The 144179-nt window shown below is 45.0% G+C and overlaps 1 protein-coding gene across 2 annotated transcripts; it reads right to left on the bottom strand.

Moving 5' to 3' along the window:
- Positions 1 to 26122: 26122 nt before the first annotated feature.
- On the bottom strand, positions 26123 to 138830 carry LOC105465935 (SH2 domain containing 4B). Of its 2 annotated transcripts, XM_071069817.1 has the most exons (8): positions 138647 to 138830; positions 103225 to 103387; positions 101982 to 102114; positions 85856 to 86003; positions 70190 to 70406; positions 64406 to 64533; positions 39455 to 39675; positions 26124 to 29619 (listed from the first exon to the last, which is right to left on the bottom strand). In XM_071069817.1, the coding sequence occupies exons 1-8, from the start codon at positions 138828 to 138830 to the stop codon at positions 29527 to 29529; spliced, it is 1287 nt and encodes a 428-aa protein (XP_070925918.1). In that variant the 3' UTR covers positions 26124 to 29526. The 2 variants fall into 2 exon arrangements, with proteins under 2 accessions (XP_011712874.1, XP_070925918.1); XM_011714572.3 differs by lacking the exon at positions 39455 to 39675 and having other exon boundaries at positions 26123 to 29619; positions 64406 to 64530.
- Between the last annotated feature and the right edge of the window lie 5349 nt (positions 138831 to 144179).

Below are 144179 nucleotides of genomic sequence, written 5' to 3'. Positions count from 1 at the left end.
GTTCTGCACACCAGCCACTTCTCCAAATATGTCCTGCTCCTTCCTGCCTCTGCCTTTCTCTGTGCCTGGAATACCCCTTCTCTCCACCCAGTACCTGCACCCATGGATTCACACCAATGGGTAAAAACCTTTGGCCTCCCTCAGGGTTGTCCTGGGGTAGCCAGAAGCTTCGTGCACAGGGAGCCCCGTAGTTCAGAATGTTCTCCCTGAGGTGATCTGCTTTCTCCTGACCTCTGAGGCCCTGGAAGGGAAGAGGAAGGCTAATGCCCCTTCACATTTCTCTAGATGGCTGAAGGCCAGCCTCAGCCAAGTTGGTAACCTATCTGCTGTGCTGCAGATGTGCACCGTGTTCCTGCCAAAGTTCTCTCCTGCACGGTACTGGCTGCTCACACGGGGACACTCAAGTGCTCCAGGGACCTGTGGCTCTGGTAATTGTGAAATGTGGAAGTGGGAGGGAGGGATTAGAAGAAATGCTTAGAGAAGATCATTCCTAAGGGGGGCCAAAACCAGAGACCAGGGCAGCAAGAATGGAGAGACATGGGAAGCCTGCTTCTTATCTGTCTTAGTCCATTTGCACTACTATAAAGGCATACCTGAGGCTGGGTAATTTATAAAGAAAAGAGATTTCTTTGGTTCACGGCTCTGCAAGCTGTACAAGAAGCACGGTGCTGGCATCTGCTTCAGGAAACTTCCACATGGTGGAAGGGAAAGGGGAGAGCATCATCTGGTGAGAGGTGGAAATGGAGAGAAGGAAGTGCCAGGCTCTTTTTAATCAGATCTCATGAGAACTAACAGAGAACTTATTCATTATTCCTAGGATGGCATCAAGCCATTTATGAGGGATCCACCCCCCATGACCCAAACACCTCTGGCCATGCCCACCCCCAACACTGGGGGTCAAATTTCAATATGAGATTTGGAGGTGACAAATATCCAAACTATATCAGTACCACTCACCCAGGCTATGGAACAGAATGACTTTAGTGTGGGAACACTAAAAAAGACAGGGTCCAGCAAAAGAAGAAAAGAGAATTCTGTAAAATGGCTTAGGCCTGGGGATGGCCCCTGGTTTTGATCTGCAAAGCATTCTCTATGGTTCCCCAAAAGGGGCTTTGGCATGCCTTGGGGACATGTAGTCACAGCTGGAGGAACTCTAGCTGCTCCACTCCCTAAGCTTGAAGACTAAGAAGGTGCAGCAGCCCAGGCTGGATTCCCAACATTGGCCTAATATGGGTCCCTCCACCAGCCAGAGTATCTAGATATAGTTAGTCACGGTTCAGTTCAGATCTAAATGACCTGCCTGGATCAGATGCTGTTTTCCGTCCTTACAGCCACAGATCATTTTCAGATGTCACCCCCAATCCTTAGGCCTTATCAAGCACCAGACAATAATCGCTCCATGGTCCCTTGTCTAAGCTCACCTCTTACAGGTCAATTTCCTGGGTCACAGTCCAAACTGACTCAGAGATTGCCACACTTCACAAGAAGGGCTAGAATCGACAGGATTGAATAGATGACTTCTGAGAACATTTCCAGCTCCAAAAAAATGTCTGAATTTTTCCATCAAACCTGCACAGCCAGCCTCTTAAATCCCCTTCTCCTTCCTTCTCTGAATTCCTTATTTTCAATTCCTCTGCAGTTCTGCTGAATTGAATGAAACCCTCTTTCTTTCTGCCCAGGCCCCATGAGAAGAGAATGTCTATGCTGGAAAATGCAGGGTGGGTTATGGAGTAAATGCCAGGCCGCCACACATAGAAGCTACTTTGCAAGTAACAGATTACATTTCCATCCACATCCCCCTCACTCACGTTCTGGCATAAAGCAGAGAGAGGATTAAAAATGAGGAGGCTTCCATAAAGCCAGGCAAAATTAATTAGCTGCAATTTCCCTGCTGAGCTGCCAGGTAAATTTCACAGTGCAATCACTGCAAGCTCCTTCATTAATGCAGCAATAATGCCTTATATGTCTTCAATATCCCATTTTCCTCCATGCGTGGGCAAGCCTAAGAATTGGGTACTAGCCCAGCTGCCATGTTTGGCTTGGAATCTGGAGATAATCAAATTTTGTACAGCATTTCCCATAGAAAAATACAATAGCTGTTGTCTTTTTTCTTTTTCTCCTCCAATACTTACCCCTCCAATTCTGGAAGGCGGTTGGACTCCTCTCCCTGGGCCCACAGTCAAGGTGCTGGTAGGCAGATGTAGGTCATTGGAAAGGCAGCAGAAAGCAGATGGGAGTCCCTGTTCTGCCTTAATTGACTGTAATTTCGAGCATTTTGCTCAGCCTCCCTGGATCTTAGTTTCCTCACCTATGAAACAGGAAAAACAGCACCTACCTTGTGTGCTTCCAGGTGTAAGATCACATAAGATTATGGAGGATGCACTTTGCAAACTCTACAGTGATTTAGTGACAAAGTACTATTAGCCAAAAAAACAGCATGAAGCTAAAGATTCAAATTATGCAGAAATCAGTGCTTGTTCCCCTACCACATGCACCCACATCCCAGGCTGAGCCCTGCCTGAGTGTTGGGTCAGCACAAATACTGGCAGCTATAGACGTGGGTGGCTGTCCGGCCCCTATTGCCCACAGCTGATATTCAAGGAAGAACCACGTTATTCCTCAGCTAAGTTTTCTGATGTTGAGCCTTCACCAAAACTTCAATACTTACTCATTTACTGCTAATGGCTTATGGTGAGAAACACAGCAATCCTCTAATTAACCAGTGAGGTTGACAAGATAGCTTGCACGTGAGCCTAGACAACCTCAAGAAGTGTAACGCCACGGTCAAGTCATAGTTATTATATATGGGGGCTGGAGCCAGGCCGGCTGAAGTTTGAATCCTGGCTCTGCAACTTCACCTTTCTGAGGTTTCCCCACCTTTAAATGGGAATCATAATCCCTACCTCACTGGGTTGTTGGAATGTGCCTAGCACAGTACCTGACACACATTTAGTGCCCAGTTTAGTCCTGTATAGCGCCAGCCACATGACATGCACTAAGCTACAGCTTATTGACTGGCTGATTTTCATTTAAGAAAATTGAAGGTATGGGAAATAAACCTGGGAGGTAAGGTGTGAAAAAAGTAAGTGGATTGTGGTATTTGAATTACACTTAATGGCCCAGAAAGCATGGAAAAAAAAGGCGGGGGGGAAGCTCAGAAAAAGAGCATGGCCCCCAGTAGCAAATCTGTCACACACAAGGCGCAGCAGGGTGAAATGGAAAGAAGACACTGTCCACGCCTCCCTGAACACACTGCTGTGAGGAATGCCACTACCTGCATGTGAATCACAGAGCCACAGGTATCAGAAAGGCTTCCCTGTGCCAAATGAAATCATCTCAGCAGCTCCAACATGGCCCTGGGGCTGACTTCCGCTGCTGCATAGAGCAATTCTACGTCTGCTTCCAATAGCCCTACAGAAAGTGCTCTCTGTCTCCTCTGAGGGCCTCTCATTCCTTCCTCAGTCCGTAGTGCCCCAGAGAGGCAGTGTTGCCTAGTCCTTAACCAAAGGGTTTTAGAGTCAGATGGACATACAGTAAATCTCATTTGGCCTTGGGCCAGTCACTTTACCCTCTTAAGACTTCACGCCTTTTCTGTAATATGGAGAATTTAGTAGAAAAGATATCTCATAAAGTCTTGTGCATAATGTGAACAGCAATCCTAACTCATATTAAGCACTCACTAAATACTAGTAATTTTTATAACATGCAGAATTTAAAGGAGTAGATGGCTGCTGAAGTTTTGTGCACGACGCAAGCACAGGTCTTACTGCATATTAAGTGCTCCATTAAACACTAGTAATATTTCTTCTTTTCAAACTCTCTGGTACTTATGAGTCTGACACCTTTAACCATTCTGGTATTGTACCATAATGATCTATCTCTCTGTATATCAAAGACATGAAAGCGTCTAGTTTCCTCCTAACTCACTGGCTGCTACCACTCAGTGTGCTTGGCTGACTCGGGCTCTCTATGCCTCTTCTAAATGGTACAGTGTCCAGGCTTTGTCTTCAAGCCTCCTCTACCTACCCCTGGATTTCAATAACATCCTCATGTCTAAGGCTCCCAACCATTTTAGTTCTAGTTCAGACATTTCCATGGAACTCCAGACTCATATACCCAACAGTCTACTTGACGTCTCAATTTGGATGTTGTGTAGTAAACAATTTAGCCTTGCTCAACAAGAGGTCTGGTCTTGGCCCTTGGTTTCTGGGAGGTCATCTGTAAGTACTTAGAATGTCATACCTGACAGGAGCAGGACTCCCCCAGGAAGGATCACATCCTCAAAAAAAAGATGCCCTTTTCCTGGTTCACCCGATCCTTTCCGGTTCTAGCATGCAGCACTGTCTGTGTTGAGTTAGGAGCCACGTCAGCCAAGTGGCTCCTCTTAGGCAGGCTGGATACTAAGCACACTTCAGCCATCTTCTCGTGCACTTGCTGCATAGAATGGGGGCAGAGCACTGACTCCCCTCCAGGAGATGGGCTTACCGTTCACGGCAAAGCCTAAAAACAGGGTTTGGCGGGCTCAGTTCCTGCCCAGGCAAGGGTCAGAGGTGAGAGCTGATCAGGGTAGTGGAACAAACTGCTGACTGAAGAGTTCTTACTAAACAAAGAGAAAGCAAAATTAAGGCCATGGCCTGCATTCCTCTTCGCCCCTCTGTCCTCAAGGCCTGACGTCAAGATCCGAAAGCTTCCATACAGTGAGCAAAGAACCTACAGCCACTCAAGACACGGTCCTGCAGACAGGCCTGGATCCAGTGTCCCTGGAAGATGGGAGGCTGCATACTTCAGGGGCAAGGCCTACCTTGTACTCACTCACCAGGAAGAGACAGACGGGAGAAGCCAGCAGGCCCTGCATGCCAATTAGGAACAGCTGGAATGAAACCAGGTCAGGACAGGAATTGACAACAGCCACCTCGAATCCTCCCATCATCCCCAACCTGCTCAGAAATATCTCAGCCCTGAGGGATTCCCTTCCATACAGGTAGCAGACAGAAGGCCTATACAATGATAGAATAAAAGGCAACTCAAAAGATATTCCCTTTAGGAATAAAAGTAGCTGGAAAAGAATGAAAGAAAGAGATCTTTTTATGGCAGTGTTTTTTTTCTTCCCTTATAAATCATTGTATCTGAAAGGTCACTCTGTGAGGTTGATGGCTTTCCTAAGAATGTGCTTTCTCTCTCTTCCCAATCATGGGGAGTGTGTATCACAAGATAGAGAGGTTGATGTGGTCCCTACTCACAAAATCTTAAATGGTGACCACGTGAATAGCTAAAAAGAAACTTTCCTAGGCTCTGGGGTTCTCACCTTTTTAAAAATTGAATTGATGTGTTGCTCTGCTTTTAGGAGTACCTCGCCAACTCTGGCATTTGAAAAGAACTCTGATATGGTTTGGCTCTGTGTCCCCACCCCAATCTCACGTTGGACTGTAATCCCCAGTGCTGGGGGAGGAACCTGGTAGGAGGTAATTGGATCATGGGGGTGGTTTCTAAGGGTTTAGCATCATCACCCTAGTGCTGTCTTATGATAATGTTCTCACAAGATCTGGTTGTTTGAAGGTGTTTAGCACCTTCTCTCCCTCTCTCTCTCCTGCTCCACCACGGTAAGACAAGCTTCTTCCCCTTTGCCTTCCACCACGATTGTAAGTTTCCTGAGGCCTCCCCAACCATGCAGAACTGTGAGTCAATTAAACCTCTTTTCTTTATAAATTACCCAGTCTCAGGTAGTTCTTTATAGCTGTATGAGAATGAACTACTACAAAGCCTGAGTGAGAGGCTGATTTTCCAGAGCATCTCAGGAGGCAGTGATTCTGGTTCATCCATCCATATGCTCAACCTGTAGCCACCCACCCATCCATCCATTCATTCTTCCATCCACCCATCCACCCATCCATCCATTCAGGTATTCATCTGTTCTTGCGACAAAAATTGGCTTAGTGCCAGACTCTGTCCTGTAATGTAGGGATACGGCAGAAAACTCATAGACATTATCGCTGGCCTTATGGAACCTGGTATTCAAGGTGGGCACAAAGAAGTAAGCTACTATAGCAGAATGGTTTGTTAGAAATGTACTATAACCTGATGTAAAACAGCTGTGTTTTATTCCGCCTCAAATACAGCCAGAACTTTTGGCCCCAATGGCATGGGCTTCCCTTACTTGCTAGATGAGATGTGAGTAAGCTTTTGTTTTCAAAAACCCAGGTAAGTGGTGCCATGCTGGTCACTGAGGGCCACCCTTTAGACACTGTTTCCAGCCTGCACAGGTTTTTAAAGACACTGGATCTGTGCAAATGGGAGACTTGGCATCCTGTGTTGATGTTAACCACTCGCTTCCTGCAGACAGCTGGGTCCGTGAAACTTCTCTATGCCTAATGAAGAGGAATTGGGCTGGCAGCAGCTCGCAACCTTGGCTGCAGATTAGAATCACCTGGAACTTTAAGTCTCTATGCCCAGCCTGCACCCAGACCAATTAAATCAGGAAATCCAGAAGTAAGAGTCAGTCAGCAGTTCCTAAAGTCTAAAGTGCCCCAGGTGAATCCAATAGGAACAGCTGGTCAAAGGCGAAGAGTTTGCAGCTTTGAATGCCGCAGATTGAAGAAAGTGTTGTTTCAGTCCCTCCAGATCCGCTGCAGGAGGGGAAGGGTTTGGGTTTCTGCTCCCAGTTGTAACCAGAACCCCTCTCAGGCCCAACACTCCAAGGATGGCAAGGTCTCAGATGGGAACGGCAGCCTGGCACCCAAAGGAAACAAAGCTTTTTTTGCCCGAGCTGCAGGCAGAGGAAACGGCTGCTGCATGGGGCTTCAGGGCAGCCTTCTCGAGGAAGCCATGCCCTTAACAGGCACAGCAAGGAAAGGAAACCGGCAGCCAACGTGGATCCTGTGAGCCTCAGGGTTCTTGTTTAGGGAGGGACCAGAAGCGACCAGACCTGCCTCCTCAGGAGCTGAATCTCAGGGCTAGTTTCTGTATCATTTAGAAAGAATAAAAAATGTGTTACTTTTTGTGCCTTAAGCATCATGGAAGTACTTCATACCTTTTCCCCACTCAGTGGTCACACAGCGGGGCGGTGCTGTGAAGGAGAGAGGCCAAGCTGGCTAGTACTTCTCTCCTCCTACCATGGCCCCTCTGCCACCTATACCTGCCCTGCTCAGCTCCCAGCCACACCACGCCATGCCACGCCTTCCCCCCAACAGGACACATCCTCTGGACAAGGGCTGGCAATGATACAGAGGCCTCCATGAGGACCTCTAGGGACAGGGACACTTTCACCCTCCCTGGGAAGTGATAGGTTGGGACCTTGGGCTCCAGGCAGCCCCATCCTCTCGGGGCGATAAGAGCTCTTCCTTGTACTGTGACTCCAAGGGGTAGTGATGTTTCCTCAGGCTCCCTCCCTCCTACATCCTTGCCCCTTGCTCATCCCATTCCCAGAACAAGGAATGTGCATGCTTCTGAACTACTTGTCCAGCCCCTCTTTCTTCTGCAAACAAGTCTCTATCCCATACCTCTGAATTTCCCCTCTTGGCAGCAAGTCCCACACTCCAGTTTTCTCCCGAAGCATATGGCTTTACAAACCTTCCCTTGCTTTCTGTTGGGACTACTGACTGTATTATATAGAAATAAAATACTGTGAGCTTGTTCTCCCTGTTGGCACAGCCAACAAGGACCAGCCAGTAGCTTTGTAAATGACTCCACTAAATCCCAGCTCTGTAGTGGGGCAAAGATTCCCACATCCCAGTGCTTCTCAGCCTCAGCTACAATCATTCTCATCTCAACAGGTTTGAAAATATGAGATGCCTGGGCTCCCACTCCCCAGAGATTGTTTTAATTAGTCTTTAATTAGTCCAGAGGAGGTACAGAGAGCTCACCATCAGACTTGAGTTTTAAGCCCTCCCAGATGGTGCTAACGTGTGGCCAGGGTTGACAGCCACTGCAGTGCAGCCCACCAGGGTCTCATTTGCCAAAAGTCCTGTCTCATTATTCAAGGCAGCTTCTCTGAAGGACCATGGTCAGGGATGGGACAAGATGAAATAAAGCCTTGTCACTTATTACCCTCCAGGGGTTCTGCAGGTTGCTGCCTGGTGCTCCCACTGCCTCCAAATTCCCTTCCAGGTGGCACAGACACTGCTGGGGCCACCCTCTGTCGAAGAAAAGACATATTCCAAGATAACTTGTGTTTGCCTGGTGAACTTGGTGGACGTCTCAATCAGTGAACTTTTTCTGAACACACAGGATGTAGGGTGTGAAGCTGACATCAGACCCAGCTCTGGCCCGTCCTCAAAGAGTCCCTTGTCCGACTGGGGAGATGAGCACATGACCCAGGGCTGACCTGTGAGCAATGGCCTGGGAATACAGGCGGTGTTCAGGGAAGGGAATGGACAGAGTGTGCTGCAGTGGAGACAGCAAGATCAGAGTCCTGACTGACTTAAGGGAAGATGGAAGAGGAAGGAATGAGGGAGGGCTTCCTGAAAAGGGGCGACAGATTATGGAAAGCCCAAGCGCAAGAAAATGTGTAACTGTATGAGGAAGAGAAGATGGGAAAGATGGAGAGAGAAAAATGGTTTTGTGGTCCGTCCCCTTCCCACTAACCCTACCGTCACCCCGACTAAGGTCCCTGTCACCTAATCCCTGGGGTTTTGCATCTGCTGCCTCCTTCCCGTCTAACCCCTACAGCTAAGAAAGGGGAGTACAGGGTGACACCTATTTGCTGGAGCATAATCCAAACTATCACCTATCACATTATCACACTTAACCATCTTAATTCCTCAGTATCGACTAATATTTAGACCATGCACAAATGCCCCTACATGTTTCACAGGTGGGTTTTTTTGGGGTTTTTTTTTTTGGTTTTTTTTTTTGAGATGGAGTCTCACTCTGTCGCCCAGTCTGGAGTGCAGTGGCGCAATCTCCACTCACTGTAAGCTCCACCTCCCAGGTTCACAGCATTCTCCTGCCTCAGCCTCCCGAGTAGCTGGGACTACAGGTGCCCACCACCACGCCCGGCTAATTTTTTGTATTTTTAGTAGAGACAGGGTTTCATCGTGTTAGCCAGGATGGTCTCGATCTCCTGACCTCGTGATCCGCCCGCCTCAGCCTCCCAAAGTGCTGGGATTACAGGCGTGAGCCACCGCGCCTGGCCTACAGGTAGCCGTTTTATATTGGTTTGTTTAAATCAGGATCCAAACAACGTCTACACATTGCACTCAGTGATCTGTCTCTTAAGTTTTTTCTCACCTAAAAGTTACTGCCTCACCGCACCCCCTTTTGTCCATGCCATTTCTTTTATGAAAAAGTGGAGTCATTTGTCCTATAAAGCTGTTCAGGTAAATTAAAATGGAGGCCAAGCCTGAAGAATCCCTGCAGAGACAAAACCAGTTAGGCTTTATAAGTGACTTTAACCTTGTTTGATTTGCAAATACAAGCAAAACTTAACGTGGGCTACTTCTTGTAAATGCCTACGTTAAAGAAAAACAAAACTGAAGCTCAACGAATCAGAAACAGCCAAAAAACTTAACAATTGTTATGAGGGACTTTCCAGTGGGATAGACCAAATAAGGCAACTGTCTAACTAACCCATCAAACATTTTCTTGGCTTTACTTCCATGTGCCTGTGAAAGCCTCTCCCTCGGTGGAGCTGTCCAGAACCACTTCTGGTTTGAAGCTGCCTAATTCATGAATCATTGTTTGCTCAAATAAACTCCAAAATAAAATTTTATTATGCCTCAGTTTACCTTTTTAACAGACTTTTCCTCATTCTGAGTTTGGCTCACTACATCCTTTTATGAGGTTTAATTAAAAAAATAAATAAAATAAAAACTTAGATAACTGGCCAGGCATGTTGGCTCACACCTGTAATCCCAGTACTTAGGGAGGCTGAGGTGAGCTGATTGCTTGAACCCAAGAGTTTGAGACCAGCCTGGGCCATCGCTACCAAAAGAAATACAAAGGTTAGCAGGTCATGGTGGCACGTACTTGGTAAGTCCCAGCTACTCAGAGGGACTGAGGTGGGAGGATCACCTGAGCCCAGGAAGCTGAGGCTGCAGTGAGCCGAGATCGCACCACTGCATTCCAGCCTGGGCAACAGTGAGACCCTGTCTCAAAAAAAAAAAAAAAAAAAAAAAAACTTGGAGACTCACAGGCAGGGAGACCTACCTGAGAAATATCCTCCAGAGGAACAGAATAAACAAAACATTAGCTTCCTTTTCTGATGCTGATCCTCAACTTGTGGTTTGAAGTGAGAGGATGCAGCTATGTCTGTTCCAAGCGGACTTTGGGAATGTTCTAGACTTTCAGAATGCGGCAAGAAAAGTAGTGAATGGGAACAAAGGACACATCAGAGAGGAGGGAAATGACACTGAGGTTTGAACCAGCTCAGGAGAGGTGAAAAAAATTTACACGTGAAAGATGATTTTCCAGTCACCCATCCCTCTGCAGCCTTTCCTGGGGAATGTCAAAGCCTGGCACAGCCACAGCCAGTGGCCTGCACTGCCCCCTGCAGGCAGAAATCCTTCAGCAGTGACGATGGTTCCGCGCACAGCTTTGCAGGGAGCAAGCCTGTGGAGGGAATGGTTTCCAGAACCCCTCCCCAGGCGACTCACCTGACACCCTCGCCGGCAGGTACAGGACCACCAGTTCTGTCGCCCTAGGAACGTGTCCCACTGGACCTGGCACCAGAAGTAAACGGGAATGGAGGAGAAAAAAGGCTTAGAATATACAGAACCAGAAGTTAAATCTGTGAAAACGTCTTTAAGTCATCAAATATATACAATTAATTCCACAATCTGGAATGCTCACTGGCATTTAGTCAAAATGGAAGTTCTTGACTCTCAAGAATATATTCAAGAACACAGAGTATTCAGTTGTAAATGCACCATTTTTTTTTCTTTATTGATGGGAATTGGGTGAAATATGAATTTTCAGATTTCCTGTTTGAAAAATACAATCCTGTAGCAACACTACAGTGAGTAGTCAGTATCTGAAGTTGTATGGCTTCAGAATCGCATACAATGATCAATAATAAAACAAAAGTTTATCAACTCTGTTAGAGAAAAGGTTACCTTATCTTTAATTTTTGTATGAAAAATATTATAAAATTGCAATATATGGAGAAATGACTACAGCATATGAAGCCAAAAAAAAAAAAGAAAAAGAAAAACTGTAGGAAGATGAAAGTTCTTATAGAGATGTGTTAGGAAGTTATTTTGTAAAAAATATTATGTCATCGTTCTGGGTTTGGGGATGTTTGTGGTATTTGGCGCTTGTTCAATTTGTGTTTTGTGTTTTCTTTTCATATTTTAAATAAATGTTCACTTTTACACCAAAAAAAAAGAAAACTTAATAGAAAAAATGGAAATTATAAAATAGACGAATTAAGGAGTGATAATTCGCTTTGCACAGTTTAACAACAACAACAAAAAATTCTTTTAAGTACAGAGTGTTCTCCTAGGGCATTTTAATTATGACTTCATAGACTGTTACCGCTTGAAAAGACCTTCGAGGTGATCTTATGCACTTTATTTCTCAGACAGCCCAGGGAACCAGGGCGGAGAAAAAGAACCAAGTCCCAAAGTCCCGCTGTGAGTTATTGGCACAACCAAATTTAGAAGCCAGGCCCCTGCCTCCCGACCACACGCGCCTGCCTCCCAGGGCTGGTTTGCAGCTGGTAGAGAGGGGCATGGGCTTTTCCTAGGGATTAGATCCATCACTTACTCTGAAACACACACATTGACAAAAGCTCCGCTCCACCTCTGCACCACAGCTCTGCAAAGCCGGGTGCTCCACACGGAGCTAACTGAGAGCCAGGCTTTTCCTTCACAGCGTTGTTCTTAATCCGTCCACCGCCACCCTCCTTACAGGCAGGAAGCTGAACTTCCCCGCTTTCTTTCTGATGCTCAAGAGGCTGCCGCGACAGATGCTGCGGATACCCCCTGCTGGTCAAACGGAATATCACAGTATCACAGGCCCGGCAGCTCCTGATTTTTACATAGACAAATTTGGGGCCAGTCCCCAGCGGTTGAAGATCCTTAGGTAAGATAGGTGACTAAAACGGGACAACTCTCCACACTAGAGGGCAAAGGAAAGGTTCCATGAGAGTCGTTGTGTTCATGCTCAATTGAGACTATGGCAATCAGGATTCCATCCACAAGATCCTGAAAGGTCGAAGCTGAGGCTGTGCAGCCCAGAACAGTGCCTTGAAATTTCACGTGCACAGACATCACCTGGGAATCTGGTGAAAATCCAGATTCTGGTGAGCTAGGCCTAGGGAAGAGCCTAGGATCCTACATTTCTAACAAGCCCCCAGGCAATGCACAAGGCTTGGAGGAGCAAGATTCTAGATGGAAGTGCATGGACTTTGGAGTCAGACCAAATTATGTGAACCTCAATTTTTCCACTTGCTAGCTGTGTGGTTCCACACAAGGGACTTAAATATACTGAACCTTGAATTCCACATATGTAAAATGGGCATGACCCCACCTACCTCACTGCACTTTTGTGTGGACTGTACAGATAGCATATAAAGGTGCCTCGTGTGGTATCTGGCATGTAGTGGACATTAAGTAGTGACTGTCACCATCATGGGGATTTTTCACAGTAGGTTCATGGCTTCAGCAACTCACTGCCCGTGGATACTGGATATGGATACTGATTTACACAAAAGTGTAAATCACAGCATCTCAAACTTACGGATGTCATTGTTTCATTTATTAGTCCTTGGCTGCCAAGGTTAGACCCCCCTTTAGCTGCAAACCCGAAGGGTTACAGTCAGTTTAGAGCTGAATCCTTAGCAGTGGTTTCAGTCATCCCTGATGAATGCACATCTTCTCTCACATCCAAACTAGAAAGGCACAGAAGAAATAAGATTGATGCCTTGTCACCACACTGGAGGTGAGCTGTAATTCACATGTGTGCTAGGCAGGCAGACAATGAAACACAACCTGCAGATAAATCGTCTAAGAGCACGTAGGGAAAGACTGGATGCTGTGGAACTGAAGGACTAGCATCAATATTCTGTAACTGAGCAACCTCAATAAGCTTGGCAAGCTACTTGAGCCTCAGTTTCCTCATCTGTAAAGTGAGATGATGATGATAATACATCCAGATTAGACACAGAATGTGAAATGCTTTGACAATGATCATCCCCCTTCCCTTGGCTCCTCTTGTGTGAGAGAGCTTGGAATTTAAGATAAATGGAGACCCTTTCTCCACTGTTAGCTCTGTATCCATGGATCCAGGAAGTTAGAGGCAGCAGATGTTACAGAAATGTCCATTTGTAAATAAAACAGAGTGCAATGTATTATACAGTCAAAGAGTTTAGGTCCCTAAGTGTTGAAGGCCTATGTCCACATCTGGATGACATTTTGAAGCAAAGAGTGACTGAAACAACCTAGGTCCTACCTCCATAGTAGAGGGCGTACGATCCTTCTGCACCAGTTGCCAGCCCTCTCCAGCTCACCCCTGACTCCATCCCCAGTAATGCCAAACTCCTGCAGCTCCCCAGGAGGGTGCCCTTTCGCAACTCTGTGCCTGTTCACATGCCACTCACATTCCCCCTCCCTCACTCCTTGCCAAACTTGTGACTTGACGACTAGGCAGGGCTCTTTGTTGCAACGGAAAGAGGACGGCAGAGAAAGAACTCACAGTATTACCGGAAAGGCTAGAGGAAGCAGCTAGATAAGTGGACAGGATGAAGAAAAGCACAGTCAGAACCACAAGCAAGACTAGCGCAGAACCCTCCAGGGATGAACCCTCTGCCACCACCTCCAAGCACCTGAAGCCGTCAGTGTATGCACTGCCAATGCCATGGCCCTGCCAGCTGAGCCTGCCCCTGCGCTGCCACCATCAGCAATGCTCCATGAGCATCATGGTAGAACCAAACCTTCCCTGACACACCTTCCTCTGTGTGTCACACACACACGAGTCCTTGAACTGTACTCCCAGCACCCCTAAACTTAGTCACATGGTTTTGTATTTTTCTAAGTTTCTATGACTGCCACAGGACAAACCTCCCCAAAGCCGACCTTGAGAGGAGGAGTCATGTCACACACATGTGATTTATGAAGGACATTCTCCCAGGGAAGATGGTGAGGGAGCTGGGAGCGCGGAAGTGGGCAGGACCAGAAGAGGAGGACCCAAGCCAGGGAATAATCTCAGGCAAAATTCACGCAGAAAGTGTCTTCAGGCTGACCCCCCAGGGGAACTCAAGAGGGTAAGCTATGCCTCAGCACTGTCCCAACCCAAGGCAAGTGTCTGGCCTTCCAGACCCCATACCTGAATGGCCTGTCTTCATGGCAGCCAGGGCTGGAGAAGGAGGGTGGAAATATAAATTCTGAGACATCTCCTTGCAAAGTGACTCCAACTGCCCTAGAGCAGTCCTCTGAAGAGGAGCAGCAGCCATGGGCCATTGAACGTGCCGTGTCAATAGCAGCAAAGGCAAAACAGGCTCCTGGGGATGGGGCAGAGCCATGAGGCTATCTGCTCCCGTGAGCCCACTAGACCCCACCAGCACTGCCTGTGTGTCTAACTCGCCTCTGTTCCCAGCACCCGGCACTGGGCAGGAGCTTAGCAGGCCACCAGAAAGTGTCCCAAAAGTGAATAAAAGCTGCTTAGGTGGGGGCATATGGTTTTCAGGGTGTAAAATGAAGCAATCGGAACAGTGACAGACCCAAAGAACGGGAAACCAGGCAAGGGTAAGGGCATTCCTATCTGGATTTACCTTCTCTTCATTATTGACAAGTTCTGACCAGTGTGTCCGAGGTCAGAGGCTCCCTGTGATTAGAAAGGATCTGGTGGAGTCTCCTGTCCCTACTCAACGAACTCTCATCTCCAGAGCAGTGATTGAGACACAGCAGCGCTACAACTTCCCATCCCTCTGGGAAGAGGCCTGAAGCTGGAGCTGATGCGAGTGGCTTTCAGAAGTCACATAAAACACCCAAAGGACATGGGCGAGTGGCTGCAGTGGCTCACTTCTCTGCGCCTGCCAGCAAGTGGAAGGCAGGACTGGACAGACTCATAAGCCGCTGACAGATGCGCCTTTGGGGACAGCTCTAGAGGAATTCCTCCAGGCAGCCTCTGGAGGGAGGGCTAATTTTAGTCCAGTGCCTTGGAATTGGCCAAACCCAGAGAAAGCGCAGAGGCCGGAGGCAATTTCCCACTCCCATTTTAGAGTGAAGAAGCAGAGTGGGTGATTTGGCAAAGATCTGTTTGGGGATGCTAAAATGTTCTGAGTCCTTTCAGTCTGAGGCACAGAGGGTGGCCCCAGGAGTGTGGCAGACCACCAAGAGAGGGGTCCACCAAGCAAGGCCCTCCTCTAGGTCACCATGACCAGTTATGCCGTCTGTAGTTCAGTGCTCACCACTGGCGTTGGCCTCTGGAGCTGATGACTGCTCTAGTGATGAATTGTAGGTGTCAACTCAGCTGGGCCCTGGTACCGAGATATGTGGTGAAAATTGATTCTGGATGTTTCTGTGCAGGTGTTTCTGGATGAGATTAACATTTAAACAGATGGACCTTGAGTAAAACAGATCACCCTGCATCATATGGGTAGGCCTCATCCGCTCAGGTGAAGACCTGGATAGAACAAAAGACTAACTTCCCTGGAGCAGGAGAGAATCTGCAGCAGAGGCCTGCGGACTGGACTGCAACATCAGCATCTCCCTGCATCTCCAGACACACACACACACACACACACACACACACACACGGAGACACTCACACAGACACACACACACACGGAGACACTCACACAGACACACACACACACGAAGACACTCACACAGACACAAGACACACACACACACAGAGACACACATGGAGACACTCACACACAGAGACACTCACAGACACAGACATGGAGACACACAGACACAGACAGACACAGACACAGAGAGACACACACACACAGACACAGACACACACACACGGAGACAGACACACACAGACACACAGACACAGAGACACTCTCACATGGAGACACTCAGACAGACACACACGAAGACACACACACAGACACATACACACGGAGACACACACAGAGACACTCAGACACACAGACATGCACAGGGAGACATTCACATAGATACAGACACACAGACACACACACACACAGACACAGGCACATACACACACGGAGACACACAGACACACAGACACAGAGACACTCAGACACACACACAGACACAGACACACACACAGACACCCAAAGACACATAGCCACAGACACACACATACAGAGACACACATAGACACGGATACACACACAGTCACACACACAGAGTCACTCACACAGACACACTCATGGAGACACAGACACACAGAGACACTCACATAGACACAGACACACACATACAGAGACACACAAACAGACACAGACACAGAGACACTCACATAGACATGGACATACACACACACAGACACACACAGACACAGACACACACACAGACACACACACAGACAGACACACACACACAGACACACACAGTCACAGACACACACACACACAGACACACACACACACAGACACACACACAGAGATACTCAGACACAGACACACAGACACAGGCACACATGCAGAGACACTAGACACATATACACACGGAGACGCTCACAAAGACACAGACATAGACACATACACAGACACACACAGACACACACAGACACAGAGACACACACACGGAGACACACAGATACAGAGACACACACACAGACACATACACAGACACACAGACACACACACACGGAGACACACAGACACAGACACACACAGACACAGACATGCAGACACAGAGACACACAGTCACAGGTACACAGACACACACAGACACAGAGACACACAGACACACACACACAAGGAGTCACACAGATACAGACACACACACACACATACACAGAGAGACACACAGACACGGAGACACACAGACACAGACACGCAGACACAGAGACACACAGTCACACACACACACGGAGTCACACAGATACAGAGACACACACACAGACAGACACACAGACACACATACACAGAGACACACAGACACAGACACACACAGACACAGACACACACAGACACAGACACGCAGACACAGAGACACACAGACACAGGTACACAGACACACACAGACACAGACACACACACATGGAGACACATAGACATAAACACACACACACACAAAGAGACACACAGACACAGACACACACACACAGACACACACAGACACAGCACACATACAGAAACACCCGCACAGACACAGACACACACAGAAATGCACACAGAGTTACAGACACACACAGAGAACACAGACACACACATATACAGAGACACACACAGATATACAGAGACACACACAGCGGACACACAGATACAGAGACACACACATACACAGAGGCATATACACAGGCACAGACACCCAAACACATAAAGACACACAGACACACACACAGGCACAGACACACAGACCTACACACCGATACACACACATTGACACAGATACACACACAAACACATGTACAGACACACCTACACAGATACACACACAGGCACACACAGATACACACAAAGAACACACACTGACACACAGACACACAGATATACACAAAGAACACACACAGAGACACACACAGGCACAGATACACAAAAACATAGACACACAGACATACACACAGGCACAGATAGACACACAGAGAGACACACAAACAAATACACAAATACACAGACACAGACACACAGATATACAAACACACAGATACACAAACACAGAGATACACACACACAGATATACACAGACACAGATACATACACAGACACACACAGACAGGCACACTGACACACACACATATACACACATACACACAGCCACAGATATGCACACAAGCACACATACACACAGCACACACACACGTATATACACACAGGCAGACAGACATAGATACACACAGAGATAAGACACACACAGAGACACACAGACATGGAGACAAACAGAGACACACACAAATGCAAACACAGACACATGCATACTTCCTAATTTTTGCCTAAGACTCCCCCATTCAGAAATCTAGACATGAAGCACGCATCAGTAATGTTGTTACAAGGCAACAAGAGAACCTGTGGATCAAATTCTTAACCTTTTTGAAATTTTTCTGAAACTTTTTTTTTAACCATAGAAAATTTCTAACACATACACAAGTAGACTTAAGTGTCACGAACCCCCAAGTACACATCGCCGAGCTTCACAATTACCAATGCACAGTTGGGCTTTAAGGTCAAAGGCTTGTAGTCCAAGTGTAAACGACCTGTTTAGAAGACCACAAATTAGAAGAAACCAGTTCACCCTTGCCCACTGCAACTCTTGGGCTAGAAAGAGACCCTCCAAGTTGGCAAATGAAAAAGAACTGGAGAAGAGAACAAGATAGTTATATTCTGCTGTACAGAGCCAAAAGGAGCCTGCACCTGGAGCCCTGCAGGGTGAGCCCTGAGAAGGGCATGCACACCCAGCTTGGCTGGGGTTCTCAGGGTAGACAGCAAGCCCGCCCACATCCCCCACATCAAAGCAGAGGAGGGAAGCCCACGTGGAGTTACCCAAAGTACCTGTTCTCCCAAGGCAGTCCCCATACATCTGGATGGAGACAGTCCAGAAAGAAGACAAGCCCTTTCCTGGATGTCTTTGAAAGAGAGCATACCTGGAGGGTTTTGAAGCTGTGATGAGACTATGGGCTGGTACTGTGTGAATCCTATGGCTGAGAGCTATGAGGGGAAACCTCTGCCAGGGTCCATCAGGGAAGCAGGATAGAACCCAAGGATAAGTGGATGGTGAGTAGGATAGAGTATCTCCTGAAAGGAAGACACTTAGCCCCATCACATGCCAAGATAAGTCGTGAATCCCCCAGTGCAGTAAATCCACCTTAGGAAGAGGAGGGGATAACAAATTGGCTGATGTTAACCTGAAATAACCAAATTTTATTCTCAGCAAAATGGGAAATTGATATAAATCGGGTTCAAAAATCAAAGTTGCATTTTTTGCACAGCTTCCATAGTTTTGATGATTAAATGCCATAATCCTCACAAAGACATCACCCTATTCTCACTATCCAGTGCCCCACAGAAGAGGGCACTTAACCTTGGAAACATAGACACCCTATTTCCTTAAAATACACCAAGGCAGAGGCCCACCCCACATCAATGGTATCAGCATCTCTTGACTCAGAACACAGTTGGTTGTTTGTTTGGATTATTCTAATGTGAGTACAACTAGAAACTGCTTTAGATCTTCCTGTTCACACGTGGCATGTAATCCTGCAATGTACCAGCTACACAGACATAAGCAGACAACTGAAGATCTTTTACCTCTTTGCGAGATTGTGTTCCATCCTTCTGTTCTTGCAAAGGTTCAAATGTGGCCATATCAGACTCAGCCTGAAACCCCAACTATAGTTAAACTTCACCTCTCCCTTCTAATTTGCCAGAAATCACCTTAGGAGTTTCATCTCATGCTCCAATTAGCCAGTTAGGAAATGACAACAGTCATTTTGAATGACTATCTCCTACTTCTGCAGAAACCATAAAACAACTACATGGAGAAACTGGACAGAGCTTTCTGGTAGGTGAAACCCAAAGTCTACATGTTCTCCTATCAGCAGAACCCCAACTTCCAGCCTGGATGGACTCGGGCAGGGACCCTGAACTCCAGGTTCAGTTAAAGAACCACTAGGGAGGCCAAGACAAGAGAGCTCAGAGTGTGCTGACTTCAATTATGTCCTTTTCTGAGGAATCTCAAAAGTCTGTTGTTTACTTGGTCTCTGGAGACACCAAAAAGGAAAGAATCTACTCACTCCATAGGGAGAGTGGCGGAAGCTGGAAGAAATGGAATCAACCTTTAATTAGAGACTATTCAAATGATCACAGCTAGAACAGAAATGTACCAAGAATGAGTTCATTGCTAAAAATGAAACGAAGTGGGATACAAAGAAATGGATCAAAAGCAACATATCAAAGGGCGTCATAATGGATGAGGTAGCATGTCATCCCAGGGTTCAGTGACCACTGCCATGTCTGTCTCCCCAGGTGTGGAGGGAAAGGTGAAGGTCACTTCCTGGTGGGGTCACGTAGACTCCACAGCAAAGTTTAGATGCTGGAGTTTGGTGTGAGCTATGGATTCTGCCTTAAAAGCAAGAGAAAGAGGCATATTAACTGATGTTCTGAGGAGACCTGGAAAGGTGACTGTGGTGGATGAAACAGGAGAATAGGCAGAGACACAACCTCTTGAGTATCTGAGAGTACTCAAGTTTGGCAAGACAAGTTGGGACACTGTGATATTATGATATAATGAGAAATATATATTTGGTCTCTGCCCCCAGTTCCTGAGACAGTGCTCCTAAACCTTTGTAGACAGCGATGCTAGGAAGAATCTTTTATCTAATATTTGGTCTCTGATGAGGGTTCCTGACACAGAGCTCCAAAGACCTTTGTAATTTCCTGGATGATAGGAGTACCTTTTGTTCTAACTCTTGGTGGGTTCCTGAATAGCCTCAGCATGGGGGCTGGTTGCCAGCAGAACCCACCATGTGATTAGAGGGTTGGAAATTTCAGTCCTACCTCTCAACCTCTGGGGAGGGAGAGGGGTTAAATATTGAGCTGATCACCAATGGCCAATAATATAATCAATTCATGCCTATGTAATGAAGCCTCCATAAAAATCCAAAAGGACAAGGTTCAAAGAGCTCCTGGAGTGATGAACACATGGAGGTACCTGGAGGGTGGAACACCCAGAGAAAGCAGGGAATCTCCATGCCCCCTCCCACATGTCTTACTCTGTGCATCTCTTCTATCTGGCTGTTCATCAAGTAGTTTACGATAAACTAGTAAGGAAGTGTCTCCCTGAGGTCTATGAGCTCAACCCAAGGAGAGTGTCGTGGAAACCCTGATTTACAGCTGGTTGGTCTGAAGTACAGGCAACAACCTGGGGCCTTGTGACTGGCATCTCTGCAGTGGAGGCAGTATTGTGGGGCTGAGCCCTTAACCTGCAGAGTCTGACTCTAATTCCAGGCAGTGTCAGAACTGAATCAAATTATAGGATATCCAGCTGGTGTCTGCTGGAGAATTGGTTGTTGGTGGGGAAAAATATCCCACACCTTTTGGTGATGAGAGGTCAAGTGTTCAGTGCTATATGTTGTATGTGAGTAGGAACAACTGGGGATTTTTGCATTTCTTACAGAATCACCATAGGACTAAGCTCGCCCCCCCTCCCCGCCCCCTGCCCGCCAACAAGATGTATTGTTCTTCCTTCTCTGCTTACCTGTATAGATTATGCCAAGAGTTCCTAACCCTATGGCCTTAGGCTGCTTCAGCCAATGAGAGCCCAGCAGAGATGAGAAGGAAGGAAGAAGGTGAGGTTTGGTACTTCTTTATTGCCTGGCTGCCTCACTGCAAGGTTGGCTCAGGCTGGCTTTGTCCCTGGACACAGTCCCGCCCTGCCCTTCCAAAATGGCCAACTCTGTGTGCGTCTCTCTTCTCATCTAAACTGTTTCCTCCTTTGTTGTTATGGGCCAGGTGGGTAAAGGCTGGGGTGCTACTAAGCCCTGGGTCACTAGGTTTCCCACTGTGACTCTCCTGTACCCCAACTTTCTAAATGAACCCTCCTTAAGCGACCCTTTTTTAGGCTCCCCCCTCTTTCCTATAAGGGCTGTAACTAGTACGGACACCAGCAGCTCTGGATCTTCTCTTCCCAGCCAACCTCAGGGGTCTGTGGAAAAAGACAAATTACTATTCAGTGGAACCGAAGAATGATTCCACCCGAAGAAAAGAAACAGTGACAAGAGAAGCAGCTTGCAAAGGTCTACGAAATGTGTCTCTAACTTCTCCTCTTTGAGTCACCATCGTACTTTTGAGTACAATTAGTTAAAAATTAATGTTCACGGGCTTTTTAAATTGTTTGGAGTAATGGTGTCTCCCTTAGACCAATAATTGAATTGCTTAATTGGGAACATAAATCTCCATTGTGAATACTGACATTTTCTCTTTAACAGCTATGTGCGTTCTATCCACTAGCCTGGGCCTCATTGTTTCTATATATGTGTCAGGTAAATGCTTTTAACACACAGCATTCCTCCCTTGGTAGGTACTAAGTAATAAAGGTTAAGTTGTTCTGAAAATGATTTTACATTTCTATTTCAGCTATGAGTTAGTGTCTGCTTCTAAAATTAAGAATGATTCTAACGCAGAACATCATTAATTAGTTTTCCAATGGCCCATTTGCTCAGGGATTCCATGCCTCTTGAACAAATTGCTCAGTTGTTCACAGAAAATTATATCTTGTTAGGTAGACTCAGGGAGGTGTCTGATTAATTCCTAAAATAGTGTGCTAGAGGAAGACTCTGGGCTATTAGCTCACAGATTTTTTTTAAATGAATTTAGTTATATATTAGAATACTAATTTTTTAAATTGTGGTATAATATTTTGGTTGTTCTGTTTATTTTCTTTGCCATAAGTTTTTCCAACTTTCCATAAATTAGAAACTAGATATAGGGGAAGAGGCATAATCATCCCAAATAACTTTCTGTGGTTCTATTCAACAACCAGCTACCAATTGAAATATGAAGCTGGGTCGGGCACAGTGGCTCACGCCTGTAATCCCAGCACTTTGGGAGGCCGAGGCAAGCAGATTGCTTGTGCTCACTCAGGAGTTCGACCCCAGCCTGGCAAACATGATGAAACCCGTCTCTACAAAAAATACAAAAATTAGGGGTCGTGGCGGTGCACACCTATAGTCTAAACTACTCAGGAGGCTGAGGTGGATCACTTAAGCCCGGGAGATCGAGGCTGCAGTGAGCTGAGATCACACCACTGCACTCAGCCTGGGTGACAGAGCTAGACCCTGTCTCAAAAAAAAAATGAAAATGCTTATGTTTTTAAAATATAAAGATATTTAAAAATTTTAAAAAGAAAATAAGAAATATGAGGCTGAAAAGCACACATGTGCCCAACATAAGGGGTTGGGTTCCCCCGCCTTATCAAATTGCCCAGCAGCTGCCCAAGAAAAAAAGAATTGTTAATGACAGAATGAAAAGCAATAATTGCAGCCAATCTGAATAAGCCAAATATAAAAACCCATGAAGATGTAAGAATAAGCGGGAAATTAACCAGAGGCTTGTGAGCATAAGGACATAAAAGGTAGTTAACAACATACAATAGTGATTAAAAGAGTCAGGGAAAGGCAGATGAGGAACAAATCAAGTTACGGAAGGTCTAGGCTAAATTTTTGGCCAATAACCAAGTTATTAGTACAAACTGCTGTTGCCCCATAGGTTGCAGAAGTGTCCAAAACCCTTGGCTCCTGGCTGAGAATCTGGACAGAATGTCTCCCTTATGAAGAATTTGGTTGTGCAAATGTTTAGTTTCTGCAATCAGGGATGGGTATAGTGTATAAAAAGCCCATTTCAGGCCGGGCACAGTGGCTCACACTTGTAATCCCAGCACTTTGGGAGGCCGAGGCAATTGGATTACTTCAGGTCAGGAGTTCGAGACCAGCCTGTCTACCATAGTGAAACCCCCATCTCTACTAAAAAATATAAAAAGTTAGCCAGGTGTGGTGGCAGGCGCCTGTAATCCCAGCTACTCAGGGGGCTGAGGCAGGAGAATCGCTTGAACATAGGAGGCAGAGGTTGCAGTGACCCAAGGTCGCAACCACTGTACTCCAGCCTGGGCAATAGAGCGACACTCCGTCTCAAAAAAAAAAAAAAAAAAAAAAAAAGCCCATTTCAGGCCTACATTCATACACACACACACACAGTTTCATGACTCCAGATCTTTGCTAATCCCAATTGTTTCTTCTTCCTGGAAGCATCTTCCCTTCTTCCTCTGCCATTTAAATTCAGATTTATATTGATGACCCCCAAGAACTACTCTTCCTTCTATACTCTGTTGTCTACTCCTAACTGGGGGTGAGGAAGCAGCAGGAGATGTCCACAAATAGCAGAGGCCTCTTGGCAAACAGGTCATGGGTGCGCTATGAACAAGCTCTGCTAGCCTCCACATTCTACAGGGGATGAGTTCTCCCCCAGCCTCCTCCTCCTCAGCTTCTCTCCAGGGGGTACCTATGACTGAGTGACCTCTGACACTCGGTGCCTCCAGGGTAAGAAAGTTCCCTTCAGAAGAGCAGCTAGCACAGCCATTATTGAGTCTGTCTCTGCCTCTACCGCCTCACGCCACTTCAGTCTCCTGAGATGAGCTCATAAGCCCAGCAAGACCGTGAGCTCATCTTGAGATGAGGATATAAATGGACAGAAGGCTCCACTCACAGCAGGGCTTTCACGGCTGCTATCCAGCACGGTCAGCCAAGAGAAGGCACGGAGTCTTACTGAGTGTCTCTTACGGACAGCATGCTTCACAGATAATGTCTGTCTTCTTAAAGCCTATCAGCTAACGCCTACTAGCAGTACACACACAGCCAAATTTAGGGTTATTAACTTGTTGCAGCAAGAGAGCACGTATGCAAGAGGAATCGTGGAACATGAAAAGGTGAAAGTTAGGAAAGCGTACTTACTAAGACGGGGGAGCTGGAGTTAAAGGTTCTTGGCAGGGACTGTTCAGAATCTGGAAACTAGGAAGTTGCTGGAACTGTCAGTAATTTTATCTACAGAACGCCAAAGTCATGAGATGTACACCCATGTTCATGGCCACACTATTCCTAATAGCCAAAAGGCAGAACCAATCCAAGTGTCCATTGACAGATGAATGGATAAATAACATGTGATGTATACATACTATGGAATATTATTCAGCCTTAAAAAGGCACGCATGCTACACATGAATGAATCTTGCAGACATTATGCTAAGCAAAATAAACCAGACACAAAAAAAGACAAATTCTGTATTATTCCACTTACGTGAGGTACCTAGAGTAGCCAAACTCATAGAGACAGAAAGTAGAATGGTGATTGCCAGGGGCTTGGAGGAGGGGAGAATGGGGAGTTATGTTTAATGGGTACAGAGTTTTGTTTTGGTAAGATGAAAAGTTTTCTGTGGATGGATAGCGGTGGCAGTTGAGTAACAATGTGAAGGGACTCAGTGCCACTGAACCGTATACTTAAAAATGGTTAAAATGGTAAATTTCATGTTACGTATATTTTACTACAATTTTTTTTAAAAAGTCACGTGGAATGACTGTTAGATCAGTTTGTCTGATGTCCTCTAAAAAAAACGGGTCCGCATGTGCTGGTTAGTGTTTGAGTTTAGATACTTTCTCCTGTATGCTGTGGCTTGGCTCGGTTTAACTGTTTTGCAAGTCACAGAGCAGATTTGCAATATGTGATTTGTGTTTTAATTCTCAGTTCCCCCATCTCAGACTAGCTGTCAGCAGAGCTGTTTTTCACTTTCTCAATCTCATTTAGTTGTTTGCTTGTTTGTTTATTCGTCTTAACAACTGAAAGCAGTACTAGATTCAAGATTCCAACCCAAAGCTGCCAGAATTCTCACCGTGGACTTTTCTATCATACGGGTCCTCTAAAGGTTAAAACGGCTCATTGAAATATGCACAATCTGTCTGTTCCTAACACATAACAGATTTAAATCCGTATCAACTATGCCAGGAACCCTAAAATACTCAGATAAATATGGCATTGCCTGATTTCCAGGACCTCACAGACTGCAGGGCAAAACATAAATACATAGTTATGTGTAAGAAATATAATAAATCTAGAAGGTAAATGATCATATGCCCATGTTAAATATCTACATAATTGTGATACTACTCACTTACATTTGGTTAGAATCCTTTCACAAAGAAGAGAATCTCCTTTTTCTAGAGATGAGATTCAAAATTAAAATGGAACACTACTAGAAAATTTAACACATTCACTTAGATTTCTCTGAAGCATAAACGATGGTGTTAAAAGAGTAGATTTAGATAAAGCAGAGAAAGAAAGCAGAGTAATTCCTAACAGATGCATCATAATTTAAAGCAGGAATCGGCAAATTTTTTCTGTAAAGGGCCAGAAAGTAAATATTTAAGGCCTTACAGGCCATATGCGGCCAAAGACAATATGTAAACAAATGAGTATGGCTGAATTCCAATAAAACTTTATTTATGAAGCTGAAATTTGAATTTAATGTAATTTTCACAGGTCATAAAATATTCTTCTTTTTTCCAAACATTTAAAAATGTAAAAGCCATTTTTATCTCTCAGGCTGTAGAAACACGAGCAGCAGGCTGAATTTGGCCTGCAGCTATAATTTGCCAACTCCTGCTTTCAAGCCTGACTTCTCCAAGTGTAACCCAGTCTGGCAGCATCAGCAACACCCAGGAGCTTGTCAGAAATACAGAACCTCATGCCCAATCCCAGATCTGCTGAAGGAGAACCTACATTTTCAACAACCATCATGTGTTTGTTTACGCAGTTTAAGGTCCACTCAGGTTGATACATGACTGTGGTCAATCCCTGTGCTTCCCAAGGAAGTGACCTTACCTTGGGAATGTTCTGAACCTCTCTGTGCCTCAGTTTCCCCATGTACAAGATAAAGATGATAGCATTTCCTCCCTTAAGCATGGCTGTGAGAATTCGCACGCGTGTACACACACACGCACACACATGGCTTAAAACAATGTTTGTCATTACCATAACAAAATCTTCTGTTATTTTCATAGCCACTCTCTGAAACAGGCAATGTTGAACTAATTTGACAGAAGAAACTGTAGTTCAAAAAATACAGAAATTCACCTAGGATCACAATTTAGTCCTGAGAATAATGATCAAAGGGACAAAAGGGGGACAAATGCCCCAGGCTCCCAGGTCTTCAAGCCCATGTGCCCCTCTCGGGGAACACTCTCCATAACCTCTCAGCTCATGCCCCTTAGATGATCCCTAAAAATACTTCGGATCTCCCCAAATCTGTACCCCAAGTTACCCTTTCATTCCTTGAAATTTATTTTCCATTAAGTCGCATAGTGTTTTTTTTACAACTTCTCTTTCTAGTTATAGATTGTAAATTTTTCCTTTGCTGAGTCTTGGAACTGACCAACTGTTTTTTATTATATTTGTAGGGCTCGGGGGAAAAAAAAAGGCAATTCCTTTATTTGAGAATCCTGACATTTATTAGCATAATAAAACTCTCAAGATGAAATTGCAGTTTTCCAGACAGTAATTTCATTTGCAGGACAACTTACAAGGGATTTATTTTAAAGCCAGGTAAAAAGGTAAAACCTAAAATATATGAGACATGCAGAAATTGCACGGCCCAAATAAAATGAAATAAATGTGTTAGGGATGGAAAACCCAGCTGTTGTCTCTCTCATATTAATTAGGGGTGACAGGAACAACAGCCCAGGGATTCAGGGCCTCAACCCATCTTGGTCTGCTTTCAAAGCTGCTGTTAGTTCTTGGAACAAAAGTTTCTTCCAACACCTTGAAAATCATCACATCATATCCCCCGACACATCATGGCTAAGGACTAAACTGTTGTTGTTATCGTGGTTGTTGTTAGAAATACCTTTTTCATTTGGACAGAGCTTTCATGTTTATCATTTAACTGACCTGCAAAAAAACCTAGTGACGGCCATACAGAAAATTCCCTTTTCAGTCATACTGAGGTTTACTGAAGTTAAATGACTTGGACAAAGTCACATAGTTGGTAAATCATCAGAGAGCCAAAACTAAAACATCATTCCTCTGCGTCCATAGAAATAAGGCAATTTTAATGATAATTTTAATGATAATCAATTAAGGCACATTAGAGTTCAGAAAGGAGGTTCCTTCCATCATTTCACTGTATGCATGCAGTGAGACAGGCAGACCTGGGAAAGCCACAGAGCTGAGTTGCAAAATTGATATTATTGAACACTTCTCTATGATGGGTTCTTATCCTGGATTCCCCAAAAGGTAGAGCCAGTGGCAAAAGCCTACAAGCTGCTACTTCATTCAGAAGTGCAATCCCAGAGCAACAGGAGAGAGCAGGGCAAGGCAGAGAAGAAGGAACAAACAGGAGCAGGGGGGTGTCATACTGATCCAGCCACCACTTGGTTTCATCGTGACTGGTTGCCCGATCTTGCAGGACTGTCTTCTAAAAGACCATTCAAACAGAGGCCTCTCAGAATAGTTCCTCCAGGAGGAAGAACGGGGAAAAAGCGATCTACCAGCCTGTGACTCCCATTCATCCCAGATTCACCACATGGGGCATTCACTTCCCATCTCTTCTGTCTTATGCCTCTGCAGCAACGGGAGACAGGACATGTGGCAAGCTACCACTGGCTTATGCTCACATGACACTGATCAACATAGGGAGGAAGAGCAGAACTCATGCAAAACTGGTTACAGTGCTGGTGGCTTGTGGTAGAGAAGTGACCAAGAATCTAAGGAACAGGTGAGGCAAGAGAAGAAGAGGGGCATAGCAGATGTTTGATACAGCCATCAAGTAAAATAAATTGTTCCCTAACATCCCTAGGGTCCCTTCATTCGTTCCCTCTCACCAAACACAATGCTGCAAGCATTATAATGCTAATAAGTTCCAGGGTGAGGATCTGAACCCGAGTTTTCTTGACTGTAAAGACTGTAATCTTCTCTTCATAATATACTACCTCTGTGTATATGGCTATAACTGTGGAACACAAGTATGCACCAATAGACACCATCACTGAGAGTTACTGAGGAGTTATTGGGTGAGTCTTCTTGTTAATATAAGGAACATACTGAGATTAAGTTGACAAGGGAATTAAAAGGACAATGAGGACAGAGCTAATCATTGGAGTAACCTGCATAAAGAGGGCCATATCCCAGACAGCAGAGCCACATTAGATTTCTCAAAACCATTCTTGCATTTATAACTCACCCCAGGTCTTGAAGACATCTGTAGGATTACATAAAACCATTGCAAAACCAGGGCCAAGATATGATTCAAAGATAGAGGAGAGTGACAAAAGAAGAGGCCAAATAAGGAAGTCAGGACAGTGTCAATCAGCTGCCCTGGAAACTGGGGCTCGCCTTAGATAATTCCAATGATAACATCAATAAGGGTAATAATGGAGATTATGAAAGATGCAGCATTTATGTTCTCCATAGAAATCCTTCATAATCTTCCATTATCACCATGATTTTATAGAGCGGCAAGTAGGAAATAATTTACGAGAAACCACTGCTAATTTGTGTTGGAAAACTTTTAGAAGATGTGCATTCATTAACAAACATTTACTGAATGTCTACCATATGTTAAATTTAGGGTTCGGCACTGGAATTATTTTGGATTATTAAAACATGGTCCACACACTGTAAAAGCTCAGTTTCTGGAAGCCATAACAAACAGGCTTTGTCTTCTAAGGTCATATAGCTAAGCTCTTCATGAAAGAGTTGCATGAGCTATTAGCAATTTCTGTCCTGATCACTGGGATGAGACCAGTAGCCCTATGCCATAGATGTCATATCCCTTGAGACATATTAATCTACTTTTTCCTCTGGATAGTGGTGGATCTTCCAGAAGGCCATAGAATTCGAGTTGAGAAGTTCTTAAGCTCAGTTCAAAAACAGGATGCCCAAAGGAATCCAACTGATAAGGAAAAAAAATATTATTCAAACAATGGATGGTAGTCTGGTGGGCTGTCCCTCTGTCCACAGGGTTCCTGAAGTAACTCTCCTCCTGAAACAGTGATAATTTCCTCCTAAAAGAGAAAAAAAGGAAAATCCATTTATCATCAAGACAGGGAAATACACATCTATGAGAGAGAGAGTGTGGTTCAAGACAGAGAAACTAAGAATATGCATCTGTCTCCCCTCATTCAGATTGCTAGAAATGACATTTTTAAAATCTGCCTTTAAAAAGAAATGAATTCATAAAAAGTACTGGAAAATAAAAAAATGCCATTGACAAAGTGAAACATATTGAAGAATCCTTGAAAAACAAAAGACATGCAGGAGGGGCTTGTCAGAGGAGTCAATGTGGGACACCAGTTACAGCAAGTTGAGGAAGGGTTGAGGGACTCCAGTAGGTGTTTGCCTCAAGCAGGTCGGGGAATGAGGAGATGCACATAGTTCCTTGGAAACCCCAAGAGATCCAAAAAGTTCAGACAGTCCCATGCCCAAAAGATGAGCCACTCACAGTCAGCTCCAACTCCTACAGCATGAAGACACTGGATTTGGGAAACAAAACTATATTCACTCATGATAGACAGAAAATTCAAAGTTGGACTATCACTTCATAGCCTAAAATTTATAGGCATTTAAGCAAAATTATAACCATAAAAGAAAGATGCTGAACTCAACAATAGAAATGATTTCCAGGAAAATATCAAGTCTATAAAGCAAACAGAAAAGGCTTTAAGAGATGTACATTAATCTCTCCTCAGCGGAATAAGAAATAAGTCATCCATGAAACGAGAATGGGCATTATTAAAAAAAAAAAAAAAAGAAGAACCAATTAAAGAACCTGGAAACCAAAAGCATGACCATTTAAATTAAAAGGAAAAAATTTCAGAAGAACTGAATAGCAGAACGCTCATAACTAAAGAGCAATTCAGCAGCTGAAAGAAATGTCACATCAAAAAGAAAGAGACATCCTAATAGAAAAATGGACAAAGGATATGAAAGGACGACTCACAGAAGAAATCTAAGTGGTCATGAAACGTGTGAAAAGATCCTCAGCATCAGTGGTAATCAGACAAATGCAAACTAAACCACAGTAGATTCAGTGTCTGCCCATCTGATGAGAAAAATGAAATGATTGAGAGGCCCCAGTGTTGGCAGCAGTGCAGGGAAACAGCCTCACATAGTTTTGGCAGGAGACTGAACTGGCGCCACATTTTTGGAGGGCAATCTGGCAGATCTTTCCTAATTAAAATGTGCATACTCTTCTCTCCAGCAATTCCAGTTCCAAGACCCATCCTAGAGAAATACTGCACATGTATCCATAGTGACACACACAGGGAAGTCTCTGCAGCACTGTTCAAGATCATGAAAAATCGGAAGCCAGGTAAGAGTGGTCATCAAAAGGAGAATGGGTAATTAAACTGTAATATGCATCCATACCATGGAATACCACACAGCATTTACAAGGTTTGGTATACAGATTAACATAGGAAGAGCTCATAGAAATATTTGAATGACAGTCAGCATGTCCTGAAATTACAAGTGTTAGATATATTGTTTCAGCACTTCACACAGTGATGTTTCATTAAAACTTTACAGTGACCTGAAGAGTTGAGTGCTACTATTAAACTCACTTCACTAAGATGGAAACTAAGGTGCAAAAGCTAAATAGTCGTCCAAAGTCAAACACATAAGTTAGAATTTTTTTTTTTTTTTTTTTTTTTTGAGACGGAGTCTGGCTCTGTCGCCCAGGCTGGAGTGCAGTGGCGCGATCTCGGCTCACTGCAAGCTCCGCCTCCCAGGTTCACGCCATTCTCCTCCCTCAGCCTCCCGAGTAGCTGGGACTACAGGCGCCCACAACCGCACCCGGCTAATTTTTTTGTATTTTTAGTAGAGACGGGGTTTCACCGTGGTCTCGATCTCCTGACCTTGTGATCCGCCCGCCTCGGCCTCCCAAAGTGCTGGGATTACAGGCGTGAGCCACCGCGCCCGGCCACGTAAGTTAGAATTTAAAACTCAGCAGCCTCATTTTAGGGACCATGCTTTTTAAAACTGCATTCAATTATTTAGTAAGCATGTTAAAAAATCAAGTCACTCATTTATATGTAAGGAAATATGCAACTCGGGCTGGTGTGGTGGTGCATGCCTGTAGTCCCAGCTACTAGGGAAGCTGAGTGGGAGGATCACTTGAGCCCAGGATCTTGGGGTTACAGTGAGCTATGATCACACCACTGCACTCCAGCCTAAGCAACAGAGTAAGACCTTGTCTCAAAAAAGGCTACACAACTTATGTGAAAAATAACAAAACTATATATTTCCTTATGTACATAAGTTTTTATGTTGCTGCTCAGGAGATATTTAGATAAGATACATGGCAAACTGATAAAGTGGAGGATGGAGACAGAGATTTGAAACGAATGAGGCTTTCACTTTGTATTGTGCTTGATTTTTCTTAGAATGTAATCATGAATTAATTGTATAATTAAAATTTTAATTTGTAGACGTTGGCCACCAGATCTCCACATTGGCATAAATGATATCTCTCCTTAGTGTTAGAAATGAAATTGTGAGTCTCAAAGGTTTTGATCTGGAAGAGAATAAAGATCTTCAGATATCTCTGGTTTAGCCTTTCTCTGGAACCTGAACTGAGTGAGGGGCATTTATCCTTTGCTTGAAACACTTCCAGGGACAAGGAACTCATCATTGCTAAAGCAGCTCCTATTATACAGGAAAAGCACACAATATGGTTTAGTGGAAAAAGTACATTCTTTAGAGGCAAACAGTCTGAGGCTTAACTCTTGGTCCTAACCATGAAAACTTAGCCCTGGTTTCCTAATCTGTGGAATGGGGCTAAGATGCCTCCCTCAGGCGTCTGCCACTGCTGAGGCTTGAGTAGGTAAACAAAGTGGATGGGAAAGCTGGAACTGGGCAGAGCCCCCTGCAACTCAGCAAGGCCTGCTGCCTCTGTAGAGTCCACCTCTGCGGGCAGGGCATAGCTGAACAAAAAGCAGCAGAAACTTCTGGAGACTTAAACGTCCCTGTCTGACAGCTCTGAAGAGAGCAGTGGTTCTCCCAGCATGGTGCTTGAGCTCTGAGAATGGACAGACTGCCTCCTCAAGTGGATGCCTGACCCCGTGTAGCCTAACTGGAAGATACCTCCCAGTAGGGGCTGACTGACACCTCATACAGGCGGGTGCGCCTCTGGGACAAAGCTTCCAGAGGAAGGATCATACAGCAATATTTACTGTTCTGCAATATTTGCTGTTCTGCAGCCTCCGCTGGTGATATTCAGGTAAACAGGGTCTGGAGTGGACCTCCAGCAAACTCCAACAGACCTGCAACTGAGGGACCCGACTGTCAGAAGAAAAACTAACAAACAGAAAGGAATAGCATCAACATCAACAAAAAGGACATCCACACCAAAACCCCATCTGTAGGTCACCAATATCAAAGACCAAAGGTAGATAAAACCACAAAGATGGGGAGAAACCAGAGCAGAAAAGCTGAAAATTCTAAAAACCAGAGCACTTCTTCTCCTCCAAAGGATTGCAGCCCCTTACCAGCAACAGAACAAAGCTGGACAGAGAATGATTTTGACAATCTGACAGAAGTAGGCTTCAGAAGGTCGGTAATAACAAACTTCTCCAAGCTAAAGGAGGATGTTTGAACCCATCGCAAGGAAGCAAAAAACCTTGAAAAAAGATTATAGATGAATGGCTAAGTAGAATAGTGTAGAGAAAACCTTAAATGACCTGATGGAGCTGAAATCCATGGCAGGAGAACTATGTGACACATGCGCAAGCTTTCAATAGCCAATTTGATCAAGTGGAAGAAAGCGTATCAGTGATTGAGGATCAAATGAATGAAATGAAGCAAGAAGAGAAATCTAAAGAAAAAAGAGAAAAAGAAATGAACAAAACCTGCAAGAAGTATGGGATTACGTAAAAAGACCAAATCTACGTCTGATTAGGGTACCTGAAAGGGAGGGGGAAAATGGAACCAAGTTGGAAAACACTCTTCAGGATATCATCCAGGAGAACTTCCCCAACCTAGCAAGGCAGGCCAACATTCAAATTCAGGAAATACAGAGAATGCCACAAAGACACTCCTCATGAAGAGCAACACCAAGACACATAATTGTCAAATTCACCGAGGCTGAAATGAAGAAAAAATGTTAAGGGCAGCCAGACAGAAAGGTCGGGTTACCCACAAAGGGAAGCCCATCAGACTAATAGCGGATCTCTCAGCAGAAACTCTACAAGCCAGAAGAGAGTGGGGGCCAATATTCAACATTCTTAAAGAAAAGAATTTTCAACCCAGAATCTCATATCCAGACAAACTAAGTTTCATAAGTGAAGGAGAAATAAAATCCTTTACAGACAAGCAAATGCTGAGAGATTTTGTCACCACCAGGCCTGCCCTACAAGAGCTCCTGAAGGAAGCACTAAACATGGAAAGGAACAACCAGTACCAGTCACTGCAAAACCATGCCAAATTGTAAAGACCATCGATGCTAGGAAGAAACTGCATCAACTAATGAGCAAAATAACCAGCAAACATCATAATGACAGGATCAAATTCAAACGTAACAGTATTAATCTTAAATGTAAATGGGCTAAATGCCCCAATTAAAAGACACAGACTGGCAAATTGGATAAAGAGTCAAGACCCATCCACGTGCTGTATTCAGGAGACCCATCTCACGTGCAGAGACACACATAGGCTCAAAATAAAGGGATGGAGGAAGATATACCAAGCAAATGGAAAGCAAAAAAAAAAAAGCAGGGGTTGCAGTCCTAGTCTCTGATAACACAGACTTTAAACCAACAAAGATCAAAAGAGACAAAGAAGGCCATTACGTAATAGTAAAGGGATCAATTCCACAAAAAGAGCTAACTATCCTAAATATATATGCACCCAATATGGGAGCACGCAGATTCATAAGGCAAGTCCTTAGAGATCTACAAAGAACTTAGGCTCCCACACAATAATAATGGGAGACTTTAACACCCCACTGTCAACATTAGACAGATCAACGAGACAGAAGGTTAACAAGGATATCCAGGACTTGAACTCAGCTCTGCACCAAGCAGACCTAACAGACATCTACAGAACTCTCCACCCCAAATCAACAGAATATACATTCTTCTCAGCACCACATCACACTTATTCCAAAATTGACCACATAGGGAAGTAAAGCACTCATCAGCAAACATAAAAGAACAGAAATCACAACAAACTGTCTCTCAGACCACAGTGCAATCAAATTAGAATCAAGACTAAGAAACTCACTCAAAACTGCACAACTACATGGAAACTGAACAACCTGCTCCTGAATGACTACTGGGTAAATAATGAAATGAAGGAAGAAATAAAGATGTTCTCTGAAACCAATGAGAACAAAGACACAACATACCAGAATCTCTGGGACGCATTTAAAGCAGTGTGTAGAGGGAAATTTATAGCACTAAATGCCCACAAGAGAAAGCAGAAAAGATCTAAAACCAACACCCTAACATCACAACTAAAAGAACTAGAGAAGCAAGAGCAAACAAATTCTAAAGCTGGCAGAAGGCAAGAAATAACTAAGATCAGAGCAGAACTGAAGGAGATAGAGACACAAAAAACCCTTCAAAAAATCAATGAATCCAGGAGCTGGTTTTTTGAAAAGATGAACAAAATTGATAGACCGCTAGCAGGACTAATAAAGAAGAAAAGAGAGAAGAATCAAATAGATGCAATAAAAAATGATAAAGGGGGTATCACCACCGATCCCACAGAAACACAAACGACCATCAGAGAATACTATAAACACCTCTATGCAAATGAACTAGAACATCTAGAAGAAATGGATAAACTCCTGGACACATACACCCTCCCAAGACTAAACCAGGAAGAGGTTGAATCTCTGAATAGACCAGTAACAGGTTCTGAAGTTGAGGCAATAATTAATAGCCTACCAACCAAAAAAAGTCCAGGACCAGGCAGATTAACAGCTGAATTGTACCAGAGGTACAAAGAGGAGGAGTGGTACCATTCCTTCTGAAACTATTCCAATCAACAAAAAAAGAGGGAATCCTCCCTAACTCATTTTATGAGGCCAGCGTCATCCTGATACCAAAGCCTGGCACAGACACAACAAAAAAAGAGAATTTTAGACCAATATTCCTGATGAACATCGATGCGAAAATCCTCAATAAAATACTGGCAAACTGAATCCAGCAGCACATCAAAAAGCTTATTCACCACGATCAAGTCAGCTTCATCCCTGGGATGCAAGGCTTGTTCAACATATGTAAATCAATAAATGTAATCCATCACATAAACAGAACCGATGACAAAAACCACATGATTATCTCAATTGATGCAGAAAAGGCCTTTGACAAAATTCAGCAGCCCTTCATGCCGAAAACTCTCAATAAACTAGGTACTGATAGAACATATCTCAAAATAATAAGAGCTATTTATGACAAATCCACAGCCAGTATCATACTGAATGGGCAAAAACTGGAAGCATTCCCTTTGAAAACTGGCACAAGACAGGGATGCCCTCTCTCACCACTCCTATTCAACATAGTGTTGGAAGTTCTGGCCAGGGCAATCAGGCAAGAGAAAGAAATAAAGGGTATTCAATTAGGAAAAGAGGAAGTCAAATTGTCCCTGTTTGCAGATAACATGACTGTATATTTAGGAAAAAAACCCCATCGTCTCAGCTCAAAAGCTCCTTAAGTTGATTAGCAACTTCAGCAAAGTCTCAGGATACAAAATCAATGTGCAAAAATCACAAGCATTCCTACACACCAACAACAGACAAAACAGAGAGCCAAATCATGAGTGAACTCTCATTTACAATTGCTTCAAATAGAATAAAATGCCTAGGAATCCAACTTACAAGGGATGTGAAGGACCTCTTCAAGGAGACTACAAACCATGCTCAACGAAATAAAAGAGGACACAAATGGAAGAACATTCCATGCTTATGGATAGGAAGAATCAGTATCATGAAAATGGCCAGACTGCCCAAGGTAATTTATAGATTCAATGCCATCCCCATCAAGCTACCAATGACTTTCTTCACAGAATTGGAAAAAACTACTTTAAAGTTCACATGGAACCAAAAAAGAGCCTGCATTGCCAAGACAATCCTAAGCAAAAGAACAAAGCTGGAGGCATCACGCTACCTGACTTCAAACTATACCACAAGGCTACAGTAACCAAAACTGCATGGTGCTGGTACCAAAACAGAGATATAGACAAACGGAACAGAACAAAGGCCTCAGAAATAACACAACACATCTACAACCATCTGATCTTTGACAAACCTGACAAAAACAAGAAATGAGGAAAGGATTCCCTATTTAATAAACGGTGCTGGGAAAACTGGCGAGCCATTATGTAGAAAGCTAAAACTGGATCCCTTCCTTACACCTTACATAAAAATTAATTCAAGATGGATTAAAGACTTAAATGTTAGACCTAAAACCATAAAAACCCTAGAAGAAAACCTAGGCAATACCACTCAGGACATAGGCATGGGCAAGGACTTCATGACTAAAACACCAAAAGCAATGGCAACAAAAGCCGAAATAGACAAATGGGATCTAATTAAACATAAGAGCTTCTGCATAGCAAAAAAAAACTACCATCAGAGTTAACAGACAACCTACAGAATGTGAGAAAAATTTTGCAATCTACCCATCGGACAAATGGCTAATATCCAGAATCCACAAAGAACTTAAACAAATTTACAAGAAAAAAACAACCCCATCAAAAAGTGGGCAAAGGATATGAACAGACACTTCTCAAAAGAAGACATTTATGCAGCCAACAGACACATGAAAAAATGCTCATCATCACTAGTCATCAGAGAAATGCAAATCAATACCACAATGAGATACCATCTCACACCAGTTAGAATGGTGATCATTAAAAAGTCAGGAAACAACAGATGCTGGAGGGGATGTGGAGAAATAGGAACGCTTCTACACTGTTGGTGGTAGCGTAAACTAGTTCAACCATTGTGGAAGACAGTGTGGCAGTTCCTCAGGGATCTAGAACTAGAAATACCATTTGACCCAGCAATCCTATTACTGGGTATATACCCAAAGGACTATAAACCATGCTACTATGAAGACACATGCATATGTATGTTTATTGCAGCACTATTCAACAATAGCAAAGACTTGGAACCAACCCAAATGTCCATCAATGATAGACTATATTAAGAAAATGTGGCACATATATACCATGGAATACTATGCAACCATAAAAAAGGATGAGTTCATTTACTTTGCAGGGATATGGATGAAGCTGGAAATCATCATTCTCAGCAAACTATCGCAAGGACAGAAAACCAAACACTGCATGTTCTCACTCATAGGTGGGAATTGAACAATGAGAACACTTGGACACAGGACAGGGAACATCACACACCGGGGCCTGTTGTGGGGTGGGGGGCAGGGGTAGGGATAGCATTAGGAGAAATACCTAATGTAAATGACGAGTTAATGGGTGCAGCAAACCTACATGGCACATGTATACCTATGTAACAAACCTGCATGTTCTGCACATATATCCTAAAACTTAACGTATAAGAAATAAAATAAATAAATAAAAAGATGCCTCCCTCACAGATCTATTGGTAAGATTAAATAAGAACATGGATGTAGAGCAACAGGGTCAGTACTTGACACAGAGAACGTGCCAATGTCCTCACATCCCCTCCCTTTCTCTTTCCTCTGTTTGTTAGAAGGCTCTTCCCAACACGTAGAAATCAACCTTGATCCTGGTTAGTCCAGTTTCCAGGCAGTACTCCACACCCAGTGCCCGAGTATCTGTGAATGGGTGATTCTCCATGGGTATTATTCATAAGGTCCAGGGCTGTCCCTGAAGTTCTAGGGACCTCCATGAAGAGACGAAGAAAAAGCAATACAAACCTAAGAGTCCCTATTATAGCAAAACCCCAGTGAGACCGTCAAGTCATTCTGTGAAACTATCTACACCCGCAAAACTTGGTTAGATGTCGGACGCCTGAGCTACCACCACTCTGCCCCTCGGAATCCTTCGTCCTGCCGTTCCAGGTCACTGAGTTCCACCTCCAGCTTTCTCCCAGTTACTAATGATGCCAACCGCCACACGAACATAAACGTTGCTTCTTACTACATACACTGCTTGGAAGACAACATCTTTCCCAATATAGGGTCCATGGTGGGAGGACAAATAACAAAAAGAATGCCGAGAAACAACACTTTCCATAAGCACTTCACAGTCACAAAGTGCTGCTACATACTTGACTTCATTTAATGCTCACAAGGTCCAAGCTAAAGTATTATTTACATCCATTTGACTGGCTAGGACACTGATGCTTGGTGAGCCTAAGGTGCTGGCTGAAGGTCACACGTGTACTAAGTAAGTGGTTAAGCTGGAGTTCAAATAAGAGACATGGTAACTCCACCACTACAAAAGCTTCTCTAATCACAGGGTTGCCTACTGCACTTCTGCTAACTCTCAGAAGCTGCTAAAGGCCTGGCTTGGAGGTCTTCATGAGAGACATTCTAGGGAATGAGTTGGAGATGAGACCCAGGCTTGGAGAAAGGGATGATCATCCAGTCCTTGTGTTAACAGGAGGGAGCACTCAGGTACCCAAGGTGAGAAGAGGCCTGAGGACCAGGGTAAGAGGTGCCCGCATGCCCCAGAGAGTGAAACAGAGAGCAGAACAGTGGGCCCTAGGGCCTGGTGGGAACAACCTCTGGTCTCTTCTGCCCTAATACTCTACATCTCTGAGACCCTCCAGCCCCACAGCCCAGAGCCAGCAAGCAGCCTTGCTTCTCTTGCTCTAGCTCTCTCTTCAGCTCGAGTTTCCACCAGTTTCGCCCCACCACCCGCCCCGAATGGTATCCCTATGAGGGATACCTTATGGAAATCAATGAGATCCGTGAGCGTTGCATGGCGATTGGGGTCCACTCCCAGGAAGCTGTAAAAATCCCCAGAGGCATCCACAAGAAAGTGCTTGAACCCTTTCTGCAGGCGGTAGGAGAGGGTGTAACCCCAGATTTTCTCACTGACCCGGACCAGGAATGCTCCCTCAGTCATGTTCTCCAGGAGATCTTCTGCATCTTCTCGGCTAATAATTCCTGATTTAAAATAGGAAGAAAAAAAAAAAAAAAAAACAGCAGGTTCTGCAACTGCCTCCCCATGATCCTCCACTCTTCCCTGCCCCGCACCCTGTGGCTCAGTGCACATGCCATCCACACAGTCCAAGATGCCAGGAAGAAAAGAGCCCCAAGGGCTGGCCAAGCACATGCCTCCTTCCATAGAGAGGGCGTCTTGGCCCAGCGCCACCCGCCGTGAGCCTGGGGGCAGAGTTTCTATTAGGACCTGAGTTGAGCACGCTTTCCTTCACATTGAGCCATGCTGATTTGGATTAATTGAGTAAGCAACGAATTAGTAGTGAGCTGTGATTATAGCATTATTGATTATAAATATAAGTCAACAGGCTTGTGAAAAGCCTTAAGAGGCCTGCTTTAAAGACTAGTCCAGAATGGCTGCTGATGACTAACTCACTTATTTCTCTAGTACCATAAATGAGCACCTAAAAACAGGGTTTTCCCTTAAAAAGTAAAAAGATTTCTTCCAAATACCTGTGAACACCAGGCAAAAAGTTTCTTAATAGGGGTATAGAATCAAGCTTCACTTCAGCTCAACGATCAAAACTTTCTAAGGACTTGCAGTCCTACACAATGTGGTTTCATCACAGTTTGGAAGTCTGGCTGGCCTTGGAGTCGTTGATATGCTGGTAGCAATCCCCTGAAATGCTCTCAGGGAGCTGCTGTCATCTGGGTGATGGAAAAGCGGTGATGTAGAGCAGGTTCCAGAGGCAGGTAGGTGGGAAGAGGAGGGGACGCCAGAAGACCTGGGTTACCCCCACCCCCTACCTCTGCCGACCTGGCTATGGAATTTTCAGCCAAGCCCTCAACATCTCCAATGTCCTTTGACATTTAGATGATCATAACCCAAATACTTAAAAGGTATGTTATGACTTTCAAGTTGAATAAAGGACTCAAACTCATTTCATACACGGAGAATAGCTGTGGAGATGATGGATCCTGTTGTCATCGGTTATTCCGGAGGAGAGGTGAATTGTAACACATTGTCCCTTTGCTCACCCATGGACTTACCCTTTCCACACTGTCAGTGATAGGCATGGGGATAGAGTGGCCGAGCTGCCTATCTCCACAACCCTGAGAGGCTCTGCACACCTGTGACTTCTCCCCAGTACCCAATGCCACTCCCGAGCCAGTCACAGTCAGGCTCCCCTCCCATCAATCTCCGGCCTCACAGGGCACACTTGAGACTTCCCTTGTGCCCAAGGCAGAGGACACAGAGGCAACCACACTGCCAAATGATCTACCCTTTAAAGATAGTTAGTGCAATCAGGGGTCACCTATTTCCTCCTTGCCCAGGACTTACAGCAAGAGGCATCCAAGCCAGTCACCCCTCCCCAGCCAAGCTCTAGAAGCAGAAAAGGAGGAAGAGTAAGAGAAGGAAGGAGGTGAGGAGCCCTTTCGCCACAGGGTGCCTGAAAAATAAACACTGTCCCATGCAAGAGGGAGGATGCGCCCCAGTGCTGCCCCCCAGAAGGTCTTGGAGGCTTCATGCAGAAAAGCTGGGACAGCCAAAAGAGGACCGAAAGGGAAAGTCCAGGATCCCTCAAAACTTGGCCCTGTCCTTCACCTACCTCCCTGCTCCAACACCAGAACACCTGGGCCCTAAAAGAGGCTGCAGTAGGGAGATAAGTAAGGGGAGCCAGAGGCAGGGCCAGGGCCTGGGAGGAAGAAGGACCAGAAGACATAACCCTCATCCCCACTCCAAGCACCTCAAGCTGAGGCACAGGCGGGGCTAGGGTTGGAGAGGAGGGGAGTGTTACTAGGGTGGGAAACTACAGTCAAATTAAATACGATTCAACTTTTTTTTCTTTTAAACAAGTGTCTTTATTGTAATGTTTATTACTTTTTCACTGATAAATAAAAATTGTATATATTTATGGTATACATGACATTTTGATATATGTATGCACTGTGGGATGGCTAAATCAATCTACTTAAGATTAACATATGCATTATCTCACATACTTACTTTTTGTGGTGAAGACACTTAAAAATCTACCCTCTTGGCTGGGTATAATAACTCATGCCTATAATCTCAGCACTTTGGGAGACTGAGGTGGAAGGATCACTTGAGCCCAGTAGTTCAAGACCAGCCTGGGCAACATAGCCACAATTGTTGTCTCCACACTTTTTGTGGAGACAACCATCTCCACAAAAAATTTAAAAATAATTTGGGCATGATGATGCACACTTACTTGGGAAACTGAGGCAAGAGGACCATTTGCAACCAGGAGTTCAAGGCTGCAGTGATCTGTGATCATTCCACTACACTCTAGCCTGGGTGACAGAGCAAGACTCTGCCTCAAACAAACAAACAAAAACTGTCTTGGCAATTTTCAAGTATACAACATATCATTAATTATAGTTACTATGCTGTACAATAGATCTCTTGAACTTATTCCTTCCGTCTAAATGAAATTTTATGTCCTTTGACCAACATCTCCCCAGTGCCTGCCTCTCCCAGCCCCTGGTAACCACCATTCCACTTTCTGCTTCTGGAAGTTCAACGTTTTCAGATTCCACATATAGGTGAGATCATGAGGTAGTTGTCTTTCTGGGCCTGACTTACTTCACTTAGCATAATGTCCTCTAGGTTCATCCACGTTGTCACAAATGACAGGATTTCATTCTTTTTAAAGGCCAAATACTATTCCATTGCGCTCATATACCACATCTCTTTATCCATTCAACTGTTAATAGACACTTAGGTTGGGCCTGGTGTGGTGGTTCAGGCCTATAATACCAGCACTTTAGGAGGCCAAGGTGGGAGGATCGCTTGAGCCCAGGAATTCAAAACCAGCCTGCGCAACATAGCAAGGCCCTGAATCTATAAAAATTAGCTGGGCATGGTGGCACATGCCTGTGGTCCCAGCTACTCAGGAGGCTGGGGTGAGAGAATCACATGAGCCTGGGAATTCAAGGCTGCAGTGAGCTACGATCATGCCACTACACTCTAGCCTGGATAACAGAGTAAGGCCCTATTTCAAAAATAAATAAATAAATAAATAAACAAACAAATACTTCCCTTGATTCTCTATTTTGGCTATTGTGAATAATGCTACAATCAACATGGCAGTATAGATATGTCTTCGACATACTGATTTCATATCCTTTGGATAAATATCCAGTAATGGGGTTGCTGAGATGATAGGGTACTTCTGCTTTAATTTTTAAGTATTTTCATACCTTAAGAGAATGTGCAAAGGGTCTCTTTCCTCCAACACTTGCCAACACATGTTATTTTGGGGACTTGACTTTTTAACATACCAAAATGACCAGTAATACCAAAGTGACGATGTCATGTGTCTCACCCACCTAAAACCCTTGAGCAGCTTCCCCCGACTTCCAGCAGAGCCCAAGCTCAGGCACAGCAGACAGCAGGCTCTATGCCCCGCCTCAACCTACCTCTCTGGGCTCATTGCACTGTTAGGTACTGGCTACTTCCCACAAGCCGACCTTGGACTGAGGCCACATCCCAGCCCCCTTCACTCTAGCTGACCCTGACTCCTCATCGAAAGCCCCATCCTCTTCTCTCCCCAGAATCATGGGCTATGGGCAGCCTATACTCTACCTTTGTGCAAGTTAGGAAAAGATGACCTTCTGAGTAATTGAATTAGAAAAACATGCCTCTCTGGGCCAAACCCACAAAGCTTACAGCTTGACTGAGAAAGGCGGTGCCTGCACATCAATCCTCTGTTATCCCCAACTATCCCCACCCCTCAGGTCCCCCTGTTCAGTGTGCAACCTGCTCAGCTGACCAGGAAATCCTTTATCTCCCAGGAGATTCTCTTGGATATCTCATATTTGGGTTTTTGTAACATCCTACCAAAACCTTACAGTAGATTAGTAAATAGGCTGTGAGCAGCTCAAGGCTGGGGCCTGTGGCTGCCATGGGAGCAAGCCGCCCAGGCCTCCCTCCAAGACAGAGACCTGTTTCTGGGAGCAGCATTGTGCCCTTCAGGATCCTCCATGGGGTCATGCTCTCCCCAGGGTGCTTCCAGCCAAGGGCAGGGCACAGGGGTGCTAGAGCCACCATTCCTACCCAAGGCAGGACTCCTCGAGCAGGCAGTCTTTGCTCTGGGGCTCTCAAACAGCCTGGCCAAGATTTTTCTCTGGGCTGCACTCCAGGAGCAGGCTCCCTTACCAGTCATCCTTCTTCCCTCTCTCCCTCCACAGGTGTCAGATGTGTACCATGTTCTGAAGACTCTCCCTACCTTCTCCCACACCCTCCCCTCTTTGTCTCTCACAGGCATTTCCTCCAATCAATCTCTTCCTCTTCTGCTTCACGGAAGACCTGATGGACACAGACACCTCATCTTTACATCCTCCATGCCTGGAACATTGGCAGGGATTCTGGAACAGTGATCAAGAGCACGGACACAAATCATAGCCCAGGGACTTACTCCATGGGTGGTCTTAAGAGCAGGTGACTTCAACCTCTCTGAAACCAAGTTTGACGTCCCATCTATTAAGTGTTAGTGATACAACAGCTACATCTTAAGGCTGTTTGAGAATTAATAAGTTAATACATGAATATGTTTAGTACAGTGCTTAAAAATCACAATAAATATCTAATACAATATAACTAGCTGCACTGGATGCACTAAGTATTCTACACATGTGTTAGTGTTACACACTGCCTGGTGCTGGTAGCTGCAATGGTCATAGGACTGTCAGGCTGTGTCCCCCCTGCCCCACAACCCCTGACACACACACAGTCAATTCTCTCAAACATGGGCTGCTGAAGGTGACTTCCTCCTAGGGGGCCCAAGCCTGTGCCATAAACTTAGCTGGGCCATTTCTGGGAGACTGTCCAGGTCTCTGTGAATTCTGCCTCCTCTTTGATATTGCTGATATAGTTTGAATGTGTGTCCTCTCTCAATCTCATGTTGAATTGTAATCTGCAGTGTCGGAGGTGGGGCTAGTGGGAGGTGATTTCTCATGAATGGTTTAGCACCATCCCCTTGATGCTATCCTCAGGATAGTGAGTGAGTTCTTATGAGATCTGGTTGTTTAAAAGTCTGTAGGATCTTCCCCCTCACTCTCTCTCTCTTGCTCCCCGTCTCACCATGTGATATGCCGGCTTCCCCTTTGCCTTCCACCATGGATTTGAAGCTTCCTGAGGCCTCACTGCAAGCCAAGCAGATGCTAGGGCCATACTTCCTGTACAGCCTATAGAACTGGGAGCCTATTAAAACTCTTTTCTATATATTAATAAATTACCCAGTCTTGGGTATTTCTTTTTTTTTTGAGACAGAGTCTCGCTCTGTCACCCAGGCTGGGGTATAGTGGCGCGATCTCGACTCACTGCAACCTCCGCCTCCCAGGTTCAAGCAATGCTCCTGCCTTAGGCTCCTGAGTAGCTGGGATTACAGGCGTGCACCACCATACCTGGCTAATTTTTGTATTTTTTGTAGAGACAGAGTTTCACCATGTTGGTCAAGCTGGTCTCAAACTCCTGACCTCATAATCCACCTGCCTCAGCCTCCCAAAGTGCTGGGATTACAGGCATGAGCCACTGTGCCCGGCAGGGTATTTATTTATAGCAATGCAAGAATGGCCTAACACATTTGCCTGGAAATCAAAATTGCAATTTGGCACAAAGCCAAAGGTAATATAACCTCATAGTTCAGGATAGCAAATAGCATTCTGTAGAAAACCCAACCCCTCTAGAGAATTAGTGTAGGATGCTTGCAAGGAGAAGCTATGTTTTCCTTCCCCATTTACTTTGCCCTCTGTATGAGTCCATTTTCACACCCCCGATAAAGACATATCTGAGACTAGTCAAATTAAAAAAGCTTATCGAACTTACAGTTCCACATGGCTGGGGAGGCCTCACAATCATGGCGGAAGGCAAGGAGGAACTCACATCTTATGTGGATAGCAGCAGGCAAAGAGAGGAGCTTCTGTAGGGAACCTCCCCCTTATAATACCGTCAGATCTCATAAGACTTATTTGCTATCACGAGAATAGCACAGGAAAGACCTGCTTCCATTACTCAGTTACCTCCCACTGGGTCCCTCCTGAACACGTGGGAATTCAAGATGAAATTTGGGTGGGGACACAGCCAAACCATATCACCCTCTCATCTCTCTCTCCCCCTGGATTGCCTCTCAGCCAACTGCAGAGTGTCTGGGAAATAAGCATGAATCATCACCCACCTCTGCTTCTTTTGAGCACTCTACAACCTCCTGGCTGAGGAAACAGGGGAGGGCCCCAACTCACCCCTTCCAGCTAGGGAGCTAACATACTGTCAGAGTCCTTGAAACTTTCTCACTACTAACGAGTGGGCCTGGCTAAGGGATGCAGCCTAACCAGCCAACGCTCCAGGGTGACAATTTTAGAATGAATATTGGAGAATGCAACTGAAGATGGATTCTGAGCCAGTTCTCATTCCCAGACAATGGTAAACATTGTTTCTCCTATAGTTTCCAGGAACATTTTCTCTCCCCACTTCCTTCCTTTTCTTCCTTTTCTCCTTCCTCTCTTTAATAAATACGTATGAAGTGCCGTCTAGAAGCCGGGCCCCAAGCTGGGCACCTGGGAGTCAGCAGTGAATGAGAAACAGTTCTTGCCTTCCAGAAGCTCTGACTCTGGACAGAAATGAAGACTGATGGGAATTTTTTAATATAAAAATAAAAGGTTAACTGTAAGCAATGGTGATAAAGGCCACATAAGCTATTGAATCAGACACTGTGGCTGCACCTAGGGGAGGCGCCCCACCCAGTTCTGGAGCCCAGGGGCAGAAGTGATGGTTAGACTGAGTCCAGAAAGGGACAAGAGTGGGCAAGGCAAGGAGGGAAGATTGTAAAAGTCATTAGCACATGGCTCTTTGTGGCTGGAGCGGGGGGTTAGGTGGGAGCTGGGCAGCGGCCAGAGGTGTAGGATAGGCAGCAGTCAAGCTCCAAAGGGCTCTCCACACCACTGAAAGGATTAATTCTGAAGGCAGTGGACAGCCACTGATGTTTCCTATACAGAAGAAAGATACAAGAATGTTCAAGTGTGGAATATAGATTGAAGGATTATGGTTCAGAGCCAAGGATTTCAGCTCAGTGAGGGCTTCCTCACTTAAGAATTGCTTCATGGCTACATTTCACAGTGTACCATTGATATCTGGCTCTCTGACCCCTACCCTCCCAGAAATGGCTTCCATTTTGAGGCATAGAGGTAAAGGGACACACTGAAGCTCCTGTGAGACGCTTATGTCACAGCCAGCACTGGGCACCATCTGGGGCCTCTGTGACCCTTCTCCTTTGGTCTTCCTACCAACCCTCATCACCAGTTCACAACTGAGGACACTGAATGTCAGGAAAAGAAGGGATTCACCCAAATTCACAGAGCTTAATATTCACAGAGAATCTATTAAGTGGTGGAGGCAGATTTGAACACAGGTCCTCAGATTCCAAGTCCAGTGCTCTCTCTGCTCTATACCATGTTGTCTCATGCAAAGGATGGTAAATGCTGTGAAATAAACAAGAAGGAAGAGGTTGAGAAATCAGGGAAGGCTCTGTGGAGGCACTGAACAGGAATGTGAGGTGGGCCTTGAAGGTCGGATAGATTCTGTGTAAGCAGTGAGGAGTAGTAATGAGGTGTGAGGGAGAAGAAGGGACCAGATGAGTGAAAAGTCAGAGTGAGGACCAGAAATGACACATCCATGGGGCATTTATATAAATCTAACACGAGAGAAGCTTAATTTAAATCTCAGGAGGTTAAGACACATGGCAGATGGAATGGAAAGTCTAACATATATAGAATCCGAGCCCCACAGGAGAGGAGAGGAGGCAATATTTTAAGAGTGAATAGTTAACAATTTTCACAGACACATACTATAAAACTAGGCAAAGATATTCAATTCTTCTTTTGTCAACCAGAGAGAAAATGCAAATCACTACAAAGAATAAATAATTAGCCTTACAGCAGACTTCTCAGTTGCAACCATAAAAGCCAGAGAACAATGGAATAAAAGTTTCAGTATGCTGAGAGAAAAATAACTGTGTTTAATGAAACTACCTTTCAAAGAAAAGGAAAAAATAAAAAAAACTTCAGAAAATAATTTGAGCTGGTTGATTTCTAAAGGAAATTCTAAAGGATGTAGTTCAGGAAGAAAAAAAATTATCCTGGATAGAAAATCTAAGATACCAGAACAAATGATGAGCACAGATACTGTAGGTCAATCTAAAAAAGTTGACTTACAAGACAATAATAATAATGGATAATTTGAGGTTTTGAAAAAGATGGAACCATAATACTGATGATATCTTAGCAGTAGGGAGTAGGAGTTTCAAAATTCTGTTTAGGGAGAGGGTAAAGATATATAGAGTCAGCCCTCCCTTTCTGTGGGCTCTGCATCTGCAGATTCAACCAAGTGCAGATCAAAAATACTCAAAAACAGGCCGGGCATGGCGGCTTACACCTGTAATCCCAGCACTTTGGGAGGCTGAGGTGGGCAGATCACTTGAGGTCAGGAGATTGAGACCAGCCTGGCCAACATGGTGAAACCCTGTCTTTGCTAAAAAAAATACAAAAATTAGCCAGGCGTGGTGGTGCAGGCCTGTTGTCCCAGCTACTCAGGAGACTGAGACAGGAGAATCGCTTGAACCCAGGAGGTGGAGATTGCAGTGAGCCAAGATCACACCACTGCACTCCAGCCTGGGTGTCAGAGTGAGACTCTGTCTCAAAAAAAAAAAAAAAAAAAAAAAAAAAATTCAAAACCAAAAATGAATTAAAAACAAGAAAACAATTTTAAAAATACAAATAAAAAGAATACATTACAACAACTATTTACATAGCATTTACATCATATTAGGTATTATAAGTCATCTATAAATAATTTAAAGTGTAGGAGGATGCACCTACGTTATATGCAAATGTTACGGCATTTTACATAAAGAACTTAAGTATCTGCATATCTTGGTATCCACAGGGGTTCCTGGAACCAACCCCCCAAAGAAACCAAGGGACAACCACATTAACTTTAGAATCTGTTAAGTGTACATATTAAATCGTCTAAATTAACTACTGGAAGATAGACATTGAGAGTGGTAAAATCTCCAAATAATAGAGGTGGAAAAATGGAAGGAGAAAAAAAATGTTTTCAATGAAGCATGAAAAAAGCAAATAACTGAAAAATAAATACACTGTGACTCCATTTATATTAGGTTGAAAAGCTCACAATGCTAAACATTTGGAGATTAATATATAGCAATAAATGAAGCAAAGAAATAATGGACAAAATATTCAGCATAGGCATCATATCTGTTAAAGAGAGAAGGTTACAATGGAGAGAAGCACACAGGTGAGGGATTTAGGATTTGGTGCTATTCCCACTTAAGCTTTATTTATGCCCTTCACATATGTATATATATATATGGTAAATATTCAATATTTAATATTAAAAATAACTTAATATTGTTGCTCTGCAGCTTCTCACACATTACTGCTATAGCATTCATTCAAAATTGGTCAATGTCCTTTGGAGGCAGGGCAGGTTACCACCTAGAACAACAACAGAGTCACTAATGAGTTTTCAATTTCCATGCTGGCTGTCTTGTGTCCCTGAAGTATGGTTCTCAGCCTTGGCTGATGCCCAGGTCCCACCTAGAGCGAGTTTGGTTAATTTATTTGGGCTACATCAAGCAGTGGTATGGCTGAAAATATTCTCAGTTGATTCTAATATGTAGCCAGATTTGAGACTCTGGGCTAGAAAGTCAGTAGTCTTGCAAGCCAGGAATGGCAGAAATATAAAAAGTGACTCTCACATTCTAGAAACTCCCTCTATATTCAGAGCAATACTTGGAGATCTGAACATAGAGTTTTATAGACCTATTCTAGAGGGGATATAGGATAGGTCCTATGAAAGTCCCTGCCAGACAGGAAAGAGAAGGAAAGAGCTTTTTCTAGACTACAGTTGGGAAGAGGTACAGAAGAACTGGAGGAACTGTCCTTAATCCCTCTTTGGCAACCCACACGCCAGAGAGTCTGAGAAGGTAGCTGAAAGCAGGATGTCCTGTACCCCAGTTTCTGTTGGAGAGTCTATCAGTTACCCTGTGCCTGCATAATGTAGCCACAGCTAAACAGAAATGGTATGTGTAGAGAGAGGTCTAAGGATGGTGATTCCCAGCCTCACCAAGTTCCAGTGAGGAATGGTGGGGATCAGGAGTTCTACCACATTCTAGTGTGGGATTTGGAGCATACAGGTAGAGCAACCCTCATATATGGCTGGAGGAGTGGAAACTAGATCAGCCTTCCAGAGAGCCATCAGCCCCACCTAGTTAAATAAAGTGCACATGCACCCTCCAGCCTAACAGCTCCACTGCTGAAAGATACTGCACAAGTTCATAAGGATCCAGTGAAAGGAACTCAATGATTAATTGTGGGCAATCTGAGTATCTATGACTTGGGGAGTCAATCAGTGAAATTAGGCCGATACACCCAGTGGAGTACTGTGCAGCAGTTGGAAATAACAGAGCCACACACAGTATGCGTCTAACTGTATGGTGCTTAGTGAGATAAGGAAACACAAATGATATTTAAAGCACCTCACTGTTCATGTAAACATAGGTAAGTATGGGGTAAGGGGAGTAGATTCTGCGAAGATATCTGCAGGGGCAGCAACATCATTTTAAAATCTCTCCAAATCTCCAAATAAGAACAGGCAGTGCAACTAAAGAACAAAACCCGAAGTCCATGGACTAGGTTTACAACAAAACTAGTCATGTGGTATCCTCATGAGCCTTGCTATGGTCTATGTCCATCAAAATTCGTATGTTGACATTTAATCACCAATGCGATGGTATTAACAGAAGGGGTCTTTAGGAGATGATTAAGTGGTGAGGGTGGAGGCCTCATAGATGGAATTAGACCCCTTATGAAGGAGGAGGTTCATTCTCTTCTACCTTTATGTGGTAAGGGAACACAGCATTCAAGGTGCCATCTTTGAAGTAGGGACTGAGCCCTCAGAGATACCAAACCTGCCTAAGCCTTGATCTTGGACTTTCCAGCCTCCAGAACCGTAAGGCAATAAATTTCTGTTCTTTATAAATTATCCAGTTGGCGTGGCGGCTCACGCCTATAATCCCAACACTCTGGGAGGCTGAGGCAGGCGGATTGCCTGAAGTCAGGAATTCGACACCAGCCTGGCCAACATGGCAAAAACGCGTCTCTACTAAAAATACAAAAATTAGCTGGGTGTGGTGGCACATGCCTGTAATCCCAGCTACTCGAGAGGCTGAGGCAGGAGAATCACTTGAACCCGGGAGATGGAGGTTGCAGTGACATGAGATCACGCCACTGCACTCCAACCTGGGCGACAGAGTGAGACTCCATCTCAAAAATAAATAAACATAAATAAATAAAATAAATTATCCAGTCTCAGGTATTTTGCTATAACAGCTCAAATGGGCTGAGAAAACCCCAAATAATAATGGTGGTGGGAATAAACCACTAACACAAGACCTTCATGATACCAGTGTCTACCCAGGAGAAAGAAGAAATAAACAACAAGGGTGGCTAATGGATCCAAGAGCAGTCAACAGAATTCACTGGAAAGCAGGAGACCAACTGAGAGTAGCCGCGAAAACTCAGGAGAGTTCTGCCCTCCCCAACCCTGGGTGAGTGCAAGGGGCCCACCGTAAGACCCCCCAGGGCCACCTGCCACCACTGTGAGTGAAATCCAAATTGAGCAAAATACAGGCAAATAGAGGAAAGAAAGAGAAAGTTTAGACCCATGGGGAAGGGACAGAGCCTGGAGACTCCAGAAAGCAAGCTGCCCTATTTGTGAACACCACATAAAAACAACAGAAGCAGCAGCACCATGGAGTTAAAAATGCTTCCCTGGCCCTCGTTTTACTGGAAAAACTCAAGAAAACTAATTTCATGTAAAAATTAGCCACAGAAAACATCAAGGTCAAATCACATACATCATCATCATGTGAAAAAGAAAGGAGCAGAACAACTTCCCTGTGGGTGATATATACACAATGCATATGTAAGAACCCTTTCAACGGATACACATGAAGCCTATCGGAATGGCTGCTTATTAGAGAGGAAAGGGAATGAAAATGAAGGAGAATAAGTAAATTAATAAGGAACAGCCTGTGTCTTCTGACGATAATAAGCCATGGGTGTGGGCAGGGGAGAGATGGCCAATAAACTCAACTCTCAGCACTTAGGACTTCTTAAGAGGTAGAAATAATTTAAACGGTCCAGCTCCCCAAGGGGCCACCAAGAAAAGAGGCAAGACTCGGCTGGGTGCAGTGGCTCACACCTGTAATCCCAGCACTTTGGGAGGCTGAGGTGGGCAGATTACGAGGTCAGGAGATTGAGACCAGCCTGACCAACATGGTGAAACCCCGTCTCTACTAAAAATACAAAAATTAGCCAGGCCTCGTGGTGCGTGCCTGTAATCCCAGCTATATAGCAAAGAGACCCCAGGAGGAGTCAAGGTAGGGTCAGGTAATGTTTAGGGGATGATTAGTGCAGAGAAGGGGACCCTCAGACCCCCGCTGTACTGGAGATCAGACCATCCTTCCACCAGCTGTGGACCATCAGCAGTAGATGTGCTAAAACAGGACACAGCTCAGAGATGAGCCACTGACCAGGGCCTTTCTTTGGCATCCTCCCAAGGCTGTGAGCTTTCCCTGTACCCAGACAACATTTGACGAAGGGAAATGACATTGGAGAGACCCATCAAGCAAGGAGAAGCAGGACGCTGAGCTTAAAATGATTGAATATTTGCTAGAAAACCACAGTTAAACTGAGACTCTTACACAAGACATAGGATTATCTTTAATTGGAAATTTTAAGTTATTTATTTTTAGTCATCAACAGGAAATGTAGGTCCAAAGTAAGATGAGATCACTTATAAAAACAAGTAAATAAGAAGCTCCATCTGTTGCACTTCCTCCTAGAAAAAAATTTAAGTCTGAGGGAGATGTAGATAAAAATACAGACATAGTTTCCCAACACTGCTGACATTTTGCCTGTCCCGGGGGCTGCCTTGTGCACTGCAGGATGTTTAGCAGCATTTCTGGCCTTTACCCACTAGATGCCAAAAGCACGTCCCGGTTATGATAATCAAATGTGTCCTCAGGTACTGTCAAATGTCCCCTGGTAGCACAGTCACCCTGTTGAGAATCACTTACATGGACATGACCAGAAATCTCTTTAATAGATTGACAACTGAATAAAAAGAAAAGTTGTAGAACAAGAAAACTATAGTGTGTGGTATAATTTATGCAAGAAACATGGCTTCCATAAGAGTTTATTTTAAAATTATCAAAATTTTGCAAACACAAGATCTATGAGAACAAGAATTTTGTGGGGTTTTTTTCCCCTACTACATTTTCATGTCTAGAACAGTGTCTGGAACGTAGACCTTCAATAAAGAGTGTTGAATAAATCACTCAGTAATTAAAATTACAATCTGATAACTAGCATTTATGGAATCCTAGCATTATGTTAACCACTGTGCTGAGAGTGTGATAAGCACTAGCTCACTCAATCCTCATAACAATCCTTTGAGATAGATACTTTTATTCTCCCCATTTTTGTAAAGTGGAAAATAAGGCTAAGAGAGATTGAGTTACTTGCCAAGGTCTCGTAGCTAATAAATGGCAGAGCTGGGATGGGGTGCAGCATTTTTTTTAAATCAGTCATATTCACAAGGCTTGTACTCTTATTAGACTGTAAGCAACCTGTCCTCCCCATACCCACATCCAGATTCCACATCCAGAGCCTTTGTACTGATCCATTCTCACACTACTATAAAGACTACCTGAGAATGGGTAACTTATGAAGAAAAGAGGTTTAATTGACTCACAATTCCACAGGCTGTACAGGAAGCATGGCCATTTTCCATGACCTTCACGGCTGGGAGGCCTCAGGAAACTTACAATCATGGCGGAAGGGTGAAGGGGAAGCAAGCACATCTCACATGGGGGCAGGAGAGAGTGAAAACGAAGATGCCACACATTTTTAAACAACCAGATCTCATGAGAACTCACTCATTATCATGAGAACAGCAAGGGGGAACCATCCCCATGATCCAATCACCTTCTACCAGGTCCCTCTCCCAACACTGGGAATTACAATTCAACATGAGATTTGGGTGGGAACACAGAGCCCAACGATATCAGCCTTCCATACATGATGTCCTGGAGAATGTGTGGGCAAGGTGTGGATTTGTATAACCTGCTCCTGCCACAAAGCCTACTGAAGTCTCTCAGCAGACTGCTGTTTTGGATGAGCCAAGATAGCACTTCCAAGCCCTGACCAATTTTAAGACTGACCACAGTTCAAGAAGCAATGCCCAAAGAAGCCTGATGTGGAGGGTAAGGAGTGGCTGCAAACATCTGCAAAACAGAAGTGTGCCCAGACTCCAGGACAGGGTCTTTTCAGTTTGGGTAAATCCATCCCCAAGGACTAAGAGATGAAGTATACTATCCTGTTGAAAGCTGGTGCTAAAGCCAAACAAAGCAGTTTCCAATCATCTCTCTGCCACTACGGCCTGATCTTGAACATGTAAACCTCTCTTAAGCAGTCAGATGGAACTGCATTAGTATCACCCACAGTTACTGGCCATATTAAGTGAAACAATCTCAGGTGGATAATGGATGATAGGACCACAGTGGCTGCTGCAGCCAGGCCTTGGCCTAAGCCACAAAGTCCAAAGTCAGTGGCAGAAGTGAACAGAGTTATAATTAAGGGAAATGAGGCAGAAGCCCAGCATTTAGATTGGGGGCCTCGATGGAGACTTCAGGAGAGACGCATTTGGGCCCATCTGCAGGTGTCCAGAGCTCCCCCGGGCCCAAGCACCTGAGGCTGCCATACTGACCATAGCACTCCCAGTTGGGCCTCTACAGAATAGGACAGGGCTGTGACACAGGGACAGAGATCCTTCAGGGTAGCTACCCTCTCTCCCATGGTTACAGGTTGCAGTGAGTAAAGATGAGAAGGCAGGGAACGCAGAAGAGCAGAGGAACACTGGCCTGACAAGTCCAGGCTTGCTTTCACCCTTCCTGTGCCAGCACTGACTATCACAGGCAGGCCACTGCAGCCCCGGTGGCCCCATCAGCGCCTAACTCCTCTTTCACTGTGCCCTGAGCACAAATCCCGGTGCATCTTTCCTGACACCTCCCCTATTTGTCTCCCCGGATTCCATACAGACGTTCTCAGAGAGCGCCAACAACTTCACGTCCACTATTACAATATTTACTTCATCAGCACTAATCAGCAGCACCCTGGAAAAGGAAAGGCATTGTAAGTATACTTTCAGAAAACACTCTGCAATAATAGAGCCATAAATCCATAAGTTAGCAAATCCTCAAAGCCAACCCAGAATTCTGTCCCCAGCCCCTCCACCTCCATTCCATTCCCTGAAATTATTAGCTCAGAATTGAACCTGAGTAACCAAATGAGCTCTTTTTATTTCTCAGTTAGGACTTCACCCTCAAAAGAAAGAAATGCAGGCAGGCCAGCCACGACGTTTCACTTTTTATGGATCTCAATTTATCTCACGTGCATATTTCTTAAAGCTTTCACCGCAGCTACACCTCAATGGCTGACAACACCTCCATTACCACTTAGCTATTTCTCATTCATTTTTGTGACTTTCCTTTCTTACCGCCATACTTTCCAGACGATATCATTAAGGAGGCTGGAATTATTAAGCTCTTCATTCTCAACAGTATCTCAAAGCGTCCTAAAGCCACAGAGATTATGATGAATGAGCTCAAATGCCTTCATTTTTTTATAACGCCAAATGAAATTTAACCATGGCTAACTGCTGAGACAAGGGTTTCACTAGATGAGCTTCTTGGTCCCAGATATATTTATGCACAAGAAGCAATATCCATGCCTATGAATGTCTGCTCCAAGCTGACCCGCCAGGTTCTAATCACCAATGCTGCTGTTCATGAGAGAATGGTATCACCCAGGAAAATGACTTCTGAAACTGGCTACAGCAAGATCCTGTATAATACTGACCTCCATTGGATGTATAAATTGATGGCATGATTGTTTAATGTCAGTCTCACTGACTAGACTGACAGCTTCGCTAGAACAGAAGCCAGGTAATTTTTCCCTCTGTGGTGGACATAGATTGGTCTTGCCTGCCCAGTATCATTCAGTGGCTGTCTTCTGGCAAGGGAACTGTGACCTTTTGGGAAGCCACATACTCTCAGTCTATGCAGTTCCAATAGGGTGTTCTCCATCTACCTACTCTAGGCATGACCATACGACCCAGGGCTAGCTAATCAAGGCAGATCACCTGCCTGACCACAGTGATTGGTCCAGAAGTGAACATGTGACCAACCCAGACCCAACAAGGCAGACTATTGGGACTAGTACTGGGGCTGTTGAGACAAAAGCAGTCCCTTTCTTCTGCTGGATTTGAGCCTGGGAGAATGCAGGCATGCAACCTCAGGCTTGGGAACGAAAACAACATAGAAAACAACAGAGCTGAGAGATGGGGAGAGGCTGGTTGCCGAAAAGCCTAAGCTCCCTGGATCAAGCAAAGCCTGAAGCTAGACCTATCTGTGGGTTTTTCCGTCTTATGAGCTGAAAATTCCCTTTCAGGTTACATCAGTTTGAATTTTTTGTTGTTGTTTCTCACAAGTGAATGTGAGTTCCATGAGGGCAGGGAAGGCATCAGTTTTGTTCATTACCACACACCCTGTACTTGGCACTCAACACAAGCTTGACAGTAATAATCAACAAATTATTTACATGCCTTTACTCAGTGAGTCTGCCTTCTCTTGCCCCTGTCTAGGTAACAACAATCTGAAACACTCAATTCCCTGTTTTGCCCTAATTATTGCATAAGGACTTTGCAGACTGTATAGGAACTCAGATGGCACTCTTCAGCAATTCTATGAGGGTGGCACCGGCCTCAGGAGGAGCAGACACTTTCCTGGTTAGCAGTAAGGCAGGGCAGTGTTGGCTCCACAGCCCAGAGACAGCTGGGCACCTCCTAAAGAAAATGGCCACCTCTCCATCCTCAAGGAGACCGCCTGGACTAAAAAAGAACTGATTCCCCAGAGCACCGTGTGCCCTGGAACAGCTACTGAACCTTCCCCTCAGCTGTGAGATGGCAGCAAGGCTGCACTGCATCACGGGTAAGAGCATGGATTCTGAACCCAGATCACCTGGGTTTGAATCCCACCTCCCCCACTTACTAAAAACATAACCATGGGCAACTGACTTCACCTCTCTGTGCCTCAGCTTCCTCATTTGTGAAATGGGGCTAATGCTAGTAGCAAGTGCCTGGTGATGTCACATAGGATTAAATAAATGAACATATGAGAAATGTTTAGAAGAGCGTCAGCATACTGTAAGCACTATGTACATAATGGCCACCATTGTTACCCAGTCCAGAGAGTAGTTTGGGAAGTAAGTGGAATACTGGATGTTCAAGGTTTACTTGACACAAGGCCAGTGCAAAGTAAGTGTTCCCAAATTACTAGTTAAAACACAAAAAGCCAGTGTGATCCCACAGGTGAGGCTAACCACCACATCCCATAGATACCAGTCAATGTACACCTGACAAGAAGTAAAAAGTCCGATGTCCTCTGCCCAGGGATGCCACTGATCCAAAAGGTACTTTCGTGGACCAGACAGACACAGCCCCATACAGGATGTGGGGCTTGGAAGCAGAGTGGACACTGGAACTACAGACAGCTGATAGGAAAGGGTTAAAATCTCAGGAACGCCATTACAATCTACGCTTTCCTAAAGCAAAAATAGCTTCATTCTTCTTTGTAGTCTCTTCTTGAGACTAGATAGCCAGCACACACTTGAAAAAAAAGGAAGGAAAATACTCCTTTATTTTTTAGTTGGAACCGCTAAAGCAAGAACTTAACAGGAAAGTGGGTCAGCTGACCTACTTTTTCTTCTCCTCTAGAAAGTTTTGCATTTGAGATCAGAGTTGGTAGAAAATTTCCATTCTAAATTCTGCCCAAGAGAGGAAAATTAGCAATCTCGCTTGCCATGATGGATTGTGACATGCTAACCAACCTTCCAAATGGCCCCTGCGTTACACCTAATGACTTTTTAAAAATGTTTCAAGATGGGTATCATACTCATAATAGAAGAAAATTCAGACTTGCACTGTTTTTTGGAAGGCTAAATCATTGTCATCTTTCTTTTGTGCACAGGTCTTTTTCTTTATTTCTGAGTTTTAGCAGTGACATAACTTTGTATGCCATAAAGAGATGAACGACCTTGCATGTGCCTCGGTTCCTGATGTGCCACGTTTGTCTATTCCATATAACAAACCAAAGCATGTATTGCATGACACCATGTTCTAAACACTTAAAAATGTTGATACATTTAATCCTCACAACACCACAAAATAATAACTGGGTGTTATTATTTTCTCCACTCCTGGTGTCTTCAGCAATTCCTTGCTAAACGTGAATTTTAGTGCCTGAGTCCACACTGCCAAGATCCCGAAAACTCTATCTTAACTCCCACCTCTCAACAGATTCCAAATCTTCACCAGCATTTCCTGTCTTCCCACTAATCCTAGAAGCCAAGAACAGGGGTTTGGACTGGCACACTCTCTCCCTCTTAGCTCCAGAAATTCTAGTTCCTGGGAGTAATCCCAAAGACCAAACAGGGCATTCCCAGATTTTCCCTCAAGCTGGGTCAGGAAACCAGTGCCAGCTCTGATTGCCAAGGTCAGGAATGAGGAGAGGTGAGATTTAAAATAAAGAACCCAGGCCGAGCCTAAAAGAAGTTCACCAAATATATAGTAAGGGATTGTAAATGCACAGAGGGCACTTTTCTGTCCCAGTTTCCATCCCTGGATGGCAGTATATGCAAAGACACAGCCAGAATGGAATAGGTAAAACTAAGAGCCAGAAACCCTGTTTCTCATCCCAGCTTCCCTGCTGACTGCTGGACAAATGTGGGATAGTTTCTCAAGCTCTCTGGTCCTCAGTGGGGTCACCTGTGAAGGGCTAACCACAACCAGCTCATGCAGTAATTGGCAGTGCCATGGGATGCAGGACTGCGTGGCAGCATCATGCCCGAGGATGGCAAAGGTCAGCAGCAGCCAGCCTGTCCAACCCCTTCGTACTCCGTGCAGCTCAGAGAGGTGACCTCCCTCCCAGTGCATGCAGTCAGAGGGGCCAAGCCCCCAACTCCATTCCCACTCAGCTACTGCCTCCCAGGACACAGTCCTTTCCACCTCTCTGGGGGCTGCCTCCCTGCAGGACAGCCAGTGGGTTTGCCCCTCATCCACAGGGCTCCTGGGAGGGTTATCCAGGAGGGGATCATCATTGCTTACACCTCAGTTTCTACACCATGAACACATCAACAGAGAAATGAGCAAGGTGAAGTCCAACAGTCACAGGGTGGAGAATATCCTCAGTCCTCAGTCCACAGACTCCCAGGCACCCACCCTGTGGCCAGCCCCAGGCCCTGGCCAACCTTTCCAACGTTCATGACAACCTGAGCAAACTTCAGTGGCTTGGCAGGGGCAGGGCCAGCAGTCGTGGAGCAATGTCAGCAGTGTTTGCCCTTAGAACCACACTGCACGGCAGAGGCCAGGAGCAGAGGGTATAAAGGCCCTCCACTCCCCATTCTGGGGGCAGTCCCCATCAAGACTGCCCAATAGCAAGCTGCAGCCATCAAAAATGTTCTTTCTTCTACTAAAGTGAAATGTGTTTCTTCAGAATCCCCATCCATCCCCAGTGATATGGTTTGGATATCTGTCCCCCGCAAATCTCATGTTGAAACGTGATCCCCAGTGTTGGAGGTGGGGCCTGGTGAGAGATGTTTGGGTCATGGGGGCAGATTCCTCATGGCCTGGTGCAGTCCTGACCACAGTGAGTGAGTTCTCATGAGATGCGGTTGTTTAAAAGTGTGTGGCCCCTACCACTACCCACCTTCCTCCCACTCTTGCCACGTGACGTGCCTGCTCCAACTTCGCCTTCTGCCATGAGTAAAAGCTCCCTGAGGCCTCCCCAGAAGCCAAGCAGATGCCGGTGCTACTTCCTGTGCAGCCTGCAGAACTGTGAGTCCATTAAACCACCTTTCTTTATACATTACCCAGCCTCGGGTATTTGTTTACAGCAACACAAAAACCACCTCACACACCTAGAGCCCAGTTCTGACCTTCTCAGTAATCCCCCTTTCTCAACACAGAGCTCCAGAGACTGAGCGGGTGGTTCTGTTCCTCTACCCATTCCTCCCCACAGCTTCTCCTTTCCAAGATAAACATTCCCGAAGTAATCATTAAAATGACTTCTGTGATTTATATTTCCTTCCCTTCCCTCAAACACAGCAATGTTTTGTTTGTGTGCTGTCATCCGAACAGCAATCCGGACGAGTCTGAAGATGTGGGGCCCATTCTAGACCCCAGCAGCTCTGTGACCTTCAGCATTCTTCTCTGAATAGATTCTGAGGTCGCAGTGGAAGCAGGTGGGAAGAAGTGTCCATTCTACTTTGGAACTCTCGCATCTCACAGGAAAGCTGCCCCTCACTGCTGGGATCCCTGAACTGTCTACATGGCTAGGGAGTGCCTCCTCCCAGGTGGGGTCCCCCCTTTGTGCTTGCTCCTGAAGAAGCATGCCACTAACACCCCACAGAGGATAGCCAAAGGCCCACCTAAGCCCAGGTGAGGCCACATGTGAGATCTACTCCCAGCACCTGAGCAGGGTCACATGGAGATAATTTACCAATGCCAACGACATCACCCACCGGGTAGTCCCATTCTGTGCCAAGCCTTCCTAAGGGCAAGCAGCAAGGCAGCCAATAGGTTGTCGCCCAGACAATAAATCATAGACCACATTGTGACTGTTTTTGTAGAAGTAAAGCTCAGGAAGAGAAATGGGTTCTGACTGAGCCAATGTTCTGACAGAGAACATTCTTAATAATTGTAGATACATGTCAAATTTCGAAAATAGATTTTTTCCCCCAAAGCCAAGCTTGTATGTACTGGCACTTCTCGCAAGTAGTTATAACTACAAATCTCTCTCACAATTCCTGGAACATAACAATGAACAAAGGAGAAACAAGGAGTTACCATCACTCTTTGTAACCCAGGAGACTTTACCTAGAACCCTGTGGTCCCAGAGAAAAGCCTGTTGCCAGTGCCCTCTCACTCTGCCCTCTGAGCCCATTTCCCCAAACCTGATTTCCCAAAGGAGGTAGAGCCTCTGGTGGTTGACCCCAGACCCCAGGAAACATCAGGAAACACACTGGCGTGGCTTTTTATGGTGGACAAAGCACTGCTGTTGGCTCAGTCTTCCTAAGTGTCCTGTGAAGTAGATGTTACAACGCCAGTTTCACAGATGGGGAATTTAAAGGACACATCCAAGGACACAGAGCTGCTAAGTTCTAGAATGGACCCCATATCTTCAGATTCTCTGTCTACTTGCTGTTTGGATAACACTGGCACAAATCCACATGTGTTTGAGGAAAGGGAAGGAAATCATCCGAGTAGTCATGTTTAACCTGCATCTGAAATCTAACTAAATTAACTAAGACTCTTCTATCCAGGAAAGAAAAGACTTGTATTGGGATTCTGACAGATTACATTATTGGCTCAAATTCTTCTTCCCTCCCTGTTGCCACACCCTTTGACATAGGACTCTGCAGTTCCTTGTAAGAAAAAGACAGAATATATTTTCCCATTCCTCAGTTCTGTGAGGTATTAAGGCAAAGCGACAAGGTGCTGGCTCTAAGACTAGGGCTCAAGAGCCTGGCATGCTTCCAATTGCTCTCTGATGTCTGTCCTGTCACCATGAGAAGAGCACGCCTGAGCTGGCCCACTGGTCCCAGGAAGAGCGTAAGAGTTCCATGGTACAGAGATGCCCCAGCTGAGATGCCCAACCAAGCCCAGCAAGAGCCAGGTCCCCTGCCAACTTGCAGCAAAAACTCCTTAACCATTAGACTGGTGCAGGCCACCTGCCCCTGTAGGAATTGGTACAGAGGAACTCCTAACCCCTCCATCAGGGAATTCCTATATTGAAAGAGAAGTTGGAACACACTCACTGTTCCAGACTTCGGGATTTTACGAGTGAGTAAAGTTGGAAAAAAAAAAAAAAAAAGCAGCGGTGGGGGAGGTCCTGGGTTGCTAACTTTTTGCTTTTTCAAGCAAAGGCAATATATAAAATTAACCATGACTTACTATCACCATCAATTCATAAAAGATAGGACATTTTAACACTAAAACTGAGGAAAGGATATAATCTTAGAATATGACACAATCCTTTCTAAGCAAAGTTACTTGGCCACCCTCCATATGTGAGCCTTTTTCTTTCCTTCTGTCACAGATCAATGAAAATTCTGTCACCAAATAGCTCCAGCCTGTGTAACAGCAACTTTTCTGCACGCTTTATGGTAGAACTGTCAGAAGAACATGAAATTAGCTACATAAATTATGAGACTTAAATCTTGGTTCTGTTGGTTCTGTGACAACATAAAAGTTACCTTAAAAAAAAAAAGTCAAAGAAGAAAACAAAGCTAAAAATAAATTTGAGCACCTTGGTCGTACCTTCTCCACTGGCTACCAAAGGCAGTTGGAGCACCCGGCACAGCTGCCCACCCTCACCCACGTGCCACTCCTGAGTGACACTCCGCAGCTCCCTAAGATGCCAGTGCTGCTCTTCCGTGACCATAGTAACGTCTGAATAAAAAGCACAGTGGTGACTTAAATGGAAGCTCTACCGGGGCTACAGGGACACATAACTGGGATAGAAGGGAGAGGCAGAGAATCCCCAGCACCAGCTCCAGGGACACATGGCTCAGTCAGCCATGAGTGCTGTCTTCTCTCTGAGCCCTAAAGAGCCAGTCCAACCTTCTTCCAGATGTGTGGTGACCTGGGAGAAGAAAGAGGTCTGAAAGTGGACGGTGGTCACAACAGACTAGATTATCCTTCAAAACTATCCACTGTAACATGGACGCCACTTTGGCTCCGGCTAACAGAATGTGAGCAACAACCTCACGTCAGTGCCCTACAAAAGCTTTAGGAGCCAATGTGTGGTTCTCCAAGTCCCTCATTTCCCTCTGTCGTGAGATCATCACCGTTTTCTTTTTTCCTTTTTTTTTTTTTTTTTTTTGAGACGGAGTCTCACTCTTATTGCCCAGGCTGGAGTGCAATGTTGCAATCTCGGCTCACTGCAACCTCTGCCTCCCAGATTCAAGCAATTCTCCTGCCTCAGCCTCCTGAGTACCTGGGATTACAGGGGTCTGCCACCACGCCCAGCTAATTTTTTTTATATTTTAGTAGAGATAAGGTTTCACCACGTTACCCAGGCTGGTTTCAAACTCCTGACCTCAAGTGATCCTCCCGCCTCAGCCTCCCAAAGTGCTAGGATTACAGGCATGAGCCACCGCACCCGACCAACCATCAGCATTTTCAATAGAGGCAGCTCCTTCAGGCTGAGGCCCAGACTAAAGTCTGTAACCAACTCCTAAAGGGCATGTAACATGGGTAAGAAATAAACCTTGACTGGTGGGGGTCACTGAGATTTCAGAAGCATTTGTGACCGAGGCATATCCAATCTGACCTACGTGACATGGATGCTATTCACTGGGTTGGAGAGCTCAACAGCAGTGGCAACAGGGGAAGGTGGCGAGCTCGTCTTGGAGGTATTTCTGTACTTGGTCCCTGGGGGAGAGGCAGGGGTGTGGGTTGAATACAGAGATGCCTAAGACATAAGGTCCCTGACCTCACCAAGCCTAAGACCGGCTGGGAAGGCTAGCCTGACCCTCACATGTGTGGCTCTAGCTTTTCAATGCAGAGAAGCAAGGGCTGTTCTTTGGAACTGGAAAGCGTGGGATCTAATCCCAACCCAGACATTTTCTTCCCACCTTCATCCATTCTTCCCATGGATACTTACTAAGCCAGGGACCGGGAAAACAAACAAGGTCCTTAACCTCACAGGCTCACATTCAGGTGGGAGGATAGACAATAAGAAAATCTGATAAATACCAACTGGGCACACTCTCTCCAGGAAATGAGCAGGGTGAGCTGAGGGACACTGGGGAAGGCTGATGTAGGTAAGAAAGTTCAGGAAAGGCCTTTCTGAGGAGGGGGATGTTTGAGATGGAAAATGAGAATGTGTCAGCCATGCAAAGAGCTGCCGAAGAACAGAAAACGTGAGTAGAGCCACAGCAAGCACAAAGCGTCTGAGACGGGAAAGAGGATGGCTTGTTTGAGGAACAGAAAAAAGGCCAGAGTTTTGGAAACAAGGTGGGCAAGGAGGGGCTTTCAGGGAGCCACCCTGCCCTAACAGTCTATGTTTAGGTGATGCTGACCTCTTCATTCAGCCATCTGTCATCTAATCAACAAGCACGGATCCGGAGCCTATAGTGTGACAGGCTGTGGCCAGGATCCGGGGATGGGGGTCCTGCACACCAGGAACTCATGCAACTCTCAGGGCTCACTGTCTTATGACCACAAAGAAGATGCCGCTGAGGAGCCCTTGATGGCTACGGAGGCTGCGAGGTGACGGCAGTGGGCAAGAGCCATGGTCATCCCTTCCCAGAAGAACTGGGAGTGCTCGTTCAGCATCCCTGGGGCCTGCAGCCTCCTGGACTCCCGCTGGGAGATATCGGGGGCAGAATGGAGATTGCATGAAGTCCTCTGTCCCCTGATTATAACAGTCCTTCAGCACCCCTCCCCAACCCGAGAGAGAGGCAAGGATGTGGAAATCATCTGGCACAGGGCCCAGAAAAATGGTCCTACCATGGAACCAGGGGGCGATGAACTTGGTGTTCCTCTCGAAGCCAGCTCCGCGAGGCAGCTGCTCCTCCTTAAACCAGCGGACGATGACATCTCTGGAGACTGGGCGCAGCGGGCGCTCCCAGGTCCTGCTGAAGAGAGAGAAAGTGGGGAGGGCAGAAGATTAAGGAGGGAGAAAGGGCAGAGGGAGAGGAAAGAAGAGGGGAAGGAAGGAAAGAGGAAGGGGAGAGGAAGGTAAAAGGAGGAGGAGGAAGGGGGGTGGAAGAAGGGGCAGGAGAGAGCCATGAGAGAATGAATAAGCACGGTGCCCACATCCATGCCTACAAAGAGGATTAAAACAGCCCAAGTACTTGAAGGCATTTTGCAGATTATAATGTACCACCTGTTATTGTTTATTTAAAAGAAAACTGTTACCGATTGCTTCAAAAAACAGCCACACAGTTGGGAATGAAAAGAGGCTAGGAGGGGGTGTCTGAGGGAAAGAAAAGGCACATTTTCCCTCGAGCATGGCCAGGGCATAAATACCAGCATGGATGAAGGAGGCTCCTGATGGAAAGTAACTGAGTGTGTCCCATCCCCTTCTCTCCCTCAGAAAGAATTCTGGGTCTTATCCCCTCCTTACCTCTCCCTCCCCGCCCTCTGAGGGGATGCCTGCCTTTGCCACAACTCCTGTGCTTTTGTAAGGCAGAACCAGGACAGTGAACAGAGAGAGAAACCGGAGAACCTCAATTTGCTCTGGAAATGGCTGAGATTCCCTGCCCAGAAAATAAAAAGTATATGACAGAGGAAACGGAGGCAGAAGGAAACAAAACTGCACATTGGTTACTATGGATGGAATGGATGAGGGACTGAAGGCATGGAGGGCAGGAAGAGGGGCACGGGAAGAGTTCAGACGAGGGAGTAGATACGTTTTAAAGTTCTCACAGGTGGGCCAAGATGGTCACTGTTTTCGTGTCTGAACTGCGGTTCCCAGATGCGTACACAGACTGTGGCGAAGTGAGACCCCACTGCACTCGGGCTACACTGAAAGCATAGTAAGAGCTGGCAGCACACGACACGTGACAGGCACCCACAACTATGTGGTGAAGTACAATGCAGTAACACCACGGTGCATGAAATCATGGCACAAAAGTACAGCATCTGGGCCAGGCGCGGTGGCTCACACCCGTAACCCCAGCACTTTGAGAGGTCGAGACCAGTCTGGCCTGGTCTACTCCCTCGTCTAAATTCTTCCCGTGCCCCTCCTCCTCCTGCCCTCCATGCCCTCAGTCCCTTACCCATTCCATCCGTAGTTACCAATGTGCTGTTTTGTTTCCTTCCGCCTCTGTTTCCTGTGTCATACTTTTTATTTGCTGGGCAGGGAATCTCAGCCATTTCCAGAGCAAATTGAGGTTCTCCGGTTTCTCTCTCTGTTCACTGTCCTGGTGCTGCCTTACAAAAGTGCAGGAGTGGCGGTGAAACCCCATCTCTACTAAAAATACAAAAATTAGCCGGGCGTGGTGGGAGACACCTGTAATCCCAGCTACTCCAGAGGCTGAGGCAGGGGAATCGCTTGAACCCAGGAGGCAGTGAGCTGAGATCGTGCCACTGCACTCCAGCCTGGGCAACAGAGTGAGACTCTGTCTCAAAATAATAATAATAATAATAATAATAATATAGCATCTGAGGAACAAGGCAACAGCCCACCTTGAACAACCACAGCCTCTTCGCCATTTCCAACTGAGTGACAGGGGCCTGGTAAATTCTTATTTTGTTGTTGTTATCCACCTAATAGTACTGGCATTTAGAATTCACGGTTATCCTTGTTTTTTATAAAATCAATGTCAGCTGTCCTCTCATGTGATCTCCGTATTTGCCCTGTACCCACACTTTGACACTGTGCTCAGCGTACCTCCTTACAAGCCCAGAATAAATCCACAGGGCATTTCTTTACTCGCCCTAAACTGAATACACTCACACATGCACACGCATGCACACACACAGTAGCAGACACTGTAGATTTGAGAAAAGATGTCAGAAGGACAGAGGGTGAGGTTACATCGCAGCTTACAGCCGTCATCGGTAGAGTTGGCCTCCACACCCTGTCTTCCCACTCACTGCCACTCTGGACTTTCCTTTACCCTCTACAGCCCTACAGCCAGCCAGCCTATGTTCCCAGTCCTCACACTCTTCCTTCTCAGTAAGTTCAAATGTCTTTCTTCTTCATTAACCAGTGCAGGGCAGCCTGCTTCACCCAGCCTCTTCCTCCACATTTGCATCCCCCAAAAAATAGCTGTGCTTGGTGGGGAAAAACTCCTCCAGTTTCTAGGACTCGCTTTCCTTAGAAGGCAATAGGAAGTTATATATAACAGCAAAAAACAAATTCACACACTCTTGTCCCTCTGTTTCTAAGCAGTCGATTTGAATTCGTTTCTAAGCAGGGAATCTGACTCCCCCAGAACATAAATGCTACATTTATATACCTTAAAATTTTGATCATTCTATATAAATTAGATAGTTTGCACTTCTTCTTTTTTCTTTTTCAGCTGATCTATGGCGTTTCCCCTGTTATAAAGCCTTCAAAGAAGTCACTTTTAGTTCCACAAAACATTCCAATGAATTGACTTAACCCAAATTCACTTTAAACAATTACATTGCTTCTGACTTTTTGCCATTATTAATAATGCTATGATAATCATCTTTGCACTTTTTCCAATTTGCAGATAATTTCCTTAGCATAGATTCTAGCAGTGAAATTACTAGCCAAAGTCATACCAGCAGTAAAGAGTAGGGCCTGGGTAAAAAGATATGTGAACAGCTTGTGTATTGGTCCACAAGAGCTGACTGTTAAATTTTCAGGAATTTTCTAAGCCAGTTAAACATAGCCATCATTAAAAGTTAAATGTAATAGGCCAGGCACAGTGACTCATGCCTGTAATCCCAGCACTTTGGAAGGCTGAGGTGGGCAGATCACCTGAGGTCAGGAGTTCGAGACCAGCCTGGTCAACATGGTCAAACCCTGTCTCTACTAAAAATACAAAAAATTAGCCAGGTGTGATGGTGCGCACCTGCAATCCCAGCTACTTGGGAGGCTGACGCAGGAGAATCACTTGAACCTGGGAGGCAGAGATTGCAGTGAGCTGGGATCAGACCGCCACTGCACTCCAGCCTGGGTGACAGAGCAAGACTCGGTCTCAAATTTTGTTTAAAAAAATTTAAATCTAATAAATATACAATTAAATAAATTTTATTAAAATAAGGATAATAAATACTCAAAACTCAAAACAAAAAAAGCATATAAATACTAGATGTGTACTCTAGGAGGCCACTTGGCCCAAAGCCTCACTCCTGAATCTGAACCTGTCCTCCCATCAGCGGCACGCATCTGCCCTCAGCACAGACAGACGAGGTGTGCTGGCAGGCACCAGAGAGGTGAGAGCAGTGAGGCCATAGGGACCCATCCCATGGGGCCGCCACAGGAGAGAGGCTGGTAGGAGGACCTTCTCACTGCCTGGGCCTGCTGCCCTGTGTGCACAGCTGCTTGTCCCCTTTGAGGCTCACTCGGGAGTGAGGCCACTGCTCTCCTATTGGCTGCACACAGCCAGCCCAGACCCAGGCTGCACCATGGTCCATGTGGCTCCATCAAATGGGCCTGAGGGAAAATTTCTAGGTTTGTTTTAAAAAGCATAGATGGGGAGAAGGCTTTTCTAACTATGCCCTCAAATTTAGAAAATATAAAAGAGGCCAGGAGCAGTGGCTCACACCTATAATCCCAGCACTTTGGGAGGCCAAGGCAGGTGGGTCACCTGAGGTCAGGAGTTTGAGACCAGCCTGACCAATATGGTGAAACCCTGTCTCTACTAAAAATACAAAAATTAGCCGGGCATGGTGGTGCGTGCCTGTAATCCCAGCTACTCAGGAGGCTGAGGCAGGAGAATCGCTTGAACCTGGGAGGCAGAGGTTGCAGTGACCCAAGATGGCGCCATTGCACTCCAGTCTGGGAGACAGAGTGAGACTCTGTCTCAAAAAAAAAGAAAATATACAAGAAAATTTGACCTTGTAACAATCAAGAATTCCTGCATGACAAAAAATTTCATCATGAAAATCAAAAAATAAGTGCCAAACTGAGAAAATATGTTTATCACAGACAAAAGAATCCTCTTCCCTAATCTTACGTAAGAAGTTATTAGATATCAATAAGGAAAAGACAACACAATAAAAAGATAATTTACAACACACTGTGCAGTAGAATACTATGCACCTGTAAAAAAAAAAAAAAAAAAAAAAACCCTAAATAGATAATGTAAGAATTGATACGAAAAGCCTTCCTAAAAACTAGTTAAATGAGGGAAAGCAATCAAAGTATAGAACTCCATGCATAAAATGCCAATTTTTCTCCAAAAAAAAAAAAAAAGGAGGAATAAGGCCTTTCATGATGGTAACTGCAAAAATAAAGTGAGCGGATACATAAAAAACTAAGAACAGTAGTGACCTCTGGAAGACGGGGGAACAGAGTAGATGGAGGGGGAGAGGGAGTCAGCCATTTCTCAGTACACCTTTTTAAACCTTCTGGTTTGGGAATCTTATACTTGACAAGAAAGGAAACGGTGAGAAGGTGGGAGGGAAGAAATGAAGACATCACCAACTGTCCCTACACTGTAGGCAGAGGGAAAATAAAGTTATGAGTAACCCCAAACCCCAATTAAAGCAAAACTCAGACACCCCTTCATTATCTGGGGGTGACTGGACTCTTCTGCAGATTACTGAGGTTAAGGGAGCCGGCAGGTGCTCACCACCCAGCCTCTGGCCCTCCTGGGGACAGTGGTTGTTCAGCAATGATCTGGGGACCGGAGCACCCAAGAGGAGAGAGGCCAAACCTTGGGGCTGGCCTAAGGTGGGGGCGGGTAGAGGGAAGAGAGGCTCCCTGCAACCTCTTAACCTTTGGTCCTGGCAATTTCGGACAGTCATCTAAGTGCCCTTGCAAACCCTTAGGGGACACAAATGTGTGTGAGGACCCGCCTGCATCCAACCATGCTAAACTGCAAACCTACTATTCCACTTAGAGAAAAACCGGCTTGCCTGGGACTCAGAGTCATCAAGCCCTGTGTCCAGGCTGCCCGGCCATGCTTCACCCATCTGAGGGCTCATTACAAGTTCTTAGCCTGGGGCCCTTAGAGTCTCAAACTGTATGCAAACATTCTAGGTCTTTATATCTGCAAATTTGAGGGGGAAGAAGGTACACAGCTTTCTTCAGATTCTCAAAGGAATCCTTGACGTTAAAAAGGTCAAAGCTCCTAGGGGTGCGATGGCTCAGGCCTGTAATCCCAGTACTTTGGGAGGCCAAGGCGACCGGATCACGAGGTCAGGAGATCGAGACCATCCCGGTTAACACGGTGAAACCCCGTCTCCACTAAAAAATACAAAAAAAATTAGCCGGGCGTGGTGGCGGGCACCTGTAGTCCCAGCTACTCCGTAGGCTGAGGCAGGAGAATGGCGTGAACCTGGGAGGCAGAGGTTGCAGTGAGCCGAGATTGCAACATTGCACTCCAGCCTGGGCGACAGAGCAAGAGTCCGTCTCAAAAAAAAAAAAAAGGTCAAAGCTCTCAGAACTCCAAAGTTATTACAAATCTCCAACTCCCACACCTCTCCTCCCTCTCCTACCCCAGACTAGGGCTGAGGTCCAGAGGGGAAATGCTAGCCCCAAACTACACAGCAAATCTGGGGCAGAACCGGGACTGGGACCCCGGTGCCCCATGCCCTAATCCAAGGCCCTTGCCCCAACCACGCCAACGCGGAGCCTCGACCCACCTGACCGGCAGGGCGAGGGGCTGCGGCGGACCCGGCCCGGGGAGGTGGTGGTAGAGTCTTGCCTCCTGCTCATGGCTCTGGCCGAGCTCCCGGAACATGGAGCTGAGGCCGGCGACCGTGCCCTTCTGGATAGCACGGAGCGAGTGGCGTCGGTACTCGTCTCGGGCGCGCTGGGCTCGGCGGCTCCTCTCCTCATCAGCCGCCTTTGACCGGCGCACTGGAAACAGGAAGACAGCGCGTTAGCCCAGATCCGCAGCCCAGGCAGTGCACTAGGCCAGCTGGGACAGGATGTATTCGGTTGGTGCAAAAGTAATTGCAATGTAGTGGCAAAAAATCGCGGTGACTTTTGCACCAACCTAATAGTCCAAGAACCTGAGGATTCACCTGGCTGCAAGGAAGCTCAGAACCCAGAATCACAGGCAGGCCCCACCCAGCCCTAGCAGCAGCCCTAGAGCAAGCCTGTCCCTACAGAGGTAAAGATACCCTGACAGTTTAGGGTTGTCTAGTTGTTCCTGTGACGCCATTCTAGAATGGCCAAGCCACCTTGGAGTGGAAATTTCCATCTCCCTGTGTATTTCTTCCTGGGAGTGTCCTGCTCAGAGCAGCTCCTCAAATCCTCTGCCCACTCAGCTCACCTGTCAAGGTGGCCAGCATCTCCAGACACCACCACCGTCACCCTCATTGACAGTGCCAAGCCCTGGGTTTGGTGCCTTCCCTGCATTATTTAAGGGACTTCCCCCAACCACCCAGGGAGGGCACATCACTATTTCTGCTTTATGGGTGAGGAAACCAGCCTCTGAGAGGTTATTACTTGCCCAAAGTAAATCAGCTAATAAGGAGCAGAACCTGGACAGAAACCCAGGTGTGCCCGGCTCTAAAACCCACACAGTTCTTTCCCCCCTCCATGGCCCCATCACTCAAGCAGCTACCTTCGATTTAAAACCCTGTGTATCTGACACCAGAGCTCTTTCCTACTAAAAAACAAAGAAGCATTGAAAGACCATCTGGCCCAACCTCCTCATGTTATTCATGTGGAAACTGAGGCCCAAGGAAGGACAGCAATTGGCCCAACTGGGTAAGCGGACCAGGCCAGGAACCATCCTTCCTCCTACTGCAAGATGAGTTGTTGGAAACACTAGTGTCCCAGTTCTGGAGCCCTTTCTTGGTTTCCCATGACCTTGACAGCTGGTAGGTGAGTGTATGGGTGGGGAGGGGGAAGAGGATCTTTTGATAACTCCAACAGCTTACAAGACTCCAAGACACCCAGCTCTCTAGCCCTCTGTATTCACATATACATGTATTAATATAAGTATATATATTCATTTTCTTGAGATAAAGTCTCATTCTGTTACCCAGGCTGGAGTGCAGTGGTGCGATCACAGCTCACTGCAACCTCGACCTCCTAGGCTCAAGCAATCCTCCCACCTCAGCCTCCTGAGTAGCTGAGACTACAGGTGTGCGCCACTATGCCCATCTAATTTTTTAAATTTTTTGTAGAGACAGGGCTTCACTATATTACCCAGCCTAGTCTTGAACTCTTGTTCCCACCTCGGCCTCCCCAAAGTACTGGGGTTATAAGAGTGAACCACCATGCACGACCTCTTCCATCTTTTTGTGCTCCTCAAGGAAGGGTCCTGTCTCAGCCAAGTGGCCTTGAAAAGACATCTGTGCTTCTAAATCTCAAAGGGAGGTCTGGGACCAGGAAAATGTGGGACAGGGAACAAAACCCATTACAGGCAAATTCTGGAATTAAAACCAATTATTTTGTAGTCTCATTGCATCTTGGCAGGCCCCTATCTGCCTCTAAAATCCAACTATTTTGCAAAAACCTCTTGCTGGCTTTGTTCTTCTAATTGTACCAGGCTAATGCCCCAGCCCCAGTGGGTCACCTTCTCTTCTCAGAGTAAAATCTTAGTCTGTTTCTACTCCAATGCCACTCAACACATGCATAGCAGGCACCTACCAAGAACTGCGCTGTTAGTATTCACAGGATAAAGGTCAGTTGCCCTGTTCCTGAAAGAAAGCATTTCTACTTCACAAGTTGTCAAAGAACGCTTTCTGGGAACAGAACATCTCCCAGATCTGAGGAAGGCAGCATGAAGTCTGTCCCTCAGAAGGTATTTATGGAAGTGGCCCCATGGGTGTCCCATGCAGAATATCCACTAGGCTGTGAACTCCACGAGGGCAGGTGGAGAGTCTGCTTTGGTCTATTCATTGCTGTATTCTAGTAACACGGTCGGCAGGTGATACATATTTTTGTATGACTGATGGAACTCAATTAAGTATTTAGCGCTGCACTAGGCCCTGAGTTGGATACAGAGATAATAGTGAAGGAAATCCTTCTTTCAAGGCACTCAGAGGCAAGCTGGGAAAATAAGACCAACAAATATCTCTAGCATAATGAGGAAAGTAGTGAGCAGCATTTAAAAAAGAGACCAGTGAAGTACTGTCAGAGTTTAGGGGCAGCAGCAGCCTCGCATGCTACTAGGGAGCCAGCAGACATCATAGGAAATAATTTGACTGGGTGTGGGAAGATCAATAAGAGTTTTCCAGAGAAAGAAAAGGGAGGAGGCCGTTCCAGAGAGAAAACTGAGGTTTCAGTGGTTTGTCACTCCTTATGTTACAAGACTCCAAGACACCCCTCCCTCTGGCCTTCCATTTTTTTGTGTTCTTCAAGGAAGGGTCTTGTGTCTGCCAAGTGGCCCTGAGAAGACATCCATATGTTGTGGCTTCTGAAACTCAAAAGGGAGGTCTGTGAGTTCCAGACCCTAAGAACACCATGATACCTGCCTTGTATTGTGACGAAAGGCTCCAACAAGGTCAGGGGGCCCCCGGGGTTGGGCTTTGCAGACATTTGACTGCAAACTAAAAACTAGAAGCTCGTGCCCTACAAGGACCATGACTTTTGGAAGATTACAGCCCCTGAGAGACAGTGACATTCAGTGACAGACAGGCAGGCAGGTTGCAGAAGGAAATTCTATGCAGACTAGGGAGCCGGGTTTTTGGAATTCAGACAGGTGGGGCCCTGAGCCATTTGTCACACAAAGACTAAACCCATTCTCCTAAAGCCCAGCTCTAATCTTACCACTTTCTTCCTCAAAAGCCTTCAGTGGCTCCCACTGCACACAGAATAAAATACAAACACCTTGGCCCGGCAGGTAAGACCCTGAGAAGTGCCCTGCCTACTTTCCTTACTTTCTCAGCTCAGTGGGCTCCTTCCCCAGCACACACAAACACACACACACATCCCCCCACACATCATTCTGCACTGTAGCTCCACCACACTCCCACCAAGCTACAAGCCTGCCTCTGTGCAGCCGTGTTCACCAACTCAGACCAACCGGGTCAGCTCAGAGATCTCAGGCCCACCCTACTCCCCTGCCCAGACCGAAAAAGCTCAGTGTCCTACAGAATTCAGATGATCCAGTTACATCCTGCAGAAAAACTCCATGCTTCAAAGCAACATTAATTTATAGTAATCCCTTGTGTGAATAGAACAATGTCCCTGAAAATTAATGAATAATCCTATAATATGGGGACAGGCATCAGTAAAGATTTGAATTGTAGGTGAATGTGAATGTATTTAAATTCTGCTCCGTGTGATCTTGGGCAACCTGAATTACCTTATCTACACCTTCTTTCCTTGCCTATAAAGTGGGGGCCTGACTGAGTTGCTCTGAGACGTACATGGGACAGTACATAGCAGGCTTGAAAAGCCCTGGCATGGGCTAGGTTTATTAAATATTGTCTGTTATTGTCGTGTTTGCTGTGAGATAAAGAGGCTGAAATGGCGCCTTTAGAAAGAGTCCGTCCCTGGGTGGAGGTGGGGAAGTGATGTGAGAGCGGAGGGGATGTGTGGAGTCACAGGCTCCTGTCAGAAAAAGGAAAAAACAAGTACGAGTAGGAAAAGCCTCAGACCCCTGGGGAGGGAAAACAGGCAGCCGAGGTGCTGAAGGGAATCACACAGGCCTTTTGTGACTCGGCCTACTGGAGCCATGGTCCCTTGGTGGAAGAATGGGCTTGGCACTCAAGATGAGGTAAGCAAAGTTCGACCACAGCTAAACTTGGGCCTAGAGATAGGGCTCTCTCAACCCTTATCTGAGGCTTCTGAGGTCGGCAGCCAACCACTCCTGTGGTCCTGAACCCTGCGAGCAATGCCTGATGGCTGCCAACAGTGACCCCCTGTGGCCTCCAGGAGCCACTGCAGGAGTTCCTTAAGACCAGAGCACTTCACACCCCTATGAATGTTGTAATGACCGAGCTTGGGGAATCATAAAGCCCCCAGAGATTCCTGGGCAATTCAAGAGGAAAGAGGACCCTAAGCAGGACACGAATCGGCCACATGGGAGCTCAGGCTAGCATTATTCCAAGTTATAATACCAAAAATATGTGCCACCTAGAGTTTAAGGAGCACTTCAAGCCAGCTATGTCCAAGGAGAAACTGCACGATGTCCCATTCCCATGAAGGGATAGAGAAAGCCTTTCGTCTGTCTTCTCCTTCAGCTGTCCTCCCAGCCCAAAATTCTGCTGTGCCCACTCCACTCCCAGTCCAGACTCTACCCCTATAAGCCCCTTCCAGCTCTACCTGTCTCAAGCCTACAGCAGTTTAGTATCACTGACCCCGACTCTGGTGCACACTCTAAGAGGAAAGGGAATGGAACCCACATCACTGGACCCCAAGCTGGGCCTGAGCCCACATTTCCCACTCCGCTCTGTCAACAACCTGGCAAGAAGCGAGACAACCAGTGTGCAGATTGTTGGTTAAAGGCCACAACCAGAATGACACAGGTCAAGGAGGCAGAGGTGAACACAAGTCCCTCTAATGACTCCAAAATCCTGCTTAATCTAACCTAGTATCCTATCCAAAATCCTCCAAAATCTAACCTAGTAACTGCAGCAATGACAAATGTCCAGTTTTTACAAATAATATCATTTCTCAAGTCAGGCTGGCTCATCTCTAAATCTCTGGGCAACTAGATGTTATCTAACTCCACACTCCTACAAGTTCACAGTTGAAAAACTATGAAATGAATTTCTCTGCCTGATGTATTCAGAGTCTCAGAAGCCAGAGCTCTGCTGAATAACTGACTGAATTCTCTGTTGAACTGAATAACTAACGGTATTCAAGTGATACTAAATGGGATAATTTCCTTTTTTTCTAACTTGGAGAATTTAATTTGGGTGTTTTATCAAAAACTGCTGCTCCCCCATAGATTAATGGCCCACTATATCTTTCATATTAAATTAATTGAGTGCAGAATGGTTTTGTTGGATTTGAATGACAGGCTCTGGAGTTTAACTCATCATTCTTTCAGAAAGGCTAAGATGAGGAACTAAAACCACGGGGCCTGAATGATCACATCTTCTTTGTTTTTCAGAGGCTTTCCCATTTTCAGTTGCCACACAGAACATTAATGCGCAATCAAGCAGCTCCTGGGCCAGACGATTTCCATTCTCCATCCCTAATGGGAAACCAGCCCCGCTCTTAACTTTCCATCCCATTGTGTAGCTAAAACAGAAGAGCACTTCATGAACACAGACGTTTACAACTTAGAAAGCACCGTTACTTCCTCTCTCTCATTTCACCCTCCCAAAAGTCCTCAGCTCAACATAATTAACCCCATTTTACAAATGAGGAAACTGAGCAACGGAGCAAGAGTTTGCTCAAGGTCACACTAGTAAGTGGGCAGAGCTAGGACAGGACTCCCAGTCCAGTGCTCCTTCCCACGCACTGCAGTAGCCTCTGGTGACCGCTTTGTAATGGTTCATGATTTTTTGTCAGTATAAACCTTTGCTCTGCCTCCTCTTTCCATCTGCCTCTTCTTTTGTCCTGAATTTAAATGAATGAATTCTTTTTTAACTTTCTCATCTTATCTTTCTAGCCTCATTTTTCATCACTGGAACCCCAGGCTGCCACCACACTGCAACACGTACCATGACCTATGCACACAATGACCTTGCTTTGCTCTGCTATGACACCCTGTCCCACCTTCTTCGCCCACCCATTTTCCCTGAACCAAATGCCATTTCCTCTGCAGAGCCTTTCCAAATGCTCTCCCTTCAGAAAGGGATTCACTCTCTTCCCATATATTTTATTTTATTTTATTTATTTTTGAGATGGAGTCTCGCTCTGTTGCCCAGGTTGGGGTACGATGGCACAATCTCAGCTCACCACAACCTCCACCTCCCGGGCTCAAGCAATTCTCCTGCCTCAGCCTCCCGAGTAGCTGGGATTGCAAGTGCACACAGCCACGCCTGGCTAATTTTTGTATTTTTAGTACAGATGGAGTTTCACCATGTTGGCCAGGCTGGTCTCGAACCCCTGACCTCAGGTGATCTGCCTGCCTCAACCTCCCAAAGTCGTGGCATTACAGGGATGAGTCATTGTGCCCAGCCTCCCCATGTATTTTATACAAACCTATGTTGGCACATCTACCTATTGAACTGTAACTCAGGCATGTAAGCCTCTTCTTCCAGGCTGAGATTTTTGAGGGGAGGAAATATGTCTAACACAATGGTTGGCATACAGTAGGAGCTCAACTGATGTACAGTTGTCCCTCGGCATCCTCAGGGGATTGGTTCAAGGAAACCCCTCCTCCATTCCCCATCTCTCATGAATACCAAAATCTGCGAATGCTTGAGCCCCTTTTATAAAATGGTGTAGTGTTTGCCTATAGCCTAGGCACACCCTCCCATATACTTTAAATCAGCTCTGGATTACTTATCATACTTAATACAATATGAATGCTATGTAAATAGTTTCTATGCTGTATTTTTGTTTTTGTTTTTATTGTCATGTTGTTATTGTTGGTTTTTTCCAAATATTTGCTGTCAAAGGTTGAGTGAATCTGCAGATGCAGAACCCAAGGATACCCAAGGCCAAGCATATACTTTTGCTCCTCGGTCTTACTGGGTGCAAATGACAAGCATATCCCCCAAGCGGCAGGAGGAAGCATTGCAGGGAAACGTTCAGTGAGTAAGATCAATGTTGAGCTACCACCAGCACTGAGCTTCAGTAAAGATAGAGCCTCCATCTGCCTTTATTCTGTCATTTCAAACAAACTTGTTATAGAATGTAATGTCTGCTTAGTGTTCCTGCAACCTCAGCCACCCCTCGGCAGTCCTGGGAATGCCCAGCAGTATGTTTAAGAGACTCCACAGGACGGAACCCATGAAGAACTTCCTGTGCATGGACCACCGGAGGCCTGTGAGGCCGATGACCAAAGACATCCCTCCTACAGGCTGCTTTTCGAGATACCTAACCTGCAGGCCAGAACACTAGGCCAAAAGTAAGGAAAAAGAAAAGCCTTCATTTGTGCCTGATGCCCCGACCTCCCTACTGAGTCTGAGCCTGAGTTTCCTTATCAATACAATAGGAATGCCAATGCTCTGCTGTGAGGCTGTTCCCGGCTCATGAGAATGAATGTCCTAAGGCTTTGTGAACTCTCAGGGTTTGGGGCATTCAGATGAATTTAGTGAGGGCACAGTTTTTAGCAATATTTGGCAATTCTTAAAACAACTCCAACCTACGTGTGAATGGGCATGAAACAGTTCAACAGCAGCTGCCCAGCCGTTATCAATAAGCAAGGGGAACATTCTCTCCTGAGCATATGCCCCTGAGGCATCGCCTAGGAGCCTGCCCCAGATAAAAAATGAGCTTTGACCACAATGTTGCACTTGTATAATTTTAACTCCGAAAGGAAGAAGTAACAGTGAAACAGGTCCCAAGGCTGGAAGTAGTCAACAGAGAAGAGGAGGCATGGTCCTGAATACAAACAGACCCCACCCACATTTCCGCTCCCCAGCCCAAGGGCACGCCAATACCCAAGTAACAAGGAATTGAGACTTAAAAGCAAAATCCCACTGTAATTTCAACTGCATACACATGCTTTCCATAGTGTGATTCCATTCTTGTTCCAAATAGAGGGAACCAATCATTTTCCACCTCCCACAAACCAACGACAGTACTACTCCCTGAACACGCTATTAAGCAGAAATTGAAGAACTGGGTGGACTCGCCACTCTGGTGCTCCAGGAGGAGAGGACAGAGGAGTCTGGCCCCCGCTTACACTGCTGGGGTGGGCCTGAGATTTGGCTCTATGTGGATAGCACAATCTCTTAGGCTTTCATAGATTCAAAGAGCTTCTGAGTGCAGCAGTCACTCAGGTAGGAAGGGAACTGTCCTTAATAGAAAAAAAATTCTCAAGCTAAAGGCAGCCACTAGGCCAGGGCAATAGTGTTGAAAATATATTACACACAGCCCAAAGGGTTTCACAGAGGGGTCCCTGAAGCCACAGGATGTGGGGAGGATTCAGAGGGCCAGGGACCATGGGCCCCTCACTCTCCTCACCTGAGCCAGCTGCTCACACCTTCTTTACCCGATGGGCTTCAGCATAAACATGTGTGAAAACAGCAGCCATAAGGGAGTTTGGAGAGCAAAGACAGCCCAGTTTTCAAGCTCTTTTGTAAATACAACAGTAAGTCCCTAGGAGAGAGAAACAGAAGGCCTGGTTGAGAGATGAAGTTTGCACTGCACTGTGCTGGCATTGCTACTCTGAGACATCTGCATACAGGATGATCTCTGCTCTGGGCCTGGGCACACAGCCTTCTGTCTGCCAGGGCCCAAGAGACCTAGGAAAATCTGACTGAGGACATCAATGCTGAGAAGCAAAAGGAACACTGGTGTCTTAAAATCTGCAACTGCCTCATGGTGCAAAAATTGTACAAAATAAAAATTAAATTTTAAATTTTAATTTTTTTTTAGATTCTGTTTGGTTTATTCCTTTTCCAGCATTTGATTACACGCTAGGTCACTTGGAATAAAAAAAGATTCAACACAAAATTAAATACTTTCCACCCATGAACCTTCCCAACTGCCCAGTTATGGCCCCAAATTTGTCCCAGAAGTTCTGGGTGTTTTAGGACTGGCACCAAATTAATTATATGTCAACTTAAAAACGTATCAGTGGAAAAGGTGAATTAAGGACCTCTGAAAATCCTCTCCACCATAAAACAATGAAAACACTGGAAAATCCTCAGAACCAACTTTCTCAGATTGTTAGAAATTAACCAAAGGCTTACAGGAATTCAAGAAGCATTTATTCAAGAGAAAAAGGTTCATAACAAGTGAAGAGACTAAATTCGTAATCAAAAAAAATTCCCACAAAGAAACCCGAGGCGTAAGATGTCTTCACTAGTGAGTTATACTAAATGTTTCAAGGAAAATTAATTCCTCTTTACAAGTTCATCATGAGAAATAGAAGAGGAATGAACACTTTCCAACTTGTGCTTTCCAACTTGTGCTTTCCAGCTTGTGCTAGTATTACCCTGATACCACAACCAGACAAAAACATCGAAGAAAATAAAACTGCAGACCAATATCCCTTATGAATACAGATGCAAAAATCCTCAACAAAATAGTAGCAAATGGAATCTAGCAACATATAAACAGGATTATACGCTATAAAGAAGTGGGATTTATCCCAGGAATGTGAGACTAGCTCAGTATATGAAACTCAGCCATGGCATGCACCGTGTTAATAGAATAAAGAACAAAAAACATATGATCATCTCAACAGATGCAGAACAAGCATTTGACAAAATCCAACACCTTTCATCATGAAAACACCCAACAATCTAAGAAAGCATGGAACTTCCTCAACCCAAGGTTCTGTATGAAAACCCACAGCTAACATCATATTAAATGGTAGCTAACATCTGTAATCCCAGAACTTTGGGAGGTTGAGGTGGACAGACTTCTTGAGCTCAGAAGTTTAAGACCAGCCTGGGCAACATGGCAAAACCCCATCACTAAAAAAAATATAAAAATTAGCCAGATGTGGTGGTGTGCATCTATAGTTTCAGCTACTCAGGAAACTGAGGTAGGAGGATCACTTGAGCCCAGGCAGTTGAGGCTGCACTAAGCTAAGATAATGCCACTGCACTCCAGCCTGAGTGACAAAGTGAGATCTTGTCTCAAACAAAACAAAACAAAACAAAATAGTGAAAGACTAAAAATTTACTTCTAAGATCAGAAACAAGAGAGGGATGCCTTTTGCCACTTCCATTCAACATAGTATTGGAAGTTCTAGCCAGAGCAATTAGGTAAGAAAACAAAATAAAAGGAATCCAGACTGGAAAGGAAGAACTATCTCTATCTGCACATGAAATTATCCTGTATGTAGAAAATCATAAGGAACACAAAATATACATTCCAGCTAATAAACAAGGTTAGTAAGGTTACAGGATACAAGATCAATATACAAAAGTCAATTGCATTTCTGTGCACTAGCAATAAATAACCCAAAAATGAAACTAAGAAAACTATTCTATTTACAATAGCATCAGAAGGAATATGCAATTAGGAATAAACTTAGCAAAACAAAGGCAAGGCTTCTACACCGAAAACCATAAAATATTATTGAAAACGATTTTTACACCAGGCATGGTGGCTCACGCCTGTAATCCCAGCACTTTGGGAGGCCGAGGTGGGCGGATCATGAGGTCAGGAGATCGAGACCATCCTGGCTAACACAGTGAAACCCAGTCTCTATTAAAAATGCAAAAAAATTAACTGGACGTGGTGGTGGATGCCTGTAGTCCCAGCTACTCGGGAGGCTGAGGCAGGAGAATGGCGTGAACCCGGGAGGCAGACCTTGCAGTGAGCCGAGATTGCAGCACTGGACTCCAGCCTGCGCGACAAAGCGAGAGTCGGTCTCAAAATAAATAAATAAATAAATAAATAAATAAATAAATAAATAAATTTTTAAAGACTTGGATAAATGGAAAGACATTCTGTGATCATGAATTGGAAGACTGCATATTGTTAAGATGGCAATATTCTCCAAATTGGTCTACAGATTTAATGTAATCACTATCAAAATTCCAGCTACCTTTATTGCAACAATTGACAAGCTGATTCTAAAATGGAAATGGAAATACAAAGGACTCAGAATAACCAAAATAATCGTGAAAAAGAAGAACAAACACGGAGGTCTAATACTGCCCAATTTCAAAATGTACAACAAAGCTACAGTAATCAAGACTATGTCATACTGGCATAAGAAACAGACATATAAATCAATGGAACAGAATTGAGAGTACAGAAACAGGCCAGGCACGGTGGCTGACGCCTGTAATGCCAGCACTTAGGGAGGCCAAGGCAGGCAGATTGCTTGAGCTCAGGAGTTCGAGACCAGACTAGGCAACATGGCAAGACCCTGTCTCTAATAAAAATACGAAAAAAAAAACAAACCCGGGCATGGTGGTGCATGCCTGTGGTCCAGCTACTCAGGAGGCTGAAGTGGGAGTGAAAGGAGCTGGGCACATTCCTCAGCCCCGGGCTAAAAACTCCCTGAGCCTAGCACAAACACATCCCATCCTCCCATCCCACCACCATATATCTCTCAAACTCCCTGAGCCCAGTACAAACACCACCTGGAAAGTCTCCGATAAGGGGACAGCCGTTCAAGGTTACTGAAAGCGCAGGAGCCAAAAGAATTTCTTTGTTCCCCTGCAACTTTCGGGCTATAAAAAGCAAACGCTTGCATTGTTCGGGGCCCTCTTGTATACTGTGTAAAGGAGGGACCAGGTTCGAACTTGTAGTAAAGATCCTTGCCGCTTGGCTTTGACTCTGGACTCTGGTGGTCTTCTTTGGGGAACAAACAATCTGGGCATAACAGGAGGATAGACATTTGAGCCCATGGGGCAGAGGTTGCAGTGAGCTGAGATCACACCACTGTACTCCAGCCTGGGTGACAGAGTGAGACCCTGTCTCAAAAAAAAAAAAAAAAAAGAGAGCGAGAGAGTACAGAAACAGACATATTTTTGGTGAATTGATTTTCAACAAGAGTTCCAATACCATCCAATGGAGAAAGAATAGTCTCTCCAACAGATGGTGCTTGGACAACTTGGATGGCCATATGAAAAAAAATTAAGTGGGAAACCTACCTCACATAAAAATTAACTCAGAATGGATCAAAGACCTAAATGTAAGGGCTAGAACTATAAATCTCTTAGAACAAAGAGAGGTGCAAGCCAGTGTGACCTTCCTTGGATTAGGCAATAGTTTCCTAGATAAGACACAAATCATAAACAACCAAAAAAATGGATAAATTGAACTTCATCAAAATTAAAAATTTTTGTGCTTCAAAGGACTATCAAGAAAGTGAAAAGACAGCCCAAAGAATAGGAGAAAATATTTATAAACCATATCTCTGACAAGAAATTAATATCCAAAATATACAATGAACTCTTGCAACTCAACAACAAAAATTCAAAAATGGGTAAAGAATTGGAATAGACATTTCTCCAAAGATGATATATAAACAGCCATAAAGCACATTTTTTAAATGTTCAACATCATTAGTCATTAGGGAAATGCAAATAAAAACCACAATGAGATGTCACTTCACACACACTAGAAAGGCTTTCATAATAAAAAATACAAAAGATTACAAGGGTTGTCGAGGATGCCGAGGAATTAGATCCCTCATACATTGCTGGTAAGGACATAAAATGGTGCAGTCACTTTGGAAAACAGTGTGGCAGTTAAGAGGTGAGACCTTTAAGAGATGATTGGATCATGAGGACTCTGCCTTCAAGAATGGATTAATCCTTTCATGGATTAATGAATTAATGGGTTATCATGGGAGTTGGTTAGCTATCAAGAGAGCAGGCCTATATAAAAGCCGGTTTGGGCCGGGCATGGTGGCTTACACCTGTAATCCCAACATTTTAGGGAGGCCGAGGCAAGTGGATCACCTGAGGTCAGGAGTTCCAGACCAGCCTGACCAACATGATGAAACCCTGTCTCCACTAAAATTACATAAATTAGCCAGGTGTGGTGGCACCCACCTGTAATCCCAGCTACTAGGGAGGCTGAGGCAGGAGAATCGCTTGAGCCTGGGAGAGAGAGGTTGCAGTGAGTTGAGATCACGCCACTGCACTCCAGTCTGGGCGACGAGCAAGACCCCGACTCGGAAAAAAAAAAAAAGCCAGTTTGGCTGTTAGTGTACCTTCCATCTCCATGTGATGCCCTCCACTGCCTCAGGACTCTGAAGAGTCGCCACTAGCAGGAAGGCCCTTACCAGATGCAGCCCCTCAACCTCAGACTTCCCAGCCTCCAGAACCATAAGAAATAAATTTATTTTCTTTGTAAGTCACTCAGTCTCAGATAATCAGTTATAGAAATAGAAGACTAAGATACCATATGACCCAGAAATTCCACTCCTAGGCATATAGGTAATACTCAAGAGAATTGAAAATATATGTTCACACAAAAACTTGTACACAAATGTTCATAGCAACATTATTCAAAATAGCCAAAAAGTGAAAACCACCCAAATGTTCAACTGTTAAGTGGATGAACAACAATGTGGTATATGCGTACATTAGAATATTATTAACCATGAAACGGAAGGAATGATATCTGCTACAACATGAATGGACCTTGAAAACATTGCACTAAGGGAAGTCAGACATCAAAAGCTACATAATGTATGATGCTATTTATATAAAATGTCCATCATAGGCAAATCTAGAGACAGAAATTGATGAGTAACTTCCAGGGATATGGTGGGGGGAGGAGTAACTGCTAATCGATATAGAGTTTCTTTGTGAAGTGATAGAAATATTCTGGAATTAGATAGTGGCAATGATTGCACAACTTTTTGAGTATACTAAAAACCACTAGTATACTCTTGTACACTTTAAAAGGCTAAATTTTATGGCATGTAAGTTGTATCTCCATTTTCAAGTCTATTTAATGAATCTGGCATAAGATAGGACCAGAAGGCTGGCCAGTAGAAGACACCTCACATCTCTGCTCTCCCCGTATGGCCCCAGTTGCAATCATCACTCAAGCGTACCATCACAACAGCCTCCTTGCTCTCTTCCCAAAACCCTGCCAGATCATGTCACTCGCCTTTGGGAGTTTCCCACTGTCCACGTGTATTAATCATGCCTTTTCATTTTCTGTATTTTCTGATTTTTTGACATCTGAGGCCTTTCTGATTCTGGAGAGACTGCCCCTCCCAGGAATAGCCAATTCCTAGGGACAGTAAAGGGCTTGCCTGCAAGTGCACCTTCATATGCAAACCATTCAATCGGAAGCCCATCCCACAACTACCTCCCTTGTTGGGCTTTCACACTCTGAGCCACTGTCTCCCTGCCTTAATCACCCCACAGCCAGGTGATGCAAAACTAGAGATAGCCCCTACACCCAAGAGCTCACTTTAGTTTTTTACACTGGCCAATCCTAAGCCTGCCTAGCCTGCCTCCCCTTCCCCTTCCCCAGGAAATCACAGTAAACACTCTTGCCCATGTTTTTGCCCATGTTTTCCCCCACTCCCTCTGCCTCCTGACCCACCCTGGCGCTTCCCCATGTGGCCCTGCATGGCCTGCCGTGTCTCCTGTCTCTAGGGACCTGTGAGTAAAAACATCTTCCTTTACAAGCCTCATTTCTGGGCCTGCATACCCAAATAAAACAAATCCCAGGCACATAAGCACCGCCCTCTAAACTTAGCTCCACCTCCCCTTTCCCACCTAGCTTCTCACCAACCTGACACTCCCCAAACTCTCACCACCCCACACTTCCTAGGCATGACATGTTCCTTTGTCACCAAGCCTTTGCCCATGCTGGAGCCTCCACCTAAGTCCCCTTCCCAGTCTTTTTGCTTATTCCTGTGTCACCAGCAAGCCTCACTTCATGACACCCCTTCTGGAGACCCACTAGGACAACCACGTTGTATGTGCCACGTCCTCCCTCCAAGCCCTTAGTCTATGTATCTGTCTGCTGCTCTTCTTGATGAGTTTCTACAGGATGAGGACTGTGATTCCTCATCCCTGGATCGCCAGGGCTTAGCACAGAGCCAGGAAATTATTGGCAACTCAGTAAAGGTAGAATATGAGACAAGGTCACACCCTGTTACCCAGGCTGCAGTGCTGTGGCACAATCATGGCTCACTGCAGCCTCAACCTCCTGGGCTCAAGCAATCCTCCCACCTCAGCCTCCCGAGTAGCCAGAACTACAGGTGCATGCCACCACCATGCCTAGCTAATACTTTTTATTTTTTTGTAGTGACAGGGTCTCATATTGCCCAGGCTAGGCTTTTATTTTTTTAATACAAGAAATATCCCTGGCCAGGCGCAGTGGCTCACGCCTGTAATTCCAATACTTTGGGAGGCCAAGGTGGGTGGATCACCTGAGGTCAGGAGTTTGAGATCAGCCTGGTCACCAGTAGAGACTGGTGAAACCCCGTCTCTGCTAAAAATACGAAAATTAGCTGGGCATGGTGGCGGGCACCTGGAATCCCAGCTACTCGGGAGGCTGAGGCAGGGGAATCACTTGAACCTGGGAGGCGGAACGTGCAGTGAGCCAAGATCTCACCATTGCACTCCAGCCTGGGTGACAGGGCAAGACTCTGTCTCAAAAAAGAACAGCAACAACAAAAAAAGAAATATCCCGAACAGGCAGGTAAGCTCTTCAAGGATGAAGCCTAACTTACCCTCTAAATTCTTAGCAGGACTGAGCACACAGACGGGCCCCAGTAAAGGCTGATGGGGTGGCTGAGTGAACAGAAATGACGACTGAGCAAATCAGCAGTGGGAGGAGGTAGGTGGGGAGGCACAACTGGTCTCCCTGCCTGAGGCACAAGCTCTACTCACACTGTTCTTCCCACTCTCGCTCCTCTTTCTCACTGGCTTGGCAATGCAGCTGAGCCTGCTTCAGGGTCCAGTAGAGCTCCTTTGCCCTCTGCTCTTCCTGGAGGCGAATCTGCTCTTCTCCTCGCTTCCTCTCCTCTTCCTCTTTCCTCTGAAATGTCATGGGGACAGAACAACACGAGATGACCACAACATTTCAGAAAAACAAGAAAGAAATACCTCTGGGATTCTGCAGTGGGTGGGGTTGAGAGTGCAGCAGTGGCCTCTCCAGCCTCAGTCCCTACATGTATGAAATTGAAATTACCCAGTAGTCCCATAGACAGTTGTTTTGGATAAACACATAAATTGTCCCTTCTGGTCTTAAAGCTTGAAATTTCTATTTGTTTTATTTGAATTGCTTCCTCAGGAAAGGATCCCTCAGGCCTCCCAAAAAGTATTAAATTACTGAAACTCACCAGATCACCACAACCAGACTATGAGACGCCTGACCCCTCAATGAGATGATTGCTTCCTAGCTCCTCCCTAGTTCCTGTTTTTGTACACATTCTTACATTTCTTACCTGCTACATAAACCCCTAGTTTTAGTCAGTTAGGGAGATAGAGATGGATTTGAGGCTGAGCTCCCATCTCCTGTGCTGCAGCACCTGATTAAAGCCTTCCTCCTGGGCAATACTCATCATCTAGGTGATTGACTTTCTGTGCCGCAAGCAGTAAGACCTGGATGGAACCCTGGTGTTTTAGTAATAAAGTGGTGGTGATCATGCCACCTAACTGACAAGGTGGTGGTGATCATGCCACCTAACTGACAAGGTGGTGGTGAGGAGAAAATGGGTGGAAACAGGTGGAATGCCACAGAATACTACACAGCCATAAAACAGAATGAAGTCACGTCCTCTGCAGTAACATAGATGCATCTGGAGGCCGTTACAGTAAGTGAAAGAACACAGAAACAGAAAACCAAACACTGCATGTTCTCACTTATAAGTGGAAGCTAAACACTGGGTACTCATGGACATAAAGATGGGAATGACAGACACTGGGTATTACTGTAAGTGGGAGAGAGGGAGAAGGGGAATGACTGAAAAAGTGCCTATTGGGTACTATGCTCACTACCTGGGTCATGGGTTCAATCATAACCCATACTTCAGCATCACACAACATACCGTTGTAACAAACCTGCACATGCACCTCTGGAATCTAAAATAAAAGTTAAAAAAGAAAAAAAAAAGGCTGAGCACAGTGGCTCACACCTGTAATCCCAGGACTTTGGGAGGCCGAGGCGGGCGGATCACCTGAGGTCAGGAGTTCAAGACCAGCCTGACCAACATGGAGAAACCCCATCTCTACTAAAAATACAAAATTAGCCAGGCGTAGTGGCGCTTGCTTGTAATTCCAGCTACTAGGGAGGCTGAGGTAGGAGAATCACTTGAACCCGGGAGGAGGAGGTTGCAGTGAGCTGAGATCGTGCCATTGAACTCCAGCCTGGGCAACGAGAGCAAAATTCTGTCTCAAAAAAACAAACAAACAAAAAACAAACAAAAAAACAAGACCCAGTTAACTCAGGAAGCACAAGAATGGCTTGAACCCAGGAGGCAGAGGTTGCAGTGAGCCGAAATGGTGCCACTGCACTCCAGCCTGGGAAGGAAGGAAGGAAGGAAAGGACGGAAAGGACAGAAAGGACGGAAAAGAAGGAAGGAAGGAAGGAAGAAGGAAAGAAGGAATGAAAGCAAAGAAAGAAATGTGGAACAATGTGTTAACTCCACATCTTACTGCAGAGGTAAGAGGACTCTGTGCCAGCCTGGCTGGGTGCGGGGGCTCACGCCTGTAACCCCAGCTCTTTGGGAGGCCAAGGCGGGCGGATCACCTGAGGTCAGGAGTTTGAGACCAGCTGGCCAACATGGTGAAATCCCGTCTCTACTAAGAAATACAAAAATACAAAAAATACAAAAATACAAAAATTAGCCGGGCATGGTGGCGTGCACCTGCAATCTGAGCCACTCAGGAGGCTGAGGCAGGAGAATTGCTTGAACCCGAGAGGTGGAGGTTGCAGTGAGCTGAGATCGCACCATTGCACTCCAGCCTGGGTGACAGTGCGAGACTCCATCTTGTAAAAAAAAAAAAGAAAGAAAAAAGAAAGAAAGAAAAAGAGGACTCCGTGCCATCCTTAGGTGTACTTTCATTTTGGAGGAAGAGGGAGGAAGGACACAGTGAGGGGTGCCTGGTCTCTTCCTGAAAGCCTGTGAAGCAGAGTATGATTATGTCTTAACCTTAAGTCTGGATAAAGTATCTTAAAGAGAGAGTAGATTTGAGGGCCCTAAATCTCCCATTTCTGTCCCACTCCTGAGCTCTAAAAAGGTTGTGTCTGTGTGTATTTTCTTCTACCTTTGTTTACATCAAAGTAATATGTATGTGCTAAATGTGCATTATGGACCACAGGCTGCTAATGAAAATCAGCAGTCTCTAAATAACTTCACCAGAACCCAATCCAACCAACCTTAAACCAATGCTGGAGGCCACCATTTTCAACTATGTTAGCTGTTCCTTTGTTGGGCTATGTCCATATGTCTGATTAATGCTGCTAATCCTTGATTTATCAATTTATCAATCTAGATGTTAAATCTTGCCTTTCTTTTTTGGCACATGCATATTTAGCAGTTACATTTCCCACAGGTGAACACCCATACTCCATACTTTTTCTCTCCTCAGCCTCACAATAAATTTGCCTCATAATTTGTGGTTAAATCAATAATCAGCATCAAAATAGTTTGCTGCAAAGCCAAATAGCATGCTATTTTCATCAATTCCAAAAAGTACATTTTTTTTAACTTTGTAACATCTCTGAAATTTGGATGTGTTTTACAAGTTACAGCTTGCTTTTTAATAAGCAACAATTTTTTCCTCTTAAATAATTATATGTTTTGCTAGTAATGGTAACTTAAATTCAGTAAAATATGCTAGGTATGGAAGCCTTTTCTTTCCAGTCCTTTTTTCTGGTTTTTCCTGGGTTAATACATCTCGAAGCTGAATATTGAATTTTCCCAAATTTTTCCCAGATATAGTAAGTCATTCTCTGTGTTTAACCAAGTGCTTTTTCTTATAACAGACAATACAAAAGTTATTTTTCCAAGGGACACGCCACCCTGGGTGCCATCTTTTTTTCTCCCATCTACACTGGTTACCACCTAAGCCTCCTCTCCATCCACCCACCACCGACACACCTCTCAACCTTCCTTGAGTTGGAGCCCCTGCTTCTTTCTTGAACACTCCGCCATTTTGCAGCAACATTTAGCACTTCTCAGCTAAGAATGCATAGAGACACTTTCTGAGTCTTGTCTGAAAATGTCTATATGCCACATTTACATGTAACTGCCAATTTAGCTGAGCACAGAATTTGATTAAAAATAATTTTCCTGCAGAATTTTAAAGACTTCTTTGTCTTCTATCATCCAGAACTACCACTCTGATTCTCATTCTTCTGCACAAGGCATTTATTTTTCTCTCTGGAAGCCCCTGGGGTCTCTTTAACACCGATGTTCTGAACTTTTTAATATGATGTGCCTTGGTGTGGATTTTCTTGCACTGATTGTGTTGGACACTTGGGGGTACTTTCAGTCTGTAGCTTCTTATCTTTCCAGTCTAATTCATCTTTGCTTAGGATTTCTTTGATAATTTCTTCTCTTCTCATTTCTTGTTTTTCCTTATAGAGCTCCTATTTGTCAAATAATGGTCTTCTTGAGTTGATCTTCTAACTGCCTTACGTTTTCCTCTCTTGCTTTCCATCTGTTGTCTTTTTTTACTTCTTCTTCTTCTTTTTTTGAGATGGAGTCTCACTGTCACCCAGGCTGGAGTGCAGTGGCACAATTTTGGCTCACTGTAACCTCCACCTCCCAGGTTCAAGCAATTCTCATGCCTTAACCTCCCGAGTAGCTGGAATTATAGGCACATGCCACCACACCTGGCTAATTTTTGTATTTTTAGGGAGACGGGGTTTCACCACATTGGCCAGGCTGGTCTCAAACTCCCGAACTCAGATGATCCGCCCACCTCAGCCTCCTAAAGTGCTGGGATTATAGGCTTGAGCCACTGTGTCCAGCTCCATCTGCTGTCTTTTTCGTTCTACTTCCTGGTTGATTTCATTGACCTTATCTTCCAAACCTTCTACTGAGTTTTTTATTTCAGCTATCACATGTGTAATTTCCAAGCTCTTATTCTTATTCTTAGGTTGTTCTTTTCTCTTCATTGCATCTTGCACTTGTTTTATGAATGCAGTAACTCATTTCTCTGAGGATTTTAGAGCTTTTTCTTCCCACGTACTCTGATTTAGGTCTGTTTCCTCTGTGTGCGCGTGTGGTTAAGTTTGTTTGATTTGGTGCCTGTCATACATGTGAAAGGTTTTCCTCAGCTGTCTGATGTTCCCTGACTATTCATATTCAAGAGAGAAGTAAATATCTGAATAGGAAACTCAGAGAGCATGCTCCAGGCTTCATTGAGAGGAGGACTTTGCTCTAGGGCAATCGTAGGAGGAACCAGCCATGTTGCAGGACTCTCAGATGCAAGTATCTAGAGGCCCTTTCTCTGAGATTATTCAGTGTCTTCTCCTCTGTCCTTCCTGGGTGGTATCATCCGCAGCATTCCAGGAATTGGAGGGGAGCAGGCTGCAGGCAGGACTGCCCGCAGCAAGCAGGGCTCCTGGCCTAAGCCCCATGCTTCCAGAAACCCATGCTTTAAAGCACCTTCCTGTAAATTTCCTCCTCAAGTCTCCCCTCAGGACTGGCCAGAAATAGTCAGACCCCCAGGGTGTCCAGCTAAGGTGCCCTAGGCCCAGAATAGATTCTACATGAGCCTGACTCCCTGTTTCTTTCCTTCAGGGTGCTCTCTGATCATCTCCCTTATCAAGGGATTGAGCAGATGTCCCAAAGAACTCCAGAATTCCTATTTATGAAGTCATCCTGGGCCCCAGCGTGGGGGTCCTGGTTCCAGAAGGTAGCCTAGCAAATAGATGAATCCTGCTGGCCAGCACAGTATTTTTAGCACAGGATCACATGAGATTGGGTCACCAAAATAGTGCTAAAAGGCTGATTTTATGTGACTCAGATTTTTAATATAAACAAAGACTGCAAAGGGAAATATTTGCCAGCTCTGTACACCCTAGGGGCAACCCTGGCTGCAGGTCCCACCATTCAGAGTTCAGACCTCTCCTTAATCTCCCCATTTCCCTCCTGCTGCCTTTACTCTGCCTGATACCCCAACACCCCAACGTTTCCCTTTCAACTTTCCCTCTTCTTCTGGCCAGAGGGAGGGAGGTGGTAGCCTGGAAAAAACAGATGAAAAAGTTTTTGGTGAACCATTAGAAGAAGTCACTTACCTTCTTTAGCCCTTAATTCCCAGCTCTTAGAGAGTAGGTCATAAGGAAGTCAGAATTTTGTCTATTTTTAGCATTAAAAAATTAATCATTGAATTGGAGAAAAGTCCCCAGTCTATGTCATGTCAGAAGGAACAAAAATCTTGTCATTTTTAAAACAACGGAGTAAAAATACACAGTTATCTCTTTTTATCTGCTTGTTGATCCATTGAAATATACCAAAGGACCCACCCTTGACCCGCTGGGGTCTTCCAGGCAGAAGCAGGTCTCAGGGAAAATACAGTCAAGGCCTGTCAGAGCCAGAAGGACGTCATCTGCGTGCTGCCACTGCCTTGTGCAGATAAGGTACGTATCCATTTGCTCAGGCCGCCATAACGAAGCACCATAGATTGAGGGGGCTTAAACGACAGAACTCTGTTTCCTCAATCATGGAAGCTACAATCCAAAGTCAAGCTGTGGCAGGGTTGGCTTCATGCTGAGGACCTTTTCCCTGGCTGGCTGCCTTCTTGCTGTGTCACTCACAGCCTTCCCTCTGAGTGTGTGCCCGTCTGTGTCCAAATCTCCCTTTTTTGTAAGGACAGCAGTCACATTGGAGTAGGGTCTAACCCACTCGATCTCATTTTAACTTAATTACCTGTGTACATACCTTATCTCCAAATATAGTTACATTCTGAGGTCCCAGGCGTTAGGACTTCAACATATGGATTTTAGCGGGGACATAACTCAGCCCATAACAAGGAGATAGGAGCCCAGGAAATGACTGGCATACAGTGGGAAAGTTTATGACTGGTATATGGCGGATAAGTGGCCCTTAGCCACCTCAGATTACAATGCAGTGGTCCTGCTTCAACTGGCTGTGACTAACAGGACTCAGCAAGTTAAATGGTAGGGCCACATTCAATCAGTTCTTCTTCACCTGGAGAGTAGGACACCACCCAGGGAACCATAGGCCTACAGCAACCGCCCGTCTCAGAGGAAAATGACTGGTCATTTACTGGGATAAAGGCAAGCTCTTCACAAGGATGGGGATGACAAAGGAAAACATTTTGCAACTACAAATAAACAGCATTACATGTGGTCTTGCTAAAATAACGCTCAAAGCTGAAATTGCCTAAAAATTCTCATTGTTGTTGCAACTATCAGAATTCTCTGACCCATCGGATACCACTGAAAGAAAAGTCCATTTTTCTGAGGTTTAGCAGCCAAAAGGCCAGATATGCAAACACTCCCCTTCTGCCTGGGAATTAATCGCCTTGCTCTGGCTGCCCAAAGCCCTCTGAGCTGTCCAGCTTATTCAGTCTCCCTTCTCCTCATAACCCATCAGTAACAGCACACCACAGGAACCCACAGAGGCCAGGGTCTGCCACAGTCCTGTGGAAAATGTCATCAAGACAAAGGCCTTTTCTGGAAGATGAAAAAAAATTTAAAAATCCTAAGCCCCCTAAAGCAACTGAACAGACCTTTTCTTGGCCAAGGGGACCCCTGAGAAACTTTAAAAACTGAGTTCACAGCCATGATGGGAGAGGAGGTCAGACTTGCCTCTGTAACCACCCATTAGGCTTTCTTCCCTAAGGATTAAACAGAAACCAGCCCTTTTGAAAGACTGATATCAACCAACAGCCTGATGCTGCCCCTCCCTTTTCATGGTTTTGACACAACAACTGACCAGCCTTCCTTCCTGGTAAGAGACCACCAACCACAGAGTGGTTCTGGCCAGTCTACAGAGGATGCATCCTGAGGGCCTTCATGCCCTCTGCTTTGCCTTTCGATGTATAGGGCCTAATTGTAATATGTAGACTCAGCTAACCTGGTCAGCATAAACTCCTGTCTCATTCTTCCCTGCCTCAGAGTGCCTGCTACCAGCTTCTGACCAGAAGCTGCGCTTCCCAGCCTCTCCGAATAGCCACCTGCAGGCTGCAACCCTTTATGAGAAGTAAAGCTCCCCTTTCCAAATTTATGAACCTCATCATTTTTCAGGTGATAAAGGCATCCTCATTTTGTTGTTAGTCTGGCCCCAATAACACCACAGTGTTATCATAGGCAGAACGAAGCCTATGCTGTTCATTCCTCCATTGCCAGCTCACAGCACAGGACACAGCAGATATCAGGTGCTCCATAAATGCTGACCAGACAAGTGCATGAGTTATCAATCAAGTAAAGAGAAGACAGGGTTTGTGATGATCCCCAGGAGGGACTGGGTACACCACATCATGTTGTTTTGTCGGCGTCAGCCTTGCCTAGAGAAGTTTTGGTAAAGTCTAAACTTTTCAAGAGAAAATTGAGAAGTAGAAAATTTTCCCACCACTTCTAATCTTATTGGAAATAAAGCAGTAATCGATTTTAAAGTTGTATAGGAGTTCATTAAGTGGCCAAAATGAACTCCAAACTTAAAGGAGAAAAAAAAAAAAAGAGAGTGGCCTTGAATAGAAAATGGAAAAAAAATATATACAACTGAACAGTATCAACCACGTCTGTTCCTTAAGAGTAAAACCGGGAAGAGGTAGGCGTGGGAGGAGGGAGGGAGATTAAAAGCAGAGAAGGAAGGTCACAGGACCCTGGGTGGAAGGAGAGCACAGGATGTTTATTGAGCCGTGTTCTGTGGTCTTGAACAGAGGAGAAATGTCCAGAAGCAATTTTAGGAGTTAAGAAAGCATGGGGGAAAGAAATGCAAATTTTATCTGGCCTCAGGATCTCCTTTTTTCTAAAGGAACACATTTATATGCACGTAAATTACATTCAAATGGCACCAGCCACAGCAGAATGGTTTTTAAAAACTGGTTTCCAGCTGTCTCCATCTTCAGAGTTCCCTCTGTAACCCAATACAAAAATTCCGGAATTTTTTTTTTCCATTTTCGAATGCAGTTGTCATTATTACCTTTTCCATGACCTGGAGAATTAGCAGAACCTGCCTACATCCTCAACATGAGCTGCCGAAACTGAGCCCAGCCCATCTCTCTCCATCACCCAGCTTCTCACCCAAGCTGTCAGCTCTCCTCAAGCCTCCACCTATCTCCCTTCTCTGTGGGGTAAAAATCCCTCAGTGGAGCCAGTCTAAGCACTTTCTCCTTCCTGCAAACCTGCACACCCTCCCCAGCTCCCCATGGTGGGAGGATACTGCCATCTCCCCATCTCCCAGCCTGGGACTTGGATGCCTTTGCATTTTGCTTTCCCTCGCCCCAACATCTAATTGATGCCAAGCCCTATTGATTTCACCACCACCATTTTGCTATATCCATCCCCTTCTCTCCTTCCTCATTGTCATAGATTTTGTCCAGACCCTCGCTCATTGGCCTTGACCATTGCAAAAATCTCCTAACTAGTCTCCTTGCCTGAAAACTCATCACTTGAATCACATCATTGCCATCAGTTGTGCTCCTAAAACTTGATCTGACCACACCCTTCTCTGTATCAAGATACTGCTTTGCCCACAGAGTAAAGTCCACCCCCTTAATGTAGCAGTTAAGAGCTCCACACCCTACTTCCTTTCCAGGCTTATGTCTGGCTCCATCCATCATGAAATTTTTCTCTCTCCCTCCAGCAGACCATTCATCATTCTACAGCTCTCCTTTCTGTCTCTTGTGCTTGCTCATGCCCAGACCTCTAAAGTTACTCCTTTGCCCTCCATTATACTCCCCGGGGGGGTGGTTGGGACTAAGCGTTGCTCATGGAGTTGTCTCTCTCTCCCCTGGCACCCTGTAAGCTTTTGAGAGCCGGTAGTTTATTTCTCCCCTCTTCCCCCACAACAAACAGCCTCCCCTTACATTCTCAGGAAAAAAGAAAGTATTAAATGAAGGTTGTTGGTACATTCCTACAAGCAAAACTCAGAATGTTAGAACCTTACTGTTGAAAGACACAATAAAAATCTCACTTTGGGAAGTTGAGATGGGTGGATTGCTTGAGCTCAGAAATTCCAGATGAGCCTGGGCAACATGGTGAAACCCCATCGCTACAAAAATTACAAAAATTAGCCAGGCATGGTGGTGCATGCCTGTAGTCCCAGCTACTTGGGAGGCTGAAGTGGGAGGATGGCTTGAGTCCAAGAGACGGAGGTTGCAGTGAGCTGAGATTGCGTCACTGCACTCTGGCCAGGGTGACAGAGCCGGACCCTATGTGGAAAAAAAAAAAAAAAGGAAGGAAGGAAGGAGGAAAGGAAGGTTGGTTATCTAAACCAATCTCTAACCCATGCATAAATCCCTTGGTGAAGCTGTTTTTGGTTGTCTACTGCTGAATAACAAATTACCAGAAAATTCAGTGGTCTAAGGCCGGGCATGGTGGCTCACACCTGTAATCTCAGCACTTTGGGAGGCTGAGGTGGACAGATCATGAGGTCAGGAGATCAAGACTATCCTGGCTAACACGGTGAAATCCCGTCTCTACTAAAAATACAAAAAATTAGCCGGGCATGGTGGCAGGTGCCTGTAGTCCCAGCTACTCAGGAGGCTGAGGCAGGAGAATGGCGTGAACCTGGGAGGTGGAGTGTCTGCAGTGAGCGGAGATGGCACCACTGCACTCCAGCCTGGGCAACAGACCAAGACTCAGTCTCAAAAAAAAAAAAAAAAAAATTAGCCGGGCATGGTGGCGGGCACCTGTAGTCCCAGCTACTCGAGAGGCTGAGGCAAGAGAATGGCATGAACCCGGGAGGTGGAGCTTGCAGTGAGCCAAGATTGCACCACTGCACTCCAGCCTGGGTGACAGAGTGAAACTCCGTCTCAAAAAAAAGAAAATTCAGTGGTCTAAAACAACTACCATTTATTTGTGTATGATTCTGCAGGTTAATAATTCAGGAAGGGCTTGGTTGGATGGCTCTTCTGCACCATGTGGTATCAGTTGAGGTCAATTACTTGGTTGGGGTCATTCACTGGAATGGGCTGGCAGAACCAAGGCTTCGCTCATGTGTCTGGTGCATCAGTGCCCCTCCATGTAGTCTCTTCTTCTCTGCGTGGCTAGCTTGGGTTTCCCTACATTATGTAGTCTAGGGTAGTAGGGATTCTTATAGGACAGCTTCCAAAAGTGAGCATCACAAGAGAGGGAAAAGTAGAAACTGCAGCTCTCTTATAGTCTCCTCAAAAGTTATATCAGTCCGGGCGCAGTGGCTCATGCCTGTAATCCCAACTCTTTGGGAGGCTGAGGCAGGCAGATCACTTGAGGTCAGGAGTTTGAGACCAACTTGGCTAACATGGTGAAACCTGTCTCTACTAAAAATACAAAAAATAGCTGTTGTGTGGGTGTGCACCTGTAATCACAGCTACCTGGGAGGCTGAAGCAGGAGAATCACTTGAACCCAGGAGGCAGAGGTTTCAGTGAGCCAAGATCATGCCACTGCACTCCAGCCTGGGCAACAGAGTGAGACTCCATCTCGGATTAAAAAATAAAAAAGTTGTATCAGTCATTACTACTGCATTCTACACATCACAGCTAGTCATAAGGCTGGCGCAGCCAAAAGGGGAGGGGGACTAGATCCCACCTCTCAAAGGGAGGAGGGGCAAACAATTTGCCACAAATCCCGTTTAACCTACCACAGAAACCTTTCAGATCATGTTTCAGCCTAGGCTTAACTATTTCCTGTGATGAAGAGTTCCACACAGCAAAAGGGCAGTGCACTTACAGCCAGAGCGAACAGAAAATACCTCCGCTCATGAACCTGGACCATTCAACTGCACAGTGCTTGTTCTAATGTTGTTAACACTGCCCTAATGAGCTTCTCCAAGGCATTTCTGAGGCTCTTCAAAATGAAGACATACCAAATCAGGATCACTATTTCTAATAAAGTTTAAACATTCACATTTAGCAAATTAATATTTGAACCAAAACAAACACATAATAGTCATAACCTTCCTTGGCAATAACATCCACAGCCTGTGGCTGAGACCCTCAGTGAACCTGAGAGTCTGGCCAGATGGCCCTAGTGATCCTTCGTGAGCCCCAGCATAGAACATCCCACAATTTCTCACCCACTCTGTCACTGAGGTTCTCAAGGAGACCACTGAGCAGAAAACCTCCACGCATACCTTAATCCCTTCATGATCTCCTCGTGAGCTGAGCCCCAGGACTCCAGCTCCACAGAGCCACTCTTCCAGTATTTGGAGCTCAGCCCCCATCTGGGGAAGAGGAAGGCCAGAAATTAGAGCAGGTGCTCTCATGGTTAGGAAAGAGATAAAAATAATTGCTTTTCTTCCCCAGCAGACTTAAATAATCATATGCAAAACCCAGCAACATAAACTAAGTATCTCTCCACTGTGGGTTGGATTTGAAATACTATCATGGAGTTATTGTTCATTTCAATAGGTGTGATAATGACTTTTGTGGCTGTGGAGGGAAATGTCCTTCTTCATAGGAGACGCATGCTGAACTTCTTAGGTTTTGATCAGGAATCTGCAAACTAAGGCTCCCAGGGCTGGAGTGCAGTGGCTCAGTCTCCACTCACTGCAACCTCTGCCTCTCGGGTTCAAGCGATTCTCCTGCCTCAGCCTCATGAGTAGCTGGGATTACAGGCCTGGCTAATTTTTGTATTTTTACTATTTTGTATTTTTAGTAGTTTCACCATGTCAGCTCCTGACCTCAAGTGATCCACCCGCTTCAGCCTCCCAAAGTGCTGGGATTACAGGTGTGAGCCACCGTGCCCAGCCCACATCCTTTTGTTTCTATATTGTCGGTAGCTGCTATTGTGCTACAACAGCAGAGTTGAGTAGTTGTGTGACAGAGACAGCTGGCTCCCAAAGCCTAAAATATTTACTATCTGGGCCTTTACAGAAAATAGTTTGCCAACCCCTGGGTTAGAGTATCATCATCCATGACTTCCATTAAAATTGTTTAGTAAAACAATAGCAACAACAAAGTGTATATGAGTGTGAGTATATAAATATTCTCCATTTAAATTCACTAATTATTAACATTTTACCACATTTGCCCGAGAGAGAAGGCAAATGTGTTAAAATGTTAATATTGGTGAATTTAAACAGAGAATATGTGAGTATTCATTTTATTTTTTCTTTCAACTTTTCTTCATGTTTGAAATTTAAAAAAAATAAAATGTGTGGAGGGTAAATACTGTTTCCAAATACTGTTTTCCACATTATACTCCATTTAAAAAACTCACAAGAGGCCGGGCGCGGTGGCTCAAGCCTGTAATCCCAGCACTTTGGGAGGCCGAGATGGGCAGATCACGAGGTCAGGAGATCGAGACCATCCTGGCTAACACGGTGAAACCCCGTCTCTACTAAAAAATACAAAAAACTAGCCGGGCGAGGTGGCGGGCACCTATAGTCCCAGCTACTCGGGAGGCTGAGGCAAGAGAATGGCATAAACCCGGGAGGCAGAGCTTGCAGTGAGCTGAGATCCGGCCACTGCACTCCAGCCTGGGCGACAGAGCGAGACTCCGTCTCAAAAAACAAAACAAAACAAAACAAAACTCACAAGAGGCCAGGCACAGTGGCTTATGCCTGTAATCCCAGTACTTTGGGAGGCCAAGGTGGGTGGATCACTTGGGGTCTGGAGTTCAAGACCAGCCTGACCAATATGTGAAAGCCCATCTCTACTAAAGATACAAAAATTAACTGGGCGTGGTGGTGGGTGCCTGCAATCCCAGCTACTTGAGAGGCTGAGGCAGGAGAATCACTTGAACCTGAGAGGTAGAGGTTGCAGCGAGCCGAGATTGCACCACTGCACTCCAGCCTGGGCGACAAGAGCGAAACTCCATCTCAAACAAATTAATTAATTAATTAATAATAAAAACTCAGGAAAATCTGCTAAAAAATTTACAACTCATGGGAAAATTAAACAAGGAGAATAATAACACTCATGGTGGATCACTAGGCCATCTGGCCAGACTCTCAGGTTCACTGAGGGTCTCAACCACAGGCTGTGGATCCAAATATATAACTAGCAAGTGCAATAGGTTTAAAAATAATGGGTACAATCTCATTCACAATAGCAACAACGAACATTAAACCTAAAATTTAACTAAAAAAGAAATGTATAGCTAGGCGTGGTGGCTCACACCTATAATCCCAGCACTTTGGGAGGCCAAGGTAGGTGGTTGGCTTGAGCTCAGGAGTTCAAGACCAGCTGGGCAACATGGTGAAATCCTGTCTCTACAAAAAACACAAAAAATAGTTGAGTGTGATGGTGGTGCATGCCTGCAGTTCCAGCTACTTGGGAGGCTGAGGTGAGAGGATCACTTGAGCCCAGACAGGGGTTACAGTGAGCTGAGATTGTGCCACTGCACTCCAGCCTGGGCAACAGAGTGAGATCCTATCTCAAAGAAAAATAGCATTTAAAGAAAATAAATTTTACCAAGGTCCAAAAAGTAGAAGCATATGGGTATATAGATAAAAGTTATTGAAAAAGTTTGGGATTAGGTGGTCAGCACCTTTAAAGGTGTTTTAAAAAATTAGCAAAGACAGGCCGGGCGTGGTGGCTCACGCCTGTAATCCCAGCACTTTCGGAGGCCGAGGTGGGCGGTCACAAGGTCAGGAGATCGAGACCATGGTGAAACCCCGTCTCTACTAAAAATAGAAAAAATTAGCCAGGCGCAGGGGCGGGCGCCTGTAGTCCCAGCTATTCGAGAGGCTGAGGCAGGAGAATGGCGTGAACCCGGGAGGCGGAGCTTGCAGTGAGCCGAGATTGCGCCACTGCACTCCAGCCTGGGCGACAGAGCAAGACTCCGTCTCAAAAAAAAAAAAAAAAAAAAAAAAAAAAAAAATTAGCAAAGACAAAAAGAAGCTTTGAATAACATATCATACTTCTGAACAAGAAGATTCAATGATTCAGTAGTGTAAAAATGTCCATTTTTCACAAAGACAGCTATAAATTGATGCAATTCTAATGAAAGTCACCGAGGTCTTTGTTGTTAAGAGGGTGGGAGATAATGACAAAATAATTCAAGTTTCCCTGGCAGAAAAAAAAAAAAAAAATGGGTGAGATTAGCCAAGGACATTTTGGAAATGAAGAGTAATGGTAGGGTTCTTACCTTAACAGATGTTAAAATTTATTTTAAAGCTACAAGAATTAAACAATTAAGTCTGGCTCAGGAATAATAAATCAGAGAAGAAAAATCCACAAAAAGGCCCACAAGTAAGTAAAAAGTAAGAATCCAATCAAGGCAGCAAGTCAAATGAGAAGGAAAAAGACAGATTACATAATAAATAATATGGGAACTACTGGTTCACCATTTGGAAGAAAATAAAGTAAGAGCCCTCTATTACAATACCCTCCAAAGCGAAGGAAAACTAGTTGGAGAGAAATAAAATCAGGAAAGACATATAAACAATGTAGATTTTTAAAAGCTTGTGATGTCACAGATCCTTCTAAGCATGAAGCAAATAATGAAAGAAAACTAGACTGATAGATTTAGCCAATTAAAAGTTTAATCCTATGTACATCTGAAAATACTGAAACCAAATTTAAGAAAAAAACAACGCTGATAAAAATATTTGCAACATACATGATTTGAAAAGGCCAACGTTGGCCAGGCATGGTGGCTCATGCCTGTAATCCCAGCACTTTGGGAGGCCGAGGCAGGCAGATCACAAGGTCAGGAGTTCGAGAACAGCCTGGCCAACCTGGTGAAATCCCGTCTCTACTAAAAATACAAAAATTAGCTGGGAGTGGTGGCGCACGCCTGTGCTCCCAGTTACTCGGGAGGCTGAGGCAGAAGAATCGCTTGAAACCGGGAGGCAGAGGTTGCAGTGAGCCAAGATTGTGCCATTGCACTCCAGCCCGGGCAACAAAGCGAGACTCCGTCTCAAAAAAAAAAAAAAAAGAAGAAAGAAAGAAAGAAAAGAAAAGGCCAATGTCCTCACTATCTAATTAGTATGGGGGCAAAACAAAGTTTTAAAATTTTTTAAATGGGAAAATGCCATGAGTATATTGACAGCTGCATGACTCTCTGCACACAGGTAACAACTCCATCAAACTCTGGCCATGGCTTCTAGCAGTATAAGGTCATGTCCCTAGGATGACTCTAGACCTCCATTAAAAAACTCAATGTTGACCGGGGCGTGGTGGCTCACGCCTGTAATCGAGCACTTTGGGAGGCTGAGGTGGGTGGATCATGAGGTCAGGAGATCGAGACCATCCTGGCTAACACGGTGAAACCCCGTCTCTACTAAAAATACAAAAAATTATCTGGGTGTGGTTGCGGGTGCCTGTAGTCCCAGCTACTGGGGAGGCTGAGGTGGGAGAATGGCGTGAACCTGGTAGGCGGAGCTTGCAGTGCTGCAAGCGGAGATAGGGCCACTGCACTCCAGCCTGGGCGACAGAACGAGACTCCGTCTCAAAAAAAAAACAAAAAAGCTCAATGTTACCAGAAAACCTACTATTTGTTCTAACCAGCACCTGTCAATAGACCAATAACTCCTTATCCTAGACCACAAAATGTGACTATATCATCTCCTTGAATCCGCATAAATATTTCCAGAAGAGTGTTATTATTACCTGAATATTACAAACAAGGCCTCATTTCTGGACCAGTGGTTTGGGATGCAAAAGTCCCCAGTTCTGATCCTGACTCTATCCCTAACCACTACTACCTGTGAACTTGGCCAAGTCTCTTCTGTCTGACCCTCAGTTTCCTCATCTGTAAAATAAGAAGTGGATTGGCCCAAATGGTGTGTCAATGTCCTTCCTGCTCAGACATGACAGATTTCTATTCTCATAAAGCACCCAGTACCAACAAATGGCCAAGGATTGATCCAAACCAGAGGCCAGTCCCAGTGGTCTCGGGGCTAATCAGTTGGCCGCACACAGGGGCCCTATGCGCTGGCCCACCTTGAATTCCTCCAAGACTTTGGCTGCCTTGCGGTCTTCCATCTCCACTTTCCACTTCTCTGCCAAGATCCGGGCTTTCTCGTTGGCCAGAGCATCCCGGAACTTCTTGGTGATCTCTGCCTCCTTCTGTCTCCTACCAAGAGAGCACCACAGGTATAAGCTTGTGTGAAAAACTGAAGGACCACATGACAATAGAACTTGAAATAAAAACAATGAGCAATTTTTCCTTGGTCTATCAGAATCCAATGTTGGCAAAGACGGGGAGAAACAGGCAGTCTCAAGCATGGGAGTGTAAATCGGCACAATTGTTCTGGAAGCCAGGAAAACTATGCTAGAAACCCCGTTTCCTAGATTTTCTACACTCACGCAAGTGTACAAGGATGCATGTAGGTCAGGCATGGTGGTGCGTGCCTGTAATCCCAACATTTTGGGAGGCAGTGGCAGGAGGATCGCTTGAAGCCAGTTCAAGCCCAGCCTGGGCAACATAGTGAGACACCATCTCTACTAAAAATTTAAAAAATTAGCCATGTCTGGTGGCATGCACCTGTGTCCCAGATACTCAGGAGGCTGAGGAGGGAGGATCACTTGAGCCCAGGAGATCAAGGTTGCAGTGAGCCTTGATCATGACACTGCACTCCAACCTGGGAAACAAAGTGAGACCCTGTCTCAAAAAAACAAAACAAAATGATAAATAAATAATAAATTTATAATAAAACAAAGATGCATGTAAAAGATGCTTGCCAGAGGATTTTTATAATATAAAAAATGGTAAACAATCCAAATGTCCATCAATAAGATCAATAAGTTGGGTTTCTCATATCATATAATAAATACCTGTACCATATAGTAATCTTAAGTTGCGTTTTGGATCTATAAGTCAATTTGTCAAGGTGTGAATAAAACAATTTACAAAGCATGTATTAACTAAACATTCACTGTGGTTACCTTAGGGGGTGGGGTGTGAATTGTTCTTTATTTTGTATAGTTTTCAGTGTTGTTTACATGATTTTAGAATTTCTCAATTAAAATACCATCATTAAGACCAGGCGCAGTGGCTCACGCCTGTAATCCCAGCACTTTGGGAGGCCAAGGCGGGTGGATCACCTGAGGTCAGGAGTTTGAGACCAGCCTGGCCAACATGATGAAACTCTGTCTCTACTAAAAATACAAGAATTAGCCGTGTATGGGGCTAAGCATAGCTTCCATGCCCAGGCCCCACCCAACACCCCATAGCACCCCTCACCAGAGCTCCTCAGCTTCCCTCTGTGCCTGCAGCCGCGCCCTCTCTGCAATCAGCTCCTCAGAGATCACTTCGTAGGGCTTGTCACCAGGGCCTTCTCCCATGATCCAGACCCAGACCTCGCCATCTGCCCCTAGGAGCCATTGGATGTGCTTGTCACTTGCTGCTTCACAATAGAAGGAAGAAGAAACAGGTTTGATTTCCAATCAGTAAGGAATGACCTAAGCTGCCGAGTGGTACACAACCATCACATCACACTACAGAACACTGTCATCTACAAAAAGAATGCCAGTGAGACACTGGCCTGCTGGCAGGTCCACAACCATCTCCCACTCCCTATTCCTCTAGAGAGAAATGCAAGAGCCACACCACCCTGCAGGGGTGGGCATCCAAGACTGAGCTCTCTTTCTATCTCCAACAGAGAGAATGTACAGTGAAAAGGAGGCCGAGGATGACTAGCTCCAATTTACTCCTAACCTCCCGGCCCCGGGCAGCGATATCTTTTAGGTTAACTGCTTTTGCTTACCTCCGCACATAGGCCGAGCTAACAATGGGAGGAATTTAGTGTATAGTTTAAAGCATGGATGATAATAGCCCCTCCCCAAAACGAAGCCCTCAAGAGACAAAGAGGGTGTACATACAAGTAACAATGTCATGTTAAAAATTTATAAAAGCATTGTGACCTGATTAAGGACAAAGAAGTTTACCCTCGCTGCCACCCAGATGTCCACAGTCATTACTCACCCTTCCATCTCAACCCCCCACCTCTTCCCCCTTCCCTTAACATAAAAGAAACCCAAAATTCATATTAGCTTAGGAGGTTCTTTAGGACACTAGTTGCCATCTTCTCGGTTTGCTGGGTCTCCGAAATAAAGTTGCTTTCCTTGCCCCACGCCTTGTCTCTCAACTTATTGGCTGTTGTGTTGTGAGCAGTACAAGCTTTGGACTTTGCTACAAGAACATCAAGGGACATTGCAGCACTCTCTGGAGGAAGAAACTTGTGTCACTCCCTGGCCAAGGCAGTTAGGAGATAGTGGGCCCGCTCTGCACTCTCTCCTTCACGTCCACTGGCTAGAAACAAGGAATCAGGTGGTGGAGTGAGATGAGGCAGCCTGGGGCCCTGAGTCTTCCTGGCCCACAACAGACTGTAACACTAGCAAGAAATAAGAATGTGTTAAATTCAGCCACTGAGATTTCTCAGTTTGCCTATTGCAGCAGATTCCACTGATTACAGGACTAAAATGAAAATGTATCCCAGAAGCAGGGTGCTGCTGAAACAGAAATATAAACTGTGTTACTGCCTTAGCAGTTGGGTGGTGAGTGATATTTAACAGGCTAGAGATCCATGTTATGCAGCAGCAAAACATTCACTTTAAAAGCTAGACACTGTAACTTCAAAGGCAGACGCCATGCTTTCTGAACTTTTCATTCTAAGGGAGGAGGTTGAAAAATAGAACATGAGGAATAAGTGTTGGTTGCTAGTGACTGTGTTTGGCAAGATGTTAAGAGAAAGAAACGAATTCAAGAAAGAACTGAGTGCTTTGCAAGCTGAAATGAAAAGGGAATAGAGCAAATACAGAAATTTGAGATGTTGTAGGATTGGAAAAAGCATCTCATCATATAGCAGGACCCACATTGCAAGAGATGGAATTTTTAAAGGTTTTGCATGACAGAGCACAGGAAAATTCTAAAGTGAATAAAGTGATGAAGGGCACATAGCACCTGCAGGTCAGGCTCTGTGAAGTTCTTGTGGTGACCATGAGGATGTGCTCCGTCCACCTTCAACCACAGGGAGCATCACTGACTAAGCCCCGCAACTCCTGTGCCCTTGCGTTTACCCAAGGCCCTGCTTCCCAGAGGCTGCTCAGCCTTTTATTGAAATGCCAGGCTCATTCCCAGGAGACGCCCACCTCCTTGCCAAAAGATCGCTTTCCCTGGACTGCACAACCACCTATAACACCTCCACCCACCGTCCCTTGCCCTCTCCTTCACTCAAGGTCAAGCTTGCAATGATTCCCTCAGCCTCCTCCAGTTCCCTGCCCTTTTTCTCTCCCAGACATTTCCCTTAATAAAACCTTGTATGATTAATCCCATCTGTCTCTACTCCTCGGAGAAACCAGACTGACACAGCCACATTAAGAATGTGATCTCTCATTGCACCACTGCACTCCAGCCTGGGCGACAGAGTGAGACTCTGTCTCAAAAAAAAAAAAAAAAAAAGTGTGATCTCTCACACTTATTCTTAGAAAAAGCTTCAAGGAAGATGTCCTTCAGGTGAAACTGAGAGGCGCAAAGGTGAAGGGGCAAAGGAAGAACGTCAAGTTGAGAAATATGTCTAGAAAAGAATTTTAGATGCCGTTACTGGGACATGGAAGCAAACAGAAGCCATCTAAGTTTCTGAGCCTGGATTAAAAAATCTTTGGTTGTTCATGTCTTAAATGGCCCTTGGGCATCCAAGTCTGATGACCAGCAGGCAGGTTTCAAAGGCTTCACTGGTCTAGAGGGTGTGATCCTCAACACTCACTTCAGAGGAGGCCAAGGGGAATTATAGACAAAAAGCCTCATCCAGGCTGGAGTCAATGTTCACTCAAGGAGTTATCTTCATTGCAAGGCAGGGAAACTTCATGGTCCTGACCTGTAGGACTTCAGAAATGCTACAGACTGGAGACTGTGACTTTCACGTTCTCCACTTCTCCAGGTGGCATTTCCTTAGTGGGTATTCTGACCCTGCTCCAATACTGTGTACAGTGCCTTACGAGGGACAGGTGTTTAAATGATGTCTCCTCAGCACATTCAGACCTGATGGAGACGAGTGCAGAACCCCAGAGACAGTGGACTTTGAGCTGGATGCAGTGACTGGCTGGGACCTGAAGGTGTCCCCTGTAAGAGGTGGTAAGTGTATTTTAGAGGCAGGAGAAGAATGAAATGTGTGGATGGCCAGAATGACAATTTAGGACAGTGACAATGCAATGTCCACCACCCCATGTCTCTTCCTCAGCCCACAGATGACTGATTACATTCCTCAGCTTCCCTTCAGTTCTGTGGGGCCACGTGATTGAATTCTAGTCTACGGAATGTCAGGGAAGGGATTTGTTGTGCCATTTTCAGGCTAAGACAGTTAGCAGCTGGTGTGCCTTCTCCACATTTTCACTCTTGTCCACCCAGCTGGAAATAAATGGTGGAATTTCAAGGAAAAAAGCAGCCTGATCCATGAGCCAATGTTTGAAAGCAAGTTACACAGAAGAAATACCCAACCCACATCAAACCGTGAAATAGTTAAGTAATAAACCTTCATCATATTAATCTACTGAAATTTCAGGCTTTTCTATATGCGCATGGCAGCAGTAATTCTCCAGATATATATAGGAGTACATTGCTATTTTTAAGTATGTTACAAGCAATATAGTAGCAAAGAAACAGCGATTTAATTGTGACTGATAGAAACAGAGAGGCAATCACTACTTAGAATTATAAAACTTTCAAATTAATAGTGGGTAAAAATAAATGATAAGAGGATTACCAATCCTGCTAAGCAAGGGGAAAAGGTAAAGCAACAAAAAATGGGTAGCTATTACAGCAGATACTGCCAATTAACTACCCACCCTCCATGCTTGCCTCACCACAGAACCCCAAGTGGTTCAGGGAGCAGCAGAGATCCCCCCCTATTTTAGGAAAAGTGAGTTTTGACCCCAGCCTCAAAGGACAAATAACAATTGATCTGGCAGGGCACAGTGGCTCACGCCTGTAAACCCAGCACTTTGGGAGGCCAAAATGGGCAGATCACCTGAGGTCAGGAGTTCGAGACCAGCTTGGCCAATATGATGAAACCCCATCTCTACTAAAACTACAAAAATTAGCTGGGCATGGTGGCGCATGCCTGTAATCCCAGCTACTCGGGAGGCTGAGCTGGGAGAATTGCTTCAACCTAGGAGGCAGAGGTTGCAGTGAGCCAAGATCATGCCACTGCACTCCGGCCTGGGTGATAGAGTGAGACTCCATCTCAAAAAAAAAAAAAATTGATCTAATCCCATCAGGTAATATTATTCTCATTGGCAAGTGATTCATCTATGAGTGACAAGATGTCCCCATTTCTGACAAAGAAGATATAAGCAGATGTTCCAGTGAAGGGTTCTTCTTCTCCAAACAAATGGGTAAGTCTTAGGAGAAACCTCTTTACTCTTCACTCTTTTTTTTTTGTTTTTTGGGGGGTTTTTTTGCTTTTTTTTTTAGACGGAGCCTGGCTCTGTCGCCCAGGCTGGAGTACAGTGGCATGATCTTGGCTTACTGCAACCTCTGCCTCCCGGGTTCACGCCATTCTCCTACCTCAGCCTCCCGAGCAGCTGGGACTACAGGTGCCACTACCAGGCTGGGCTAATTTTTTTGTATTTTTAGTAGACATAGGGTTTCACCGTGTTAGCCAGGATGGTCTTGATCTCTTGACATCGTGATCCACCCGCCTCGGCCTCCCAAAGTGCTAGGATTACAGGCATGAGCCACCGTGCCCGGCCCACTCTTCATTCTTTTACCCCACCTTCTTCTTCCTGCCGGTAATGAAGCAATGGTTCCTGGAGCCCCTGGAAAACTTTTGCAACCCTGAGGATAAAAGCAACATGCTGGTGACAGAGCGAGACTCCGTCTCAAAAAAAAAAAAAAAAAAAAAAAAAAAAAAGCAACATGCTAAAGATGGGGAGGCAAAAGATAGAAGGGAAGGGATACTTCGTGATCTTATCGAGCAGCTAAACTAATATTACCCATTGCAGCACATCTCATCTCCAGATTTCTTGTCATCTGAGAGAAATAAGGAACTTTAAGAAATAAAGTTCTTCAGTTGGGCGTGGTGGTGCATGCCTCTAGTCCCAGCTAGTAGGGAGGGTGAAGCAGGAAGATGCCCTGAGCCCAGGAGCTGGAGACTGCAGTGAGCTGTAATTGCACCACTGCACTCACTCCAGCCTGGGTAAGAGGGCAAGAACATGTCTCTTTAAAAGAAAAAAAAAAAGGAAAAGAAATAAAGTTCTTCATGGAGATAAAGGATAGAATGATGCTTACCAGAGGCTGGGAAGGGTAGTAGGGCTGGGGGTGGGGGTAGTGGGATGGTTAATGGGTACAAAAATATAGTTAGATAGTGTGAAAGTAAACTAAAAATGGTCTGAGAAGGACTCTGTTGCTCTCTATTTGAGTCCTTGTGGACGAACCATAACCTAACTTAATAGGTATACAAGATTGAAACCCTAACTTAAGAGTATGAGCCTGTAACAACAGGGGAGTCATGGCCAATCCCTGCAGCCATACTTCAGCCACTCATAGACTGCTGAGTGTTCAAACTGTGCTCAAATAAGGCAAACGCCAACCTGTGACCAATCCACCTGTTTCTGCACCTCACTTCCAATTTCCCTTTTTTTGTCTATAAATTTGTTCTGACCACAAGACATGCCTGGAGTCTCTCTATATTTGCTGTGATTCTGAGTGCTGCCCAATTGGCAAATCATTCATTCCTCAATTAAATTCCTTTAATTTAATTCAGTTGAAGTTTTCCTTTTAACAATAGAAAGAATGTTTTTGGTTTAAGACACAAAATTAATGGTTATGTTTACTGAAATGGAGAACATGGGAAAAAGAGGCTGGAGATATCAATATTCTGTTTTGGCCAAATTAAGTTTGACATGCTTATTAGACATTCAACAGGCAGTTGAATAAAATAGGATTCAGGGGAAAGGATGGAACTAAGAAATAAACTTTTTGAGTTATCAGTGTACAGATGATATTTAAAGCCAAGGAAATGGATGGGATCAGCTAGAGAGTGAGAAGTGGTAGAAAACGGAAGACGCCCAAGGACATTGTCCCAGGAGAGACACTCCAATACTTAAAGAGGAGGAAGACCCAAAGGAGATCTGGAGAGAGAGGCCTGTGAGGCAGGAGAACAAACTGTGAGTGCAGTATCCCAAGCCAGGTGTAGAAACAATTTCAGGAAGCAAGAAGAAAGGAAACTTGCAAGTGCAGCTAATGGGCAGATGAGGTGAGGGCTGAGAATTGGACACTGAATTCAGCAACATGGAGGTCACTGGTGATCCTGACATGAGTGGTTTCCTAAGCCTGTGAAAAAGAAGACTTGGAAATATGAAAACATTTAGAGAAAGATATAAAAGCATATCGTTATAACTTTGGGGAAGGGAAGAATTTGTTCTACAAGACATAAAAAGAATAAGCTGCAAGATACAATGTTGATAAATTTAAATACAGATTAAAGTTTAAAATTTCTACACACAAAAAACATATCATAAAGACAATTAAAAATCAAAACACCTAGAGAGGGGCACCAAGATAGCCAAATAGGAACAGCTTCAGCCTCCAGCTCCCAGCGTGAGTGACACAGAAGACAGCTGACTTCTACATTTCCAACTGAGGTACCAGGTTCATCTCACTGGGGCATGCCGGATAGTCGGTGCAGGACAGTGGGTGCAGCCCAACGAGTGAGAGCTGAAGCAGGGTGAGGCATCACCTCACCCAGGAAGTGCAAGGGGGAAGGGAATTACTTTTCCTAGCCAAGGGAAACCATGACACACAACACCTGGAAAATCGGGTCACTCCCAACCTAACACTGCGCTTTACTAAGGGTATTAGCAAACGGCAAGCCAGGAGATTATATCCCATGTCTGGCTTGGAGGGTCCCACGCCCAAAGAGCCTCCCTCATTGCTAGCACAGCAGTCTGAGATCTAACTGCAAGGCGCCAGCGAGGCTGGGGGAGGGGCGCCCGCCATTGCTGAGGCTTAAGTAGGTAAACAAAGCTGCCAGGAAGTCTGAACTGGGTGGAGCCCACCACAGTGCAAGGAGGCCTGCCTCCTTCTGTAGACTCCACCTCTGAGGACAGGGCATAGCTAAACAAAAAGCAGCAGAAACCTCTGCAGATGTAAATGTCCCCATCTGACAGCTTTGAAGAGAGTAGTGATTCTCCCAGCACAGAGGTTGAGATCTGAGAACGGACAGACTGCCTGCTCAAGTGGGTCCCTGACCCCCGAGTAGCCTAACTGGGAGAGCTTAACTGTGAGTAGCCTAACTGGAGTGGATCTCAAGCAAACTCCAACAGACCTGCAGCTGAGGGCCCTGACTGTTAGAAAGAAAACTAACAAAGAGAAAGGACATCCACACCAAAACCCCATCTGCACATCACCATCATCAAAGACCAAAGGTAGATAAAACCACAAAGATGGGGAAAAAGCAGTGCACAAAAGCTCAAAACTGAAAAAATCAGAGTGCCTCTCCCCCTCCAAAGGAACGCAGCTTCTCGCCAGCAATGGAACAAAGCTGGATGGAGAATGACCTTGATGAGTTAAGAGAAGAAGGCTTCAGTCAATCAAACTTCTCAGAGCTAAAGGAGGAACGACGAACCTAGCGCAAAGAAACTAAAAACCTTGAAAAAAGATTTGATGAATGGATAACTAGAATAACCAATGCGGAGAAGTCCATAAACAACCTAACAGAGACGAAAACCATGACATGAGCACTACGTGACAAATGCACAAGCTTCAGTAACCGACTCGATCAACTGGAAGAAAGAGTATCAGAGATTGAAGATCAAATTAATGAAATGAAGTGAGAAGAAAAGCTTAGAGAAAAAAGAGTAAAAAGAAATGAACAAAGCCTCCAAGAAATATGGGATTATGTGCAAAGACCAAATCTACATCTGATTGGTGTACCTGAAAGTGATGGGGAGAATGGAACCAAGTTGGAAAACACTCTGCAGGATATTATCCAGGAGAACTTCCCCAACCTAGCAAGGCAGGCCAACATTCAAATTCAGGAAATACAGAGGACACCACAAAGATACTCCTCGAGAATAGCAACTCCAAGACACATAATTGTCAGATTCACCAAAGTTGAAATAAAGGAAAAAATTTTATGGGCAGCCAGAGAGAAAGGTCGAGTTACCCACAAAGGGAAGCCCATCAGACTAACAGCGGATCTCTTGGCAGAAAAACTACAAGCTAGAAGAGAGTGGGGGCCAATATTCAACATTCTTAAAGAAAAGAATTTTCAACCCAGAATCTCATATCCAGACAAACTAAGCTTCATAAGTGAAGGAGAAATAAAATCCTTTACAGACAAGCAAATGCTGAGAGATTTTGTCACCACCAGGCCTGCCCTACAAGAGCTCCTGAAGGAAGCACTAAACATGGAAAGGAACAACTGGTACCAGCCATTGCAAAAACATGCCAAAATGTAAAGATTATCAATGCTAGGAAGAAACTGCACCAACTAACGAGCAAAATAACCAGCTAACATCATAATGACAGGATCAAATTCACACATAACAATATTAACCTTAAATGTAAATGGGCTAAGTGGTCCAGTTAAAAGACACAGACTGGCAAATTGGATAAAGAGTCAAGACCCATCAGTTTTCTGTATTCAGGAGACCAATCTCATGTGCAGAGACACACATAGGTACAAAATAAAGGGATGGAGGAAGATCTACCAAGCAAATGGAAAACAAAAAAAAGGCAGGGGTTGCAATCCTAGTCTCTGATAACACAGACTTTAAACCAACAAAGATCAAAAGAGACAAAAAAGGCCATTACATAATGGTAAAGGGATCAATTCAACAAGAAGAGCTAACTATCCTAAATATATATGCACCCAATACAGGAGCACCCAGATTCATAAAGCAAGTCCTTAGAGACTTACAAAGAGACTTAGACTCCCACACAATAATAATGGGAGACTTTAACACTCCACTGTCAACATTATACAGATCAACAAGACAGAAAGTTAACAAGGATATCCAGGAATTGAACTCAACTCTGCACCAAGCAGACCTAATAGACATCTACAGAACTCTCCACCCAAATCAACAGAATATACATTCTTCTCAGCACCACATCGCACTTATTCCAAAATTGACCACATAGTTGGAAGTAAAGCACTCCTCAGCAAATGTAAAAGAATGGAAATTATAACAAACTGTCTCTCAGACCACAGTGTAATCAAACTAGAATTCAGGACTAAGAAACTCAATCAAAACCGCTCAATTACATGGAAACTGAACAACCTGCTCCTGAATGACTACTGGGTACATAACGAAATGAAGGCAGAAATAAAGATGTTCCTTGAAACCAATAAGAACAAAGATACAACATACCAGAATCTCTGGGACACATTTAAAGCAGTGTGTAGAGGGAAATTTATAGCACTAAATGCCCACAAAAGAAAGCAGGAAAGATCTAAAATTGACACCCTAACATCACAATTAAAAGAACTAGAGAAGCAAGAGCAAACACATTCAAAAGCTAGCAGAAGGCAAGAAATAACTAAGATCATAGCAGATAGAGACACAAAAAACCCTTCAAAAAAATCAATGAATCCAGGAGCTGGTTTTTTGAAAAGATCAACAAAATTGATAGACTGCTAGCAAGACTAACAAAGAAGAAAAGAGAGAAGAATCAAATAGACACAATAAAAAATGATACAGGGGATATCACCACTGACCCCATAGAAATACAACCTACCATCAGAGAATACTATCAACACCTCTATGCAAATAAGCTAGAAAACCTAAAAGAAATGGATAAATTCCTGGACACATACACTCTCCCAAGACTAAACCAGGAAGAAGTTGAATCCCTGAATAGACCAAGAGCAGGCTCTGAAATTGAGGCAATAATTAATTGCCTACCAACCAAAAAAAGTCCAAGACCAGACAGATTCACAGCTGAATTCTACCAGAGGTACAAGGAGAAGCTGGTACATTCCTTCTGAAACTATTCCAATCAATAGAAAAAGAAGGAATCCTCCCTAACTCATTTTATGAGGCCAACACCACCCTAATACCAAAGGCTAGCAGAGACACAACAAAAAAAGAGAATTTTAGACCAATATCCCTGATGAACATAGATGCAAAAATCCTCAATAAAATACTGGCAAACCGAATCCAGCAGCACATCAAAAAACTTATCCACCATGATCAAGTGGGCTTCATCCCTGGGATGCAAGGCTGATTCAACATACACAAATCAATAAACGTAATCCAGCATATAAACAGAACCAAAGACAAAACCCACATGATTATCTCAATAGATGCGGAAAAGGCCTTTGACAAAATTCAACACCCCTTCATGCTAAAAACGCTCAATAAATTCGGTATTGATGGAACATATCTCAAAATAATAAGAACTATTCATGACAAACCCACAGCCAATATCATACTGAATGGGCAAAAACTGGAAGTATTCCCCTTAAAAACTAGCACAAGACAGGGATGCCCTCTCTCACCACTCCTATTCAACATAGTGTTGGAAGTTCTGGCCAGGGCAATCAGGCAGGAGAAAGAAATAAAGGGCATTCAATTAGGAAAAGAAGTAGTCAAATTGTCCCTGTTTGCAGATGACATAATTGTCTATTTAGAAAACCCGACCATCTCAGCCCAAAATCTCCTGAAGCTGATAAGCAACTTCAGCAAAGTCTCAGGATACAAAATCAATGTGCAAAAATCACAAGCATTCTTATACACCAATAACAGAAAAACAGAGAGCCAAATCATGTATGAACTCCCATTCACAATTGCTTCAAAGAGAATAAAATACCTAGGAATCCAACTTACGAGGGATGTGAAGGACCTCTTCAAGGAGAACTACAAACCACTGCTCAATGAAATAAAAGAGGACACAAACAAATGGAAGAATATTCCATGCTCGTGGATAGGAAGAATCAATATTGTGAAAATGGCCATACTGCCTAAGGTAATTTATAGATTCAATGTCATCCCCATCAAGCTACCAATGACTTTCTTCACAGAATTGGAAAAAGCTACTTTAAAGTTCATATGGAACCAAAAAAGAGCCCGCATTGCCAAAACAATCCTAAGTCAGAAGAACAAAGCTGGAGGCATCACGCTACCTGATTTCAAACTATACTACAAGGTTGCAGTAATCAAAACAGCATGGTACTGGTACCAAAACAGAGACATAGACCAATGGAACAGAACAGAGCCCTCAGAAATAATACCACACATCTACAACCATCTGATCTTTGACAAACCTGACAAAAACAAGAAATGGGGAAAGAATTCCCTATTTAATAAACGGGGCTGGGAAAACTGGCTAGCCATAAGTAGAAAGCTGAAATTGGATCCCTTCCTTACTCCTTACACAAAAATTAATTCAAGATGGATTAGAGACTTAAATGTTAGACCTAAAACCATAAAAACCCTAGAAGAAAACTTAGGCAATACCATTCAGGACATAGGCATGGGCAAGGACTTCATGTCTAAAACACCACAAGCAATGGCAACGAAAGCCAAAATAGACAAATGGGATCTAATTAAACTAAAGAGCTTCTGCACAGCAAAAGAAACTACCATCAGAGTGAACAGGCAACCTACAGAATGGGAGAAAAGTTTTGCAATCTACTCATCTGTCAAAGGGCTAATATCCAGAACCTACAAAGAACTGAAACAAATTTACAAGAAAAAAACAAACAACCCCATCAAAAAGTGGGCAAAGGATATGAATAGACACTTCTCAAAAGAAGACATTTATGCAGACAACAGACATATGAAAAAATGCTCATCATCACTTGCCATCAGATAAATGCAAATCAAAACCACAATGAGATACCATCTCACACCAGTTAGAATGGCAATCATTAAAAATTCAGGACACAACAGGTGCTGGAGAGGACGTGAAGAAATAGGAACACTTTTGCACTGTTGGTGGGACTGTAAACTAGTTCAACCTTTGTGGAAGACAGTGTGGCGATTCCTCAAGGATCTAGAACTAGAAATACCATTTGACCCAGCCATCCCATTACTGGGTATAAACCCAAAGGATTATAAATCACGCTGCTATAAAGACACATGCACATGTATGTTTATTGCAGCACTATTCACAATAGCAAAGACTTGGAACCAACCCAAATGTCCATCAATGACAGACCAGATTAAGAAAATGTGGCACATATACACCATGGAATACTATGCAGCCATAAAAAAGGATGAGTTCGTGTCCTTTGTAGGGACATGGATGAAGCTGGAAACCATCATTCTCAGCAAACTATCGCAAGAACAGAAAACCAAATACCACATGTTCTCACTCATAGGTGGGAACTGAACAATGAGATCACTTGGACACAGGAAGGGGAACTTCACACACCGGGGCCTGTTGTGGGGTGGAGGGAGGGGGAAGGACAGCATTAGGAGATATACCTAATATGAATGACGAGTTAATGGGTGCAGCACACCAACATGGCATGTGTATACATATGTAACAAACCTGCACGTTGTGCACATGTACCCTAGGACATAAAGTATAATAAAATAAATTTTAAAAAAATCAAAACACCAAATGAGAGAAAACATTTAAATACCTGTAACCATCAACTATTAATAAAACTAATAATAACAGCAAACATGTATAGAGGGCTTAGCTACTAACTGCAGTTCAACATATTTTATATGTACCAACATATGGAAATCCAGTACAATTTTTCTCAACTGGGGTTCTGTAAGAGAAATAAGCCCTATGAAACATAATTTGAATGATGACTTTTCTCAATTTTCCTAAGGATGATATATAGATAGTACCAACCTATATGCCTTGTGGAAGAGTTAACTCAGCACATATAATGCATCCTTTAGGACAAGAGTTATCAAATAATTAGCTCTTAGAGCCCCTATACATTCTTTAAAAATACTGAGTATCACAAAGAGCTTCTGTTGTTGTGGGTTATATCTATCAATATTTCCCCTAATTAAAACTGAGAAAATTTTAAATATTTATTTCAAATAATGATAAATCATCATATATTAACATATACTGCATAATATTTAATTAAAAATAATGATGCATTCTAAAACAAATATGTAATTGAAAAACAGGGTAAAAACACCATGGCATTAATCTGGGCAATTATTTTTTGGATATAAACTCAAAAGCACATGCAACAACAGTAAAAATAGACAAATGGGATAATGTCAAACTACAAAGCTTCTGCACAGCCAAGGAAACAATTAACAGAGTAAAGAGATACTCTACAGAATGGAAGAAAATATGTGCGAACCATACATCTGATAAAGGGTTAATATCCAAAATATATAAGGACTCTAACAACTCAACAGAAGAAAACAAATAACCCAATTTTTTAAAATGGGCAAAAGACTAGAATAGATAATTCTCAAAGGAAGGCATACAAATAGCCAACAGGTATATAAAAAACTGTTCGGCATCACAGGTCATCAGAGAAATGCAAATTAAAACCACATTGAGATATCACCTCATACCTGTAAGAATGGCTATGACCAAAAAGATGAAAGGTACCAAATGTGGAAGAGGATGTTGAGAAAAGGGAGCCTTTTACACTGTTGGCAGGAGCATAAATTAGTACAGCTATTGTGGAAAATAGTATGAAGGTTCCTGAAAAAAATTACAAAAAGAAGTATCCTATGATCCAGTGATCCCACTACTAGATAAATATCCAGAGAAAATGAAACCTGTATGCTGAAGAGTTATCTGAACTTCCATGTTCACTGCAGCATTATGCACAATAGCCAAGATATGGAATCAACCTAAGTGATTATAAACAGATAAATAGAAAAAATGTGGCACATATTCAGTAAGTCCTCATGTAACATCATTGATAGGTTCTTGGAAACTGCAACTATAAGCAGAACAACATACAGCCAGTCTTTTAAATAATGTCATTTCGTTCAATGTCATTTTGTTAAAAAGTTCATGAGAAAAAATTGATTTTGTTATTCGTCATTTCACTTAAAGTCACAGTTTCCAAGAATCTATCAGTGATGTTAAGTGAGGACTTACTTGTACACAGTGGAGTATTATTCAGCCTTTGAAGGTAATTCTGTCATTTGCAACAACATGGATGAACCTGGAGGATATTATGTTAAGTGAAATGAGCCACACACAGAAAGACAAATACCACATTATCTCACATGTGGAATTTTTTAAAGTTGTTACTAGGGGATGGGGGCTGTGGGCAGGGAGGAGGATTAGGAGATTTTGGAATTTACGTGTGTGTGTGTGTGTGTGTGTGTAATTGGAAGAGTGGCCTTGCTTTACATTTTTGCAAATCTATTCAATGCCCAGCTTAATAGAACGCAGGTGGACTACTCATATCTGCTTCTGCATTCAGTCTGTTGCAAAATGTAATTTTGGTTGAAGTATATTTTGAAAAATTGGACTTCATCCAGTTATGTATATAGAAAAAAGAAAAGGGAATTAATCATTTTTTCAGATAATCTCTGATACTACATCAAAATTCAAACAAGTAGTAATTTCTTAAATGTTAGTTGCAATGCAGTATCTGAAACCATATCAATGAATTTATTGTATTTTATTGTATTAATATTTATTAGCCATGTTAATTTCTTAGTTTGATCAGGGTACCTTAGTGACATAATGTGTTACCATAAAAGGAAGCTGAGTATATGGGAATTCTTTGAACTACTTTGCAACTCTTCTGTAAGTCTAAAGTTAATTCAAAATAAAAAGTTTAATATTTAAAAAGCAAAATAAGTTGAAAATCCATTGGTTTATTTTTCATTTTGAATGAATCTTTTACCAATGCATAATTTTGCAACATTACTCATTGGTTCTTTGAAGAATATTGGTTCATTGAGTCAAGCAGATCTTCCAAACACTGACTTATTTTATTTTGCAACATCTGAAAAGTCACATTTGTAAATATCACCATGAATCTTACAAGAAAAGTCATTGTGTATTTGGAAACTAATAAGCCCATTGTGGCAGACACAAGTTTTCAAAAACTTTAATTTTCGCTTTAAAGCTGAATTTTTATCATTGGCATGAATTCTATCAGTTGTTTTCCTTGAAGTGACAGATTCACTTTATTTTCAAAAACCCAAGTCTGAAAAAAACATATATAGCTCGTCTGTCAGTGTTCCTTCAAGTAAAAATGGTGTTCCACAAATAAAGAGGCTAATTCAGCAAGTAACTTGAACAATCACACGTGCTTTTCTCAAGACACTCATCATACGTCAGTTTGCAACAGAAAGGGTTCATGCATACTTCCCATTTTGTCACACAATACAAAGTTTACTGTTTCACCAAGGAGTGAAACCATCATTGATTTCATTGTGAATGTGTGATGGTGAGAAATACAATGACTACCACCAAAGATTCACTCACTATTGATTTTGCATTATTAGTACAAATGTAAAAAAAAAAAAAGTAAGTAAATAACCTCGTAGTGTTATTGTTAAAATAGTGTTGACCTTGAAGACCTCCAGGAAAAGCGTCACAGACCCCAGGAATTCATGAACAACACTTTGAGAATCACCGCCAGTGTATCGGAGCTTAATTTTCTTACAAAATCCAAAAATAAAAAATAAAAATAAAAGTAAACTTGGCCAGGAACAATGGTTCAGGCCTATAATTCCAGCATTTTGAGAGGCTAAGGCAGGAGAATTGCTCAAAGCCAGGAGTTCGAGACGAGCCTGGGTCACAAAGCAAGACCCCTTGTCTCTAAAAAAGTAAAAAAAAATAGCCAGGTGTGGCGGTGTGCACCTATAGTCCCAGCTACTTGGAAGGCTGAGGCGGGAGAATGGCTTGAGCCCAGGAGTTCAGGGCTGCAGTGGGCTATAACCATGCCATTGTACCCCAGCCTGGGTGACCAAACGAGACTCTGTCTCAAAAAAAAAAAAAAAAAAAAATCTAAGAATAAATAAATAATTCCTATACATTAATTGAAAAATGAATAGCCTTATTTTAAAAAAAATAAAAATAAATTAAAAATTTAAAAAGCCGGGTGCGGTGGCTCAACCCTGTAATCCCAGCACTTTGGGAGGCCGAGACGGGCGGATCACGAGGTCAGGAGATTGAGATCATCCTGGCTAACATGGTGAAACCCCGTCTCTACTAAAAAATACAAAAAAATAGCCGGGCGAGGTGGCGGGCGCCTGTAGTCCCAGCTACTCGGGAGGCTGAGGCAGGAGAATGGCGTCAACCCAGGGGGCGGAGCTTGCAGTGAGCTGAGATCCGGCCACTGCACTCCAGCTTGGGCGACAGAGCGAGACTCCGTCTCAAAAAAAAAAAAAAAAAAAAAAAAAAAAAAAAAAAAATTTTAAAAAGCTGCAGCCGGGCGCGGTGACTCACACCAGTAATCCCAGCGCTTTGGGAGGCCACGGCAGGCGGATCATGAGATCAGGAGATTGAGACCATCCTGGCTAACACGGTGAAAACCCGTCTCTACTAAAAATACAAAAAAATTAGCTGGGCATGGTGGCGGGCGCCGGTAGTCCCAGCTACTCCGAAGGCTGAGGCAGGAGAATGGCGTGAACTAGGGAGGCAGAGCTTGCAGTGAGCCGAGATCCCGCCACTGCACTCCAGCCTGGACGACAGTGCAAGACTCTGTCTGGAAAAAAAAAAAAAAAAAAAAAAAAAAAAAAAAAAAGGCGCAACAGATATCGTGGCAAATGCTGTTAGTTACCTACCTGTTACCCCTCCCTCCACTGCCTCCTTGCTACTGGTACTCTGAGTTTAATCAAGACAGCAATATGCCTCGTTAAAATTCTAATTTTCTCAGTCGGCCAGATAAGGGTGGCCAATGAATGTAAATAGGTTACCAGGGAGTTGTGGGAAACTTTTTGCTGTCCTGATGTCGACACCACCCTGGCTTTCTTTCTCCTCTTCTTCATACCAAAGAGAAGATGTGATGTCAGGAAGCACAATAGCCACTGCAGACCCAAAATGCTAAGCCAATCAGAGGATCATGAAAGAAGAGCCAGAGATATTAATATCATAGAACCACTAAGCTGGCCCAGGTCTGTCTATTTCCAAATTCTTTTTCTAGGTGGGGGAAAAAAATCCTACTTATGGAAATTCTTGGTGATTCGATTTTCTGTTGTTTGCAGCATAACACATTCCTGTCAGATTATTGATATAAACAAGCATCACAGAAAACATAGTTAATACGTTAAAAGATACTTAATGTCACCACTAATTAAAGATACGCATATTAAAACAAGTGTACACACTCCTACAAGATTGGAAAGAATGAATAAGTCTGATGGTCCTAAGTGTCAGAGAAGATCTAGAGCAACACTAATTCTTATAAACTGCTGATAAGGGAAGGTACTGATAAAACCACTTTGGAAATATTTGGCCATATCTAGTAGAGTTGAAAATGCTTTTAATTATTACTAAGGAATAGCAGTTTTAGGCAAATAATTTAATGACTCTTACAAATTTGCCTAGAGAAGCCTGAATAAGAAGGTTAATAAATACATTGTTCAAAATATAAAAAACTGGAAACCAGATAAATATCCAACAAGTAAAAACAGAAAAATAAAGCATGGTTTTTTTTTAAATATAGTACTATATAGCAAGAAAGTAGGTTTGAACAATATAGTTACATCTCTTTTACAAATATATCTCTTTAAAAAAAATTTAATGGTATATTTTGGGTAGGGGGCAAGGGGAGGGAGAGCATTAGGACAAACACCTAATGTACACAGGACTTAAAACATAGATAATGGGTTGATAGATGCAGCAAACCACCATGGCACATGTATACCTATGTAACAAACCTGCACGTTCTGCACATGTATCCCAGAACTTAAAGCAAAAATTTTAAATTTTTTAAAATTTTTTAAAAATAGAAAACCTGAGCTAAAGTGATGACTTTGAGTGTACCAGTCTATTTACGGTTGCTTGCAATGACTTCAAATAAATACTACATTGTGGTATTAAATACAATTTTTAAAATGGTATATTTTTGGGCCAGGGGCAGTGGCTCACTCCTGTAATCCCAGCACTTTGGGAGGCTGAGGTGGGTGGATCACGAGGTCAGAAGATAGAGACCATCCTGGCTAACACAGTGAAACCCCGTCTCTACTAAAAATACCAAAAATTAGCCGGGCGGGCGCCTGTAGTCCCAGCTACTTGGGAGGCTGACGCAGGAGAATGGCGTGAACCTGGGAGGTGGAGCTTGCAGTGAGCTGAGATGGCGTCATTGCACTCCAGCCTGGGTGACAGAGCCAGACTCTGTTGCAACAACAAAAAAAAAAAAGGTGTATTTTTAAAAATACGGTACTATATAGCAAGAAAATAGGTTTCAACAACATAGTTACAACTCTTTTGAAAATGCAGAACCTCTTTGGGGGAGCAAAGGTGGGAGGATCACTTGAGCCCCGGAGTTTGAGACCAGCCTAGGAACACAGTGAGACCCCATTCCTGCAAAATGTAAAAAAATTAGCCTGACGTGATGGTGCACGCCTGTGGTTCCAGCTACTCAGGAGGCTTAGGCAGGAGGATCCTTTGAGCCCAGGAGGTCGAGGCTACAGTGAGCCATGATCATACCACTACACTACAGCCTGGGTAACAGAGCGAGACCCTGTCTCGAAAAAGAAAAAAATGCAGAACCACAAAATTAAATTCAGATTATCATAGTATAATCATATAATGCCATTTATATAATGATTAAACAACATATTACTTATGGACAAAGTCTATATTACAGTAAGAAACAGATATAAGCATGATAAACATTGAATTTGCAACAAAGGTTGCATAAGAGATAGGGAGCAAGATTGTAGAAAGGCACCAAAGTAAGTCTCAACTGAATCTGAATTGTTTAAATAAAAACAAGGCACTAACATTAACATTTGATAAATATACTATGGGCCCATGGGTATTTATAATATTATTTTCTATTGTGCCTGTTCATTCAAATGTTTTATAATGAGAAATTTTAAAAGCAGTGTAAAAAAGATATAATGTGAATAAACTAATTTTTAATCTAAGATATTAGAAAAAACAATAAAATAAGATAAAAGAGTAGGAAGAAGAAACAAATGAAGACAAAAGCTAAGATTAGTAAAATACAAAGCATATATAGTATAAATACAACTAAACATTTGTTCTTTGGAAAATGTAATAAAATAAGAAACTGCCTGGCATACCTAAGTAAAAATTAAATAAAACAAAAATATATACCATTAGAAATTAAAAGACAATATAAAAAACAAGTGATTATAAAAGAATATTATGTGCTACTCTATCTTAACAACTTGGAAAATACATAGATATAAACATAAATCTTCATAGTAAGGTTAGACCTTCATGACCTCAGAAACAACGGTTTCTTAAATATGACAGTAAAAGTACAAGCAACAAATGGTTTCACACATCTATGAACATAATAAAAAGTGTTAAATTGTATGCTTTCAGTCCATGACTTAAGGCTGGGTGCAGCAGCTCACACCTATAATCCTAGCACTTTGGGGAGCCAAGTTGGACAGATTGCTTGAGCCCAGGAGTTCAAGACCAGCCTTGACCACATGGCAAATCCCTGTCGCTACCAAAAAACAAACAAAAAAAATTAGCTGGGTGTGTGGTGGTGCCCACCTGCAGTTCCAGCAATTGAAAGGCTGAGGTGGGAGAATCACTTGAGCCCAGAAGATGGAGGTTGCAGTAACCCAAGACTGAACCACTGCACTCTAGTCTGGGTGACAAAGTGAGACTCTGTCTCAATAAATAAATAAATGAATGCATGATTATTATATGGCATATTAATTACATCTCAATAAAGCTGCTTTTTTAAAAAGAGTTTCTTCTGGTGATTAACAGGATAAGTAGGAAAAATTAAGCTACAGAAGATCTAAACAGCGTTATCAAGCAACTTAATTGACATTTATGGAACACTTCACATGACAGCCGAACACTTTCTCTTTCAAGTACATACAGAACATTCACCAAGATAGATAGGATTCTCAGCTATTGAAAAATAATCAACAAGCAGGCCGGGCGCGGTGGCTCAAGCCTGTAATCCCAGCACTTTGGGAGGCCGAGGCGGGCGGATCACAAGGTCAGGAGATCGAGACCACAGTGAAACCCCGTCTCTACTAAAAATACAAAAAAAAATTAGCCGGGCGCGGTGGCGGGCGCCTGTAGTCCCAGCTACTCAGGAGGCTGAGGCAGGAGAATGCCGGGAACCCGGGAGGCGGAGCTTGCAGTGAGCCGAGATCGCGCCACTGCACTCCAGCCTGGGCAACAGCGTGAGACTCCGTCTCAAAAAAAATAAAAAATAAAAAAAAAAATCAACAAGCATAAAATATTTGAAATCATGTATGTTATGTTCTCTGACCACAGTGGAATCAATGTAGAAATCAATGACAAAAAGATACTTGAAAAAATTTCTTTCAAATATTCAGAAACTAAACAACACAATTCTAAGTAGCCCATGGATTTAAAAAAAAAAATCACAAGATGAATTATGAAATATTTTAATTGAAGAAATATTTTAAATAACATGTAAAAATTCATGTGATGTAGTTAAAGCAGGGCTCTGACATTTATAGCATCAAATGCTTTTATTCAGAAAGAAATGTTTCAAATCAGTGGTCTAAGCTTCCACCCTAATAAACTTGAAAATAAGAACAAATTAAATCCAAAAGTAAAAGTAAGAAAGAAATAAAAAAGATAATGGCAGAAACTGATAAAATGGAAAACAGAGAAACAAAAAGAAACCACAATAAAACAAATGAAAATTAGTTTTTGAAGCCATTAGTGAAACTGAAAAATTTCTCAGCAGACCGATCAACATAGTAAGAGAGAAGACACGACTTTTAGGCATGAAAGAGAGGTCATCACTAAAGATCCTACAGACAAGGGAATTTTATGAGCAACGTTATGTCAATAAGTTGATAACTTAGATAACATAAGCAAATTATTTGAAAGATGCAAAATATACAACAGTTCACTAAAGAAGAAACATACTCCCTGAATAGCTCTATGTACACTAAAGAACTTGAATTTATATGTTAAAATCTGCCCACAATGAAAGACATTACTGGTACATTCCATCAAACATTTAAGGAAGAAGTAATACCAAATGCATACAAACACAGAAAATGGAAGAGGAGAGAATACGTTCCAACATATTTCTTCAGGTTGATCTTACCCTGATATTAAACTAAATACATTTCAAGAAAAGTACAGAACAGTATCGATCACACAGATTTTTTAAAATCTTAATAAAGTATTAACAAATTAAATTCAGAAATATATAAAATGGATAAAGCATCATGACCATATATGATTTTATCACAGGAATTTAAGGTTGGTTCAACGTTCAAAAATCAATCCAAATAATCCTATCAGCAGACTAAAAAAGAAAAAAATATGATCATCTCAATAGTTACAGAAAAACATTTGACAAATTCAATATCCATTCCTAGTAAAGATCCTCAGCAAACTAGAAATAGAGGGTAATTCCTCACTCTGATAAATGCATCTGTGAAAACCTACAGTTAACATCATACTTAATGACCAGAGAATCCTGCAAGGAAGTGGCTGCCCAACAGCAATGTGTTCTCTTAACACAGATGCCTTCTGTTCTAAGCTGTAAACTTTGATCTTCTGGAACTTCAGTCTTCTGGAAAAGTTCTTCTAGAACTCCACTAAGTACAGAAGGAATGTGCTCTGCTAATGTTTAGCAAGTATTTCCAACACACCCTGCTTCACTGGGACCATCATTTCGTCTTCCTCACAAATCTGGGATGCAGAACTTATCATCATCATCTCCAGTTTAGGCAAGAGGAATCTGAGGCTCAGAGAGTCATGAGTATCTTACCAAAGTCAAATTAGTAAGTGGGAATCAGCCAGTTAGAAAGTGGGTAGCCAAATTTGGAACCCAGACACTCTTACCGTCATACATGCCTCTGGCACAAAGAAGGCAAAAGTCTAGCACTCTGTGGGCACAGGGGCTGCTGCCAATAGTGCCAGGCTGTTTGATGTTGTATTCAGCACTGCCTTGCTGTGTATGAGCAACACAAACATGGGGCTGGTCACACTAAGCCACCACCATCATGCCCTCCAACCTTGTAACTGTGGAATGGCACCCCCCTACCCCAGCTCAAGGCCACACCTCCTATGAAGCCTGGACCCTCTCTTGCTAGAACAAGAACAAATCCAAGAACAGCTCTCACCAGGGCCTTGATGCCCCACGTGTAGTAGGACTTGCTGTAACTATCACTGGGAAATCCACAATGCCCCACCTCCAACCCCTACTCCCTGTCTGCAGTTCATTCAATACAGAGACATAGCAGAATCAATATGTCAGTGAGGAGCCCAGACCCTGCTCTCAGTCCTGTTCCTTAAAAGCTCTGAGATCCAAATCACTTAATCTGTAAAATGAGGTAGCTGCACATGTCCTGGGGACAGGGACAGGACATCCCAAATCTTTAGCATCTCAGAGTTTGAGAATGAGAACCCTACCATGGTGCCCAGAAAAAAAGCACACCAGTGAAATAATAGGATAGAAATAAATGATGCCTGCCAGGCACGGTGGCTCACACCTGTAATCCCAACACTTTGGGAGGCCACGGTGGGTGGATCACCTGAGCTAAGGAGTGCAAAACCAGCCTGGCCAACAGGGTGAAACCCTGACTCTACTAAAAATACAAAAAATTAGCCAGGCGTGGTGGCGAGCACCTGTAAGCCCAGCTTCTCGGAAGGCTGAGGCAGGAAAATCACTTGAATCCGGGAGATGTAGGTTGCAGTGAGTCAAGATTGTGCCATTGTACTCCAGCCTGGGCAGCAAGAGTAAAACACCGTCTCAAAAAATAAATAAATAATGCCTAAAGCCTAGGATGATGTAATTCTAACAGGACATGGGGTAAATACACATGAAAACGAACCCAAAGAATTTAGACCCCAACATCTAAGGCAAAATCTGTTTCCAAATGGGAAAACCATAGGAAGCTTTGCTGATTCTTGGGTGAGAAAAACCTGGAAAGCAGTAATGCTAGCCACTCTGAGAGATAGCAGAGGGACAGGTAGTCTACAACCTGCTTCCACCCAGCTCCTCTGAGCTGGAGTGAGAACTGGGGTTTGAGTTACAGGGAGTGCCAAGATAAGCAACTGGTGGCCTTTCTTGGGAGCTGCCCCTGCTGTCCTCCAGGCTGAAAGTGGAAGCAGGGAGGTGCAGAGATGGGGAAGCAGGGAGGGAACAGCATTAGCATCCTGAAATGAGGGGACAGAAAAGAATCCTAGGGAAGAGGGAGGAAGCCAGGGCAGCTCAGGTCAGCATCCCCCAGCTGGAGCCCTGAAACAGTGCAGGAGAGGCACCTCCCTCCATGCAAAGTGGAGCAAAAGTCAGTCCTGTTCAAACAGTCCCTGGGCTTTTGGCAGCAGCTGGGAGAAGGGAAGGAAAGGGAAACTGCACCGAAACTCAGGCTCCCTGCTGGTCCACTGATCACTGACCAGCTGTGTGACCCTGGGCATGAGCCTCTGTTCTCTAAAAATGGTCTGAAAGTCTGAATGTCTGTGTACCCCTGCAATTCACACATTGAAACCCTAGTCCCAATGTAATGGCATTAGGAGGTATGGCCTTTGGGAGGTAATTAGGGCAAGAGGTAATTAAGTCAACAGAATGGAACTTTCATGAATGGGATTAGCGCCTTTATAAGAAGAGACCAGAGAGCTAGCACACTTTCTTTCCACCATGTAAGGATACAGGAGAAGTCAGCCATCCGCATCCAGGAGGAGGGCTCTCACCAGACCCCTGACCATGCTGGCTCCCTGACCTCAGACATCCAGAGTCCAGGGCTGTGAGAAACGTTTGCTGTTTAAACTACTCAGTGTGTGATAATTTCTTGTAGTAGCCTGGACTAAGACACCGCCACCCCATCCTCATCTGCCCAAGTTCTTCGGGAACCTGCAGAAGCATTGGAAAGGGACAGGCACTCGCTGTGTGTCTCACCCCTTGAAGTGTGGGAAAGAATCTCTTTCCCTGGGTCCTCATTAATATGGCTAGTCTTAGACTCTTCTAACTCTTGCTAATCTGATTGCTTTAATTTACATGGAGGTGGTTTATTAGTGAAGTTGAATGTCTTTTTGCATCTTCATTGTGATTTGAAATTTCCCTCCTGTGAATTGCTTGTTCATTTATTTCTTCATTTTTCTATTGGTTATTTGTCTTTTGCTAATTGATTTGGAGCACTTCATTATGTTTTCTGGATATTAATTATTTGCCTGTTATATATGTTGCAAATATTTTTCTATTTAAATCCAGTTTCATTCTTTTTTTAAGTTTGGCATCTGTTAAGATTTTAAAAAATCAAGTCATGTTGGCCAGGAGTGGTGGCTCACACCTGCAATCCCAGCACTTTGGGAGGCTGAGGCGGGTGGATCATGAGGTTAGGAGATGGAGACCATCCTGGCTAACACGGTGAAACCCCCTGTCTACTAAAAATACAAAAAATATTAGCTGGGCGTAGTGGTGGGCGTCTGTAGTCCCAGCTACTCGGGAGGCTGAGGCAGGATAATGGCATGAACCCAGGAGGCAGAGCTTACAGTGAGCCAAAATCGCGCCACTGCACTCCAGCCTGGGTGACAGAGCGAGACTCTGTCTCAAATAAAATAAAATAAAATAAAATAAAATAAAATAAAATAAAATAAAAATCAAGTCATGTTTCTTTTACTTTTACTTTTCCTTGTTGTGCTTTATTCTTTCTTTTTTTTTTTTTTTTCTTTTTTTTTGAGACGGAGTCTTGCTCTGTTGCCCAGGCTGGAGTGCAGTGGTGCAATCTCAGCTCACTGCAAGCTCCACCTCCCGGGTTCACGCCATTCTCCTGCCTCAGCCTCCCAAATAGCTGGGACTACAGGAGCCCGCCACCACATCCGGCTAATTTTTATGTATTTTTAGTAGAGGCGGGGTTTCACTGTGTTAGCCAGGATGGTCTCGATCTCCTGACCTCGTGATCCGCCCGCCTCAGCCTCCCAAAGTGCTGGGATTACAGGTGTGAGCCACCGTGCCCAGCCAAGGGTGTGTCTTTCAATCAAGCACTCTTAGGTTTTATGAAATGCATAGGGGTGCATCTTCCAGGTCACTGAGGGGTAAGATAAGCTGAGGCCCTTAAAGGGCCTAGCACAGGCCTGACAGGCCCTCCATCTGGAGGAGTTCACCTTCATATTACAGCATGCAGCTGCCTTTAGGTCTTGCTTTGCCACCCGACCCATCCTCCTTAGCTTCCAGGGTCCCCTTTGCCCCCCAGCTCCCCACCAAAAGCCCTTAGCTGACTAAGGCTGCAAGTTCTTTCCTTGTGGACACAGATTACTCAAAGCTGACAATTAAGGGCTCCACATATTAATCTTTCTCTACAACCACAAAAACCACCCTCACCCCTGGGGATGCCCAAACCTGCCAGGTGCCAAGTGCCGTCGCCACCGGTGACTATGGGTGACTCCATGCCTGCTCACAGCGGCCTCTGCTCTGGCTCCTCTCACTGCCCACCTGGTAAGCTGAGGTTTTGCAGCTTTGGAAAGCACTGGTGTGAAAGACGGGGAGCAGTGGGCCCTGGTAGCCTTTGCAGGTGGAGCTGCCTCACTAAGAACCTCACTGCTGGGCCTGAGGAAGGCAGAAAGGAAACAAGAGCAAGGTGGCAGGCTGCAAAGGAACCAGAAGCCCTCGGCAGGTGCTGTGCACACCGGGTGGACTTCAGGCAGTTTGCACACGGCTCACTCATCCCCACAACCTCCCCTGGAGGGAGGTGGTTTCAGTAAAGCCCGTGCCCATTACAGATGAAGGGTCTGAGCTCCAAGGGGGATGCTGAGACTACACCCCTGAGGAGCTCACTCATCCATGCAGCTGTCTCACCTTTCTGGTTGCCATCTGGAGGCAGAACAGGAGGCTGGGAGCCAGAAAGTGAGGCCCCACCAATGTCAAGGCCACAAACACGGCTGGGGCACCCACTGCACGGCAGGGCCATACTGGATCTCATGGTTCAGGCAAATGGAACAGAAAGGTCTGGCCCCAGCATCTCTCTCCATGCCCCAAATGCCAGCAGAACACAAGCCAAACTCACACACACACACACACACACACACACACACACACACACACCCCAAGTCCCATCACAGCTCTCAGAGATCCCTAGTCTTTGTTCCACTGGCTGGCTCAGGAGGGAGCCCTGTGTTTAGCCACACAATCACAATCAGAGAGTCCCAGGCCACAGGCTGTGCCGACAGTTACCAGCAGATCACAGCAATTCTCCGTGGGCTCTTCCTGCACCCACCATGATGCCTCATCTTTACATCATTCATCTGAAAAGCTCATCAGCATCCCAAGAATCAAGAGTGACCCTTCATTGGAAAAACTGAATTTCTTCCAATATATCCTAAAAAGTAAAAGTACACTTGTAAAGTACACAAGGGTTGATGATCTGAGACTCACAGGAAAGACCTCACTCCCTAAGTCACCCCCCTATTGCTGAGACTCCAGAAAAACTGAGTTTGGCTAGGCAGTGATGTGGCTGGTCCCATAGACTAGGGCAAGCGAAGGAGCACTCAGGAAGAGGCCCAGACTAATTCCAAGGGGATCTGCCAGCAGAGCCAAGAAAGGAAGGAGACGAACACGACCTGGCTCTTAGGTGTCTACATGGTGGCAGAAGCTGCCCCCTTGTTGAAGAAGCATTTTTAATTCTCCCAAAAACTGTCAGGAAAGAGTTGTTATTCTCATTGCATGGGTGACTTTCCAAAGCCACCCCAGTGGAATCAGGATGAAATTGAGTTGCCTGGATCCATCCACCATGCTATAGGCATTTTGAAAGTAGCATCAAGCCCACCCAAGGGTGGAAAAATGAGGCCGGACGCGGTGGCTCACACCTGTAATCCCAGCACTTTGGGAGGCTGAGGTGGGCGGATTACGTGAGGTCAGGAGTTTGAGACCAGTCTGGGCAGCATAGTGAAACTCCATCTCTGCTAAAAATACAAAAATTAGCTGGGCATGGTGGCGTGCACCTTAATCTCAGCTACGAGGAGGCTGAGGCAGGAGAATCACTTGAACCTGGGAGGTGGAGGTTGCAGTGAGCTGAGATCACATCAGTGCACTCCAGCCTGGGCGACAGAGCGAGATTCTGTCTAAAAAAAAAGAAAAATGATCCATGACACTATTTCCCACCGTAGAATCCCTCAGAAAATGAGCTAAGGGAGCATCCCTTGGGTGGGAAGTCTGGAAGAGTGTCAGGGTCTGCTTGCCTTCCAAATACCCACCCGAGCTTCAAGAGATACCCACCTACAGGTGACAGGTGATAGGACATCTCTCTGGGGTCAGGTGGACGGCCCTGTGTCACCATAAATCCACTTCTAATGATTTTCTTCTTGTTTGATTTTGGGGCTCCCCTTCAGAAACTGACAATATCTCATTCACCACCTGCTGCCTTAACTGGTCTCTCAGACCCACACTTAGCCCCAACTTCCCAACTCTCATGGCACAAGAGGCTTGTTACTTCTTGTCTTCCTGGAAATAATTAGTGTCCTCCATAGGGCTCTGGACACTGTCCCTCACCTCTAGACACCTCATTTTCTCTCCTTATACACACGTGATCAAGTATTTCCTCCAGAGAATTGTTCCTTGAATATTTGCATGGTGACAGGAAATGTTTTCTTAACAAAAGAAATGGGGCACTAATGGTAAATAAACATCACTAAGAGACACCAGGGAGGAGATTCTGTCAGTCACCTCCCTAACCCCTTCCTCCCTCTCCCAGCGCTGTCCTAGAATCACTGTCCCCAGTGTCCAGGAAAGGGGTTGTGAACAACAGCTACAAAGAGCTATGGTCCAGATATCCAGGACATGTGCTCTACTGACTTCCCAGTGTTCCTGTGCAGCATGGCTCCCTAGATAGTCCAAGGGAATCAACCAAAAAGCTGTTGGAACTAACAAAATAAACTGAAGAAGGAGGTTGAGGAAAATCAGCATGCCAAAATCAATGGTGTCCCGAGAACATATTATGACAGCAAGAATAGGGATGGGGCGCAAGGCAGCTTTAAGCAAGAATTTCTTGGCCGGGCGCGGTGGCTCAAGCCTGTAATCCCAGCACTTTGGGAGGCCGAGACGGGCGGATCACGAGGTCAGGAGATCAAGACCATCCTGGCTAACACGGTGAAACCCCGTCTCTACTAAAAAATACAAAAAACTAGCCGGGCGAGGTGGCAGGCGCCTGTAGTCCCAGCTACACGGGAGGCTGAGGCAGGAGAATGGCGTAAACCCGGGAGGCAGAGCTTCGGCCGAGATCCGGCCACTGCACTCCAGCCCGGGCGACAGAGCGAGACTCCGTCTCACAAAAAAAAAAAAAAAAAAAAAAAGAATTTCTCATGGTGTTTAGTGACTTCAGTGTAATGTGCTAAGAATCCCAACAGTGAGGGGTGCACTGCTTGATTGGACAAATCATTTGCACAGTGGGGCAAAGGGGAAATAAAGCATTTATCACTGCCCCTCAGAGAGAAAACATGTAGGGAGCAATGAAACCAGACAAAGTGTAGTTAACATCCAAATAACTATTGTTATTGGAATTCCATTATAAAACCTCTACTATGAGCATAAAAAATAAATCTTGAGAGATGAAATACATAACGTAAACAAAATCAACTACTGATTTACCATCCTTGATTACACCAATGAAATCATGGGGAAGAATATAAAAATAGGCTTATGTTTCTCATCTTCAGTAGACCATGTTTCATTCCTGATAAAAATAATGGGCTTGAATACATTTATAAAAGTAAGCTTTAAAATACCGTATGCTATTTAATATACATTTTCCAAGAGAGTCTCCTAAAACAAAATGGCATCAAAAGGCCGCAGTGGGAGATACAGGTAAATATGCACCAAGTAAATGCAAAGAAAAAAAGGAGCATTGGTCAGGCTAAAACCCAAGTTCAAATCCTAAAACAAGAAATGTAAATTGAATGAGTGGCCAGCGCAGTAGCTCACGCCTACAATCCCAGCACTTTAGGAGGCCCAGGCTGGTGGATTGCTTGAGCCCAGGAGTTTGAGAGCAGTCTAGGCAACATGCTGGAACCCTCTCTCTACAAAAAACACAAAAATTAGCCGTGCATGGTGGCACATGCCTGTAGTCCCAGCTACTCGGGAGGCTGAGGTGTGAGGATTACTTGAACCTGGGAAGCAGAGGTTGCAGTGAGCTGAGATTGCGTCACTGCACTGGTGCCTGGATGACACAGCAAGATCTTGTCTCAAGAAAAAATAAAAAATAGGCTGGGCGCGGTGGCTCAAGCCTGTAATCCCAGCACTTTGGGAGGCCGAGACGGGCGGATCACGAGGTCAGGAGATCGAGACCATCCTGGCTAACACGGTGAAACCCCGTCTCTACTAAAAAAAATACAAAAAACTAGCCGGGCGAGGTGGCGGGCGCCTGTAGTCCCAGCTACTCGGGAGGCTGAGGCAGGAAAATGGCGTAAACCCGGGAGGTGGAGCTTGCAGTGAGCTGAGATCCGGCCACTGCACTCCAGCCTGGGCGACAGAGCAGACTCCGTCTCAAAAAAAAAAAAAAAAAAAGAAAAAAGAAAAAATAAAAAATATTTCTTTTTAAAAAGTATTTCTTTTTAAAATTTCTTTTTAAAAAAAGAAAGAGAGAAAAAATAAAAAGAAAATGGAATGAGAGATAAGTAAAAGTGAAAAGGTGACAGATTTGTCATTACTTATACATATATTATTATATATCAGCCTCTACAACAAATCCCAAAGAACACATATATTCTGATTTCTATACTTTCAGAGAGGATTTTTGATGTGTAGTGGGGTGGAGGGGTCACAATGCGCAGCACACAGCCTTTCACTCAAAAAAGCAATCTTTTAGCATCTGTGTCCCCAGTCAAACCCCTGCCACAGCACACATGTAAGCACCTTAGCCGCTACTCACCCACGCACACTCCAACTCTGCCCCAGGCCTTGTTCTCGATGCTGGGATAGAAACTGGAACAATGCAAGCAACATCCATGGTCTCATGGCACTTTCAGGCTAATGGAGGAGATGGACCGTAAACAAGCAAACAGATACGTGGAGCAAGAGGAGGAAGAAGAAGAAAAGGAGAAGTGGAGGAGAAAAGAAAGGAGGAGAGGAAGAAGAAGAAAAGGGAGAAGAGAGGGAGGAGAAAAAGGAGAAGAAGAAAAGGGAGAGGAGGAGAGAAAGGAGAAGAAGAAAGAGAGGAGAAAGTAAGAGAAAGAGGAGAGGAGGAGGAGGAGCAAAAGAAGGAGAAGAAGGAGAGGAACAAGAGGAAGAAAGAGAGAGAGAAGGAAGAGGAATAAGAGGCAACTTCACAGAGACAGAAAGCAGATCAGTGGTGGTCAGGGCCTGAGCACAGAGGGGGATAGGAAAGGACCATTCATGGCTATGGGGTTTGTTTTTGAAGTGAGAAAAATGCTCTGGAACTAGACAGTGGTGATAGTTGGACAACATTCTGAATGTACTAAGTGTCACTGGATTACACACTTTAAATGGCTAAAATGGTAAATTTCATGTATTTTACCATAATTTTTTAAAGACACTTGCAGACATGCTAAGTGCTAGGAAGAAAAGTAGGCAGGTGTTCAAAGAGAGAGATTGGGATGCGGCTCATTGAGAGTGGGTGGCCAGTGAAGAACTCTGCATTCAACCGAGATGAATAATGACCCAGAAGAGCCTCATGAGGATCTGGGGAAACAGCATTCCACGCAGTGGGATGCACACGGTGGAAATTAGCTTGAAGAGGTGGGCAGGTGCCAGCAAAGACCTGTGCCTTTCATGAGTGCCATGAAAGCCACCGAGGCAGGGGGATAAGTGAGCTAACTCGTGTGTCCAAAGGTCTGCGGCTGCTGTGGGAAGGAAATGTAGGGATGAGCTTGAGGCAGGGACTGCACTGAGATCAAGGCCACCATGGGAATGTTGGCAGGCAGGTGCAGGGCTCCGTGCAGGGGTCTAGGCAGGGCTGGCATGCAAGGTCGGGACTTCCATGCCTGGAAAGAGGACACATGGAGGCCAGGAGGGCCCAAGCTCAGCAGGCAAGGTTGCTGTGGTTACTGGATGGGCCCAGGAAACAGGGAAGCCAGATGCCTAGTGAGAAGGATGGTGTCACACACCTCCCATGAGGGCAGTGGGAGTGACTTGATGCTGAGGAATAAAGAGGATGCTAAAGAGGATGAGCCCTTTAGGCCCCAGGTCAGGACTGCATCTGGGAGCACATCCTGAGCCCAGCTGTGGAAAATGGAGGCAGTGGAGGCTGGAGCCCCACTGGGCTCAGAGCACTCCACTGGCTGGAATGAGGGCGAGCCAGGGAGCAGGCACAGGAAAGCTGGCTGCCTGGTAGGAAACCCAAAGGAAAGAAGCAGCTTCCTGAGTGTGCAGACTTGGTTCACAAACAGGAGAGTGGGAAGAGTAGGAGGGAAAGACGTCTGGCTCCCAGGCAAAAGCATCCAGAAGGATGAGGAGGCGGTCACAGAGGAACCAATTTAACAGTGGCAGAAACTGTCAATCAAGATAAAACTGACAGGGCCAGGCACAGTGGCTCGTGCCTGTAATCCCAGCATTTTGGGAGGCCCAGGCAGGTGGATCACCTGAGGTCAAGAATTCAAGACCAGCCTGGCCAACATGATGAAATCATGTCTCTATTAAAGGCAAAAATTAGCTGGGTGTGGTTGTGGGCACCTGTAATCCCAGCTACTTGGGAGACTGAGACAGGAGAATCTCTTGAACCTGGGAGGCAGAGGTAGCAGTGAGCCAAGATCACGCCACTGCACTCCAGCCTGGGCAACAGAGCAAGACTCCGTCTAAAAATATATATATATATATATATATAGAACTGACAGGTCCAAACAGGGAAGCTTCCTTGGTCAGTAGTGTGGACATGTGTCCCCAGGTCACATCCAGCTCTGGCCCCAAGAACCTAGGATGACTGAGTAAGCAGAGAGGAGTCCACAGGGTTGTGAAGTTCATAATTCCTAACACAGGGTGTGCGTTCCTGAGGTGGCCACGCAGAATGAGAGGACGAGATTGCACAGGTCGTGGCCATGCTAGAGGGGTTTGACTTAAGTCTTGCTGGGACATAATGTGATAACATGCCTTCTCTGAGTCTCAATACACTCAACATACTGGACAACAAACTGTCAGAAATGCGATAGAGCAATAAACATGATGTTAGATTAAAAAAACCTACCAAGCTGAGGGGTCCACACCATCCACAACAGTATAGAACATCAGAGGGTTCTTGCCAAAGCATAAAGTGAAAACAGAAAAGAAATGCCATGTGCTCAGAGGAGTGACGTGTCCAGCCACGCCCTCGTCTCCTCTCCTTCCTACCTTTCACAGTCCACCTCTAAGCTTTCACCCCAGCTTACTCCTGTGGGTTCCAAATGTGGATCCCAGAATCAAGAAAACCTCCTAGATTCTGTAAATGAGAATGATTCACATCACCAGTGTTTACTTGCGCCCTCACCAGGCACAACTCCGGGGCTGTGAGGTCCTCGGGCACAAGGCACACCTTGTCCTGCCTGCCTGTCTGTAGGGCCACGGGGAGAGTTACTTGAGCCCAATGGATGGCAAAACCAGGCTTGCCAGGGGCGAGGAATATTCCCAGAAAAGAGGGGAGAAGGGAAGCTTTAGAGCACTGGGGATGATGGCCCAGAGGAGACCCAGTGTCACTCTACGCTGATCAGGACTGAGCCAGGTCGTGCTCAGGGATCCCAAGGGGCCGGCAAACAGCTCAGCAGGGCCACAGCAGGTGCTTCCTTCAGAACAAATGTGTGGGGAGGGGACCAGGAAAGAGGGTGCCTGTCAATGAGACAAGAATAGCACTGGGTGGTCACAGGAGCATGGAAAACCCAAACAACAGCGTAAACAAGAACAAGACAAAGAAACAACAAGAGAGCAGGAAACCGAAAGGAAGAGAGCAAAAACGGCTGAAATCCCACTCAGGGTGACTTGTCCATGGCTCTTCGGGCAAACCCAAAGAAGGGAGGAAGGAGACAGTAACCCAAGGGGTTCCCTGAAATCTCCTCCTCTTCCAGAACACCTAAGAATTGTTCCATCCCCGAATTAAAGAAACGCCCATAAAATTAGAAACCCAGATTCTGCTGGGCGTGACACACTCTCATGAGCACGCCCGCACTTCTCTTTCAAACGTGTACTTTCGCTTCTCACTAGCAGTTTCTTGCCTTTCCTATCATTCTGACTCATTCCTGAGTTCTTTCTCAAGACAGTGTCAAGAGCCTGGACATCAGCTGGGGGCTGGGGTCTCACAAGCATCTGGAGAACCTTCTGAGTCCTCTGGCAACATCAAGGGAAGGAAGAGAAGATTCCTCCGTGGAGCCCGTCCCCGCACACTTCCCGCCCTGGGACACGGCACGGCTGCTTTGCACCAAGCCTCACCCTTGGCACTCGAGTCGGCTGTGTTCCCTATGATCCATCTACCCTCTGTCTCCAGGACAAGCACTGTCCCATTCACAGAAGTCAGCACATAGTAATGCTGGATAAGCGAATGAATTAGTGAATGAGTGAACAAGTGAATGTGTGTACAGCTCATTTGTTTAATTGGAGTCCCGAGATTGGAAGTGAATGAATGGAAAAAAAATCAGTCACCAGACCCCAGGTCCAAGTCATGAGATGTAGCAGCTGGGTGACCTTGGATGTAGCGCATCACTTCTCTGAGCCTCACCTTCCTTAACTGAAATGAAATCAGGGAACTTGCCCTGCCACCCTGCAGGGATATGGGAGCAGCAAGGGCTGGGTAGGCACCCAGTCAATGTAAAGCTCACAGGCTGTTGCCACCCTTCATCACAATCCCAGGACATGAAGCAGATCCTGTACATCCTGGACCCTCCAGCTGAAAGCTCTTCGGGCTCCTGGGCGGGGCCAGCCCCCAGGCTCCACAGTGGCATGCCCAGACAGTTCCAGAAGGCAGGACCAAAGCAAAGAGCCGGGATCCGAGTGGGATCCTGACCTGGGATACACACATTCCTCAGCGTGCTTCCCTGCTTTTCCATTCTTTATAAATCAGAAAATTAATTACCAGAAAAAGGATCTTCTGCACCAGAAACTCAAATGAGTTTAATGTATAATTTATACATGAAAATGTAGATGTCAATGTGTGACAAATCTCTGTACAAATATTTTTGCAGTTAAAATTTTAGGCATCCGTCTCCCTCCCAGAAGAGTCATCATGCAGGCAATGCGAGTCCCCAGGGCTCAGGCCGGGTGGGGCTGGCAAGGTGGCTTGTCATTCCACCAGTTAGTGATGCAGCTGCCAGCGCAGCCCAGCCCGGAAGGCCCCAGCCTTGGCACCAGCCACCTGCAGCCAAGTCACAGCTCTGACCCAACCTCCCCGGCAGGGTCCTGCTGTGTCTTTAACACCATGTGCCAGCTCTGTGCTGGGCCCAGGGGAGGAAGACAGAGTGGAGTAAGGCCTCACACGCCAGGGCCTTTGAGCCCATTGGAGAGCAGGCAAGCAGATGAGGAATGACAATGACAGGGTGGCAAGTGCCAGGGCAGGGGTGGGTCCTACATGCCAGGCAGCCACAGAGGAGCAAGTACTGCCCTATGCACGAGCATCCGTGAACATTCCGGGGCAGGAGGCCAGCCCTGATGGAGTCTGTCAGGTGGATGAAGGCAGGACATTCCCAACAGTAAGAGCCACTCACGTGAAGACCAGAGACAAGAGCAAGCAGGTCCAGATGGTGCGAGCATGGCCTGTGGCACCTGGTGGGGAATGGCCAGCAGTGAGTCTGGCATGGAGAAGAGCCAGATCACCAAGAGAGCTGTGTGCTCAGCCCTGAAACAGGACTTTGTCCTGGATTGAAAACTTCAAAAGGCGAAGCCTTGCAAACTGTAAAGTGCATGCAGCATCCACAGAAACTACCATCCCCAGCAGGATTGAGTCCTGTGCCAAGCCAAGCCTCAGTGGCCTGCCAGTTTCTGGCCCAGGGGTCCCAAACGACTTCCTTCACCCCCAGGTGTACCAGTCCATAGGATTTGACTAGCACAAGACTTTGCATACAAAACACCTGAAATGTAGGCTAGGCCCTTGCTTCTCATCTGCAGTTGCCACGACCATTTGGGGATGGTCATTCTCTGTGTGGGATGTTCCCTGATGCCCTCTCTCCGGATGCCCAGTGAGACTCCAGGGACAACCCACGGCATCCTCCCGCCGGAGGACCTGGAGGGAGAGGCACAGTCCACAGATGGGGCCCTAGCCGAGAACTGGTTTGCCACGCCTGCCAAGGAGAGAGGAACTGCATGTCTATACCACACTCTGGCCCAGAACCAATGGCAAGGGTCACAAACATGCCCTCATTCACCCTACCATTGCCAACCACGTTGGAGCACAATCTGAAGTCTCAGTGGTGTCTTCCCAGAACTCGGGCCTTCCACAACAAGACAAAGCAAGTCCAACTCCCCCACCCCGATAAGGGCCTCTGGGCGGCCTCTGCAGCAGCCTCGAAGCCCTAAGTTCCTGGCCAAAAGACAAAAGCACAGGCTCATGGGACCTGATGCCCACAGGACAAGGGTTTCAAGCCCCCAGGCCTCATCACCCCAGTGCCCATCTTGAAGAAGGACACAGCCTGGCCCTGCTAATTTTTCTACCTCCTGGGGGACTGGTGGCCCATCCCTCCATGACTCCCAGCCACGTACCTCGCTTGGTCTTCGTAGGCCTGAGACCCTTGTCCTGGGCCAGGGACTCCCAAGTCTCCCGCTCCTTCCAGCGCCTCAGCTGCTCCTCCCGCATCTTGTAGAAGAGGATGTGCTTCTGCACATCACTGAGCTCGGCGAGGAGCTCAGGGTCGATGTACATGTCATGCAGGATCTGCTGCAGCATGATGCCACCTGGGATGCACTCACCAGAAAGGCAGCCGGCCAGGGAAGCAGGGCCAGGCGGAAGGCCCGAGGGGCTGCTCTGCACTACAGGCTCCTCAATCCGAGGCCACTCTCGGTGCCCCTTCTCTGCGCAGCAGCGTCAGTTGGCCTCAGCTTGCAGCCAGCGACAAACTCATCTCCTCTACCCAGGACAGCAAAAGAGGCCAGGCAACAGGACCCAAAGGGGCAGCTGGGACTCTGCAAGGGGGAGCACCCACTAGGAGCAATCTAGTCCTTCTGCTGGGTCACCAAGCATGGCATCCCAGCAGAGCCCATGTCTTGGCCTCACCTGGGGTTCTGGGACAATGGGGCGGGCCGAAGCCTCCAGCTCAGCCAGGAAATGCCCAGTCCCAGCCCTGCCTGAGCCGGTAGGTGTCAAGTGATCTGTTAGTGGAGGTAACAATGACACCAGCTGTATCAATGACACTGCCCCGGCCAGCTGGGAACCGATCTCTCCTCTGCAGATAAGAGGAGGAGAAGGAGGCAGACTTGCCTACTAAATTCCATGTCTTTTCAGCCAATTTCAAACAGAGACCAAAGGAGCCTGCCAGGAGCTGCTGGGCCCTTCAGCCCTCTCAGTCCCTCTCTCTGCAGGTTCCTTCGCTACCTACTTTCTTCCTTTCCAGAACATTTGGCATTCTGAGGTGATGCATTTAAAACTCTGCCTTGAGGGAGGAAAGATTTTTCCTCCTATCTGTGTTATAGTCAAGAAAGAAAACAAAATGGAATCAGTAGAGACAACTGGAGGGGATTTTATCACGGAATTCCAGGACAGAAAGGAAGCAGACATCCTTTCCCTTTGGCCTATAATGAGATCCTGCAGCCATGAGTGCGCTGACAGATAAACTCTCCAGGGGCCAATTTTAATGGTTGTTGTTCATCTTCTTGTTTGTTGCAGATGTCTGGAGTTGACCAAAAAGAAAGAAGATGAAACCGGCTCTCCTCTGTGCCTGATCAGAAGCACACTGGAAGGGCGGGATGTTGACTTCTGCTGGGAGGACTTCTGCTGGGAGGGAACCCATCCTCTTTGATGTGTGAAGGTGAGTAGAAGCTGCTGTTGCTGAGATCTTTAGGGTGAAAGCTCACCCTAAATATGTGCTCAGAGCTAATCACAGTTGCCCTTTTATTGGGACAAGGATATTGAAACTCAGAGAAAGTAAGTGGCTTGCCTATGACTTCCTAATGGACAAGTCACCGTATTGGGACTCCCCTATTTTGAAATTTGACATCCACCAGCAGCTATGAATCTGTTGATGGTTTGAAAACATAACCCAACCAGGGGAAAACAAACGAACCAACAGGATTTGGCACTGTGACTTGGTTGGATTGGTGACCTTCCTGTCCCCTTCCTTACCCATGAGGGTGGAAGGTGGATCAGGTACCCAGGAGTGATGGAAGGGGGGTGGAGAGTTGGCACTCTTCCCCCTCTGCAAGGTTAACACAACAGGAAGACGGACTAAGCAGGTTCAGATGAGCTGTAAGCCCACAGGGTCAAAGCTCCTGCTCAGTTGGGCAATGTCCAGGTCACAGGAGTAGAGTCAGGCGCCCCACCCCTCCCCACCCAGGTCCAGCTGGCAGGTCCCAGTGTGACCCAGACTTTCCTAGAGCCGCCACAGGACTTGCCTGTCCCCTGCAGAGCTGTGGTCCTGGACTCCCATCCGCCCTCCTCTCCCACCTCAGGGCTTGCACCGACTCCCCCAACCGGGAGTCCTGGCTCCTTTCAGTTTCTGAGACCGAGGGTCTTCCCCAGCCTCCGCCCAGCTGTTATCTTTCTCGCTCTCGCCGTGGCTGGTGGGGGACCCCCAAGTCCAGAGAGGAGACAAGGGGAGGAAGGCACCCAGGGTCTGGGCTCCTGCGGGCAGCTTCTTTCTGTCTTTCCCGGGCTGCAAGATGCCTACGACCACAAGCGGGCACGGGGCAGGGACAACGCTGTAGGGAGCAGCAGGAATGGGCCGGCTGGAGGCGGGCGAGAATGGTGATGGTGCCACCCTGGAGGAGGGTGAGGCGGCCAAACTAGAATGACCCCAGCTAGCGCCCATTTTGTGCAACAGAGGGGACCTCGCTGGGGGTGGGGTGATTCCTGGCACTCCCAGGTCAGTGGGGCAGGAGGCCAAGAGACACCGAATCGCGGAGACGTGAGCGTGACCCAGCCGCGGATGGCAGCCCGGGAGCGGGCGGGGTGCGGTTTCTGGAAAGACCAGCTTCGGTGCCCGCGCGTCTGTTCATTCTCCTGGGCGGGGGCGGCGCTCGGCCCGGCCTGGGGCGCCCCCTGGCGGCCGCACGGGGAGGCACTCGGCTTCGCAACCCGAGTGTGTGGGGCGCGGGTGCGGGAGGACCCCGAAGGACCCCAGGAGCAGGGGTCGCGCTGAAGAGCAAGAGTCCGCGGCTGGAAACCAGGCAGGGGAGCCACGGAGTAGTCACACAGGTTTTCTGCCGACTTTCAACTGGTCTTATTTTGCTTTCATTTTTCATCAGCCCATGTGGCGTGTTTAATGTTGCACGCGAACGCAGTTTCTTCCGGGCCCTGGAGGCCCACGCACGCAACTATGTTGTGCAAGTGACTGGAAACCACCTGAGTGTCCCTCTGTGGGGGTGGGTTGCCCAGCATGGAGCTCTGCTCCTGTCACAATGAAGTCGACTGTCTGTTATAACTGGCGAGGGAAGTGACCACCGTTGATAAAATGAAAAGACGCCATGCAGAATACTGTGCACAGGGTAATTTTTAAAATTCTGTATGTCTGATTGCTTTTGTGGAGACAAAGGGAAGAATACGGAAGATGACTCTCCTAATTGTTTAGCATTGCTTCTTAGCTCCTTCTTGGAATGGGGAGAAAGATGACACTTTAGACAATTCTGTGTTGTTTGTTTTATACAATGAGTAGGATATACTTATATAATTCATATGACTGAACTATAATGCATTTCAAATGTTTTCAAATGTGATATAAAAGAATGGACTTCTGGAGGCTCAGCATCTATGGAGCAGGGACCCACCCCAGAGAGGGACCTGCAGGCAAACCAGACCTGCCTATGCCAGGAAGGCTAGGAAGTGGCAATGGAGAAACCATCCATGTCCCCTGGGGTTCCTGAGCTGGAAGCGGGCTTTGAGGCATCTCTTGGAAGCAGCTCTGGCACTGGTGTGGAGAGGGCACTGGTGTGGAGAGGGCAGGAGGCAGGGGGAACAGCCAGTGGACTCTGGCCAAAGTCCAGGAGAAGGTGATAGGAACTGAGTCAGCCTGGCCAGTGGGAGCCAAGGAGGGCAGAAATGGGGGTCCCAGAGAGTCATATCAGGCACTCTGCTTCTCCATAAAATCCTTTCAAATCTGAAGTCCATATGACCAACGATGGCCAGACAGCCCCATCATCTCAGCACAGCTGAGCCTGGCACAGCCACACGTAACGATCAGTGATAGCAGGTGAGAGTCTGGAGTAGTGTCTGCCTTGTCTCCACTGAAAAATTATGGGTGTCAAAATCAACAGCATCTCCTATATGAGTGCAACAATTACTTAGAAAATGCCATGTGAAAAAAAGAAAAGATCCTTTAATTTGGAATGAATTTAACAGTGTGGGGACCTGTAATGAACAAAAGTAAAAATCTTCGCTGAGAGCATACCTAGAATTTAATTAAGTTTAATAGAATTAAGTTCATATAGGAACACACCACACTGACACTCAGAAAGACCCCGTATTGTCAGATGTGCCATTAATCTGTGTATTAGCCAGTCTCCAATATGGTTCCAATGATGCTCTCCTCCTGGAACTCATACCCTTGCATAGTCACTCTCGCATGTGTTAGGGTTGGGCTGAGTGACCAGTCGAATATGCCAGAAGTGACATGTTCTAACAGACAGATTACTGGTTGCACACTCTGTCTGATAACTGACTCTGGGGGAAATTATATTGTGAGAGCCAGGTGGAGAACTGAAGCCTCCCACCAACAGTCATGGAGTGAGGTTGGAAGGGATCCTCCAGCCCTGGCCTGCATTTTCACTGCAGCCTCATGAGAGACCCAGAGCCACAGTCACCCAGCTAAGCTGCTCCTAGATTCTTGACCCTCAGAAGGGTATGAGATATGTATGTGCTGCTTTAAGGTGTTAAACTTGGGGAAAATGTATTATGCAGCAAAATGTAACTCAATATGTATTATGAGTAATACATAATACTCAAAATGTAACTCAGTATTATGCAGCAAAATGTAACTCAACTTAATGTATACATTGAATATCATTTCGAGCCAAAACTGAAAGGAAATTGGGAAGTAGAGACTTGATAAAATGATTCCCAAGTTAACCAAAAGATTGAACAGATAAGAAGCAGCCTTGAAAATACTGAGGAATAGTGAACTCTATATTGTGCCACTATTCAAATATTCAAATTTATAAAATTAAACATTTTAGTTCTGATACAAGAACAGGTAGGTTGAACCAAAAAAGAGCTCTACTAAATCATTATTATATGATCAAAATGGCAGTTCAAAGTAGTGCAAAGAGGGTGAAAGCTCAGTCCCAATGAAGCTGGGACAATTTGCTAGATCCTCACCCGTGATCCTGCCAGCACACCCTTCAGTAGTCATGTCCTCTGGGGGTTCTGTGCATACATAAGAATAATTACTGCAACATCCATCATAACACTGAAAATTTCAGAGTAAGTGATGTGTTCAATAAAAGGGGTTTAGAGTATAAACGAGAGCACATCCGTAGGATAAAATGTAATACAGCCACTGAAATTGATGTTGAGAAATGTATTGGCCTAGATGGTGCTAGTGACGTGTTCGTTGGTAAGAGGGAAGACAGGTTTAAAATATTATGTGTAGCAATGTCCCAGTTTTACATATCTGCATCAGGAAAAAGAATCGTTCCACTCCCACTGCTTTCTAAGGAGAGAAAATAAGTTCTATTAAAAGGTGGAGCTCCAGATCTGGGCAGGATCCTTGCTAGGTTTGGAGATGAAGCTGTGGGGGGTGAGCTCAGTTCCTCCACATAACACAGGCCAGGAAATTGGGGTTTCTGAACTGCAGAGACAACAGGGGAAGAAGAGGGGGAGATGGCCATACAACCCAAGCTTGTGGCCCACCTTGCCCCAAATCTCATCAAAACTCGTGCTGTGAGTTTTTTTATTACTTTAAAAAGTGAATTTAAACTTTATTTTTTTTTAAGGAATTTTCTCTAATTCTGCCAGAATAGAGGCAGGGCTCAACAGAGGTCCCTAAAGGACACAGGAGTTGGGGACACATGGGCTGCCAGGAGCAGGAGTCCCCAGACACTGGCAAAAATCAGGGGGAGGGCTTGGGATTTTCCTCACCATGGGATC

Source organism: Macaca nemestrina, chromosome 9, assembly GCF_043159975.1.
Source record: "Macaca nemestrina isolate mMacNem1 chromosome 9, mMacNem.hap1, whole genome shotgun sequence".
In the NCBI taxonomy this organism is placed as follows: Eukaryota; Metazoa; Chordata; class Mammalia; order Primates; family Cercopithecidae; genus Macaca; species Macaca nemestrina.
This window is presented reverse-complemented; position numbering and strand designations above follow the sequence as displayed.

What these genes read in the sequence shown, in the direction of transcription:
- LOC105465935 (XM_071069817.1), bottom strand. Translation starts at nt 138,830, where the DNA reads ATGCTGCAGCAGATCCTGCATGACATGTACATCGACCCTGAGCTCCTC. An exon ending in AAGTCTTGGAGGAATTCAAG is followed by an intron (nt 86,004 to 101,981) that starts GTGGGCCAGCGC and finishes ATGACATTTCAG; the next exon opens with AGGAAAGAGGAAGAGGAGAG. An exon ending in CATCGCCCCCTGGTTCCATG is followed by an intron (nt 39,676 to 64,405) that starts GTAGGACCATTT and finishes ATTTTAAATCAG; the next exon opens with GAATTATTAGCCGAGAAGAT.